This window comes from Carassius gibelio, chromosome B3 (assembly GCF_023724105.1).
Source record: "Carassius gibelio isolate Cgi1373 ecotype wild population from Czech Republic chromosome B3, carGib1.2-hapl.c, whole genome shotgun sequence".
NCBI classification, from domain to species: Eukaryota; Metazoa; Chordata; class Actinopteri; order Cypriniformes; family Cyprinidae; genus Carassius; species Carassius gibelio.
This window is the reverse complement of record NC_068398.1, coordinates 1,481,842-1,626,020: the sequence shown is the minus strand read 5'-3', so window position 1 is coordinate 1,626,020 and position 144,179 is coordinate 1,481,842. Positions and strand designations below refer to the sequence as shown.

Here is a 144,179-nt window from a genome sequence, read left to right as displayed (position 1 = left end):
TGCCTTATCGCTGTGAAAAGATGGTAATAAGGTCACAACAGGACAGAGAAGCACTGAACATGCTGGAGACACAGACTGTCCGAGTTAAAGTAGATGGAGTTGAACGATACGCCACTCCACTTTTGAGAGTTAAAACTATGCCTCTGTTACATGCTCCAAAGGATGCTGTTATGTGCCATCTCCGTAGCACTGAACGTCGGTTGGCAAAGGACCTAACATTAGCTAACAAGTACAAAGACGAGATCCAGAAATTGGAGAAAAATGGTTACGCCACTAAGATATTACCTGAAGAAGCAGCCCAATCTACAGAATCATGGTATCTACCCCACCATATTGTCACCCACAATGGCAAACATAGAGTGGTGTTTAACTGCTCATACACCTACAATGGTCAAAATCTAAACAAGCAGCTGTTACCTGGACCTACTCTAGGCCCCTCTCTCCTTGGAGTATTGATCCGCTTCAGAGAACATAGAGTAGCCATTAGTGGAGACATAAAGGGAATGTTCCATCAGGTCCGCCTGCTCCCCAGAGACAGACCCCTCCTAAGGTTCCTGTGGCGAGACCTAGAGCCAGAAAACCCACCTGATGTGTACGAGTGGCAGGTTCTTCCATTCGGCACAACCTGTAGCCCCTGTTGTGCGACATTTGCAGTACAGCGACACGTTTTTACTCATTGCCAACCTGGTGATAAGCTACGACAGTCAGTTGAACGCTGCTTTTATGTTGACAACTGTTTACAGAGTACTGCATCCTTGACAGAAGCCAAGGAGCTGATCAATGGGTTAAGGTCCCTACTGGGTAAAGGCGGGTTTGAAATCCGTCAGTGGGCGAGCAATGAGGCCTCAGTGGTTAGCCATCTCCCCAAAGAGGCTAGGTCAGAGAACACTGAGTTGTGGATTTCCCTCAGCCAATCAGATCCACAAGAGATGACCCTGGGATTAAACTGGCGCTGTGTGGTAGACACCCTCCATTACCGCCATCGTCCTCTATCCTACCATGAGGTAACGATGAGAAATATCTACCGTGTTCTCGCCAGCCAGTACGACCCCTTAGGCTACATAATACCTTTCACAACCAGGGCTAAAACCTTAGTGCGACAACTGTGGGTGAAGGAAAGAGAATGGGATGACCCCCTTCTTCCATCAGATCTGCTAAAAGCCTGGCAAAAATGGGAAGCAGAACTAGAACATCTACCACTGATCACCATACCTCGGTGTTATGTGTCAGCCATGCTGGATATCCCAGAGGCAGAACGAGAACTTCACATCTTCTGTGACGCCTCTGAGACAGCCTATGGATCAGTAGCATACCTTCGTACTGAACACCAAGGCCTAGTGGAATTGGCATTTATCCATGCCAGATCAAGAGTATCTCCAAAAAGGCAACAATCAATGCCTAGGCTTGAACTTTGTGCTGCCCTCACTGGAGCGCAGTTAGCCAAGATACTTCATAATGAGATATCATTGGAAATTAGGAACACATTCTTGTGGAGTGATTCAACAACAGTACTCACTTGGCTAAAATCAGAGTCCTGTAGATTTAAAGTTTTTGTAGGAACCAGAGTAAGCGAGATACAAGAACTCACAGAAGGTTACTGCTGGCGCTATGTAGATTCAGGAAACAACGTTGCAGATGACATCACACGTGGCAAAACCTTGCTTGAATTATCCCAACCCAATCGATGGTATAAAGGGCCAGACTTCCTCTACCTACCACCCGCAACATGGCCAGAAAGTCCTGCCATTGGGCTGAATGAGGACCCCACCGAGCTTCGTAACACAAAGTTTTGTGGCCTTACTTTGACTTGTACTGGATTATCACTGCCAGATGCTACCCAGTTCTCGACCTTCGAAGAACTTCTGGAAGCTACTTGCAGATCCAGTCAGGGGTTGGTGGGGGAAACGGGTGACCCAGGAGCACTGGAGTACCAGCAGTCTGAATCAAGTCTTTTGAGGCAAGCCCAATTAGACAGTTTCCCTACAGAATATCAGGCCCTAACAAATGGCAAGCCAATCCCTTTGTCCAGTAGTCTGCTCACTTTGTCACCAGAGTTGGATAAAACGACTGCACTCATCCGTGTAGGAGGAAGACTGCGGCAAACTACCAACCTGAGTTACAGTACTCTGCATCCCATAGTCTTGGACCCAAAACACCCAATTACCCGCCTCCTTATAAAGCAGTATGATACCAAACTCGGCCATCCTGGTCCAGAAAGGGTCTTTGCAGAAATGCGAAGATATTACTGGATACTCAGAGGGAGACAAGCAATACGGCGCCATCAGCATTCCTGTGTCGAGTGTCAAAAGTGGAGAGCTAAACCTAAAATTCCAAAAATGGCAGAGCTTCCCCCCGCCAGACTCCGCCTGATGAAACCAGCTTTCTACTCCACAGGTGTAGATTGCTTTGGCCCATTCCTGGTAAAGCGAGGAAGGAGTAATGAAAAGAGGTGGGGAATAATTTTTAAATGTATGACGACCCGCTGTGTCCACTTGGATTTACTGAGTAACATGGATACAGACTCGTTTCTGATGGCCCTTAGGCGTATGGTTGAAATCCTTTCAGATCAGTGCACCAACTTTCGAGGAGGTGAAAAGGAACTACAGACAGCTTTCAGTTCCATGAGCCCAGACCTCCAAACCCAGTTAGCAAAACAGAAGATTCAGTTTCAATACAATCCCCCAAATGCCCCACATTTTGGAGGTATTTGGGAGCGTGAAATCCGCTCTGTTAAAACTGCCATGCGTACCATCATCGGGTCCCAAACTCTTACAGAGGAAGTCCTCAGAACACTCCTTATAGAAGTTGAGGCTATACTCAATGCAAAGCCATTGGGATATGTTTCTTCTGATGTAGCGGATCCAGATCCAGTGACCCCAAATTACCTGTTGATGGGGCGGCCAGATGCATCACTACCACAAGTGATTTACCCAGAATCCGAAATTCTCAGTCGAAAAAGATGGCGGCAATCACAAGTACTGGCAGATCAATTTTGGACAAGTTTTATAAAGAATTACTTGCCCACCCTGCAACCACGGCAGAAATGGATGAGAGATTCCAGCAACCTCACACCTGGGACTGTTGTGATGATAATTGACTACCAACTCCCCCGAGCTCTTTGGCCTGTCGGCAAAGTAGTAACCATATACCCTGGATCAGATGGCAATGTCCGTTCTGCAGAAATTGAAGTAAAAAACAAGCACTACCATCGACCAGTGTCTCGTCTTATCACACTGCCTGCCATTCCAGATAATGACCCTGCAACAGACTAAACAAGGAGGTTAGAAATTACATTTGCACAGCAAATGTAGGGGCGGCTGTAGAAAAGTAAAGTCAACTGCACCATCTGCTGGACACTCTTGGGTATCCAGGTTAACAAGCATCCAGGCCACCGTAGTTATCATGCACTGATCACGCGACAGGGCAGCCAATCAAATCACTGTGTTATCGGAGAACCTTTAAGCTTCGTTTTGCATGGTCAGAAAGAGATGGTTTGTGTCGTTTTCTCCTGATTCCTGTCAAAGTCGTGTGCGTTAATGACCAAAAGTAAGTGTTTGCTTATCTTGGATGGTGTTGTTAACGCTGATTAAGATCATTTGTTGAGATGTTTATGTATAAGATTAGACGATCGCGCGGAAGACCCGCGGCTCTGCAAGATCATTTGTTTATGTAAACATAAGCGCTGTAGACCAAATATGTATACTTAGAATCTTCATATTCACATCATTATTGTGATTGTGCAATATTTCCACCTAATTCGAATGCTAATCAGTTCAGAAGTGTGGTTAATGTTTCAAATGTACATTTAATGCATATCTCCATATGTTTACATATGCTGCTTAGTTTCTAAGGTTTACATTCTATAAGTTTATATGCTAAACTGATTGTTTACATTTGATAATGTTATCTTGTTTGTTCTAAATCACTTGATTTATGTAATTTTATTTCTCCTTTCCTTTGTTTAGACCACAAATACACACTCATGCCTATATCCATATGACCATGCACAAGTTTGTATAGAGCAATGCCAACATACCAATGTAACCGGCAAACTTGATGGATATTAAAGTAACCAAACTGGAATTCCTGTCTCCGTGTCCTTACCGACACTCCATGGCGATGACCAAGAATTATACCTAAGAATCAGCACACCTTCCCTTCACTACCATTAACTTCAAATTACGTTTGACGTACCATTAAATATTAACGTTTGTTAGCGTGTTAACAGTCTATTGAATAATATAAAAGAATGTTGTTTGACTGGAATGATAGAAGATAAATGTGCAACACTAACCATATATTTTTGCATGTTAAGTCTTTCAGGAGATTGTGTGATATACATTAACTTAAGAGTTCTTAAAATAAGTTTTTTTGCACTATTGAGGTGTGTTTTCTCTAATACTATGCATGTGCAGAACTGTTCTGTGTACCAGTTGAAGTTGTAAGCATGTGAATGCAAAACAATTTTTTTTTTTTTTTTTTTTTTTTTTGTTATCTATACAAAATATAATGGACCGGTTCATAATTCCTTATAACTTTTAGGTCTAGTTTCACAGACAGGGCTTGGATTAAGCCAGGATTAGGCTGTAGTTAAATTTAGAACATTGAAGTAGCTTTTTTAAACATGCATTTAGAAAGAAAAGACACATTACTGATGTGCATCTTGAGACAAAACCATGGCACTGACACCTTTTTTTTATAGTTGCCAGATGCTGTCCTGTTGGAAATTCTTCTTTACGTGATCCTGGAGGAGGGGTGATGCTACATTACTAAGTCCGTCTTTGGTTTGTTCCAAATTCAGAAGTCTGCTGTACTGTATACAGACTCCTTTCGAAAGAGGGCACAATCCAGCTGGCTTGACTGAGTATCTTCTTTTACATATTTGATTAGAGGTTTAAAAAGGTGCCATAACATTACATTTCTCAGTTGCCATGTCTGAATGTTTATCTTTGTAATGATGCTGTTTTCATGCTCCTCATCTCAATATACAGGTGGAACAAAATGGAGAACAAGTCTAAGCCATGTCAGGAATTCAACAAAATGTACACCCTGCAGACACTGCGACGAGGTTTACAACAACTGCTTACCAGGTGTGCAAATTATGCATGAAAATGTAATCACTGCTCTGTACATGATGACAAGATGCAATGGGAATAATCATTAATATGGCTGTGCATGCATGTCTACTGTTAATGAAGCAATTTAGGTATTAATGTCACCATTTTCTTCTGAATAGTAAAATGCAGCAGCTAGAGTTCAGGAAGTATGACTGGATTAGCCCAGTTCTGTAAACCCTGTACTGGCTCCCTGTCAAACATTGTATAGATATTAACATCTTCAATTTATATTAATCTGTTTCTTTCTTATTCGAAGGTCACTGCAGTCACCCGGATCCAGTACGTATCCAGACCAGATGGTGGATCAGCACCTAGAAAGGACCTCTACTGCCCTGAAAGACAGCGGAGACCAGGACAACTAGAGCCCCAGATACAGATCCCCTGTAAAGACCTTGTTTTTTTCTCCATTTTGTCACCGGTGGAGTTTTGGATCCTTGTCGCCTCTGGCTTGCTTCGTTGTGGTCACTTCATTTACAGTGATATCACTGACATGATTGCAAATGATTCCACAGATACTATTTAAACTGAACCGAGCTGAAGGATGACATCACTGAATTGAATGATAAACTGACTACAAACTGAGTTTACTAATGTCCTTCTGCATTATTGACTGACACACTATTTTCCTATTTAATACTGTAAAGTTGCTTTGCTTTGATCTGTATTATTAAAAGCACTATATAAATAAACGATGCTTGACTTGACCATGTTGCAAGAGGAAAATGAGGACAGATGCGCATCCCCCCTGGGTTTTACAGTGATTGGTGCAAGATGCTGGAGAAGTAACTCTGTATACCTCATCAGTTCTGATCTAAGAGTCTTGAAAATACCTCCGGATTGTTGTTAGTGATTCTGATTGATATTTTAGTCTGCGTGCTTACTGGATATATTTTATACTGTTTACATTGTAAAGCACTGACTTTGACAACTTACTAACCCAGTTACAAATTTAACAGCTACTTTATACTATATATATATATATATATATATATATATATATATATATATATTTGTTTCTTGAAATACTACAAATATAACTGCAAATTATGATTTTAAATAAAGGTCTCTGAGACTTCTCTCTTTTCAGTCATTTGTGTATATAGCCTATAATAAATATACAACATACACCCAGTAAGTGCCACTTTCGTATATAAATATAAATTGTTTTATTTCACACAAACAATGATACATGCATAAACATTCAGCTGGAAATTAACGTTTAGCAAAATGATCTTATTTCTTTGTTTATATTTGATCAATATTTTAAATCAAATAATATACAATACTGACCTTTATACTTATTAAAAAAATTATTAAACCTAATCATAAGTGTATATAATTATTTATTTGTCTTGTTGCCGCCGGCAGCCTCCTCCAATTTCCGGGTATTAGCGACAGCTGCCATCCGGTTTTATTGGCAGCCACTTCCTGCTGCCAGTGACAGCCACTTCCTGCTGACAGCTGCCAAATTTTTCGCTGAACCCCCTCTCAGCAGTATAGTTGCAAACATGCTGAGAGAATAGTTTATAAGAGTCACGTTCATTCTGCATGTCCATTGTAGGAAATCACTGTTTTACATTGAATCATTATAATATAATACTTAGGTAAATAGGCTGATGATTTAGTTTATTCGCTGCGGTTGCGGTCTGCTGTCGGAGACGCTGGTTCGAATCCCGCTCGCTGCAACAGAGTGTTTTTAAATTTATGATCATTTTTAATAACAACTATGAGTATTTTATTCTTTCATGAACTGATTAAGTCAGAAAACGAGTCTGTTGTGGAATGGGTCTCTATGGAGAAATATTTTATTTGCCGTCGACCGTCAATAGAAAGCACTTCTGAATGTGAATCCATTTTTTATTTTATTTTTTAGATTATTGTTTGTCTAAAAGTCAAGACTTTTAAATATATTTTAAGTTATGGAACTGATGCTCACATTTTCGTCATTTTAAATTTACATCAATACACCGTTTCCACGTGTTTCTTCTTTCTAATTAAACACGTCTTATGCAATATAATTCAGTATTTTGCTCTGTGACTTTAAACAGCTTTTTCTGAGCTAAAACATGCGAAACATCAGTGTGAGGTGTGGAGAGATTGAGACTGACGGCGTGTTTGAGTTCAAACTTCCCTCTGATTCACTCAATCACACACTCAGAGACTGTGAGCAGAGCTGGTATCTACAGGTGAGAGTGTTTCTGAACTCAGACTGCTTCATTACACACACACACACACACACACACACACACACACTCATGATCTGATGTGTCTGATTTGTTCAGGATGATCGTCTGATAGCAGATCCATCAGATCCTCAAACACTGTTTGATCCTGTGACGGCTGTAAAATCTGATCGTCTCGTCACGTCTCACTGTGTGAATCTGATTCATGAGATTATCTGTGATTCTGTTAGAGTAAATCAACTCAATCTCTATCTGCATTCATCTGTTTTCATATTTAATCCTTCATTAACATTATAAACTCTCTAATGCTTCTTTCTATCATTTCAGCATCGTTTCAGACAGAAGACCATCTTCAGAGGTGAGAGAAACACTTCAGTAAACTCTGTGTTGAACTGAATCTAGTGTGAATCTTCAAGTGAATCATGATGATTGTGAATCTGTTTTTCAGTGAGGAATGAAACTGCAGTGACTCCAAACTCAGGTGAGTTTCAGCTGATAAACGTCTGATTATTCACAGATCTGATTCACACTCACTCTTTTCTCTCATATTGACTCATATTTATCATCACTGTGTGTTTGTAAAGATGATCTGAATGAAGCATCTCTCCAGCACTCAGGTACAATATTCAGAGCGTTAAACCTCTTTCTAATTTTGATTAATCATTATCGATCGGCTGATGTGATATTTGATCACTTGTTTAGATCAGCTGTGGTGGCTTCTGGCTGTTTCCATCATCATTGTTCTGCTATTTCTCTGTTTCTTGCTGCGTAAAAGCATCTTCAGGTGAGAGTGTCATCATCAATCCCCTCTTCAGTTTCTATTCAGTTCAGCTTCATTTCACTAAAAGACGTGAACAGTTTGGATCTGAAACAGATGTATGTTGAGTCGTGTGCTGTCTCTATAGGACACTGATGAAGGTCAGATCTGATGATCCTCATGCAGTGCAGGAATCTGAGCAGTTCAACGCTCCTGAGATTGAGGTTTAATCAACATCATGTCTGCTCAAAGCTGATTTCCAGAACCTTCACCGTCTCTGTTCCTCTCTGTTCAAACCAACACGACTGATGCTGAACACATCTGAACTAGTCCACACCATGAAACGCCAAGACCCTCACCACAGACAACTGTTCTGTGTTTCTTCTGCTCGCTTTCTTTGATCTGGCTTTGAAATCAACCTGTCAGTTTAAAGGGGGGGTGAAATGCTCATTTTCACTCAATCTCCTGTTAATCTTGAGTAACTATAGAGTAGAACTGCATCCTTCATAACTCCAAAAATTCTTTAGTTTTATTATATTCATAAGAGAAAGATAGTCTGTTTCTGATTTTTCCCGGAAAAACACGACCGGCTGGAGGCGTGACGTGTGGGCGGAGCTAAAGAATCACGAGCGCCAGTAAGCTTTTGCGTTGAGAGTGTGGTGTATTTTGCCAGTTCTCCAAAGAATCGAACTCACTCAGGGATTTTTCTCTCAGAAGAAAAGACTTTATTTTAAGCAAAACAAAGCTGAGAGCTCGTTGCAAGGAGATCTCCCGAAATGCTAGGTTGCATCTCATTATATACCCTACACAGGGCGTTTCCAAATAGTCAAACTTTTCCTTATGCTTGCAATTTTGATCCCTCCCTAGGGAGGAGAGGCCCCCTTGCCCCCTTGCTTGATTTACATTGATTATTCTGGATTGATTAGAATCTTACTAATAAAAATCTTCCACAAGAGCATGTGGAAGCTATGACATTATCGTGAGGGAAAAACCATCATCCAAAACAAACCATGACTAACAGTCAGATTCAGCGTATATTTATGATCCAGAATCAGATCCAGAGGCTGAAATTTAACAAGAGCAGCATCAGCAACGACGTTTCTATGTGGTATGTACTGAAACTGTATATATTTGCTTAGCGGTTCTGGAAAATGACTAAGTTCCACATTGTCTTTTTTTTTTTTTTTTTTTTTTTAGCTGTACATGTGGAAAGTGCAGTTTGATGCCAACATCGCATGTTGTTTACTTGATGTGCTTACGCGCCGATAGCTAAGTTAACAACACAGAGATATTTGAAGCAGTTTTACTCTCCGCCTGCGGTTCCAACACACAATCGTGACCCTTTTTCATTAGGACTGCATTATCCTTAAGAAATAAACGATGTGCAAATCCGTCGTCAAACTGGGCTTTGTTTGTAAAACAAGCATCTTCGAAATGCAGGGAACAAACACAAACACTTGCACAACTCCGTTGATGCTCTGTAAAAATAAACTCCATCCACTGGTCCCTTAATGATGTTTCTCTTTTGGTAATCTGTGCAGGGTTGTCTTGCCCTGGCAACCAAAAACACACTTCTTTTGTGACATTTGGCGACGGTCTTGCTCTGATCAGTGAAGTCTGTTGTGCTCTCAGTGCTCTGCTATACGGGAGCGCGTTCTTCCGGCAGAAGTGCCTCAGGACACATATAAGGAAATTCCGCTCCATCTAACGTCACACAGAGCCATACTCAAAAAAAACTTTCCCAAACTTGTGACAAACCGGAAGAGGTATTTTGGAACAGAAATACTTCTTCAAACAGTGTAAAAAACTCAGTATGCATGAAATAGCATTTCACCCCCCCCCCCCCCCCCACCTTTAAATTAAAAGTGAAATACAACTTATATATGGATACAACTTATCATTTTTAATGTTGTTTATTCACTAATTCGTTGTTTCCTTCTTTCTGTTTTTTGTTTTTTATTAAACTCTTGCTATTTTTAAACTGTGCATATTAGTTTTGATTTTAAATGATGGTTTACCCCCAAATTATAATTGTGGTTCAAACCTGTATGATTTACTTTCTTGTATAAAGAGCTACAACTCGTTCTTACATTTTAGCCATGAAAGGAATATTTGATAAAGGTCAATATTAATTTAAATTGTCCAAATCTAAGTTGTGGGACAACACCAGTTCTTAAGAATTCATTCATTATGTTAAGTACTGCTGGACACAAATGCTCAAAACAAGACTTAGACAAACTGGGGACCAAGTATACAAGAAGACGATTTTATATCTGAAACAATGTAACAAGTGAGGCAACATTAGAAAACAGGACACACACAGAGAGACGTCTGCACAGTAGCACGAGAGATATAGGACACTTCCCCAGTCATCTCAAAGGTTACAGCTGAGTGGAAACAGTTAATAGAAGCTAGAAATTGGTATTTCATAAGGTTTAAATATGGTTATTTCTCTTACACAAACACATTGCTTCACGTCAGAAGGCCTTTATTGACACCCCAGAGCTGTGTGAAGCACTTTCTATGATGGAGTTATGCACTTTATTTGCTTCACAATTTCAACTCCATTCACTACCATTATAAAGCTTGGTACATTTTAATATAACTCTGATTGTGTTCTTGCAGTTGAGTACATCATTGGGTATCCTTTTAATCTCTAGTAGACGTGAGCAGAAATCTCTTACAACTAGCCCATTCTGTGTTTGAATTATTTTAACATTATTGTTATTATCCTTATTATTATTCACAAATATTCCACAGTTTGACATTTTAATGGCTTGAATTATTTTTTAAACGAAGTTTGCATCAGTCATCAGTCAAGTGTTTGTAATCAATCAAATTGTAATTCACGTTTGTAAATCTCCCGACTTCAGATCTAAAAGAAACCCGGCTATGTTTTATCAATCAATCAATCAATCACCTTTATTTATATAGCGCTTTAAACAAAATACATTGCGCCAAAGCACTGAACAACATTCATTTGGAAAACAGTGTCTCAATAATGCAAAATGATAGTTAAAGGCAGTTCATCATTGAATTCAGTGATGTCATCTCTGTTCAGTTAAATAGTGTCTGTGCATTTATTTGCAATCAAGTCAATGATATCGCTGTAGATGAAGTGACCCCAACTAAGCAAGCCAGAGGCGACAGCGGCAAGGAACCGAAACTCCATCGGTGACAGAATGGAGAAAAAAACCTTGGGAGAAACCAGGCTCAGTTGGGGGGTCAGTTCTCCTCTGACCAGACGAAACCAGTAGTTCAATTCCAGGCTGCAGCAAAGTCAGATTGTGCAGAAGAATCATCTGTTTCCTGTGGTCTTGTCCTGGTGGTCCTCTGAGACAAGGTCTTTACAGGGGATCTGTATCTGGGGCTCTAGTTGTCCTGGTCTCCGCTGTCTTTCAGGGCAGTAGAGGTCCTTTCTAGGTGCTGATCCACCATCTGGTCTGGATACGTACTGGATCCAGGTGACTGCAGTGACCCTCTGATCTGGATACAGACTGGATCTGGTGGCCACGGTGACCTCGGAACAAGAGAGAAACAGACTAATATTAGCGTAGATGCCATTCTTCTAATGATGTAGCAAGTACATAGGGTGTTATGGGAAGTGTTCCCGGTTCCGGTTCCCCTAATTAATGCAGCCTAAAAATCCTTTAACGGATTTGGATATTAAAAGCATATTAGTATGTTATGTGTATGCCAGGTTAAAGAGATGGGTCTTTAATCTAGATTTAAACTGCAAGAGTGTGTCTGCCTCCCGAACAATGTTAGGTAGGTTATTCCAGAGTTTAGGAGCCAAATAGGAAAAGGATCTGCCGCCCGCAGTTGATTTTGATATTCTAGGTATTATCAAATTGCCTGAGTTTTGAGAACGTAGCGGACGTAGAGGATTATAATGTAAAAGGAGCTCATTCAAATACTGAGGTGCTATGAAAGGCAGTTTTCATGAAAGGCAAAATTTGCTATATAGACCAAAATTACTATTTTATACTAGGCTGTATACAACTTCTTTGTTGGCTTGGGAGTGGAAGGTTGCAACTCGGTCTCAACACCAGATAGTTAAGATCCAGTCCTGAAAAATATCCAGTTTGTTTGGTATCTGAACAAATAGTCAGTAGGGTTGTCGATAACCAAAATCGATTAAAGGGGTAGTTCACCGAAAAATGAAAATTATGTCATTAATGACTCACTCTCATGTAGTTCCAAACCCGTAAGACCAGAAAGGTAAGAAAAGCATCACAGTAGTCCATGTGACATCAGAGGGTCTGTTAGAATATTTTGAAGCATCGAAAATACATTTTGGTCCAAAAATAGAAAAAACTACGACTTTATTCATAACTGTCTTCTCTTCCAGGTCTGAACGGAGGTCTAAGGGGTTTGGAACGACATGAGGGTGAGTCATTAATGACATAATTTTGATTTTGGGGTGAACTATCCCTTTAACATCAAGTCTTGTCTCTTGCCATCAAGCCTCCTACCAACCAAGAAGTTGACCGAGCATAGCCAGAAAAGAGACTAAGCAAGAGAGATAGTGTGATGATGATAAAAACGACCAGAGTTTATTGAAAAATCTTAGTTGTGTGTGTTTCAATCCTCACACTTCATCTGACCAGCACACATCCAACTATAAACAACCCATAAACCTTGAGTTTGCGTAAACATTCCATCTTATCTCTTATTCATTCAGACAAAACAGTTAATGAAACCTAATCATAAGATTAAGCAAACAAACTAAACAAATTTTGCAGTGCAATGGTCTACTTTTCGTGTTATAGCAGGGTTTGTTTTTATGTCCGGTCACTTTTTTGTAGTTAATGTCAAATGTACAGTTTTTTTTTCTTCTCCTTTTTTCAGAGTTGATTGAAAGTAATGAGGAGAGAGAAGTGAGTGAATCTGAGAAGAAACCTTACAAGTGTTCACACTGTGACAAGAGATTCAGTCGGTTATCAAGTCTGAAAACACATGAGAGGATTCACACCGGAGTGAAACCTTTTAAGTGTTCACACTGTGACAAGAGATTCAGTCAGTTATCAAGTCTGAAAAGACATGAGATGATCCACACTGGAGAGAAACCATTCACTTGTGATCAGTGCGGGAAGAGTTTCTCATACTCATCAAACCTTAAGTTACACATGAACAACCAGTCTGTCTGCTTCCTGACCTTGGCCCCAGTTAGTCAAGTATAAACACTAAGACTATTTGCCATATTTCTAGACAGAAGAGTGGCGCCACCCCAGGAGGGATGAAGACCATCTCTTTTAAACAGGTCAGGTCTGCCCCAAAAGCTCGTCCAATTGTCTATGAAACCTATTTTATTCTGTGTGTTTTGACCCACGACTACGCTGCCTCACCGTCACCCAGTTGCCCTGCTGCAGGGGCTCTGCTGGAACCGGAACAATGTACAGGAATCCCTGAGCTAGACGCATCCAAAGCTGAATCTAGAGCCCTAACATTCTTACTGTCCTCAATTAAAGTTTGGATGCGTGTCTCTAATTCTGAAACCTTCTCTGTCAGCCTAACTATTTCCCAGCATTTATCACATGTGAATCCCTCATCTGCGACAGAGATAGATAAACTGTACATGTGGCAAGAGGTGCAAATAACAATTGTAGGCAGGGGCGTCGCACCCGTGGGTAGTGATGGGATTTATGGCTCTTTGAGGGGATCCGGATCTTCGCGATCGGTTCCTTTCAAAGAGCCGTTCAAAAGAATGGCTCTTTTGGCTCTTTTTAAATATTTAGTCAGTTTTAAGAAGCCAGCTTGGGAGCATCTCAGTTTATCCTGGAAATAATCACTGGGAGGTATTATGAGGTGAGATTTGTAGTCAAATAATTAAAGCTCAGATATCACACACCAATATCTGAGTTTGAATTATTCTGAAATATTGATTATTACCTCATTTCTCATGTGTCGACTATATTCCATAGGGTTGCACAAATCCCTCTGCTTAGACAGTGACATCATTATTTTGATTTACCTTTAGTACAAAGTGTGTGTGTGTGTGTGTGTGTGTGTGTGTGTGTGTGTGTGTGTGTGTGTGTGTGTGTGTGTGTGTGTGTGTGTGTGTGTGCAAAACTACGTTGACTTATGTTATTCATACAATACCTACTCACAAATAAACATAAAAAACAAAGCCGGCTGCAATGAATTTCTGTGCAAAACAGCTTTTACTACAAACACTTCCACACAAGAACATTGTTATCACACAAGAACATTTTGATAGAAAACTAATTTTTTTTAAAAGTAGATAAAATTAGAATAAATAAAATGGAAATGTCTACATACTACATACTATTACTACTGTAAACTTTGCAAATAGGACATCAGCCCCTTCAAGTCAATGAACAATAACAAAGTGGGCTGCAATGAATGTCTGTGGAAAACAGCTTTTAGTGAAACATTTCTATACAAGTACAGTATCACAAAAGAACATTTTTAATGATTTTAAAATAAGTTTTAAATGAACACAAAATGCAATGTAAATGCATGCACAACTAATAACTAATATCATCACGCTATAAAGGGTTGGCCTGCGCTGGGTGCGCCCCTCCCCCTATAACTGTTCTGTCTCCTGGCGGAGCTCATTTGTATGAACACGCATAGGAAAAAAGAACGATAGAAAGAACGGCTCCTCTCCAGTCGCGACTCGGCTCCCATCGTTCATGTTTATGAGCCGTTCAAAAGAATCGATTCGTTTTGCGAACGTCACAACTCTACCCGTGGGGGATGTGGGGGTTTTAACACCCACACTTTTCCCGGTGAGAGGGTTCGACACCCGCACGTTTTCTGCACTTTTTCCGGAGTTTTGCACAAAAACCTTACTACAGCCGCTCCTCAATTTCTCTGGCCGCTGCGCTCGCCGCGGCGGCGGCTGCCCCCCCCCCCCCCCCCTAGCACTATTTGAGAAAGAAGATTTACTCAGAGAGCAGCAAAGGAGAAGTCGCCACTTAGATGAAGAGGCTCGTGCAGCACATAAGACCAAAGAACTGATCACCAAACAGCTCGAAAGGCAGCGCCGCATTAAGCAGAAGGAGATGGAGCTGGAGGAAGCACGTCTCATTGCCTCACTTCTTCAAGAATCAGAGACTGAAAATGCAGCAACGGTTCCACAAACCAGACGTGAACTTGACTCAGGGCAGGTACAGACTGATAAACTTTGTTTACAGAAGGTAGAGGTTGCTCACCACACACCACATCAGTTATCTGATAATACACAGCACTCTACACCTCACATACATCAGAGTGATCCTGTAACTACTAAGTACACAACTTCACATTCTGTTCCTGAGCACATCACATCTTTCTGTACATCCAAATCATTACATGCAGAACCCTTAACAGTTGTTCCTTCTCCTATCTATCCTGTATCATTGCCAAACGTGTTACCCCAAGTGGTAAAATTGCAGACTGCAGATGTTTACCCTCCTACAACGGTGCAGCCATCCTTGTCTTTTGAGAGACAAACTTATAGTCTAGGTCAGTCAGGTGCCAACCTTACATTTTCAGCTAAACCAAATATGTCTCAAGATTCAGCACGGACCAGTTATGCCCAACAACCTACCTTTTTAGTTCCAGCAGACACTCAACCTCATCCTCCAACAGGTCAGTTTCAACAGCCTGTTAGGCAACTACAGTTTAGCCCACAGCCATTATTAGCGCCCACTGTCGTGTGTACAGCCACATTCACAGCCACAAACCCCGGTAAATATGATGGACATGTTGATTGCCAGCTCATATGGTATACCCAAACCAGCTCTGCCTAAATTTGATCGTGGTAAGGAGTCTGACTTTGCCCTACTCAAAATGGCACTAGATAGTCTCCTGGGTGGCCATGCTCATCTTACAGAGCAGTTCAAATATCAAGTGCTGCTAGACAGACTAAAGCTACCAAGTGCCTACAAATTAGCACAAGCCTACATGCATGACCCCACCCCTTACACTAGGGCATTGCAAGCCCTCCAAGACAAATATGGGCAACCCCGTCAGCTTGTACAGAGTGAACTTGGAGCTATATTGAACTCTCCACCAGTCAGAGTAGGAGATGCTGAGGCATTTGATGACTTTGCGCTCTCAGTACATGGTCTTGTGGGCATGCTTCGTTCTTTGGAAGGTGAGAATGGTTATGAACTGAAATGTGGCTCACACATAGACAGACTTTTAGCCAAACTGCCTGCCAGTTACCGTGATGGGTTTGTTGAACATTGTCTAAGTCGTGGTATACTTATAACTGGAACAGACAAAACATACACTCTTCTGGACCTATCAGCATGGCTCCAGCTAAAATAACAGGCAAAGCGCATCTCCAGCCGAGCTGTTGACATGTTTCAAGAGCAGATGAATCCTCACAGGAAAGGGAAGAGAAGTCAGAGTCAGTCATCATCTGTATACTACAACACCAGTAGTAGTCCAGATAAAACACCCCTTACCTCTCCGTCTCACTGTACCTTCCCACCAAAGCCGAGAGACAAGTTTAAACCTTATTGTCCGTACTGTGACACACGAGAGCACTATCTCAGTTTGTGTTCAAAATTCAAGTCACTGACAACTACCCAGATCGCAGAGTGGCTTAAAGGCAAAAGCTGTTACCGCTGTGGACGTAATCACAAACCTGAGGCTTGTACCCTCAAGAAACCCTGTAAAATATGTCAAAAGCAGCATCTTACAGTGCTACATGATGTGAACATAGAAGAACCCAACAAGATCCTTATGGTTAGTGCCTCTCCAAACACCATTTATCTTGACCGTCCTAACCGTCCTCAACAGGTCATGTTAAAGGTGGTCAAAGTACTTTTGCATAATGCCGAAAACACACTTGAGGCATATGCTTTGCTGGACGATGGTTCTGAGCGGACTATCCTCCTTTCTACTGCTGTACATTATCTCCAGCTACAGAAAGAACCAGAAACACTTTCTCTAAAAACCGTACGGCATGAGGTTGTTCACCTGAAAGGGGCATCTGTGTCTTTCGAAATTTCCCCAGCTGACAACCCGAAACATAGATACAAGATTAATCATGCATTCACTGCTGATGACCTGGGTCTTTCCGAGCATAGTTACCCAGTGAGAGTACTGGTGAAGAAGTACAGGCACCTACAGGGACTGCCAATCCCAGCAATTGACAAAGTGCGGCCTGTGCTACTCATTGGCTCTGACTTTCCACATTTGCTTATCCCTACTCAGCCTGTTCGAGTTGGCCCTTCGGGGGGACCGGTGGCCATATGCACTTCCCTTGGTTGGACACTCCAAGGTCCTGCCAGTGTGATTCATCTTCCTTCGGATGAGCAGCAGTGTTTTTTTACTGCAGTTGGACCCACCAACTTTGATCTTCAAGCGCATGTGGAGAAACTGTGGCAAATTGACACTTTGCCTTATATCAGTGAGAAAGCAGCTACCCGATCCAAGTTTGATCAGCAAGCACTTGAATTGCTTGAGAAGCGCACTGTTAGGTTGAATATAAATGGCATAATGAGATATGCTACACCACTCCTTAGACGCAAGGACAGTCCTTGTCTGAAAGCACCTAAATCCGCTTGCCTTTCAATGCTTCGAAGTACAGAGCGAAAAATCGTAAATGACACAGAACAAGCCATGACCTATTGTCAAGAGATTCAGAAGCTGGAAACTGCAGGCTATGTAAAGAGATTGACACCTGAGATTGTAGATTCCTCTGCTGAGACATGGTACCTCCCTCATCACTTAGTCCACCACAATAACAAAGCAAGGCTTGTTTTCAATTGCTCATATCGGTACAATGGACAAGCGCTGAATGATCAACTTATTCCTGGTCCCATCCTGGGTCCTTCCCTTCTTGGTGTTTTACTCCGGTTCCGTGAGCACATAGTGGCCATCAGTGGAGACATCAAAGCAATGTTCCACCAGATCAGACTTTTGCCAGAGGATCGCTCACTATTACGTTTCCTCTGGAGGGACATGAAGAGGGATGAAGAGCCAAGTGTCTTTGAATGGCAGGTTCTCCCATTTGGGACTACCTGCAGTCCTTGTTGTGCCACATATGCACTACAAAGACATGTGAAAGACAATAGTGAAGGCTATGAAGATGTGCAAAGGTCTGTAGAACAGGCATTCTATGTTGATAACTGTTTGCAGAGTCTTGATTCCCCAGAGAAGGCCCGTAACCTTATCGACAGGATGCGTGAGCATTTGTCTTCTGGTGGGTTTGAAATCCGCCAGTGGGCCAGTAATGTACCTGCTGTAGTACAGCACCTTCCAGTTGAAGCCAGAGCAGCCAGTACGGAATTGTGGCTTTCTGAGCATAGTTTAGACCCACAAGAGCCAGCTTTAGGTCTTCGTTGGAATTGTCTCACTGACCACCTTGGATATCAACATCGTCCTGTTGACTACTCTGAACCCACATTACGAAATGTGTATAAAGTACTGGCCACACAGTATGACCCACTTGGGTATCTTATACCCTTTACAACCAAAGCAAAAATACTGGTTCAAGATCTCTGGAAGCTCAAGATTGGTTGGGATGACCTCATCCACCCAGAAAGTCTATTAGTACAGTGGCAAGCCTGGGAAGCCGAACTGGCCAACTTGCACACTGTTGAGATACCAAGAGCATACATACCACCATGCGCTGATACAGTGGGCACACAGAAGACCATCCATATTTTCTGTGATGCCTCTGAACGGGCATACGGATCGGTCGCTTACCTTCACACTCAAGATAAGCAAAATCAGATCCATGTAGCATTTGTGATGGCAAGGTCCAGAGTGGCTCCCCGCAAACAGATATCAATGCCCCGTTTGGAGCTTTGTGCAGCTCTCACAGGAGCGCAGCTGGCAAAGTTGCTCAGTAAAGAGCTGTCGATTCCTGCAAGCGATATTATCCTATGGACTGATTCAACGACAGTCTTAAGCTGGCTGAGATCAGAATCCTGTCGCTACAAAGTCTTCGTAGGGACACGCATCGCTGAAATCCAGGACATGACTTTGGAGTCAAATTGGCGATATGTCAACACCACCGATAACCCAGCGGATGACCTGACTAGGGGGAAGACTTTGTTAGAGTTAAGCAAATCTCAGCGCTGGAGTCAAGGTCCACAGTTCCTCCATCAACATCCTAGCTCTTGGCCATCACTGCCTGAATTCGCAGCTCCTGACGACCATGATGAGCTGAAAAAACTATTATTCTGTGGAAATGCATGTCTCGTCAAGTCTCAGTCTGAAATCTCCAATATTAAGAGTTGGAAGGAATTGTTGAAGGCTACTCACCAGTCCCTTCACGGGGCGGCTGCTATCATGACTGCAGCAGATACCATAGCAGCTGAACTACACCTACTAAGACAAGCTCAGAGGGACAGCTTCCCAGAAGAGGTTGCTGCGCTGACTAAAGGTAAATCCATATCGGCCCAGAGTCATCTTGCTTCACTTTCCGCCGAGTATGATCAGACACTTGGCTTAATTAGAGTCGGGGGACGACTCCGCCGAGCTGAGGGCCTAGATCCAGACACAATACATCCCATATTATTAGAGCCTAAACATCAGATTACAATGCTCTTAATCAAAGAATATGACAACCAGCTTCTGCATCCAGGTCCAGAACGAGTCTTAGGTGAGATCAGACGCAAGTACTGGATCCTGCGTGGCAGAGAATCCATCAAGAAACACCAGTACAATTGTGAGACTTGTCAAAAATGGAGAGCAAGTCCTGTAATTCCAAAAATGGCAGACTTGCCCCCTGCACGGCTAAGACTGTACAAATCACCGTTCTGGTCTACTGGTATAGACTGTTTTGGCCCTTTCACTATTAAGATAGGCAGACGCACAGAGAAGCGCTGGGGTATCATATTCAAATGTATGACAACAAGTTGCATACATCTTGATCTTTTGGAGAACATGGACACGGATGCCTTCCTGATGGCATTAAGAAGATTTGTATCATGACGTGGTAAGCCATATGAGATACTGGCTGATAGAGGCACAAATTTCAGAGGAGGAGCCACTGAACTCCAGGAAGCCTTCACATCGTTACAAGGTCCACTTAAGGAGCATCTAGCCAGCCAGGAAATTGCTTTCCAGTTTAATCCCCCACAGGCTCCACACTTTGGAGGAACCTGGGAGCGAGAGATACGGTCAGTGAAAAGTGCTCTTCAGGTAGTCTTGGGCAATCAAACAGTGACTGAAGCACTCTTGCGTACAGTGCTGGTAGAGGTTGAGGGAATTCTCAACTCTAAGCCAATCGGCTACGTTTCATCAGATGTTGCCGACCCAGACCCTGTTACACCGAATCTGTTACTGATGGGTCGTCGAGATGCCTCACTCCCACAAGCAATCTACTCCTCTAGTGATTTGTTAGGGAAAAGACGATGGCGACACAGCCAAATTCTAGCTGATCACTTCTGGGTAAACTTTATCCGGCATTACTTACCAAGCCTTCAGCCCCGCCAGAAATGGCAAAAGGACACTGCCAATCTGAGTACTGGACAGATCGTTATGATAGTTGATCCACAGTTGCCCCGAGCTTTGTGGCCTATTGGCAGAGTGGCTAAAACATTTGCAGGAGTAGATAATCGCATACGTACTGCAGAAGTGCAAGTGAAAGGGCGCACTTATCTACGGCCTGTTGCCCGGTTAGTTAAGTTGCAATCGTGGGAGGATGAGGAAGGAAACAGTAACTAACACGGAGACTTTCCTAACTAATTACAAATTAAAAACTAAATTTGGGGGCGGCAATGTAGAAAAGTCTTTTCCTTTAGTTTCAGTTACATCTTTTACCACTAGAGGGTGCATATGTTCCATTTTACTGATACCTATACACTGATACCTTCCCTTTAAGACACTGAGCACATACACTACAAGTGCTGGGTCACGGTGAGCAACCGAACTTTAAAGTTGTGTGCGTTCATGTAGAAAAGTAAGTTTATGTTGCATTCTCTAGCGGAAACATGAATGTTAATAATGTTGCTGTTATTGTGTTCATGATACACTAATCTTGTAAGCGTATATTTGCACAATATTCGGTTATTTGTTGATCTGTGTTGGGAAGCTAACATGCTAGTATCACAGACACATGCTGCAATGTGTTGTTGTTATTTTTACATATAAATCTTGATCTGTTAGCTATTTTGAGATCGTTTTGATATGCTGTGCTATCATGGTTGTGAATTTGTCAGTAAATTTAAGACCATTGATGATTGTTTATCTGCATCTGTTCAGAATGGAAGTGTTTAGCATTTTAAGTAAGTTAATGGAAAGACTGTAATATTCTTTATAACTAATTTCCGCAATTTCTTTATTTCAGACCACACATACATGCAGATACAGACTCCAATGCCTTTTGCCTGTATTGTATACCTTAATGCTCACCAATGTGGATTGTAAAACCCAACTCATTAAAGCTTTCTTGGATGTTACTCTCTGAGCCCTTTACTCTCTAACCGGAGTCACCAGTTTTCCAAGGTCTATCAGAACAATCCAGAGGTTCCACCTCTACAAGTTCAAACTTCCCTTTGATTCACTGAATCACACACTCAACCCTGACTGTGAGCAGACACACACACGCACGCACTCTCATACTCTCTCTCACACACACACACACACGCACGCACACACACACACACACATACACACTCTCACACTCTCTCTCTCACACACACACAAACACACACACACACACACTCTCTCTCTCACACACACACACACATGCTCTCACTCTCTCTCACACTCTCTCTCTCACACACACACACACACATACATACACACTCTGTCTCACACACACACACACACACACACACACATGCTCTCACTCTCTCTCACTCTCTCTCTCACACACACACACACACACATACACACACACACTCTCTCTCTCTCACACACAAACACACACACACTCTCTCTCTCTCACACACACACACACACACACACACTCTCTCTCACACTCTCTCTCACACACACTCACATGCACACACACTCTCACACACACACACACACACACTCATGATCTGACTGTGTTTCATGTTTTCAGGATATTCGTCTGATAGCAGATCCATCTGATCCTCAAACACTGGTTGATCCTGGTGTTTGTGTCTGAGGCTCTCGTCACATCTGCTGACACTGATGAAGATCAGATCTGATGAATCTCATTCACTGCAGGAATATCAGCACTTCATCATCTTCAGCATCAGATCATTTGATCAAAGTCAGAGCTCAATATCACTCTTTACATTTACATGTAGTCATCAGTGTTGTGTAAGTTACTCAAAAAAAGTAATCCACTAAAAATTACAAATTACTGCTCTAAAATTGTAATTTGATTACATTACTGATTACTGCATGTAAAAGTAATCAGATTACTAATTACTTTACTTTCAAGTTACTTTGAAAACCTATTAAACCTACAAGGAAAAAAACTACAAACAAAGTGAAGCTCAGTTCTTTCCGTAATTTAATATTGACTGAAAAATATTAGAGAAATATGAAAACAGCAACTTGAATTAAAGATCCAATGCATTTCTATAACTTAACATTCTTAACATAAACTTGCCTAACAATGAAAACTGTAGTCTTTTTAAATGTATCTACATTATGTCTTAACTGCATATGGGCTGTCATTCCATGGAAGCTTCTATTCCAGATGTCTGCGGTTGTGGAGACATATTCCAAACGCTCGAATGTTTTTTTTAAGTTCATACTCCATATCCGCATAGGGCTGTCACTTTTCGTTCGAAAATCGATTGCACAATCGATCGGACCAACCAAAAAAAGTTTCAAAAATGAAAATAGGGAATCGGTTTTGACCAAACTATTAATTTTAAAATAATTAAACAATTAAAAAAATACAGATGTAAAAAAAACTCGTGTTGGGGCTTAATTTATATCATCTAAACGCGGGTTCGGGCTTGCGCTCCGGTTTGTGAGGTAAATGAGCGGTCATGTGATGTGTTTCGATTAGCGCGAGAAAGATGAGAATTGGATGCTGATGCAACGGAGGCTTGCCTCTGGCGAAAATACGTTTTGGTAGCACCAGCAGCTAAAGCAAAGTTCTGAGGTGTGGAAAAGTTTTGACCGTGTTTATAATGAGAATAATGAGTATATAATCACCAGCAGTGAGCACAGGAAAACATTGAAGACATCTACAGTGGATTCAATCATTTTCCTCCACAAAAACATGTAGACATAGCCTAATCTCTGTGAGTAAAGGTTTTTCAAATGATAACTATATAGTCATTAAGGCTTAAATGCATAATGTGGACTGAGTATTTACGTTAATGTTGGCATTATTCTTTTATTAAATGTCAGCTGATATGTGGAGAAGCAAATCCGGCGGAGCTTTTATATTAATTTCGTTATTGCCAAATACCCATCTTAATTTAAAAATAATCTTAATTTAATCTGTTAAAAAATATCGTTTTTATTGATGAGTTGGTTTATTTATAGGCTAAATGAGTCTATGTCTATTAAGAGTGCTGAGATGTTACGATGTTACAGAGGACTTATTTTATTTCTTTATTCCAACTTCCAAGTGTCCTAGTCTATGTTAGTTATGAATAAATTGTTAAAACATGTATAAATGACTCATTGTTGACAAAATGCAAAAGAGCTGTGTGTATGCGCATATCTGAATGTCGGGCTGGGGTTCGGGCTTTTAAAAAGCTGTCAATCAAAATGTACTTCTCGGGCTCGGGCCGAAACCTGTCTTTAAATGACTGAGATTCCACAGTCGACAAGGGCAGCATTTCCTCCACCACACACGCTGCTACAGCTCTTCACCTGTCCAGAAGTTACCTTCCATCCCAATCTTGAACAAAAATCTCCGTCCATTTTAACAGCACGAGTTCTCCAGTAATTCATTAGAGCGCATACTCAATAACTGACGCAGGCGCCACAAAACGTGATTAGAAATGCATTTTGATTTATTTAGCCTACTTTAATATTGTTTCTTACCAATACATTTGTAACGCAAGTAACTTCCCAGCCGGCATTTCAACGTTGATTCAACGTTGAAACAACGTCAGGTACCATGGTTGAATCAACGTTGAAAAACCTTTCGATTTTGCAAATTGGATCAACGTTGAAATCACGACGTTGATTCACCGTTGAAATCGTGACGTTGATGTATGGTTGAAATCCCGACGTTGAATCAACGTTGAATAACCTTTCGATTTTGCAAATTGGATCAACGTTGAAATCACGACGTGGATTCACCGTTGAAATCGCGACGCTGTTTCACCGTCTTACCTGCATTATGGGTGAATTAGGGTCGTGCTGCAGCCCTGGGATGAAAGCTGAATGAGGTGTTGATTTTGAAAAGTTAATCAGCGTTGATAACACGACGTTGTTTCCCCGTCGTACCTTGCACCGTGTGTAAATACACCTAGATCCTAGTTGGCATTTAGATCAACAATGTACATGCAAGGCTAAAAATCTAATGACTGGCAGCAATGGCTTTACAAACAACTTCAATAAACTACCACATGCTCAAAATTGTCAAACAGCAGTTTAATTTTGGAAACATACTGTATAAAACAGATGAAAATAATCCCACACTTTATTATGCAGAGTATGCATGGAGGTAATGCTAAAAACAGGTAGTAGAACAATCCAAATACAATAATATTTAAAGGTTTTTGTGAAATAATTTGGCACATAAATGCATATTTTTTTGCAGCACTTACAAGACAAACCCTTGTACCTTTATGACTGAAACCAGTGGATCTTTTATTTTGGTGGAAACCTACAGTTTCTGTCAAAAACATGTTTTAGTAATGTGTCTCATTACAAGAGTTGTGTACATTTGTGCAGTGAAAATGTGTTGAACAGTTCGAGAAGGGAACCTTCCACCAGTTGATTTCTAATGGGAACACCCCCGGACTGTGTCTTCTTTACCGTGGGGAATGCAGAATGAGATTTCTACCGCAGGGCACTCTAAAATGTTAGAACCAGCAGCCTTAGTGTATACAGTGTGGTTGTGCTTCGGGTGATCCTTGAAAGTGTCCCAGCGCTCTGTCCTTTCTGACGCCGTCCCCTCCACTCTCTCCCACTTGTGCACTTTCTGTACCGTCCTGTATAAACATTTACATTTAATCATTTAACAGACGCTTTTATCCAAAGCGACTTACAAATGAGAAGAACAGAAGCAGTCAGGTGTACAAGCGAACAACAACAGTATACAAGTGCCATGACAAGTCTCAGTTAGTCTAGTACAGAACGCATAGCCAGGTTTTTTTTTTTTTTTTATATATAAAAGACAAGAAAAGAAGGAAAAGTGCTAGCATTAGTTGGTTAAGTTCTGGTGAAAAAGATGAGTCTTAAGATGTTTCTTGAAAATGATTAAAGACTCAGCAGTTCGGATTGAGATTGGGAGGTGATTCCACCAGCTGGGCACAGTCCAGGAAAAGGTCCTTGAGAGTGATTATGAACCTCTCTGGGATGGCACCACAAGGCGTCGTTCACTTGCAGAGGGCAAACTTCTGGAGGGCACATAAGATTTAACCAGTGAGTTTAGGTATGTTCACAATGTTTGACAATAACTTTGATATTGTGAAATATATTTAACTGAAAACTGAATGCAAAATAAATCACACAATATTTTCACTTTACAGTTCAGTAACAGTGAGGTTGGAACCAAAGTGGACAACACTATTCATTAAACACTTATTTAATGTATTCAGATGAAAATGTACAATATTAACAAATTATTCACAAGCAGTGTTTTCAGAGCCCCCAGTTACACTGTTTTAATCAGAACACTAACATTACAGTGTAGTAAAACAAGTAAAATCAAATTCAGTACATTTTTATTAAACTAAGCACAACCAAAACCTATCACAAAAGGTAAAAGCATCTCTAGCAGAAGTGACAGTGCAATGAAGCAGATGAACAATTTCTTACCAATGTTTCAAGAACAAGCTGGATCCTCGATGACTCTACAAGGGAAAGAAGAAATGGTTTACTGAAAAGTTCTTAAAAAGCAGGATTTCATATTATACCATTTCTTTAAACCATTGATTCTCAAACTTTTTATAAGTACCACTTCAGAAAATATTTGTTATTAAATATTAAGTTGCACCATAATGACCAACATTACATTTCAGCAGCGTAGTAGGCCAAACTATTCAGCTACAGCTCTACAGTTAAAAAAATGAGGCAGTTTTATTCTAATAAGAAAATTAATTGTCAGACACTTTACCATGGTAAATACAGTTTGAACATTAACACTACAACTGTGCTTACATACACAGGTAAATGAAAAAAAAAAGTTTAAATTAAAATTTAATTTTAAATGTAATTATGTAACAAAAGTTACAAAACTGTACTGTACTTTAACTGTAACATACTTAAATGTGCAAAAAAAAAAACTTACTCAAAGATTAAGTTAAAATGTATTAACATTAATTAGTTTAATTTAGTGATTCACCTGCATAACAACTAGAGGGGGCCTGACACTTTGAGAAACATGGCTTTAAACAATCCTTTTTTTTTTTTTTTTTTCATTTTCATTAATTCATTAAAATTATATTATTTAAATAACGACATTTGCACTTATATGTTGCAGAAAACACTTTGAAACTATTATAAGAATACAAACATATATAACACACCTAATGCATGGGATTCATATCAGGAAAATATGGGAAAATCTCTAAAAGACAGACATTAACACATAACTCACCAGTAACACATTAGGTGAGCATCTAACTTGATCAGCTGTGATAAAGCAATGCAAAAATAGACACACGGGTATTTATTTATCTGTCCTTTATTATGTCCTTTTAACTACCCATTTGTAAACTCTGGTAATACTTTACTATTTTCAAAAGATAATAAAGATAAAGTTAGCGATTTTCTTACCTCATTTTGACAGGATGTTTTCAGGACCTCGCAGAACACCTGACCTTTCTTGTGTTCACAGTTTTTGTACTCCATTGACAGGTCACGACTCAAATTCGCTCAAAATAAATAAAAAATGTACAGGCAAATATGAAATAATTCGGGACCGACCGAGCAGTCAGTTATAACGAGCAGCAGCTCACAGTTAGCCGCCTCACGCACAGAAAGACGACAAGAACGGTCATATTTTTAAATGTAGAAAAGCGCGAACCGATTCGTTGTCCAGTTTCCTGAATGACAGCCAGATTAACCAATCATGATAGAAGTAATAAAATAAAACTACCAATGGGAGTTGTTTCAGTGTGATAAAGCAGCGAAATGTATAGTTTTATTGTTGTTAATGATGATAATATTTAACATATACCTTTAGATTTTAGAATAGGTATCATGACTAAAATATTTTTAAATGCTATTAAAATAATAATTAATTTAAATAATTTAATATAAATAATTTAAAAGCTTGTTAACCTTTTTCTACCATTTAGCATTAAACATTTTTAACGTTGTTTCATTAAAACAACTGACCTTATTTCAACCATATTTCAATGTTGAAAGTTGGTCATGTGCTGGAAGTTTTTCAACAGTTCATCTTTAAACGTTGAATCAACGTTGTTTCAACGTTGAAACCACAACTGACCTTATTTCAACCATATTTCAACATTGAAAGTTGGTCATGTGCTGGATGTTTTTCAACCATTCAGCTTTAAACGTTGAATCAACGTTGTTTCAACGTTGAAACCACAACTGACCTTATTTCAACCATATTTCAACGTTGAAGGTCGGTCATGTGCCGGCTGGGTTAATTTTATTGACATCAGTAACTGTAATCAAATTACATTTATTTTAAATGTAATGAGTTACATTACTGCGTTATCACGAAAAGTAATTAGAATACAGTAACGTTACTTTGTAACGCGTTATACCCAACTCTGGTAGTCATTTAGCAGATGCTTTTATCCAAAGCGACTCACAAATGAGGACAACAATGGAAGCCATCAAAATAACCAAAACTTGAGTTAGAATAGAGATTGCTAAAGTTATGGTGTGTATGATGGTCAAATATGGGTCAATATGAAGTGTTTTCTCTCCATTGTGAGCTTTTCAACACTTATTCACCTAAAGTCAGAAATGTTAATAAACCATTCCTCTTATAAACCATGTTCAAAGTTTTCATTTAATATTAATGTTTAAATACTACTCAGAATAAAAGCACATTCTAGCAGTAATATGTTTTTTTTCTTCTGTCATTTGTGTAATTTGCAGAGGGCTATTGGTGTTATATAAAAATGCTGTTAATGTTGCTTCAGTCGTTCAAAATCAGCGACAGAAGAACAATGTGGCAGTAATGGTTAATAGAAATAAGAAAATACAACTGGTTTGTGAAAGTGTGAGTGACGTCTGAATGAGATTAGTTAGTCTACTGTAAAGTGTTAATCAGGAAGTGGAGCGCAGAAAAAGTGTGAGAATGCCTTCGCTATATGACTCACAGCGGAGTCTGCATATTACTTGGGGCAGGGGCGTCGCACCCGTGGGGGATGTGGGGGTTTTAACACCCACACTTTTCCCGGTGAGAGGGTTCGACACCCGCACGTTTTCTGCACTTTTTCCGGAGTTTTGCACAAAAACCTTACTACAGCCGCTCCTCAGTTTCTCTGGCCGCTGCGCTCGCCGCGGCGGCGGCTGCCTTCCCCCCCCCCCCCCCCCCCCCCCCCCTCCCTCTCAAACTCTACACCGGCTTTGAGTGTGACCGGCTGATGATTGGCTGTTCTGCCTTAAGTCCCGCCTCTCTTGGAGTGTTATAGGTCAGCTCGTGCTGAGGAGGCGGGAACTCATGGTTATGGTTATTTACATCTCCCTTTTCCAGGTACTTTGAATGAGTGTTTATGCTTTTCGAGGTTTTTAAACAAGCTTGATATGTGTTTGGGAAGATGTTCTGTTATCGTTTTGTTGACATGTCGAGTGATTTCGGTATTATATTTCGTTTTTTAGACTAATGCTAATTGCTATTATTGGAATATTGTTCAGCAGCTATTGTTTGCATACCTGCTGAAGAACTATGAAAGAAAAGTGTATATTATTTTAATGTTTAAAAACAGTAAATTGTTACATTATTTATACCACCAGAGAAAAAGCTTTTTGTGGGCGTTTTTTTTTTCTCTCCCCTTTTCTTTTTTTTTAAATGTAGGTTTTTTTTTTTTTCCAGCCAAACGCTGCAAGCCGGAAATCCAGCACAGTGCCAGATAACTTTAAGCCCTGCATTTTGTACCCCTCTGTCAATGTATTCATCATTTTTATTGTTTATAAACGAACCACATCCATCCCCCACACTTTTGAAAAGCTTGCTACGCCCCTGACTTGGGGAATGGGTAGAGTTTTATCTACAGGTTTGGCTTGTTTAGAGTTGTGGTTTGTTCGGTTGGTCTAGTCTGGCCACATGGAAGCAGTAAAGCACTTCTTCACCAGCAGCTCCAGGAGGACTTTCTTTCAGCTTTCATCCTTCTCACTTAGTTTTGGACAACGATCCACTCAAGGTATGAAATCTGTTTAATATGTAGAGTATTAATAACTGTGTAAAGATGATACATTTATCTTTTAATATAAAATAGGTTTGAAATGTGTTTACCAAAAAAGGGTTAGTGGTGCTCGATATGTACCTCTGCTGTGATATAAAATCTTGACTTTATTAGAATATGTGTGAACATGTGTCAGTTCTAGGTTTGCAGCTCATTCATGATTCTGTTCTGTCCATTCAGTGGATGTTTAGCATCCTCAGAAAACTCCTCTTGTATCTCTGTAGATATCAGTTCTGCACAATGTTATATCTTCACATTACACTGCCCGATTCTCCATATTTATCTGATCTGATTTTTTAGATTCTATGTTTTTAAAACATGTTTTATTCAAATATATTAAGGTGTCAGTGTCCGCTCTTCACGGTCCTCTGTTAAGCTGTCATGTGTAGTAATCGTGTATTCTAATGAAACGCCTGCATCTAGAACAGTTTCGAGTTTTACTCATTCAATGGTAATCCGGTTCTTCAGAGCCGCTAGAAACTTTCAGCCATGCGTTGTGGTTATAAATCACTCTCTAGTGCCCTCTTGCTGGCGCATGTACTTTAGATAGAGTTAATAAGGTACATAGGCTAATGCCTCCATCGCTACATGAAATAATATCAGATGAGTCTATATTATTATATTATGAATATCCTGGTTTCTCTTAAATGCACAATACACCTTTTTCATAAAAAAATGTATGTCTTTGTTGTAAGCAAACTCTTGTCATGGAATAATGTAATAATTTGTTCTGTGGTTTAACATGCTTCTCTTTGCAGCACTGAATCATGGACGTCATCATCAACGTGACGTGTGCAGAGATTCAGACTCCAGTGGGGTTTGTGTTTGTGATTCTGTCTGTTATAATGAATCAAACTAATAATCCTGACTGTGAGCAGAGCTGGTATCTACAGGTGAGAGAGTTACTGAACTCAGACTACACACACACACACACACACACACACACACACACAAACACACACACACACTCATGATCTGATGTGTCTGATTTGTTCAGGACGGGCGTCTGATAGCAGATCCATCAGATCCTCAAACACTGTTTGATCCTGTGACGGCTGTAAAATCTGATCGTCTCGTCACGTCTCACTGTGTGAATCTGAATCATGAGATCATCTGTGATTCTGCTGATGGAGTAAATCAACTCAATCTCTATCTGCATTCATCTGTTTAATATTGCAGTAATGTATTATTAAAATGCTGTTGTAATACTACTTTCTTTAATTTCAGTCTCATTTCAGTCATGTGACCGCATTCAGAGGTGAGAGAAACACTTCAGTAAACTCTGTGTTGAACTGAATCTAGTGTGAATCTTCAAGTGAATCATGATGATTGTGAATCTGTTTTTCAGTGAGGAATGAAACTGCAGTGACTCCAAACTCAGGTGAGTTTCAGCTGATAAACGTCTGATTATTCACAGATCTGATTCACACTCACTCTTTTCTCTCATATTGACTCATTGTGTGTTTTTGAAAGATCTTCTGAATAACGTGAGTCCAGATCTCCATCATTCAGGTAAAACATGAAGAGCGTGTCATCTGTGGATGTGCTTTCTGATATTGTTTTCATCATATATCATATATCAACTGATTTCATTGGTTCGTTTGTTTATTTGTTCGTTCAGTCGATCGTCTGATTGTATTTTCTATCTCTTGTATACGGTAGATCACTTCTGGTGGCTTTTGGCTGTTTTCATCATTGTTCTTCTCGTCATCTTCTTGATCTGTTTGTTGAAGCGTAAAAGGATCTTGATGTGAGTCGTGATCAATCTTAAAGAATCGTTTCAGTCGTTAAATCTCACTCTGTATTTCTTCATGAATCACATTTCCCTTCGTCTTCAGATTACTGAATCTATCAGTCTGAACGAACTCAGAGTCTGTGCTGGATGTGATAATATGTAATAATCAGATTCAATCTGTTTTCAGATGTTTTCAGAGGTTCATCTCTCAGCGTGACGCAGATGATTCAGAAAACAGGTGAGTGATTCCTGAACAACACTGAGATCATGGGTATGATTTACACAGAATGAATGAACGAATCAAATGCTGAACGAATCAATCTGCTGAATCTGAGTCTGTTTCTCTCAGGGATCCTGAAGCTGCTGTTCAAATGATCCGATGCTCCTGATTCACTGAATCAATCTCAGTGTGAATCGACTCACGTTGTTATTTACTCAAACATCACTGTGATCTTTGACATGAAGATGATGAAGAGAGTTTGTGTTCATTCTGAGCTTCTCAACTCGTTTGTCCTCAACTGTAATGCCATGAGATATAAAACAATACAAGATCTTACAATCAAAATGTGTGTTTGTTTTGTTCATCATTCATCAATTTAATCATTCATGATCATCCTGTCATTTACATCTATTCATTCAAGATTCAAGATTCAAGATTTTTATTCGTCACATACAAAATTATATATAGCATATATAACCAGCAGTGAAATGTGAGTCAGGTCCGCTCCATGGACAGTGCAATTATTAAAGAAAACAACACAGATGAAAATATACATAAATAAAGCTATGTAAGAATGAAATAAAAGTAAACAATAAAAATATAAGAATAAAATATAAAAAATGTATATTGTAGAATTAAATATAGAACGCAAAATAATGTGCATGAATGTAAACTGTAGTCTTAAATATTAAGATGTACAGGGATGTACAGTGTGCATATATGCATTTTACTGTAGTCTTAAATATTAAGATACACAGGAATGTACAAGAAGCAAATGTGCAAACAGGATGACACTGTCAGTGTGTCTATGTGAGGCAGTGAATGATGAAGATCTTACTGATAAAGTGAACATTAAGTGGAGGCATAAGGATGTTAAGAGGCTGGTTTAGAGTTTAAGAGCCTGATGGCCTGGGGGAAGAAACTCCTCCTGAGTCTCTCAGTTTTTGCCATCAGGCTACGGAAGCGCTTAGCAGATGGCAGCAAAGTGAAAAGACAGTTACTGGGGTGGGTGGAGTCTTTGATGATTTTTGCAGCTCTACTTCTGCAGCGTTTGAGGTAGATGTCCTGCAGAGAGGGGAGAGCAGACCCTGAGATGCGCTCAGCTAAGCGCACAACTCTCTGCAGGGCTTTGACTGGAGCTGTTCCCATACCACACTGAGATGCACTGAGTCAATACACTTTCTATAGCCCCTGAATAAAAAAGTTTTCTGGATTGCTGGTGAGACCCTGAATTTCCTCAGCTGTCGCAGATGGTACAGTCTTTGCCAGGCTTTATTAACCTGTGTTTGAATGTGTGTAGTCCAAGTCAGGTCCTCCGAGATGTTTACACCAACGTACTTGAAGCTGCTCACCCTCTCCACAGGGGTCCCGCTGATCATAAGAGGAGTATAGGGCTGCTGCTGTCTCTTCCTGAAGTCCACAATCAGTTCTTTAGTTTTGCTCACATTCAGAGAGAGACAGTTGTTCTGGCACCATGATGTTAATTTCTCTATCTCATCCAAGTATGCAGTCTCATTACTGTTGTGAATGAGGGCCAGAACCACAGTATCATCAGCAAATTTGGTTATAGATGTGGAGCTGTGCGAAGACACGCAGTCATGTGTGTAGAGAGAGTAGAGCAGGGGACTCAGGACACAGCCCTGTGGGACTCCTACATTCAGGGTGATGGAGCTGGAGGTGTGCTGGCCTAGTTTCACCACTTGAGGTCTGCCGGTGAGGAAATCAAGAATCCAGTCACAGAGTGAAGAATTCAGTCCAAGGTCTATGAGTTTAGAAGCTAGTTTTATGGGGACTATAGTATTAAAAGCTGAGCTATAGTCAATAAATAGCAGCCTTACATAGTTCCTGTTGTTGCTGTCGATGTGTGTGAGAGAAGAGTGCAGGATGTGAGAGATGGCATCATCTGTCGATCTGTTTGGACGATAGGCAAACTGAAGAGGGTCCAAAGTATCCGGGATGGAGGAGCAGATGACGTTTTTAACCAGTCCCTCAAACACCTTCATGACTATTGATGTGAGGGCAACTGGACGATAGTCATTCAGACAAGAGGGTTTATTGTTTTTAGGCACAGGGATGATGACCGATTTTTTGAATGAGGTGGGAACCACCGATGTAGCAAGAGACTCGTTAAAAATGGATGTAAACAAACCAGCGAGCTGATCAGCGCAGGACCGCAGAACACGGCCAGAAATCCCATCAGGTCCGGCTGCTTTCCTTACATTCACTCGCTTTAGTGCCCTCCGAACCTCGTCCTCCGACACGGTGATCGCATGATGATCGCTGCTCTGACTGCTGCTTCCTGACGCGCTGATCGGCAGACTCACATGGCCGTAGAAAGTGTTTAGCTCGTCAGCCAGCATCGGATCTGCTCTCACCTCTGCAGAGGATTTATTTCCAAAGTCACAGATGGTCCTTAGTCCTTGCCACATGCGTCGGGAGTCATTTAGCTGGAAATGTGACTCTATGCGTTCCCTGTGTCTGTGTTTGGCGGCTCTTACTGCGCGCCGGAGAGCATAGCACGATGCTTTGTACTCGCTCATGTTTCCCGATAGAAGACCGGCGTTGTAAGCAGCAGTGCGTTTGTTTACTGCTGCACGGATTGATCTGTCCACCCACGGTTTCTGATTTGAGAATGTCCTTATTGTTATTGTATCTGTAGCTTGTTCGGCTAGCGTGTTTACAAAGCTTAACGCTACATCCGTGAACTCGCTGACGTCAGATGAACTTGCGCGAAACATTTCCCAGTCTACGTCATCAAGAGCCGCCTGTAACGTTGCTTCTGATTGGTCGGACCATCGCGTCACCACCTTCTTCACCGGGGGATCTTGAACGAGCCGTTGTTTATATTCCGGTGCGAGGAAAATGGCGGCATGGTCCGATTTGCCGAAAGCCGGTAGTGAGCGAGCTTTGTAGGCATTCTTAAACTGAGTGTAGTAATGATCCAGTGTATTCGGTCCTCTGGTTGGACAGGATACATGTTGATAAAAATTAGGCATGACTTGCCTGAGTTTGGCTTTGTTAAAGTCCCCAGCGATGATAATAGCAGCGTCAGGATGTTTGTTAATGTTGCCGCTGAGCGCATCGTGAAGCTCAGACAAAGCCAAGCCAGTGTCTGCTTGTGGAGGGATGTAAACAACAGTTATGATGATCGATGAAAACTCCCGAGGCAGATAGAATGGGCGGCAAATAATGGATAAATGTTCCAGATGAGGCGAGCAGGAGCGCGACAGAGTGGAGATATTCCTGGGGTCACACCATTTCTTGTTAATCATGAAACAAACTCCTCCGCCTTTGGATTTGCCGGCCTCGGCTGTCCTGTCCATCCGTAAAACAGAGAAGTTTTCAGACAGCATTACAGCAGCGTCCGGGACCAAGGGCGTGAGCCACGTTTCAGACAAACAAAGGATGTTACAGTCCCTAATGTCCCGTTGGAAACTTATCCTAGCTCTAAGATCGTCCATCTTATTCTCCAGAGACTGGACATTGGCGAGCAAAATGCTCGGTAAAGGAGGGCTGTGTGCTCTTTTCCTCAGTCTGTTGCGAATCCCAGCACGTTTCCCGCGGTGTTTCTTGTTCCGTCGCCTCGGGTGGTTATTCAGGTGGCTATTGTTCATCTCGGCGTTCCGGAGAATCTCAGATGGTCACGATGGGTTGGAGGATAAAGTGTACTGAAACAGGTCAGTGAAGCGGTGTCCAATGTCCAAAAGTGTTTCCTTTTCGTATATTATCAGTGCAGAGGTAATGTGTGTAAAAAGAGAAAGCAAAAGTAGGTAAAAAAGTAAATAAAAACATAATCTAAGCGGAGCGACCTGGACGGCGACCGGACTCGGCAGCGGCATCTTGGAATAAGATCGTTTATATTGTTTAAGCTTATTGTTATTAGGTTGTTCATCCTGGTGATCTTCTTGCTTCATGTGATGTGTGTCATCATGAATGAGACGAGGGTCAATGTCTCCAGCAGCAGGGTTTAAGGGATGTCTTGTTATACAGTAATAACTCTTGCTGTAGGTTGTACTGATCATATGAAGTCTGACTGAGCAGTGAAACAGAGAGAAGCAGTCATCTGAGTGTTCAAACTAAAATCAGATGAAAGAACAGAGAGGGGAGGAAAAAGAAACTAATGAAGAATCAGATTGGTATGACTTGAATAAACAGATGCTTGCTGCACAGCAGTCTGTGTTTCCTACATGTGACAAACTACTGTGAAACAACAATCATACTCTGAAGGAGAAAAACAGTAGATATAAGCTGTAAATGTGGAAAGCAATATGTAATCAATGTTTGTACAGAGTGTGTGGATCTTGCATTAGAATATTAATATGAGTACTACTGGTACTGCTGGTAATTTCAGTTATCTTGGGTTATCAGAATAAATACCTTCTGGCGAATAGAAGACCGCTCCGCTTAATGTCAGGGTTTATTCTGAGATAACAACCGGCTGGATGTACATTATCCCTTAATTTTGAGCACAGCAGTGTGTAAGTGGTGCAGAACTGTATTTCAGTCACTGATTTCACCATTTCTCCAATGTTTTTATTTAAATCAGCTACAGTTAAACTATGATCACGTGTTAGATCACGACCGTGTTAGAACGACCTCAATGTCAATCTATTAAAAGTGTAAAAGAGCATACAGGTACTTTCCTCCAGCAATCACGTCTGGCTCTACTACACAACACAGTCAGCGCGGGCTCCGTTTTCATTCACATTTATTAATTTAGCAGACATTTTTATTATTTCATGTTGTAGACCATGATATAGCAATTCATTTACCATCGAGATACACGTTTTTACAACAAAACAAAACAAACTAAATAAATTATAAAATGATAAATCTCACAATTGAACCTTTAAACCATTTTTTAAGAAGATATAATTTAAAACGGGTTTATATGGGTGAATTTTCGCATTGATCTGAACAAGAATTGCAGACTGGATTATTATAAATGCACATTAATTATCTGCCAGCCAAACTGGTGCCTTGATCAAGGGCACTTCAGCCATGGGTACTACTGAGGGAGGAAGAGAGCGCTGTTTATTCTTATTATTATTATTTACTCGTGGTGATTTCACAGCTGTTTTACTCTTAAAAACTAAATTTCTAGCATAAGTTACATCTTACAGCACAGCTCTGCGTGACATAAAGGTAATTGTCATATTCACATTTTGAAGGAAACAGTATCATTGTTACTTTATAGTTTGTTAACTACAGTGACTCTTCTCTGTATTGTAAAAAGCGCTATAGAAATAAAGCAGACTTGATTTACTCACACTGATAAAAGCAGTCTGTTTTGGGATGTATTCAGTGAATGAAGGTTGTTTGTGTGACTGGATCACAGATGATGTTTCTCATATTAATAAACCAGTCAGATCTGAGCTGTCTATGTAGGGGAGATGAAGCTCACTGGGCTTTGAGGCTGAACTAGTGACAGATTTCAACACATTTCAGAGTGTTTTACTGATTGAAGTTTCTCAGTCTTGTGTTGGTGTCTGATGTCCAGCAGATGGCGCCACATCTCCGTTCAAACTGATGACGTGATTCGAGAAGCTTTCATTCATGAAGCCTCTGTATCCGTCTGCAAGCAGCAGATCTCACTGATTTCACATCCAGCTCCAGCTCAAATCAAAGACTAACACAGCTTTATTATCATCGTCTGAGCAGAAGAAGAGGCAGGAGTCTGAGGTCAGGTGACTTCACAGCAGCTCAGTGGACTACGTCACGTGAAAGCGAAAGTGAAAGTAAAGATGAGACATTATCTCCCGCAACAACGCGTTTTATGCACATATGCTGCTTTTTAGTTTTCATGAAACATTACAGATTTGCCTTTCTTCATGGCTCTGTTATGTTTTGATCAGATTCAGTGAAATGAAACACTTCCTGTTGAGAAACTCTCTGCCATTTTCTGCTAAAATGATTGTTTTCAAAAGTAATATTCATAACTCACGCACATATTGTAAAACTCTTCGTTCACAACGGGCCTAATGTTTCATCGTTTGTAAACATTTACGTGGGGAAAACACTAAAATACATAGCCTATGTGTGTATTGTTTTACTAACTTTTACTAATATACGTATAATCTAGATATTTACATACAGCATATTTAACATATTTATTAAATTAAGTGTGCAATATTATTTAAAACATTTCATACTTAGATATATGTGCTTTAAAAAATAAAAATAAAAAGTACATTTGCATATGATAAATAATAGAAGATCTTCTTAACTATTTCCCTGTTAAATGGCCTTTTTACATAAATGTTTAGATGTTTATTCCAATAAATCACTTGTCAATAATAATATAATAGAATAATTTATTGTGTGATCATCATGTCACTGTGTGAATCTGAATCATGAGATCTTCTGTGATTCTGATGATGGAGTAAATACAACAGTCATCTCTTTTCATACAGTATAAAACACAAAGAATGATGATGGGTGTTGTTGGTGCAGTGGATAAGACACATGCCTTTGGTGTGAGAGACCCGGGTTCGAATCCACTGTGAGACACCAGTGTGTCCCTGAGCAAGACACTTAACCCCTAGTTGCTCCAGAGGAGTGCGACCTCTGACATACAGTATATAGCAATTGTAAGTCGCTTTGGATAAAAGTGTCGGATAAATGTAAATGATGAGCGTGATCTTTTGATTTGACTTGAAATGACCTAAATTGTCTCATAAATGAAACAATAACAAACATTATAAATGCAGTTCTAATGCTTTCATTTCAGTTCAGACTGGAGACAGTTCATGTGATGCAAACATTACTGTCTATAATATAATATAGAAACACTTCAGATCAATCTGGTTAAGCAGGAAATTATTCCTGGAAAACACAATGTAATACCAGCCAGATAAGATTACAGGATTTATTTCAAGATTATTAGATATGGTGGAGTTGTAATTTAAATAAGCTGTAATGTTAAATCATTCAAATGTTATTTATAATTAGCTGAATAGTGTTTATTTGTTGTTAATATTTGTATGTGAAATCTACAGCGCAGACTCTCCATTACTTCACAAAATGATGTTGAGGTTTACCAGGTATAGTGAATAAAATCTGATTTATTATAAACTTTACTAGCAATAATTCAAAACTCATTCAAAAAATTTTTAATTCATTTTTTTCCCCTTGGAACAGCATATTTATATTGTTTTGTAACTGTCTAAAAGAGTGTTGTTTTGCTTTATAAGTTTATATATTTTAAAAGTTTTTCTCCAAACTCTCAAGGGCATCATGTTTTGTGTATGTCCTCCATTCCTCTGGTATCTCTCCACCCCTCTCAAATGTTTTCTCATAGTGTTTCTCCAGATCTCTCTGGAATCTGCACACAAACCACTTCCAGTAGATCAGTTCAGAGAGATCAGGAGTGATGCTCCAGTCTTCATAATCTCCTCCTGCTCTTCTGTACTCTCTATAGAGGACTCTATCATCTGATCCATCGAGATAAAAACATTGATCACTTGCTACATCTGATGTGCAGATGTTAATACACAAGTTTGTTGTTCCTCTGTATGAATATCCTTTAACTCCAGTCATTCTGTGGAGAGGAACACTGTGATCTCCAGGATGGTCTTCTGTGGTGTTTGTGCAGGTGGCTCCACAGAACGGACACTGAACCCAACAGCACTGACAGAAGAGGTCTATCAGAAGATCATCTAGTTTTTTTTCGGCACTTTTCCATTTTTATGTCATTAATGTTCTTAAAACCATTCTGTAGATTTGAAATAATTTGTGATAGATTTAAGGTCCAGTTTTTCATCAAATGACTTTCTGTTGAATCTCCTGCTGATGTCAGATATTATAGTAGGAAGTTCTTGTGTTATCACATCTTTTAGGAGATTGATATCATCAACATCATCATGTTTGACTCCACTGAGGTGTTTCTCAGAGAAGATCAGATCATCTGAGATCTGCTGTGTGAAACTCTTCAACCACAAACCAACATCTCCTCTGTTCTCTTGAACACGTTCAGTAGATTCATCTCTGTTCTCTTGAACACGGTCAGTAGATTCATCTCTGTTCTCGTGAACACGTTCAGTAGATTCATCTCTGTTCTCTTGAACACGTTCGGTAGGTTCATCTCTGTTCTCTTGAACACGTTCAGTAGATTCATCTCTGTTCTCTTGAACACGTTCAGTAGATTCATCTCTGTTCTCTTGAACACGGTCAGTAGATTCATCTCTGTTCTCGTGAACACGTTCAGTAGATTCATCTCTGTTCTCGTGAACACGGTCAGTAGATTCATCTCTGTTCTCTTGAACACGTTCGATAGATTCATCTCTGTTCTCTTGAACATCTTCAGTAGATTGATGAGCTGCTCTCATGATCTTCTGCTCCATGAATCTAATGTTCTCCTTCATCTTGGGTAAAACACTGAGACTGAACTGATCAGTGATGTACCGGCTGACTTCATCTCTGATGAAACTCTTGAAGTGATCTCTGGGATTACGAATGTAGTTCATGTATTTGTTGAAATCCTCCTCTTCTGCCAGTCTCTTCAGGATGTGTTTCTCCAGATCTGATCTGTCTCCATTCAGTGATTCACAGTTTGATCTTATTTCATCTGCTAAATCTCTGGCAGTTCTCTTGTAGACGCTCTGTTCAATCGGCTCTTTCAGTTTCTGACAGATGATCTCTCCAAACATAGCAGCTGATGCGGCTCCATGACAGTATTTCAGGAAAACACTATAGTATTCCTCTCTCTTCTTCTCTACATATACAGTATTACAGGATCATTGTCTTCTCTGAACAGTGTGTGTTGGTCAGTGATCATCTTGTTTGCTCTCTCACAGATGGACAGAACCAAATCCATGAAGAACTCTTTCTTGAACACATATTTCACTTGTTCTTCCTCATGTTGTGTTACTCTTGTCTTGATGTAGTGTGTGATTTGTTGAATGTAGCTGATGTTGTAGCCCTTCTTTGAGATGTTAAATGTCTGAATCATTCTGTCTGTCTGCTGAACAACATCTGTGACGAATGATCTGATCTGAGATTCATCCTCTGGAGACAGAATATAACCCAACACCTCTTTAGCTGATCTGTAAACATTTGTCAAAGCTCCTGTAATTCCACTGGATCTCTTAACCCTCACATAATCTGAATAACTCTTCACAGTGAAAATATCCCTGCTCTCTGTCCAGTGATCTACAGACACACTTTCACAGACGTCACTGAGTATCTCTCTCACGTCTCTCATCATATCAATGTCTCTGATTGGAGGAGTGTCTCTGATAATCATATTCACACTCTGTTCCCAGAACAAATCAAACTCTTTCTTCATTATTTCTTCATCATTTGTTCTGTCTCTGAGTTTTAAGGCAAGTTCTTTGCTCTTTTCACAGAGAGTGTTTTCACGTTGTGTTCTCTGAGCATCAATCTTTCTCTTTAGGTATCGCTGATGAAGAATCTCATTTAATTTCCTCTTTGTTTCTCTCACAATGTTTTTCTGAAGATCTTTGATTTTGATTTCAAATGATGTTTTCCACTGAATCAGTATATATTTATCTCTGTCTTTCTCAAAGAATTCAGACACTGATTTCTCCACTTCTTCTCTTGTCTTCTTCAGTTCTCTGTGAAGATCAGTTTCTTCAATCTCATGAATCACTTCATTCTCTATCATGTTGTGTAGTTTGTTCTCAGTTTCCATCATGGCACTGCGGAGACTCCAGGTCCACTTCCTGTATTCTGTCTCCAGTTTCCTGTAAGCTGTGACCTTTTGGAGTTGAACACATCATTCAGTAAAAATAACTTTAATTGTTGATTTTTGTGTGATAATATTAATATTAAAAGTGTGATTACTGACAGAACAAACATGAAAGTCTTGAAGACTCACCTTCAGTGAAGGATCAGTTTCAGAGCAGATCTTCCTCATCATCTTCTCTCTCTCTCTCTCATGTTCCTCTCTCCACTGCACTCGTCTTCTCTCATCCTCTTCTTCTCTTCTCCTCTTTTCCTCTTGTTTCTGTTTCTCCCATTCCTCTCGTTCTCTCTTCATCTCCTCTTTCATCTCTCTCTCTTTCTCTGTTATTAGTGTTTTATATTTCTCTTCTCTCTCATTAAACTCTTCTTCTCTTCTCTTTCTCTCTGATTCATGAATCTGTCGTTCATTCTCTATTCTGTTCATCAGTCTGTCTATTTCTATCTGTAGTTTTTCTTTTTCTTTCTTCACAGTCTCTTTTTCTTGACTCATTTCATCTTTAATCATCTCTCTTTCTCTTTTCATCTCGTCTCTCATCTGCTCCTGTTCCTTCATTTCTCTTTTATATCTCTCTTCTCTCTCATTAAACTCTTCTTCTCTTCTCCTTTTCTCTGTTTCATGATTCTGTCGTTCATTCTCTATTCTGTTCATCATTCTGTCTGTTTCTGTGTCATACCTGATCTGAAGATTTTCTTTTTCTTTCTTCACAGTCTCTATTTCTTTCCTCATTTCCTTTATTTCATTTTTATACTCCTCTTTCACACTTTTCATCTCTTCTCTCATCTGCTCCTCCTGTTCCTTCATTTCTCTTTTACATTGTTCTTCTCTTTCTCTCAGTTCCTCTTCTCTTTTCTTTCTCTCTTTATCCTGATTCTGTCGTTCTTCCTCCCTCATCATCTTCATATTCTCTTTCTCTTTTTCATGTTTCTTCACCTCTTCCTCTCTTTCTCTCTTCACTCTCTCTTTCTCCTCTTTGTGTTTCTTCATCTTTTCCTCTCTTTCTCTCTTCAGTTTCTTCATCTCTTCCTCTCTTTCTCTGTTCATTCTCTCTTTCTCTTCTTCGTGTTTATTCACCTCTTCCTCTCTTTCTCTCTTCACTCTCTCTTTCTCCTCTTCATGTTTTTTCATCACTTCCTCTCTTTCTCTCTTCAGTTTCTCCATCTCTTGCTCTCTTTCTCTGTTCAGTTTCTCCATCTCTTGCTCTCTTTCTCTCTTCAGTTTCTCCATCTCTTGCTCTCTTTCTCTGTTCAGTTTCTCCATCTCTTGCTCTCTTTCTCTCTTCAGTTTCTCCATCTCTTGCTCTCTTTCTCTCTTCAGTTTCTCCATCTCCTCCTCTCTTTCTCTGTTCAGTTTCTCCATCTCTTGCTCTCTTTCTCTGTTCAGTTTCTCCATCTCCTCCTCTCTTTCTCTTTTCAGTTTCTCCATCTCCTCCTCTCTTTCTCTCTTCAGTTTCTCCATCTCTTGCTCTCTTTCTCTCTTCAGTTTCTCCATCTCTTGCTCTCTTTCTCTGTTCAGTTTCTCCACCTCTTGCTCTCTTTCTCTCTTCAGTTTCTCCATCTCTTGCTCTCTTTCTCTGTTCAGTTTCTCCATCTCTTCCTCTCTTTCTCTCTTCAGTTTCTCCATCTCTTGCTCTCTTTCTCTGTTCAGTTTCTCCATCTCTTGCTCTCTTTCTCTGTTCAGTTTCTCCATCTCCTCCTCTCTTTCTCGGACTCTGTCCATTAGGATCTTGATCTGTAGTTCTTGTTTCTCTCTCTCCATCTCTCTGAACATCTTACATGAGTAGAAACTCGCTCCATTCTCTTTCAGCATGTCGTCTATCTTCTGCAGTAGATCAGTCACCTGTGTTCGGTCTTCAGGCTGATTATTATTGAACACATGATATCTGTTTCCACACGCTTCGATCAGCTTCATCAGAGGAGATCCAGGTTTTCCCAAACACTGGTCGATGGTCTTCTTCTTCAGAAAGTCTCCTCGGGTGAAGAGCACCATGGTGAACATTAATGAGTTTTCACCGAAGGTCTCTTGGATGATCTTCACTGATGTTTCTTCTTCTTTAGTGAATCGTCCCAGTGGAACCAGTAAGAGAAACACATGTGGTCCAGGCAGGAACATGGAGACACAGTGAGTGATTTCTCTCTGGATCTCCTCATTACTGAGTTCAGTCTCAAACAGTCCTGGAGTGTCGATCACAGTGACACGTCGACCGTTGATTTCACATGATTCTCTCTGACTCTCTCTAGTCACTGATTCAAACGATTCTTCTGCTGTAAACGCTTCTCTTCCTAAGATTGTGTTTCCTGTTGCACTTTTCCCAGCTCCAGTTTTTCCCAGAAGCACAATCCTCAGCTCATCTTCTTTCTCTGATGAACCTGGAAGAGAGGAAATGCATCAGAGTTTGTTAATTACCAAATTATTTTAGACATGTTTCCAGCTCCATATTTTAAGACCAGAACTAGTTTTCTGCTCATTACCTTGTGAGAGTAAATGTGTCTCTAATGAGTCAGTTTTCTTCTTCATCTCTTCATATTTCATCAGTTTCTTCATCTGCGTCTCCAGAAACATCTCTGTGGAGAAACACTCTCCTCTGTTTTCTTCCAGCATCTGCTCAATGTTCTCCATCAATGTGGACACCTGTGTTTTGGGACCAAAGAGCTGATGTCTTCCTCCGAACCTCTGAATGACAGACTGTGTTTCTTCACTGAGTTCTTCTGTCTGACGCTCTGAGCTCTGCTTTATGAGGATCAGGATGTGTTTGTTGATTCTGGAGCTGAAGATCTTCTGGATCTTCTCTGTTTCTGCTCTGTCTTCATTATTGAGAGGAGCGTCAGGAATAATGATGATGAAAACATGAACTCCAGGATGACAGAGAGACACACAGCGGAGAGTCTGACGCATCACTTCCTCTTCTGAGAGACCAGTCAGAGCGGGAAGCTCTATCACACTGATCTGACGATCATGAAGATCCACATCTCTCCTCTTCTCTTCTATTAGTTTTAATAAGGATTTCTTCAGGTTTTCATCACTTCCACACAACACCAAGTTCAGCTTCTCTTCTCTGGCGACACTTACACCTTAAACACAGGAACATATGTAACTACAACATATATAGATTAACATTACAGGTTTTAAATATATTGCAATAATTTAATATTCAACATTCAATCTTCATAATGACATGTTTAATGTCATCTTTTTTTTTCTTCTTTTTTTTTTTTACAAGTGAAGGCTAGCATCACTGATACCAATACTGCTGATGTCTCTGTTAAACAGTTTTTTGCCCGACTATTTAAAATCGGTTAGACTTTAAAAAATAACTTGTAATTTAAGTGAACTTAAAACATTCTGCATTGTCCTTCAAGAAATATAGGAAATATATAGAAATCAAATAAAGTTATCAAACACTAAATTCTCATTTAAATATTGTGACATGCATCATATTTATATCAACTCTTTTTACCATGCAACTTAAGAGCATGTGTTACAAGCACACTATAAGAGTACATTCACACGGTCAATGAAGCAATGAAGCTTGGTGCTGTCATAGTGACAACAGCCAATCACATACGTTAGATCGTCAGATGAACGGGATTGGCTTAGCATCTGTACTAGTGTATTTGCATACGGCGATCTGATTGGCTGAAGCCTGCGTTGGTGGTTAAAATGCTGAAACGTTTTCAGCTTCTGCCATAATTCAGTTCGGCAAAGCTTGACATCACTCCGTTCAAAGAAACGAGAGCGTTGACCATAATGGCAGACAGGACAGGAAAATTATTTATTAATTCATTAATCAGAAAAAAATATTAATCGCCTCTTTGAATCTGCTAATAACATTTTTGGTATTAAGTGTTCTTCAGAATTGTGTCAAGAACTCTTGAATTCTTTACAGAACTCCACTTTGCTTTAAGGAGTGTGTACTTTCAGGCTGAATCTTTGTGTTTTACCTGTGATGTTCTGTTCAATAACCTAATGTCTGAATATAGTTCATTCATGTTTTTTTTTTCAAAAGCAGGAAATATTTCAAAACTAGTTAACCACAAGGAAAACCAGTTTTTTGTCTCTATTTGAGAATCCTCACCATCAGAATCTTCCTTCTTCATTCTGAGTGAAGCTAAAGATCTGCTCTGATCTTCATCCAGCAGTGTTTCTTCTGCATCGTAAAATAGTTCACATGTAAGAAATTCTCCATGGTTTTCTCCAAGTATCTTCTCCAGTCGTTCTGATATTACAGAGCACCATTCCTCTATTTCGTTATTAAATTGAACATGTCCTCCTCCACATTCTGCAGTTAATTGTTGAATGAATTCATTAGCTTTCACAGATGCCCATTTATCAGTCTCGTCATCAGTCGTGAGCACCATGGTGTGTTTAATGGCCTCTTCACTGAATGTTTCCAGCACATATTTCACTCTTCTCAAGTCCTTCTTAGTGAAGTCTTTATACTGCAGTGCTAGTATGAAGACATGAGGTCCTGGATCAGAGAGAAACACACACTCTCTCACTGTGTGTGTGATCTGCTGATCTGAGATGTTCCTCTGGAGAAGCTGAGGACTGTTGATGATGATCAGGTGTCTGTCCTTCAGTCTTCCTCCGACTCTCTCTACAACATCTGGAGGAGCTTCACTGTCAAACGCTGCTCGTCCTAAGATCAAGTTCCCCACCAGACTATTTTCAGACACACTCTTCCCCAGAACAACAATCCTCACTGCAAATAGTCAAACCAGACACTCAGTGTTCACAGTCCTCACATCGTACAGTAACACATGTGATCTGTAACAAGATCCTGATCTAACTCCAGCATCACAGATCAAAATGACCAGAATCCACCACTAAGAGGTTGAATTCACCACTTCTGTTTTAATAAGGAATAATTGCCCATATTTTTAATACACTCTACATCCCTATATATATATATTTATTCATGTAAGTACAGACTCATTCAGAGGAGGTTCGTCTCTGCTCCGTCTTCTCCTGCGAGGAGGATTGTGGACGACAAACACTGTAAGAAACAGAAGTCTTAATATATCTGCCTCTCATCATCTTCACATATATCAACAGAAATCAGCATCTCTGAACAAAGCACTGAAACAAGTGAAAGTCTGAGATGCTGGTAAATCTGTTCAGAGAATAACCTACTGTATCTTTGGAGTCTGAATGTACACTAGACACGTTTTACAAATGCTCACACACACAAAGACTTAATTTGAGAATATATGCTTACTTGTGCACTCCACTACAAATCATCTTGCAATCATGTGCTATTTTCCCCCAAAACATCTCTTCTGCACAATTTAATTTACAGTATTAATGTAAAGATTGGTACAGTCTCAGTTTGTGTGTGTATTAAACTATTTATAGTATAAGTATAGATCTGAATAGATCTGTAATTGTTTTACTTATACTTCTATTGTTGTATGTTTATGTTAAACTAGTATGAAGCACTGTGGTCTTGTGAGACATGACATTTTACTCACACATGTAGCAGATTTTTATTCAATATCTTCTATTAAATATCTATTAAATATAAACATCTTCAATAAAGGATGCAATAAAGACATGAATATCCTCAGATGTGTGTAAATGAACTATTTTGACAATGTACTGGAAATCTTCTTGAAGACTAATTTTAATCTTGGATTCTCACTTCTGGTGGACATGTTGATATTCGTCTCTTTCTTCAGTCTTCATCTGATCTTCTTCTCTGACTCCTGACGTCTCTCTTCATCGTCCTGTAAGATATTGTAGTAATTTTCAGACATGTTCATTCATCCAGACTTCAGTATGTGAAGCTCCTTCACTCCTCTGTCTGTAGTTTGTTCAGTTTTCTGTTTAACTGCAGCAAATTCAGATGGGAATATATAGATTATGAAGAAACACACACTGATAAAGCTCTCATATATGACAGAAATAAGACACTCTCTGAATTATATCACACAGAATAAACTGAGAGAAGTGTGTTGAACTCATCAACACAGTTGAATGCATCTCAACACTGAACACAGTCTTTTACTCACAGATTTGTTTCTCGTTCGGTTCTGTGACAGAAATGAAAGTGAAACTGTCTGATCTTGACTTAAACACTTTGTTGGCATCAGTGGAAGTGCATTAGCATGGTTTAAATCGTACTTATATGACCGCCATCAGTTCGTAGCAGTGAATGAAGATGTATCATATCGATCACAAGTGCAGTATGGAGTACCTCAAGGCTCAGTACTAGGGCCGCTACTCTTCACGCTTTATATGTTACCCTTGGGAGATATCATCAGGAAACATGGTGTTAGCTTTCACTGTTATGCTGATGATACGCAGCTCTATATTTCCTCGCAGCCTGGTGAAACACACCAATTTGAAAAACTAATGGAATGCATAGTCGATATAAAAAACTTTATGATGAGTAATTTCTTATTGCTAAATTCAGAAAAAACGTGTTAATCATAGGGCCTAAAAACTCTGCTTGTAATAATCTAGAACACTGTCTAAGACTTGATGGTTGCTCTGTCAATTCTTCGTCATCAGTTAGGAACCTAGGTGTGCTACTTGATCGCAATCTTTCCTTAGAAAGCCACGTTTCTAGCATTTGTAAAACTGCATTTTTCCATCTCAAAAATATATCTAAATTACGGCCTATGCTCTCAATGTCAAATGCAGAAATGTTAATCCATGCATTTATGACTTCAAGGTTAGACTATTGTAATGCTTTATTGGGTGGTTGTTCTGCACGCTTAGTAAACAAACTACAGCTAGTCCAAAATGCAGCAGCAAGAGTTCTTACTAGAACCAGGAAGTAAGACCATATTAGCCCGGTCCTGTCCACACTGCACTGGCTCCCTATCAAACATCGTATAGATTTTAAAATATTGCTTATTACTTATAAAGCCCTGAATGGTTTAGCACCTCAGTATTTGAATGAGCTCCTTTTACATTATACTCCTCTACGTCCGCTACGTTCTCAAAACTCAGGCAATTTGATAATACCTAGAATATCAAAACTCACTGCGGGCGCCAGATCCTTTTCCTATTTGGCGCCTAAACTCTGGAATAACCTACCTAACATTGTTCGGGAGGCAGACACACTCTTGCAGTTTAAATCTAGATTAAAGACCCATCTCTTTAACCTGGCATACACATAACATACTAATATGCTTTTAATATCCAAATCCGTTACAGGATTTTTAGGCTGCATTAATTAGGTAAACCGGAACTGGAAACACTTCCCATAACACCCGATGTACTTGCTATATCATTAGAAGAATGGCTTCTCTCTTATTCTTATTCTTTTTCTCTCTTATTCCGAGGTCACCGTAGCCACCAGATCCAGTCTGTATCCAGATCAGAGGGTCACTGCAGTCACCCGGATCCAGTACGTATCCAGACCAGATGGTGGATCAGCACCTAGAAAGGACCTCTACATCCCTGAAAGACAGCAGAGACCAGGACAACTAGAGCCCAGATACATCCCCTGTAAAGACCTTGTCTCAGAGGAGCACCAGGACAAGACCACAGGAAACAGATGATTCTTCTGCACAATCTGACTTTGCTGCAGCCTGGAATTGAACTACTGGTTTCGTCTGGTCAGAGGAGAACTGACCCCAACTGAGCCTGGTTTCTCCCAAGGTTTTTTCCTCCATTCTGTCACCGATGGAGTTTCGGTTCCTTGCCGCTGTCGCCTCTGGCTTGCTTAGTTGGGGTCACTTCATCTACAGTGATATCATTGACTTGATTGCAAATAAATGCACAGACACTATTTAAACTGAACAGAGATGACATAACTGAATTCAATGATGAACTGCCTTTAACTATCATTTTGCATTATTGAGACACTGTTTTCCAAATGAATGTTGTTCAGTGCTTTGACGCAATGTATTTTGTTTAAAGCACTATATAAATAAAGGTGATTGATTGATTGATTGATCTTCCTGAAGCTCATGTAACGGAGGCCAGCGAGTAGTGCTGTGCAGGTAAACCTCACTCCCCGATCTCAAGAGACGCACTAGCGACAGACGCTAGTGGCTGTAGCCATTTAGCCTCCTTGTTAGTGCGTCCGCCTCCCATGCCGGAAGACCCGGGTTCGAGCCCCGCTCGGAGCGAGTGCGAGGAGCGTCAGAGAGGACCCGGGTGAGAGGGGTTACATTGGTGCCGTGACCCGGATGGGAGTGAGGTTTAGGGGGTGAGTGTAACGGAGGCCAGCGAGTAGAGCTGTGCAGGTAAACCTCACTCCCCGATCTCAAGAGACGCACTAGCAACAGACGCTAGTGGCTGTAGCCATTTAGCCTCCTTGTTAGTGCGTCCGCCTCCCATGCCGGAAGACCCGGGTTCGAGCCCCGCTCGGAGCGAGTGCGAGGAGCGTCAGAGAGGACCCGGGTGAGAGGGGTTACACTCACACACTTATTAATAACACTGATGATTCAAATAAACTCATGTTTTAGTGTATCTGATGATTAGATTTCATATTACATACAGAGTGTTTAAAAGGAAATCTGATACCTGCATGTTTTATCGTGTTTATATGATTATTTCCTTGTTGCTGCCATGGGAGCAGGGCAGGAAATTATGTGTGTGTGTGTGTGTGGGCGGAGTCTGTGATGTCACGAAGCTAAACACCTTCCTTCTGTCAGATTAACAGCAAATACGAGTTCAAACTTTTTTTCTTTTTTTATATTTCAGATATGAAACATATTGAGTTATTCATTTGTGTTGAAAACGGCGAAGCAAGGGGCATTAGGTCTCTTTGTAGAGCTTTAATACCTAAAATCATTAAAGGATTATTTCTGACAACTGATACCCACTGATCACTTAGAAATGTATGCAATGTAAAAACAATAATAAATACATGACTTGAATAAATCTGTCTCATTATGTCTTATTCTTTCACTGTGTATAACAAATAATTTATTCGTACGGGGGAAACTATTCAGATCTTTACCGTGTTTCACTAGTTTCTTGTATTTCGTGTAAATACAGTGTATCTGAAATAATAAAGTGTAAATGAGAAGTTAAAGTTATAAATGCGCGAGCGTCCAGCAGAAGGCGCCAGATCTGCTCAAGCGCTCACTGATGACGCTTCCGCTTCCGGAGTAACGGACACACAGTTCAAACCAACGGAACTGAATTCGTGAATATTTATAGCCTCGCGGGGATTTAGTCTGTAGTTTAATTCACAGAGCTGGAGCATTTGTGATTGACCCGCGTGATATGACGAGTTTGAACACAGTCACGTGAGTGCTCTTGATAATATTCAGACACAGATGTTGTATATGTGAACTCTTGTTGTATGTGAACTCGTGTACATGTTACTCTAAAACTATCTGAAGTATTTTACTGAGTTTAGGTTAGGAATCTCTTGCGTTCTGGTTTTGTATGAATATTTTAGAGTTAACTATAGTTGATCAGTTTTATTAGATGTTTTACACCAATATCCATGGTTTCAATATGATAATTCACTTTCAGAGGCTGGTATAGCTTGTAAATTATTTGTTCCTCTGTTTCTGAAGTGAAGAGAAAAAAAAACGGTTGCCTGTGTTAGACTGCACGCTGTAAATAGTCTGGTAAAACAATTCTAGATTAGTGTAAATTTAAGGAGCATCATCAGTTGTGCATGAATCACATTACAAATAGGTATTCAAAATATTTGAATGTTTAACTGTGAAGATCAAGCCGTCCTCCTACGTGTGAACATTAGAAGTAAATAGAAATACACAGTAGAGATGGAATATAAGACCAATATAAGAAACCGACACAGAAAATTAAAAATGCACTTAATACAGAAGCAGAAGTAAAGAGGGAAAACATATGTGCTAGTTATTTAGTTAATGTACAGATATTATTTACAAGTGTGCTATTTTACAAAGGTACATTTATTGTATGAAAGATCAAAAAGATAAACGATGCAGATTTATTTTCATAGTTGCTTTTGCTCATATTGTGCCAATATTAGTAAAGGGCACTGTAAATAAATAAATAAATCCATACGATGTATAAAAAAAAAAAAAAGAGTAAATATAGTGAATACAAATTAAAGAATAACAATAAATAAGTACAGAAAATAATACATAAATGGAAAATGTAAAAAAAAAAAAATCATGATTAAATATTATGGTAGCACTTTATTTTACAGTCCTGTTCCCCATGTACATACTATGTACTTATTATAGTAATTACAATTACTATGTAATAACTAGGTACTAACCCTGAACCTACCCCTAAACCTAACCCTACCCCATGTAGTTACCTTGTATTACCAGAACTTTCTTAGATAAATACACTGTAAGTAAACTATAAGTACATGCAAGTACACGTACTGTAAAATGAAGTGCAACCAATATTATAACTGTTGTATCCAATAGATCCAATAAATGATGTGCACTCTCCAAATCAATCACAAGAAACTGGCAAGACAAAGAAAACACAGAGGAAAGAAGAACAGGACAGAAACTATGAAGAAATCGTCTCCAAATCAAAAGATCAAATTAATTATATAAAGAAGAGATTAATAAGATGATTGTATTTAGTGATTTTCGTTGTGAATCAGAATCTGTTGAGGTCTTAAACTCAGAAAGGCCTCAGCTCCGTCTTTAAGTGAGAATGGTGTTTCTACATCCTGTGAGCCAGAAAAAAAACTGATATTTCTCTGAGAATTCGAGAAGCTGCTTCTATATTTTGTGTTGCAATGCAGGCTGTTAAGAGTGACCTCTCTCATTTTGAGAGATATACAACTTTTTCCACTTTTGACATAATTTATAGCGATACATAAGTAGCCTGCTGTAGTGTGATTGATAGTTCTATATTTTTATTTTCTATTTTTCATATAGGATTTTCTGTATTTTCCCAGTGTTGTATTTGCACAGGTGTTGGCCTTCAGTATTTTCTCTGTGTATATGACTCAATCTTCTGTCAGCATTCCTCTAACAGAGGAAGACTACGAGCAGTTAGATCTAGTCTTTCCTACTTCTTTAGTAGTTTCCTTTCCTCTGTTTTGTTCTCTTGCACCTTCCTAGTGTTTTGTGCCTAGTGTTTTGTGAGAATCTCTTTTACTTGTTACAGACAATTCATTCCTCTTTGAGTAAAGGTTTAATTTAATTCGTAACAGACAGCTTTAATCTTTAAATGCACTTTGTGACACTTTCAGATGGTCTGTTGAGCGTGATGTTTCTGTTATTTGCTTCCTGGTCTCATGGCATAAACGTACCTGGGTCAAACACTAGAGACAGTAAAACACCTTTTATTCCTTTTCACACAAATATACAGGGTTTTGATTAATAAAGCCTAATTTTTGGACAATTACTTGAAGAATATCATGTTATGACCGGGAGATTTAAAAACTGATGCTTTTGAACAATCGCTTCACACATATTCAGTTTCATATCTAGGCTGGCTGGGTATTGTTCAAAATCTTTCGATCTGGTGCCAATTTCGATACCATATGTTTTAAAATCCATTTCAACATCAACACAAATACATTAAACACCAAACCTTTATTTTTCACCTTAATTAAAACTAATTCTGGTAAGACATCACACTCAGGATAACATTATTTATACAAATGGTTGTGCTTTTTGGATGGGGTGTGCCATTCAGGGCGGACTGGGACCAAAAAGTGGCCCTGGACTTTCTGGCCCACAGCAGCCCACCACATCATAACGCAAACGCCCCTGTTTTGATGTCATTTATTAATTTAATATTTAAGTAAACAGATTGGGGATTTTAACCAATAGGACAATTTATCCTCAGTTGAAACCAAAAAAAAAAAACCCTGCATGCAGCAGCTGACTCCTCTGCATTAAGCGACTCCTAGTGAGCGATACATGCTCATCAAGACACAAACTTTCTTCTAGAGCTCACACGCTCTCTCTCTCTCTCTCTCACGCGCGCTCTCTCTCTATCTCTCTCGCACGCGCTCTATCTAGCGCTCTCTCTCTCTCTCTCTGCCCTCTCTCTCTCTCTGCCCTGTCAAAACTTTCACTCTATGATGGTTGAGCTGTGCAATTAATCCGCGAATCACATTCGTCAAGGGCCGGGGAGCAGCTGGCCCGTACAGTTAATGAATAACAGATCAACTATGACAACCTACATCGCACTTCCTGCGATGTGACTATCGTGGATTCATGCATCGCGATATCAATGCTTAAACGACACATCGTGCAGCCCTATTACACATGTACTTGAAGTCTTTATTAATTCGAGATGTTCAATAATAGATCATCTTTGGCTCGGTAATACAAGTTCATGATCCAATTAGTGAACCGATGATTCTTTTGAGTCAATCTTTTAAAATAACAATTTATCTTGTTTAACGAAACCAGTGTGGAAACCAGAGTTTCAAAAACTGGATAGATCTGAGGTGCAGAGCTCGCAAAATCGTTAGCCCCACGTACCGGGGCTATTGTGTTTTCCAGTCCGATGGGCTATTGTGAATAGTGATGTAAAATTCCTAACTTGATTCGCGTTGTTCATTCACTTGAAGGGGTGAAACGGATCGTAGCTGATCGTTTGCACTTGTTTCTAAATCTTGCTGATTCAAGCATTTTAAACAATTTGTGCGCGTTCGACGCTTGCGCTCACTCCTTCAAAGCACGCGCTGCAAACAGCATTTCAGACAATCTGTGTACAGAGAATGAATTCATCTTTCGCGTATCGTATCTTCTGAATGAACACATACACACATTTACCTCAAAATAATTGTCTCTGCAAGTATTCTCGTTAACACAGTCGGTTAATTCGCTGTACCGGATAAATCTCTCTCTCTCTCTGTTTTTTAGACGACGTGAAAGGGGGCGTGTTTCAAAATAAGCAATGGAGTAGACCAAACTAAACCGGGAGGAAGGGAAAAACACTCATCCAAACAAATGCTTCATTAAATTGGTGGTATTGCCAGCTTTGGTTGCAATACTCTTATTGCATATGTTGCACTTTGCTGACTCGGCATCCACTTTTATAAAGTGTAGCCACACTTTAGACCTCTTTGGCATTGTAAAACGGAAACGTTTTGAGAAGAAACAACTACACTTGTGTTGTGTGACTGCGAGTATCTTCAGAAATCCTCCCCGTCACGTAGTGGTGGACAGCCAATCACGGCAAATTTAGGTCCTTTCACAGGGTTTTTCCTGGGTCAGAATTGGTCTTCGGTGGTGGCTGACCAACATGGTCACGGTTTAAAGTTCTAAAAGTTTTTTAATCAAGAACAGTGAGTGATTTATTTAGGGCTGTACTAGAATAATCGAATATTCGAATATTCGTTCGGTGGGGTGGCATTCGATTTTCAGTTTTGAGATTCTAATATTTTTTTTTTTTTTTTAACACGTGACTTCCGTCGCGGATTCATTCTCACTCATGCTTGAACCGCCCGTTGGCGAACTTAGTGATTTATTTAATCTCATACTGAATAGGTACAAAATGCCCAAGACCTCAGCTGTTTGGGAGTAGGCTTGTTGCGATAGTCGGTGTTACCGGTGATACACGGTGTTTAACCCACCTACCGGTCATAGCACTTGACCACCGGCACCGTCCCCATCGTGTTGAAGTTTTAACCTATAGCAATAAAGCACTTAATTCAGTTAGTGACTACGTGCCTTCGTAATTTAGCGTGAGCGGAACCAGCGCCGCAGTAAAGCAGCAGGTGTCCGATTTCATTTATCATTTGAGGAGAGTGAGGCGAGCTAAAGGATGGCGGAAGATCTGGTTTCAAAGCGAAATGCAAAAGCACCTATTTGGAAATATTTTGGATTCAAACCAAATGCCAACAGGGATGTGTTTGATTTTCGTTCGTTGCATATTCGATGGTTGTGCGGTGTTTTTTTTTTTTTTTTTTTTGCTGAAAAGGCCAAGGCAGGCACTTTATTTAACGGATAGTGAATTTTATATAATTTATATAATATAGTAATATTTTATATAAATTCTTGTTTGATACTTCCACAATGTGTGCAGTGGTTCGTTTTGTTAATAAATGCACTTTAAAGGCGTTTCATAAGTGCTTTTTTTTTAGTTTTTGCATGTTGTGTTAAGTTATTATTCATTTTGCAATATGCAATACAAGCGAGTGTCTTATTGTTTTGTGTATTTTTATTAAGAAAAAAATAAATTAACCCATGGTTAATTCAAACAAATGGTACTGAATTGCCGCTAATTAAAGTGAAAGTAAATTGAGACGTGTGCACGTCTGCACGACTGCATTTTCGGCCACCCGAAATCCCCGACACGCAACCCCGGTGACACCGGGATTACCGGTTTTTTCACACGTCGATTAACCGGTGGAAAAAATCTGTCACCGCAACATCCCTATTTGGGAGCACTTTAAATTAAGTGAGGATGACAAGACAAAGGCAGTGTGTCAAATATGCGATTTGAAACTTGCCTACCACAACAGCACCACAAGTTTGAAAAATCACCTGATTGCACGCGGCAAAAAAAAAACAACTGCTTTTATGCGTTTAATTTGCTATGATAAATAGGCTAATTGCAACATGCTTTCAATAAAAGCATCGCGCATTTTAAAGATTTAAATTAACAAAAAGTCAGAATAAGACCAAATAAATCCCTTATATAGAATAAAACTAATTGTAATAGATATTACATTTTGTGTCATTTTAAAAACAATTCATTTATTCTTATTCAACTGTTTATAAGCATGCTACCGTGTTCTTTATTTATTACAGTTCGTTGAAATCACTGTGTGTTAATTTAATTTCTGTTTTGGGATTCATTTGTTTTAAAGAAATGTTCGTTATTAATACCTTATTAAAGTTCTTGCTCTCAACAGACTTTGTGTTTTGTATCACTTGTGCACTGTCCGTTTTCGGAGCATAAACCTGCCCGTGTAATGCGTACCGGAAACTGTTCTAATTAAAAGATTATTAAATGTTTATTAATATTTAAAGAATGTGTGCCACCTGATCATATTGTACCAAATGCAACACTGCACTCCACTGGGTCTGCCGCAACACATTTACGATGCCGAAGAGTGAAACGTGAAGTCGTGAAAGATGATACAAATGCAAACCGACACTATTATTATATATTTAGCCCCACCCACCGAAGCTTCGAATATTCGATATTGATTGCTACCTAAGCTTCGAAGCTCAAAAAATGGCATTCGAAACAGCCCTAGATTTATTTGTTTTTGCTGTTCGATTTATATAAAAACTGTCACTTTAAGAGAATGCATACAACAGGCATACGTTCAGCCGGCTATGTCTGCTGTAGGATACTTACCAAGACGGGCATTTTGACAATTTTTTGTGTGTGAATTTTTCCATTTAAAAGCAATAGCTACTTCAGAAAGATCTTAATATTTGCGCACGTTCTGAGGCGCGGGTTTGCGCGGAGCACATGCACAATTCTTCTCACTGTGCGCGCGAGCTCGCGTCCTTTGGCTCTTAAATGTTAAAACTGACAAAGCTTAAATGAGTTAAGCTTAAACACATATTAACGTGTGCTGTTCAGATCTCATCTGTGCTCGCGCACTGACAGCGCCCGGGTGATTATGGAATAAATGACTGCTCATATTCCAGCAGTAATTCACATTGATCAAGAGTGAATCCAGGGTTTTTTTGTTTCTAGTTTTTTTTTTCTCATCACTGTTGTTGTAATGTCTGGGAATACAGAATGCGCATCCATCAACAGGAAAATATATTTGTTGAACCCAGTTTGTTTTACGTGCTATTTATAGCAAACCATATTACAGATGCTTTGTCAAATTTAAATTGAACCGCGGTCCCAGCATGAGCCGTGTGTGGTGAACCGAATGGTTCGGTAAAAAAAAAAAAAAAACTTAAAGCAACAGGTTTTTTTATCCTATTTATTCATGAAAAAAATATTATTGTCATCCTTTTATAGCCCTCTTTGCAAAAAAAAAAGCTGTGATTTTTTTTTTCCATGACTGGCTTTCATAGTTTAGGAAGATAAAATCATTTTTTGATAGACCTGATCATTATTTTAGTATAATCATATCAATTGAAAACGTAGTGTTAAAAGGTGTAATAGTGTTATTTTTTACCAAATAAAATTTAATAAAATTAGCAGCTAGCTAGCAACAGCTTTCTTTGTGCTTTGATCTAGTTTCGTCTCACTCCAGTCTAACTTAAAACTAAATGGTTTTATAGGTTATTAACTGCACATTGTCTTAGGCCTATACATACTGAGGATTATTAAGGCAAAATTTTACTAAACACTCTTGCTTAATGGGGGTAAGCACACTTTCTCATTTCATAATTTTTTGCGTTTATTTAAAGTTATGTCAGCTGCATGTGCGGAATGCTTGTCACAAGTTGTAAGAGAAAATAAGGCAACTTTTTTTTGACTGCAATTCACACCCTGCGGTAATTCAGCCAAAAATATATTCCGAATGCACCACGTAAAACATGGATTCGGTCTTCCGACCTTAGGATGAGTTGATTTTGATGCGAGGAGAAAGCAAAGACAGAACTGAAGACGGAGAGTGCGCATGCGGGGGAGGGGCGCTGTGCTCGTTCTCTCCGTCACTCCGTCAGTAGCCTGCTTCACTCACAAAACCCAATTACAGATCAAATTAGGCTTTGGCGGGACAAAAAATCGTTTTGGCGGCCGCCAAAAAAATTTCAATGTAGGAAAAACCCTGCTACATGCACATATGCTACAAGCTCACACAGACACAGCCGCTAGGCAAAAAAAAACGTCCTCTTGCCTTTTGGAACTGAAATTTGGCGCCTGCAGCCCCCCCTCCCATTCCTGAAGAGAAAGTCGGCCAATGCCATCTGCGCCCCCGGCCTGTGAACCACCTTGAACTTAAACGGCTGTAAAGCTAGATACCAACGGGTGATTTGCGTATTGGTATGGCCGGAGCAGAGGGTGAACTCCTGCCCCAGGAGGTAGTAGCGAAGGGTGAGGACCGCCCACCTGATGGCCAAACAGTCCTTCTCTATGGTGCTGTACTTAGTCTCTCTCTTTGAGAGCTTTCGACTAATGTACAGCAATGGGCGGTCCCACCTCCCCATCTCCTGGGACAGGACTGCGCCCAGCCCCCTGTCCGACGTGTCAGTCTGCAACAAAAGGGGGAGAGAAAAGTTAGGAGCGTGCAGGAGTGGTCCACCACACAGGGCAGCCTTAACTCGGGTAAAGGCCTGTTGGCACTGCTCCGTCCATTGGACCGTATCCGGTACCTCCTTTTAAGTGAGGTCAGTCAGCAGGCTGGTGAGGTCCAAATAACCAGGAATAAACCTCCTATAATATCCACCCAGCCCCAGGAACGGCCTCACCTCCTTTTTGGTCTTGGGTCTGGGGCAGGTCGCAATCACTGCCGTTTTGTCAATTTGGGGACGCACCTGCCCATGACCCAAGTGGAAGCCCAGATACCTTACCTCCACCCGCCCAACCGCGCACTTCTTCGGGTTGGCCGTTAGCCCCGCCCGCCTCAGCGCCTCTAGGACAGCCCTCACATGCTCCATATGCCGCTGCCAGTCCCCACTATAGATGATGATATCATCCAGGTAGCCTGCGGGTTATGCAGCATGGGGTGACAGCACTCGATCCATGAGATGCTGAAACGTAGCGGGGGCCCCAATCAAGCCGAAAGGAAGCTTCACAAATTGGTGTAATCCAAACGGCGTGGTGAAGGCTGTTTTTTCTTTGGACATGGGAGATAAGGGGATCTGCCAATATCTTTTTGTTAAGTCCAATGTCCGGTAAAAACGAGCTATACCTAACCGATCGAGCAACTCGTCCATAGATACAGTCGGCATCTAGTCATAGCTGGGGGCGTGGCCGGCGTGGGGGAAAACACTGCGAGCATCGTGTGTGTCTGAATGGCAAAATGCACATATTGAGCACTCATTCCCAGAGACACGTAGTACAATTGTAGTCTCTTTTAACTTTAATATTCATAAACACTAGTCCATATCGATATTTGATTCATTTTACAGCCCTAATATAGATGTATTCATAAAAAAAATAGCCAAATCGCGTGACGTTCTGCTTTATACAGCAAGCTCTATTTTTGACTGGATTCCGCGATTCAATCGTTTCGCAAACACAGACAGGGTGAATTTATGAATGTTCTGAAACAAAACTAAGTTGTTACGTGTCCACATGCTTTTTTAAGTTAGTTTATGTTCGACACTAGGCTAACGTTACATAGTTTTGGTTAAGTTAGAATGATAAGGCTAATTATATATGCATTCCACTTTCTGAAACAACCTTACACAGTTTTGATAACGTTAATAATGAACACGATGTTAATATAGCCTGTCTGTGATGAAATGCCGACTGCACACACACACATGCTTAGTCTTGGGATTCCACAACTTCCCTGAATCATCCTCAAAACTTATTGCTTGTAGCCATTTTGCAATCCTTTCCGGCTCTGTATGTTTATTAGGAAGGTTGTAGAACTTAAATTCATAATTTGTTAGTTTATTGGAGGTACAGAAAACGACACAGCAACTCTTCTGCTTGATTGTACCGTTTATTTCAATTGTCGCCAAGGGAATGTTTTCCCCCACGGGCTAAATTCACATCACGTGACGGGGTGTTCCTGGGGGCGTTCCCAGACCAACCGTCTGTATCTATCCGCGGCATTGGATAAGCATCAAATTTTGCCCTGCGATAGTCCACACAAACCGCACCGAGCCGTCCATTTTAGGCACCAAAACTATTGGCCTCACCCAATCACTGTGGGACTCCTCGATTACCCCCAACCCCAGCATCGCCTCTAATTCTCTCTGAACCACTTTTTTTCTTGTGTTCAAGTAGTCTATACGGCCGGCTGTGAACCACCACGCCCGGCTCCATCTCAATATGGTGCTGAATCAGATAAGTACGACCAGGTAGAGGCGAAAACGTGTCTGCAAATTCAGACTGTAAACGCCCAATGTCAGTGAGCTGCGAGGGCGAGAGGTGATCCCCTCCTGGGGCCAAGGCCAGCTCCAAGCCGTTCTATTCACCGCGGGAGTTTCACTCGTTCATTCTGGTCAGTGTTTACATCCATCCGCAAGCTCATGTGGGCTCAGCTTTACAGAAACTCGCTGATCAGATCACAGAGACAGAACAACAACACCCGGACTCTGTTTTAATCATTCTTGGGGACTTTAATAAAGCCAATCTTTCCCGTGAACTGCCAAAATACAGACAGCATGTTACTTGTCCCACAAGAGACAGTAATATATTGGATCACTGTTACACCACAATAAAGAATGCATTTCACTCTGTTCCATGAGCAGCTTTGGGACGTTCTGATCACCTTCTGGTTCATCTTATACCATCCTACAGGCAGAAACTAAAATCAGCTAAACCTGCATCAAGGACTGTAAAAAGATGGACTAATGAAGCAGAGCAGGATTTACAATCTTGTTTTGACCTCACTGATTGGAGTGTTTTTGAAGCTGCTGCCACCAATCTGGACGAACTCACAGAGACCGTAACATCATATATCAGTTTCTGTGAGGATATGTGTATTCCTACAAAGACTCAACTAATTTACAACAATGACAAACCGTGGTTCACTGCAAAACTCAGACAGCTCCGTCAGGCCAAAGAAGATGCTTCCGTGAAGGGGGACAATGTCTTGTATAAACAGGCTAAATACACACTGGAAAAGGAGATCAAAGTGGCAAAGAGGAATTATTCTGAAAAAATAAGGACTCAGTTCACTTCCAGCGACTCTGCATCAGTGTGGAAAAGTCTAAAGAAGATCACCAACTACAAGACACCACCCTCCAGCACTGTAGAGAATCAACGACTGGCAGACGATCTGAACGAGTTTTACTGCAGGTTTGAAAGAACACCCATCACCTGCCCTGAACACCTCCCCACTCAACCATTCACACCCTTCACAACTCCTGCAACCAGCCCTGAATGCCTCTCCAAACAAACGTTCAGACCATTAACAGCTCCTACAACCCATCCTGAACACCTCTCCAATCAAGCACTCTCACCATTCTCACCTCCTGCATCCCCCCTCTCCCCCACACCTGCAATTCAGATCAGCGAGGATGCGGTGCGCCAGGTCTTCCGGAAGCAGAAAAGGAAGAAAGCACCAGGCCCAGATTGTGTTACACCAGCCTGTATGAAATCCTGTGCTGACCAGCTGGCCCCCATCTTCACACAGATCTTCAACAGATCGCTGGAGCTGTGCGAAGTACCTTCATGCTTCAAACGTTCCACCATCATCCCCATCCCTAAGAAACCCAAAATTTCAGGACTAAATGACTACAGGCCTGTGGCTCTAACGTCTGTAGTCATGAAGTCATTTGAAAAACTGGTGCTGGCCCAACTGAAGGACATCACTGGATCCTTGCTGGATCCTCTTCAGTTTGCCTACAGAGCAAACAGGTCTGTGGACGATGCAGTAAACATTGGACTGCATTATGTTCTGCAACACCTAGACAGACCGGGGACTTATGTGAGGATCCTGTTTGTGGACTTCAGCTCGGCCTTCAACACAATCATCCCAAACCTCCTCCTGCCCAAACTAAATCAGCTCTCCGTGCCCACCTCCGTCTGTCAGTGGATCAACAGCTTCCTGACAGACAGGCAGCAGCTAGTGAGGTTGGGAACATACACATCCAGCACCCGTACAATCAGCACCGGAGCTCCCCAGGGCTGCGTTCTCTCCCCACTGCTCTCCCTGTACACTAATGATTGCACATCCAAGGACCCCTCTGTCAAGCTCCTGAAGTTTGCAGACGACACCACACTCATCGGCCTCATTCAGGACGGTGACGAGTCTGCTTACAGACAGGAGGTAAAAGAGCTGGCTGTCTGGTGCACTCTCAACAACCTGGAGCTTAACACGCTAAAAACAGTGGAGATGATCGTGGACTTCAGGAGAAACCCCCCTGCACTCCCCCCACTCACCATCATGAACAGCCCTGTGACCGCAGTGGAGTCATTCAGGTTCCTGGGCACCACTATCTCTCAGGACCTGAAGTGGGACATTCACATTGACCCCATCGTAAAAAAGGCCCAGCAGAGGTTGTACTTCCTTCGCCAGCTGAGGAAGTTTAACCTGCCACAGGAGCTGCTGAAACAGTTCTACTCCACCATCATTGAATCCATCCTCTGCACTTCAGTAACTGTCTGGTTCAGCTCAGCTTCTAAATCTGACATCAGAAGACTACAGAGGGTATTCCGGACTGCTGAGCGAATCATCGGTACAACCCTCCCTTCTATTCAAGAACTGTACTTATGCAGAGTGAGAAAAAGGGCTGCCAAAATCACTCTGGACCCCTCACATCCAGCACACTCCCTCTTTGAACTGTTGCCATCTGGTCGACGCTACAGAGCACTGAGCACTAGAACGACCAGAAACAGGACCAGTTTCTTCCCTCAGGCAATCCATCTTATGAACAGCTGATAACAACTGCGAACACACTACACTTTATATTTATATACACATACACTTATTTATCTAACACACATACTTAGTATGCACTTAAATTTTTGCACATAATATACATGTACATACATAACTGCATTTTGTAAATATACCTGCCTACAATTGCCAATTTGTATATTGTCATTCACTATCTACTTATTTGTATTTTTTTTATATTTTTTATTCTTTATTATGTGTTTTATGTTCTGTCGATGTCATTCTGTTGTACTGCAGAGCTTATGTCACGAAAACAAATTCCTCGTATGTGTAAACATACCTGGCAATAAAGCTCATTCTGATTCTGATTCTGGCCCGAGATCTTCCTCTCCGCTCACCGCCGTCCCTATCAACACTGACTCCTTTTCGCTCCATTTTTTTAGGAGGTTGACGTGGTAAATTTGCTGTGAGTCGCCTCTGTCTGTGCGTACTACTTCATAATTGAGATCTCCTACTCGTTGTGTGACCTCAAAGGGTCCTTGTCACTTTGCTAATAATTTGGAGCTGAAGGTTGGCAGTATAGGCCGATATTTGTCATAATTTATATATCAGCATCGGCCGATATCCGTGTTTAGTAGCGCCTATTTAAAGTCAAGCACGTCGGCGGGCAGCCCCATGTTATTGGTGCGGTGGAAAGTGATGCTGCTGCTGCTGCATGTGAAGCATCTCAAGCCAAAACTTTTGGAAGATTCAACAACAGTCCCGGAAGATAAAGGTAGTCAGAGAATTTCACTCTGTAAATGGGGTTGTTGGCTCTTACAAACACTGCAGCGTGATTGAGAGCTCCGTTTCTCCGCCTCGCTCACAGACAGCACCGTGCTCAGAGAGACAGCTGTCCTGGAGCTGCCCAGTACCGTGAATCACATTTGTTCGGAAGCATGGTTTGATGCAGACAATAAATACAAATGAGTTTGGTGGAAAACTGGTTAAAGATGTCAATATTCAATAATTTCCATGATCGATCATCGTTTAAATTAACGATCAATTAATAACCTTAATGCTGCAAAATGCTTCTGCAGCGGTATTATTATTATGTGCGAAAGCCACTTGGAAATACATTTTTTTGTCACCCGAATTAAAGGGGTTTTAGTCTGAATAAAATGTTTTTTCTCTGAACTGCAATGTTTTCAAATGACACTATAGTAGTGGTGCAATGGGTCATCATGATCCGTGATCCGTTCTGATCAATATCTTCGGTTCGGCACAAACGTGACTTTTTTTTTTTTTTTATATATATATATAAATCGCATGTTCAATCCACACTCAGTGGTCATGGCGAGCGGAGGAACGGAGCTTGAATGCCCCGCGCATGTTGGCTTTCTTGTCAGATATAATGATGAAGAAAAGAGGTTAGAGTGAAAAGATTGTGCCAGATCTTTATGAACAGGAGAAGAAATAAGTTGTGGATGACCTATCCCGAGCATCCTCTGTTGCAAAAAAGACAAAACGTATTTTCATTTGTAGGGGTGCTCTGATCACGATCGGCCGATTGTTATGTGCATCTCGTCAGTAAATCCGGTTCTCTGATCAGCAGTTAAATCCATCAGGTGCATGATTACACATAGAGCAGCTGTTACTACACAGAGCCGTTGTTAATTGAGAAGATGCGCAAATCCACGTTCATTTTCAGCGTTTATTGGTGCATCTTCTCAGTTAACAACGGCTCTGTGTAGTAACAGCTAATGGCAGAATCTGACGAGAACGAGTTTTTAGGGACCACAATGATTTTATGGCCCAGGATGATGACTGGCTTATCAGCCGTTTCAGATTTCCAAGGGCTATCCTCTTGGAGCTCTGTGCTGAGTTGGGTCCGAATCTAGAGAGAGAGACAATGAGGAGCCACGCAATACCAAAGGGAACTGGCAGACCGCTCAGGAATAAGCCAGTCGTCTTTGAGCCGGGCAATGCCAGCGGTATGGGACAGGATCATCTGCATTTTTACCAGGTATATAAGGTTCCCATATGATGCAGTTGACCAGCCAAACATTAAAATGCAATTTGCAGCGATAGCCGGTTTTCCTAATGTTATCAGAGCGATCGACTGCACACACATTGCTATAAAGGCGCCATCAGAAGAAGAATTTGCATATGTGAATCGGAAACATTTCCATTCAATAAATGTGCAGATAATGTGATGCACAAATACGCCTAACAAATATTGTGGCAAGGTGGCCTGGGTCAACCCATGATTCATACATTCTTACAAAGAGCATGGTTGGGATGAGACTCCAAGCTGGCAGGGTGCGTGATGGGTGGCTTCTTGGTAAGTGAGGCATTTAAAGTTATTATTCTATCTAATAGTTTTTGTTTGCATATAATTATTGAATAACCCTTCAGGAGACCGCGGTTATCCACTAAAGACGTGGCTTTTAATCCCCACCAACCCACAAACTGACCAAGAGCGCAGATACAATGATGCCCATTTTCACACTCGTTCAGTTGTAGAGTGGGCGATTGGGCAGCTAAAATGTCGGTGGCGCTGCCTTTACAGGACTGGGGGGATGCTGTTATACTGCCCTGACAAGGTGTGCCGCATTGTGCTGGCCTGTGGTGGGCTGCACAATGTTGCGCACAGGCATGGCATACCACTTGGTGAGGTGGCAGCACCGCCAGATGACCCTGACCTAGGAGCAATTTATGTGCAGCCCAACCAACAAGCCGTTCATGCCCGCCAACATGTGATTGCGACAATATAAATGTAATCAGAGACAAAGTTCACTTTTTGACCAATTTCTTTAATGAGTGGCTTATGTCTGTAAGTGCGTCAGTGATATTTTTCAGGTGACTGTTAATTTCCCCGATGGCCATAACGATTTGCTGTTGTGACTCCAAAACAGCATGTGTCAAGACGCGGCCAGACGGATCGGCGTCAGCACTGGGGGGAGCACTGGAAACGCAGTGGGCGCTGGCTGCTCAGGAGGGGCGGACACCGAGTGCCCCTCCTGAGCAGTGGATGTTTCGGCTGTTGCGCCAGATGAGTCTAAATAAAAAGCCACATGTTAACTGTAATTTAAGTACATTCCATTTTTAAGGGGCACACACATTTGCAATAAATGAAATGGATCCGTAAAATCTCTGGTGTACTTTTGGTCCGCTACACTGAATGCATTTGACAATTAAATGGGTAAGCTATATGTACCAAAGTAAAAACAAATGAGAAATTGGTTACCTTCGTCACAGTCCTGTAAATCAGAGTCTCCCACAGCAGCAGATACTACTCCAGAGAGTAAAGTGTCACCCATAATTGAGGCAACTCTCTGCTCAAAGGGTGTACGTTCATCGACCCCTTTACCACTGCCTGTTCTGCCCACACTTTGTCGGTGCGCAGCAGTTCTCCGTTTAACGTCCACCTTTATATCAGACCATTTCTTTTTAAGCTCATTTACAGTGCGACTTTCAGATCCCACCGCATTGACTGCTTCAGCCAAACTCTCCCATTCATATTTTTTTTTCCTTTTGTTATTAATTCCGGAAGACAAAGTTCCAAATAAAATATTTTTTTCTAGTCTCTACCTCCGATAGTAGCACCTCCAATTCACTTTCCATAAAGTTTCGTTTCTTGCCGCTTGCTTTAGGCATTTTCTTACTGCTATCTTTTGCCAAAGTGGACTCATTACCATATTTAAATTGATTTAATTAGGGGAGGAGACTGGGTGGGGCGTTGTGCTCATGCATGTGCGCTCAATTTTACGTTAATTGGGATGTACAAAGAGAATATGCGTGGAATCCTTCGTACGCAGAAATTCATACATCTGTTGTTTGTTTTACAGCTTTGTCCGTACGCAATGTTTTAGTATGAATTCAACGCAAGTCTTTGCACATGAGGCCCCTGGTCAGTGAGAATCTCTTTTGGGATTCCCACGCAGGAGATTAAAAGAAACAGGGCGTCCGCCACACTCTTTGCTGAGATCTTGCGGAGTGCCACTGCTTCAGGATATCGTGTTGCTTTATCCACTATGACTAACCCAAAACGATGTCCCCATGCTGATCGTTCTAAGGGCCCAATGAGGTCCATACCAATTCGTTCGAAGGGGACCTGCACTAGAGGAAGAGGTCGCATTCGGGTGGCTGGTGGGTTCACCAACTGACATTCCCGACAAGACGCGCACCATATGCACACTTTCTCGTGAATGCCCGGCCAAAAAGTCGGGTCATTAGGCGATTTAATTTGGGTTGTATCTTCCTTTCTCTGAGCGTCATGGGTCACTCGACACAACCGGTCCTTAATAATGGCAAAATATGGATAGTAGAACGCGCAGTCCGGATGGAGGACCTACCTATCGATGGAACGGACCTGCTCGAATGCATGTTTGAGGGTCTCATCCTGGCACTGCTCCAGAGGAAAGTCATCGTGACTGAAAAGGTTTAGCCTCGCCTAGTCACTCGGTTCCCCTGAAGCTTCCCAACTGGGTCCTAGCACAGATTCTCCCACCTGAGCGCTCGCCCCGCCCTCCGGCCCGCTCTTCTTCCCTGAGGCATCCACTGTTAAACAGCCCAATAATTGTTTGAAAGCTGGCCAATTGGTCCCCAAGATTAATGGATGCCAGAGGCGCGGACTAACGGCCACCTCCACATAAAGCTTTTGTCCCCTTAATTTGATGGCTATGGCTTTTACGGGGTATTCCACTATATCCCCGTGCACACACCTCACCTTAACCATGCGGCCCGTATCCAATGCCCTGGATTGTATCAGGCTTTGATGGATGGAGGTCTGTTTACAACCTGAATCCACCAAAGCCTGATCGGTACCCCCCTTAATACTAATAATATGGTATTTGGTACAACCCGGCTCGATCGGGGGCAGCCTGCGGGTTGTCCGGGATCTGGACCAATGTTCCCACCTCCCCGCATACGCCAGCAGGCCGGCCTAGGCCTCACCGCCGCCCTAGTGGCCGGAAGTGGGTCAGTTGATTGAAGTGGGGAAGTGGCAGGTGGCTCATCAAGTGCCTCCCGATGCGGTTTCGCCACTCACCTGGCAGGGCCCCGCTACGCAGCAGCCGGATCTGTCCCCGTCCTCCAGCGGGGGGCGGCCCTCGGTGGCCCAGCGAATCGGGTCCTGGGATAAGGGACAGGCTTTGAAGAAGGGGAAGGGGGGGGGGGGGTAGATCGAAGGAGTTCGCAGTCCCCGGAACACGCCGCACAGCAACGCCGGCCTTGCAAAAACTTGCAAAACTCCAAAACAGCATGTGTCAAGACGCGGCCAGACGGATCGGCGTCAGCACTGGGGGGAGCACTGGAAACGCAGTGGGCGCTGGCTGCTCAGGAGGGGCGGACACCGAGTGCCCTTCCTGAGCAGTGGATGTTTCGGCTGTTGCGCCAGATGAGTCTAAATAAAAAGCCACATGTTAACTGTAATTTAAGTACATTCCATTTTTAAGGGGCACACACATTTGCAATAAATGAAATGGATCCGTAAAATCTCTGGTGTACTTTTGGTCCGCTACACTGAATGCATTTGACAATTAAATGGGTAAGCTATATGTACCAAAGTAAAAACAAATGAGAAATTGGTTACCTTCGTCACAGTCCTGTAAATCAGAGTCTCCCACAGCAGCAGATACTACTCCAGAGAGTAAAGTGTCACCCATAATTGAGGCAACTCTCTGCTCAAAGGGTGTACGTTCATCGACCCCTTTACCACTGCCTGTTCTGCCCACACTTTGTCGGTGCGCAGCAGTTCTCCGTTTAACGTCCACCTTTATATCAGACCATTTCTTTTTAAGCTCATTTACAGTGCGACTTTCAGATCCCACCGCATTGACTGCTTCAGCCAAACTCTCCCATTCATATTTTTTTTTCCTTTTGTTATTAATTCCGGAAGACAAAGTTCCAAATAAAATATTTTTTTCTAGTCTCTACCTCCGATAGTAGCACCTCCAATTCACTTTCCATAAAGTTTCGTTTCTTGCCGCTTGCTTTAGGCATTTTCTTACTGCTATCTTTTGCCAAAGTGGACTCATTACCATATTTAAATTGATTTAATTAGGGGAGGAGACTGGGTGGGGCGTTGTGCTCATGCATGTGCGCTCAATTTTACGTTAATTGGGATGTACAAAGAGAATATGCGTGGAATCCTTCGTACGCAGAAATTCATATATCTGTTGTTTGTTTTACAGCTTTGTCCGTACGCAATGTTTTAGTATGAATTCAACGCAAGTCTTTGCACATGAGGCCCCTGGTCAGTGAGAATCTCTTTTGGGATTCCCACGCAGGAGATTAAAAGAAACAGGGCGTCCGCCACACTCTTTGCTGAGATCTTGCGGAGTGCCACTGCTTCAGGATATCGTGTTGCTTTATCCACTATGACTAACCCAAAACGATGTCCCCATGCTGATCGTTCTAAGGGCCCAATGAGGTCCATACCAATTCGTTCGAAGGGGACCTGCACTAGAGGAAGAGGTCGCATTCGGGTGGCTGGTGGGTTCACCAACTGACATTCCCGACAAGACGCGCACCATATGCACACTTTCTCGTGAATGCCCGGCCAAAAAGTCGGGTCATTAGGCGATTTAATTTGGGTTGTATCTTCCTTTCTCTGAGCGTCATGGGTCACTCGACACAACCGGTCCTTAATAATGGCAAAATATGGATAGTAGAACGCGCAGTCCGGATGGAGGACCTACCTATCGATGGAACGGACCTGCTCGAATGCATGTTTGAGGGTCTCATCCTGGCACTGCTCCAGAGGAAAGTCATCGTGACTGAAAAGGTTTAGCCTCGCCTAGTCACTCGGTTCCCCTGAAGCTTCCCAACTGGGTCCTAGCACAGATTCTCCCACCTGAGCGCTCGCCCCGCCCTCCGGCCCGCTCTTCTTCCCTGAGGCATCCACTGTTAAACACCCCAATAATTGTTTGAAAGCTGGCCAATTGGTCCCCAAGATTAGTGGATGCCAGAGGCGCGGACTAACGGCCACCTCCACATAAAGCTTTTGTCCCCTTAATTTGATGGCTATGGCTTTTACGGGGTATTCCACTATATCCCCGTGCACACACCTCACCTTAACCATGTGGCCCGTATCCAATGCCCTGGATTGTATCAGGCTTTGATGGATGGAGGTCTGTTTACAACCTGAATCCACCAAAGCCTGATCGGTACCCCCCTTAATACTAATAATATGGTATTTGGTACAACCCGGCTCGATCGGGGGCAGCCTGCGGGTTGTCCGGGATCTGGACCAATGTTCCCACCTCCCCGCATACGCCAGCAGGCCGGCCTAGGCCTCACCGCCGCCCTAGTGGCCGGAAGTGGGTCAGTTGATTGAAGTGGGGAAGTGGCAGGTGGCTCATCAAGTGCCTCCCGATGCGGTTTCGCCACTCACCTGGCAGGGCCCCGCTACGCAGCAGCCGGATCTGTCCCCGTCCTCCAGCGGGGGGCGGCCCTCGGTGGCCCAGCGAATCGGGTCCTGGGATAAGGGACAGGCTTTGAAGAAGGGGAAGGGGGGGGGGGTAGATCGAAGGAGTTCGCAGACCCCGGAACACGCCGCACAGCAACGCCGGCCGTTGGCACTGGTCCCACTGGGCGGCTCTCTTTGGTAGTCGTGAGATGAGCTGCTTTGTTGATGATGGTCTCTGGCCAGCTGTCTGTTGGCCACCCACACGCCTCAGCCGTCCTCTCAAACAAGTCGATAAATGCTTCTGGATCGTCCTTTCTTCCCATCTTCATCAGAGGCATGTGGGTGGCGGGGTTGAAACTGGGGGAAGCCGACCTCATCTGAACCTCCCGGTCCAGCTGGTCCTCCTGCTGGACCTGCATCATTGCCTGAAACCGATGTTCATGGTCGTTCTCCTTCCTTCCCGGATATCGGCAACAGTGTGATAAAGTTCTTATGTAGGAGAAGGAAGGAGACCAGGGTCGGCGTTTCTGAGGCTCGTGGGTTTTTATTAATCACCAAAAATAAAACAAAGTCACGCCACCTGCGCATACGTTTAATTCAAACCACTGATGGACAATTCAGTCTTGCTTTCCACCTTTCTGCTTGAGTCCCCATGAGTCCTCAGCTCTCTATCCCCTCGCTGGTTCGCGGCTGGCTTAAATACCGCTCCCCACGCCAATCACTGCAATGAGAAGGTGTCACTCGTTTCTCACTTGACCCACTTACCACCGCTTGTCTCTTCACTCTCTCTCCCGTTACGGACCTAGCTGACCCAAGCCTCCCCTGCCACAATAAGTTTTGCATTTAACAATATCGACTAATTTTAGGGTTGGGTTTGGTGAAGGGCACATTTCAAACGTGATCGAGCATTAACTTTTATCCACATAGCAAATGTCTTGTGACCCAGATCCAGGAAAAACGATAACTTTTCTCTCTGCCCAAATGCTGCAAAGAATGACGGCCCTGAAGTGACCCAGAACTGGATTTAAGACAAGGGCAACACATGGGCTGTAACCAGCCCAAATCTCAAACAGTTAAACACAGTTAACTAGCCCTGATCTGGGCCAAAACAGTTTTCATCATTGGTGCCAATTCTCAGCCTTAAGTAAACCAGAATCCCCAAATCTGAGCCACACTTGAGCCTTTTATAGCCCAGACCCAACCCAGACAGCAAGCAGTTTTGGCCAAGATCCGGCCCACATCTGGGCCAACACTATGTTGCTGTCTGGTAATACAGAATCTTAATATTTCATATTATAGCATTGTGTATTACTATAAGCACCATCATTCTTTTTGTGACATGCTTTGGTCCAAGGCAGCAACATTAACATTAACAATAACTTAATAATAATAATTTATTACAGATATGACAAAAAGCAGTATCACAGTAGTCCAAATGGCGATGATTTGCAGTTGCAGTCCTCTCAGGCAGATTATAATAGAATCATGAGGAGAAGGGAATAATTTAAGTTGTCAAACACTGAAAATACTACCCTGATCCACTCCGTCAAGGCACACGTTTCTCATTCAAAACACGCATCACCGAAAACATGGCATGTCGCAATCTCTGACGAAACTGGCGAGAGCCAATGAGCGTTTGAAATCGTTGCTGTAAAACTTGTTGTAAAACAGCACATTTTTTTTATTGTTACAATAGCTACAGAAGAAGGAGATACATATCGCCAATGAATGCCGTTTGAATTTGGATCTGTTCCTCACACCATCAAATGGAAACAGAGGATTCAAATAAAAATAAAATTCTTTCATGATCATTTTATTTAATGCTTGTGCATGACAGCATACTAATAAAAATGATGTGCCCCCACTCTCTATTATAGATCAGTGTATGTCCAAATAAATATTACATGATAACGGTTAAATGATCTCTCTTTCTTTTCATATAAGGATTCTAACATTATTTATACAAAGTATAATAATATAAAATTATAATTAAGTGCGGTTTAATGCACTTGACTGATTTGCTTAAAGGGGGGGTGAAATGCTCGTTTTCACTCAATATCCTGTTAATCTTGAGTACATATAGAGTAGTACTGCATCCTTCATAACTCCAAAAAGTCTTTAGTTTTATTATATTCATAAGAGAAAGATAGTCTGTACCGACCCGGAAAAACACGACCGGCTGGAGGCGTGACGTGTGGGCGGAGCTAAAGAATCACAAGCGCCAGTAGGCTTTTGCGTTGAGAGCGTTTGGAAGTTGTGACATTACCGTGAGGAAAAAAAAACATCATCCAAAACAAACCATGGCTAACTGTCAGATTCAGCCATTTATTTATGATCCAGAATCAGATCCCGAGGCTGAAATTGAACGAGAGCAGCAGCAGCAACGACTCGCTCAAAGCGGGGCTCGAACCTGGGTCTCCGGCATGGGAGAGGACGCACTAACAAGGAGGCAGAGATATTTGAAGCAGTTTTACTCACCGCCTGCGGTTCCAACACACGATCGTGACCCTTTTTCGTTGGGATTGCATCATCCTTAAGAAATAAGCGATACGCAAATCCGTCGTCAAACTGGGCCTTGTTGGTAGAACAAGCATCTTCGAAATGCAGGGAACAAACAAAAACACTTGCACAACTCCGTTGATGCTCTGTAAAAATAAACTCCATCCACTGGTCCCTTAATGCTGTTTTTTTTTTTGTCAATCTGTGCAGGGTTGTCATGCCCTGGCAACCAAAAACACACTTCTTTTGTGACTTTTCGCAACGCTCTCGCTCTGATCGGTGAATGAATGTCTGTGCTCAGCCTCTCAGTGCTCTGCTATATGGGAGCGCGCGCTCTTCCGGCAGACGTGCCCTTAGGACCCATATAAGGAAATTCCGCTCCATCTAACGTCACACAGAGCCATACTCGAAAAAAACTTTCAGAAACTTGTGACAAACCGGAAGGAGTATTTTGGGAACAAAAATACTCCTTCAAATATACAACTTAATTTTTGAAACTTTGACCATGTTTAGCATGGGAATCCAACTCTTTAACAGTGTAAAAAACTCAGTATGCATGAAATAGCATTTCACCCCCCCCCCTTTAATTTTGAAATGATAATGTCTAATTCTGTTTTGACTTTCCATTTCAAAGACTTCATTTTTAACAATACTACACTTCCATTAAAATATCTGTGATCTTTTAATCATTATCATGCAATATTGTATTTATCTTGTTTATCGAGGGTTACACAATATGGTGCCAGATCTTATCCTGATTTGGGCCACATATCACTGGACTGATTTGGGCCAAACTTCTCCCACCAACAATCGGCCTTTTTTACCAAACAATGCTGATTTTTGAAAGCACCAAAACAAACACGGCCATACCCCGAAAGGACTTCGCCCCTATTTATCTATCTGTAGTCGATCTGCTAATATCAGTCTGTGCACTTGACATTAAGCGCTCTCTTCTCGCTATCCTTACAAGACACGCCCCTTACTTCTGATTGGCTACAAGTGTGTTTTGGGACTCGGCCCGACACTGTAGTCAAAAGTGTTTAGGTCAAATATAATGTAATATAGTAATGTTATGATTTACAAAGAGATAACACTTAATGCCTCTTTGATTTAATTTTTATTTTCTTCCACACAGAAATTCATGTTCAGTGAAACTCCTCTGACAACAATCTCCTATTCATCAATTCACCAATAAATGCAGGAATATTTCCATCAGTAAACAAGTGAAGACGAGCCTCAAATCATCAAAAAGAGATGAAATCTGTTAAGACTCAGTTTATTAAAGAGGACCGAGAAAAGATGAGACACACTGAAGATACTGAAGAACAAACAGGTTGGTGTTTAATATTCATTAATAATGCTCATGGTTATAAAGCTTCAGGCAGTTTTATATTGTGTTTAGAGCTGTTGAATAATTTTGCTAAAGCAAAGGGACACGTTCTATGACTTTTTCTGACCAGTACAAATTAAACAAGTAGTGTTTTACCAAACTGATTCACAGCAACATCTCAGATTTCCATAAACATTCTCTCTTATCTCTTACTCAGATTGACTAAACAGTTCATGGAACCTCACAATTTTTAAAATAGTAATTTAAAGATCAGTTTACCCCATTCATGAACACAGGGGCAGACTGGGACCAAAAACATTCTCCTAGAACTCACACTTTGCATTCAGTTAACAGATCCATACAAATCATGCATGAAATAGAAGTTAATGAACTCAAACGATTGCTTTATGTGCTTTACAGATGAACTTGAAGTATTTATTTATTTGAGATGTTCAATAATAGATAATCTTTGACTTGGTAATACAAGTTCATGATCCGATTAGTAAACAGATGGTTCCTTTGGAGTCAATCTTTTAAAATAATAATTTATTTTGTTGAACAAAACAAGTGTGGAAACCAATGGTTCACAAACTGGATAGATCTGAGGTGCAGGGCTCAAAAAATCTCGAGCCCAATGTCCTGGGGCTATTGTGTTTTCCAGTCGGGCTCCAAAATATATCACCGCTCTGCCCAACAGTCTATCGTGAATAGTGATGTAAAATTCCTAAATTGATTTGCATTGTTCACTCGCTTAAAGGGGTAAAAAAGGGATCGTAGTTGATCGTTTGCACTTGTTTCTAAATCGTGCCAATTCAAGTGTTTTAACCAATTCGCGCGCATTCTGTAAAACTAATAATTATACTATTAAAAATAAATAATATCAAAAATAATTGTCTATGCAAGTATTCTTGTAAACACAGTCGGTTATGTTTTAAGCAAATTTAATAATAATAATAATAATAATAATAGATTTTATTTATAATGCACTTTTCATTGGGGGAATCTCAAAGTGCTACATAAAATAATAAGATCAAAACATCACAAATTACTAAAACATGACAGCTCGGCAATTATATGCTTTCCTAAATAAAAAAGTCTTCAGATTTGCTTTAAAAGTGTCCAGTCTCTGTGTGACTCGCAACTGGACAGGAAGATGGTTCCAAAGCTGTGGGGCTGCAGAGCAAAAAGCTCGACCCCCCATAGTACAAAGCTTGGTGACAGGAACTTGAAGGAGCATGCTTCCTGTTGATCTGAGGGTACGATTTGAAGGTTGCAAATTGATCAAATCTTTGAGATATGATGGTGCCTGACCGAAGATACATTTGTGAGTTAACAAAATGATTTTGTATTCAATCCGGGTAGAAACCGGGAGCCAATGGAGTGATTTCAGAATGGGGGTGATATGTTCAAATTTCCTTACTTTCATTAGGATTCTAGCTGCGCTATTTTGGATGTACTGCAACTTTTGTATGTCCTTAGCAGGAATCCCAACAAAAAGTCCATTACAGTAGTCCAGCCTTGAGGAGATAAAGGGATGGACAAGTTTCTCTGCATCTGGAAGAGTTAACAGGGGGAGGAGTTTGGAAATCTTTCGTAGCTGATAAAATGATGACTTACACAGATGTTTTATGTGGCCGCTGTAGGTCAACTGTGCATCAAGCTGAACCCCCAAATTTGTGACTGAGGAGGAGAGAGTAATAATCTTGCCATCAAAGAGGAACTGAGATATAGGAAAAGAACGGATCTGATGGGGGGTACCAACAAGGAGTCCCTCAGTTTTACTACTATTTAACTGTAAAAAATTTCCATTCATCCATGCCTTTATCTCCTCAAGGCATGCGGTGAGGTGAGAGATGGCTTCTGAGGGGTTAGGGACAGTTTTGATATAAAGCTGCGTGTCATCAGCATAGCAATGGAAGGACAGCCCATGTCTGCTGATGACGTGCCCAAGAGGTAACATATAAATGGTAAAAAGGATGGGACCAAGAACTGACCCCTGCGGAACACCACATGTAACGGTGGACAGCCTGGACTTACATCCTCCCAACATAACACATTCAGTTCTGCCGGACAGGTAGGACTGGAACCACTGCAATGCAGTCCCCGAGAGTCCAACTGTATGATGGAGTCGATCCAGGAGAATAGTATGGTCCACTGTGTCGAAGGCCGCAGACAAATCCAATAGAATAAGCAGTGATGGCGATCCTGCATCGGCTGTCATCAGTAGGTCATTTGTCACCCTGAGCAGTGCTGTTTCCGTACTGTGGGCTGAGCGAAAGCCTGACTGGAACTTCTCAAACAGATTATTACGTCTAAGATGGTTCTGAAGTTGGGAAGCAACTGTTTTTTCCAGGACCTTTGACAAAAAAGTCAGGTTTGAGATTGGTCTGTAGCTTGCAAGCTCCTCTGGGTCTAATGAGGGCTTCTTCAAAACCGGGCGGATAACAGCTGCTTTAAGAGAGGGTGGAACATGACCAGTTTGTAATGAAAGATTAACTAACTTTGTAATGAGTGGACTGACAATAGGAAAATGTGACTTAAGCAGAACTGTCGGAATAGGGTCCAATGTGCAGGATGTTGATTTCATTCCTCGTAGAATTTCATCAATCTGGCCGCTTGAGAACGCAGTAAAATATGGGAGAGATGGCAAACTCCCAATTAAAGGATTTATGGCAGGTGAAGGTGGGGGGTATGATCCAGGCGTTAAGGAGCGGATGTTGCTGATTTTTGATCTAAAAAAGTCAATAAAATTATTACAGCGCTCCTTAGTCACTTCAGTGGAAGAAGGCTTTTGTGGTTCCAAAAAATGGGTAATTGTGGCAAACAACTGCTTAGAGTTACCTGTATTTTTATTGATTTGATTTGAATAAAATTGACAACGTGCGTCTTTCAGGGACTTAAAATAGGTCCTTTGATGGTCACGAAATGCAAGCTTATGGACAGTGAGTCCCGATTTCCTGTAATGACGCTCCAAGGCACGGCCTGCCATTTTCATTCTACGTAGTTCTTGTGTATACCAGGGAGCAGAGCATACAAAAGTAACTTCACGTGTCTTAATAGGAGCGTGGAGGTCAAAAACACTGCTCAAAGATGCATTATAGTGATCCACCAGTTCGTCTACAGTTGAGATGTCTGGACAAGAAATTTGTTTGAGGTCTGCAGTCATAGAGTTTTGGTCAATGTGTTTCCAGTTCCGGAAGGACATTTGACGCTTGAGTCTTGTGGTAGGCAATTGAAATGTGAAAGCCATAGAGACCACCTTGTGATCAGACACACCCAGATCATAAACATCCAAACTCTTAATAGGAACAGAGTCAGTAATAACGAGATCTAAAGTGTGCCCCCTAGTGTGTGTTGGGGCCTTCACATGCTGATGGAGACTCAGACAATCAAGCAGACTCAAAAACTCTCTTGACAGCTGGCAAGAGGGATTATCCACATGGATATTTACATCACCAATAATAACAATGTTGGATGACACTGAACAAAGTGATGTAAGTAAGTCATGTATTTCCGTAAGAAATAAAGAGTGTAATTTGGGGGGACGGTATATGAGCAACACTGTCATTGAATGAGGAGGTTTGCATTTAAAGGCTAAGCATTCCATGGACATAAAGTCAGGCAGTGGCAGGGGAGAAAGTTTCAATTCAGCCCGATGGATGACGGCCAAACCACCCCCTCGACCAGACCTACGGGCTTTTTCCAGGTAGCAGTAGCCCTGGGGGCAGGCTTCATTAAGCACTGAATAATCCCCTGGTTTGTGCCAAGTTTCGACCAGGCACATAAAATCCAGCTTTTTATCCAATATATGATCGTAGATTAGAAGAGATTTATTTGTAAGAGATTGTGTATTAAATAATTCCATAGTGGCGGAAGACAGATCTTTTGGTCCAAGTCTCTGTAAGCTCCGCAATACACTGTAATCCACTCCATGATTTCTATTTCGCCCAGCACTAGCGGCTCTCAGAGGAAAGAGAGGCGGGTGGTTGCTACAATGTCCAATAACGCCAGAGCTCTGATGAGGTCCCACAGGTACGACACGTGCAGTCATTGACCAGATGGAAGGAATTGAAGCAGCATTATGCTGACAGTAAACAAACTTATTGCGGGACAACTTCTATGGACATACCGGGGTCGACGGAGAAGTCCGAGCTGTTTTATGACAGGAATGCAGGGTGGAGGTAACCACTGGTTGTAACTCAGCAGCTGCGAGATGGAATATTTGACGATAATGCTGGACGCCATTAAAATATGCCCAACATTAACAGTGATCATTCGGCCGATGCTCGTTGTCACAGTTTGGTCAGCAGACAAGGTGATACAATCCACAGCCAAATCAGACATAAATCCATCCAAATGTTGACCAGTCAGCCAAGCACCGTAACAATCTTAGCGGTTGTAGCTTCGCTAAGCTTCGCTAAGCTAAGTGATATACTCGCAAAATAATTTTAAAACTGCGATTTTAAAACTAATAAAACAAGTTTTTTTTTTAAATAAAGCAAATAATACAAGTAAATACTAGGGCAGAGGTGGAGAAGCGGCGAACAAACAAACGCCTGCGTCCTCTCCCACCATAGGCTATTCATTTACATGTGAAAAGGGGCGTGTTTCAAGATACGCAATGGAGTAGACCAAACTAAAAAGGGAAAGAGGGCAAAACACTCACATGCAAACAAAACACAAAGCCTGATCGACTCACTCATCCATATGTGTAGAAAAGAGATGTAATATTATGATTTCCGTCATTTAAAAAATATATATGTATTAGTGTTGTCAAAAGACCAGGTACTTTGGTAGCAAGTCGGTACAAAAAAAATGAAAATTTGACAGTACCAGTTTTCTTTAAGTACCGGTGGTACCGAGGTCTCGTTCAAACCCGGTTCTTGACGCATACAGTGCTATGATTTCCACAAAGCAGAAAACGCGGACAGAATCTCAAAATCCAGTCATGAAAATGAAACTTACATTTTAATATGCACAGTCACAGAATTTGTCCAAGTTAGCATACATTAATCAAATCAAATCTCCATATGGACCAGTATCTGTAAATGTTTAGTCGCAAAAGTTGGTTGAAATATATGAATCCTGTATGCTCTGTGTGAATGAATGAATGGCAGAGGCATGCGGGTTTGTTTACTACATAGTAACCCTCTACGTTACGAGTAAATCACTCTCATATGCAACTAAATCTTCAGATAAATTCTCAGATTTCACTCGCCAATGTGTGAGTTGGTGGCCAAGTATAAGTTTAGCGCAGGGCCATAACAAGTCATAAATTTAACAATAAGAATTTAAGGCCATAAAAAGTCATAAAAACGTCCAGATTTTCCATACAAGGTCATAAAAAACATTTTTCCACGTCTTAAATTTATATGCTAGTCCATTAAATTGTTCTTCCATCAAAATAATCTCGCAGCGGCAATGGCATTCATTGTTTCGCCTGTTGTAGTTCTGTATGAGGAATCTGGGTGGTATCACACTGGTATCACAGCGTTCCAGAACTACAAGGTCCATGCGGCAGCATACAGACTTGTAAGAAGGACTTTCAAAAATGTACATTTTAACGATCTATGGCTCGAAGACGGTGCATTTAGTAGCTGGCTCAAGCCCGTCGCTAACAATCTGTATCAAGCATCCAAACACAAGATGCGGAAAAGCTGAACTGAGTTACTGAGTTACTCGCACGCTATGTTCGGTGCGGAGAGAGAGCCGCGTATCACGGACAGTCCCTCCTGCACATGAACGAACAAATACTAATCACAGTTTTGAACAAACAAAAGGATGTGAAAGAGCCCAATTCAGTAGCGTGGTGTTGAGGTGTTCAGGGCTATGACAGATAGAGTGCAAATCAATGAAGTGAACATCAGTGCAGTTAAAAGATTTTTTAGTGCAAAAAAAAAAAAAAATCACTTATTAAAAATATCTTATTAAGTCTGATTAAACTGACATGTGACAAGTGACCAAGAGCAGTTATTTTATTTAACTGACTGATGATGTAGTGGAATGACATCAGTTCCATGCCGAATGAGGTAGTGAGCAGGACAATGTTGCTCAAGTGACATTAATTAGTGTATATATATGTAATTAGTGTGTGTGGAGGGGGGGGGGGGGGGTGTCATAGTTCAGTGGTGCCTGGGGAAGAAGAGGGGAGGGGGGGCAGGTTCGGGGGGGAGTTCAGGTTCCTGACAGCCTGGTGGATGAAGCTGTCCTTCAGTCTGCTGGTCCTGGCCTGGAGACTCCGCAGTCTCCTCCCTGATGGTAGCAAGCTGAAGAAGCTGTGTGATGGGTGAGTGGGATCACCTGCGATTCAGATGGCTTTGCGGGTGAGACGTGTTCCATAAATATCTTGGAGGGAGGGGAGAGAGACACCAATGATCTTCTCAGCTGCTCTCACTATGCGTTGCAGAGTCTTTCGGCAGGATGCGTTGCAGGCGCCATCCCACACAGTGATGCAGCTCGACAGATTGCTCTCGATGGTGCCTTTGTAGAAGGTGTATATGATGGGGGGTGGGGCTCTGGCTCTCCTCAGTTTTCGGAGGAAGTAGAGACGCTGTTGTGATTTCTTGGCCAGTGCTGCTGTGTTTTCAGTCCAGGAGAGGTCCTCTGTGATGTGCACACCCAGCACCCAGAGTGCTGCTCACTCTCTCCACAGTCGCACCGTTGATGGTCAGAGGAACGTTCTGAGTGTGTGCTCTCCTGAAGTCTACAACAATCTCCTTTGTCTTCTCCACATTCAGAGACAGATTGTTGTCACTGCATCACTTGGCCAGGCGGCTCACCTCACTCCTGTAATTTGTCTCATCTTTGTTGCTAATGAGACCCACCACAGTCGTGTCATCCGCAAACTTAATGAAGAGGTTGGAGCTGTGTGACGGTGTGCAGTCATGGGTCAGCAGAGTGAAGAGGAGGGTGCTCAGCACACATCCTTGGGGGGCCCCAGTGTTCAGTGTGTTGGTGCTGGATGTGTTACTGCCGACCCGTACTGCCTGAGGTCTTCCAGTCAGAAAGTCCAACAGCCAGTTGCACAGCGAAGTGTTGAGCCCCAGCTGAATCAGTTTGTAGATGAGCTGTTGAGGGATGATCGTGTTGAATGCTGAACTGAAGTCTATGAACAACATTCTGACATATGAGTCCTTTTTGTCCAGATGGATGAGTGCCGAGTGGACGGCAGTGGAGATGGCATCATCGGTCGACCGGTTGGACTGATATGCAAACTGGAAGGGGTTCAGGGAGGGGGGGGGGCAGACTTGATGTGGTGCATGACTAGCCGTTCAAAGCACTTCATGAGAATGGGGGTAAGTGCAACAGGACGGTAGTCATTGAAGCAGGATGGAGATGGCTTCTTTGGGACTGGGATGATGGTAGTGGTTTTAAAGCATGTGGGAACAACAGCCTGACTCAGTGATATGTTGAAAATGTCTGTGAATACATCAGTGAGTTCTGCTGCACAGTCTCTCAGTGCACGCCCTGGGATGTTGTCAGGACCCGGAGCTTTGCGTGTATTGATCCTGCTGAAGGATCTCCTCACGCTGTCTGGGGTCAGCGTCATCACCTGGTCACCGGGAGGAGGTGGAGTCTTCTGTGCAGTGGTGCTGTTTTGTTGCTCAAAGCGAGCGAAGAAGGTGTTCAGCTCGTTCAGCAGAGAGATGTTGTTGTCACAGGTCCGGGGTGGGGGCTTGTAGTCCGTAATGGTCTGTATCCCCTGCCACAGGTTCCTAGTGTCTCTGCTGTCACTGAATTGATGAGCTATCCTCCTGGAGTGCTGTCTCTTAGCCTCTCTGATCCCACGGGACAGGTTGGCCCTAGCTGTTCTCAGGCCCACCTCATCTGCAGCTCTGAAGGCAGCGTTCTGTGTCTTCATGAGTCTGTAGACCTCCCCTGTCATCCATGGCTTCTGGTTGGCCCGGACAGTGATGGTTTTTGTGACTGTTACATCATCAATACACTTATTGATGTAGGCAGTGACAGTCTCTGAGTACTCCTGGAGGTCAGTGGTGTTATTGCATGTGGCAGCCTGTTTAAACATGTCCCAGTCAGTTGTGTTGAAGCAGTCCTGAAGAACATCTGATGATCCTTCTGGCCACACTTTAATCTGTTTGTAAACTGGTTTGGCGACTTTAATGAGTGGTCTGTATGCAGGCATTAGCATAACAGTGATGTGGTCTGAAGCTCCGAGGTGGGGGATGGGGGAGGGCTTTGTAAGCTCCTCTCTGTGTGGTGTAAACAAAGTCCAAAATGTTATTACCTCGTGTTGGAAAGTTGATGTGCTGGTTTTTTTTTTTGGAAACACACTCTTAAGGTCAGCATGGTTGAAATCCCCAGCTATGATGAGAAAAGCATCAGGGTGTGCTTTCTGCTGCTCACTGATGTGCTGGTACAGTTCATTTAGTGCGTCGTTCCTGTTGCAGCTGTTGTTTGGGGGAATGTAAACTGAAATGAGCACTATAGCAGTATATTCCCTCGGCAGATAGAACGGCCGGCACTTAATAATCATAAACTCCACCAGGGTTGAGCAGTGTTTGCAGATCACAACAGTATCGCGGCACCACGCGTCATTGATGTAAACACAAAGCCCGCCGCCGCGGGTTTATCCTCCCGCAACGAGAGCTCTGTCCGCTCGATAGCACGTCAGCTGGTCGAGCTGAATAGCGCCATCTGGAACGCTGTTGCTGAGCCATGTTTCCGTGAACACAAAAACACAACAGTCTCTTACAGTCCTCTGAGTTGAGCGTAATAATCGGATGTAGTCCAGTTTATTATCCAACGAGCGTACGTTAGCCAGTACGATGGTGGGGATAGATGGCTTGTGTGGGTTAGCCGTTAGCCTAGCCCGGATACCTCGGCGCTTCCCCTTCTTCTGCTTCCTCTCACAACGCTTGTGGCGCCTCCGCTGTGGGCGAGATGCAGTAGTGGGGGTCGGTGATGGTGAAGGCCTCCGTAGCAGATCAAGATCCCGCAGCTGTTCTGCGTGCGCGGAGTTTAACTGTAAAAATGCGGTCCTGCCGACATCGAGCAGAAACTCGGGACTGTATTTGCGCTTACAGACAGGTAGACGCGAAGACAGCATACAAAAACACTGCGACTCACAAGACAAAAACACGAAAACACCGTTCTGTCGGGACAGAGAGAAGCCGCTGCGTGTGGACGCGCCACCATCTTGATACAGTGTTCTTCTGCTTATGAGCTTTACCTGTTTTGCAAAAATACCGCTGATCCATGGGTCCAAAAAGTTGCAGTTTGGTCACATCACTCCATATAACATTCCTCCAGAGCTCCACAGGTCTACACAAATAAATGTTATCAAGTTAAAGTTGTCCTTTGTTTCTTTGATCAAGAGTGGTATTCTACAAGATGTCTCAACATGAAGGCCATACTTGTCTAGTGATCTTCTTACACAATGCTTTGAAATGGTTTTCCTCCTTTCATCGGGTCATCTTGCAAGTCTTTGGCTGTACATTGCAGGTTTTTCTCAGTTGCTCTGATAAAACGTTTTATGATATTGTGCTTTTTCTTCAACACCCTCAAAGGTTTTCTGGTAAAACACACGTTAAACTTAGGGAATACGGCTGAGAGCTGTGTCTCTTGGAAATCTTCATATAGCCTTAGCCTTTCTAAAGTACTATGATATTTATTCTCTTTAGCTTTCATGACATCTCTGTTGACATTTTTGCTACTCAACTTCAATACATGCATGGGCCAAACTGTATGTGTAACAGCTCAAGCTAATTCTGTTTTTAATAGAGTTTCTAAAAGCTTAATTGTGTTTTGAGACTGTTTTATTCCCCACCATGCAAATAAGTGATTTAAAAACAGCAATGTTGAATCGGGGTTGAATAATTATGACACAGCAGTATTATAAAAAAATCTTATAACTCAAAAATATTACATTATATATTGACAATATCACTTTTAATATGCCAGTGAACTGTTATAGATGCAATTTTTATTTTATCCTGGATCTTCAGAAAGCCTTGTATTTGTAAAGTATTGCAGTCTCTGGGGGGTTGAGTAATTTTGATTGCAACAGTAAATTCTAATCCTAGTAGTCATAAAAAGGTCTAGAAAGTCTTAAATTTGACTGAATAAACCCTGCAGAAACCCTGTTTATAGTTTTCAGTTTTATGTCCTTTCAGTGGTTTTTTTTTTAAACAAGTTAATGAAAATATATGATTTTTACTTTTGTTTCAGAGCTGATTGAACATAATGAGGAGAGAGAAGAATTTAGTGAATCTGAGAAGAAAAATCATGTCAGATACGGAGAAAAACCCATACAGAAAGATTTAAAGAAAAGGAAGAAGAAGAAATCTTTCCCCTGCATTCAGTGTGGAAAGAGTTTCACAAGCAAAGCTCTTCTCAAGCGACACATGAACATCCACACTGGAGAGAAACCGTTCACTTGTGATCAGTGCGGGAGGAGTTTCTCACGATCAGCAAACCTTCAGCTACACATGAACATCCACACTGGAGAGAAACCACACACATGTGATCAATGCGGGAAGAGTTTCTCACAATCATCATCTCTTAAGGTACACATGAACATCCACACTGGAGAGAAACCACACACATGTGATCAATGCGGGAAGAGTTTCTCACAATCATCATCTCTTAAGGTACACATGAACATCCACACTGGAGAGAAACCACACACATGTGATCAATGCGGGAAAACATTTTTGTGGTATTCAAGCCTGACAAAACACCTGAAACTTCATGCGAAGGAGAAGCCACATTCATGTCATTTGTGTGGAAAGAGTTTTCGATTAAAAGAATATTTGAAAGCTCATCAGAAAAAACATACTGGTGTGAGAGAGTACATGTGCTTTGAGTGTGAAAAGACTTTTATTTCAGCGAGCAGTTTAAAACTGCATGAGAAGATTCACAGTGGAGAGAAACCTTACAAGTGTTCACACTGTGACAAGAGATTCATTGTTTCATCATATCTAAAAAAACACGAGAGGATCCACACTGGAGTGAAACCTTTTAAGTGTTCACACTGTGACGAGAGATTCATTCAGTCAGGAAACCTGAAAACACATGAGATGATCCACACTGGAGAGAAACCTTACAAGTGTTCACACTGTGAAAAGAGATTTAATGGGTCATCACTTCTAAAAAGACATGAGAGGATCCACACTGGAGAGAAACCTTACAAGTGTTCACACTGTGAAAAGAGATTCAGTTTGTCATCACATCTAAAAAGACATGAGAGGATCCACACTGGAGAGAAACCTTACAAGTGTTTACACTGTGAAAAGAGATTCAGTGTGTCATCACATCTAAAAAGACATGAGATGATCCACACTGGAGAGAAACCTTATAAGTGTTCACACTGTGATGACAGATTCAGTCGATCAGGATACCTGAAAACACATGAGAGGATCCACACTGGCGAGAAACCTTACAAGTGTTCACACTGTGACAGGAGATTCAGTGTGTCATCACATCTAAAAAGACACAAGAGGATCCACACTGGAGAGAAACCGTATCACTGCACTGCATGTGGGAAGTGTTTCAAACAATCATCTTCTCTACTCAATCATACAAAAAACAAACACAGTTAGTAGATCATCTTCAGATCTGATGCTGCTTCCTCACCAAATGTGACACAATAATGGATCAAGCTGTGAAATATCATCTGGATAAATCTGTCATTACCAGTGACAAGACAAAGAAACATTATCTGAAGTTTTCTCAGTGAATAAAGTTCCTCTTCAAAACCAGCAGATCCAACCGATTCAGATAAACTCAAAGATAAATTTTCTCCCCAAAGAACAATGTCACAAAAGTTTATTATTGTACATCATTTTGCTTCATGATATAAATGATATCCCATGGGGCGGGTTACAGAAAACTTCTTATCTCAGTTCTCAACTTAAGATATATGTTAAATTAGGATTTGTTTCAAATTCGTATTACAGAAGCAAATCTTAACTTGATTTAGGATTATTATCCTATTTTACAAAGTCGTATCTTATCTCTAGTTAGGAAACACTGTGCGAGCTGCTGATGAGGGAAACAGAATAACAGAAGCTACTTCAATTTGGCAAAGAAAAGTAAAGGCATTAGTCAATGGAAGAGTCTTTTCTGAAGTAGCTTTTGTCCTGAATGTTGTCCTAACAGAAACGATCATGGTTATCAATCAGATTAGATAATATTTTAAAGTTAGGATCTTTCTGTTACCATGGCATCCTGGACACCTTTACCAGACCAGATGAACTTTACGACCCAATGGCATGTTGAGAGTCCTCCCTCTCACTACCTTTCCCCATAGGAGACACCCATAATGCCCATAAAAGACTCTTCTCTAGTTAATTCATAGGAAAAAACACTTTCTCTGAAAGAACACTCATATCGCCAGGTCGCTGTGTATATTATTACTGTTCTCGTATATTGTCTTTTGTATTGTATACTGTTTTATGCATGCATTATGATAGATCACTAGTTAAAATAACCTCATCTATACCATGTTTGGTCTCTTTGAATTTGTGTTTTGATGATCTAATTGAGAGTGTACATATGTTGATACCTACACTACATGATAATGCTCTGAGAATCTTTTGCATCAAAACCCAATGCCATTAAATATACAAAATACCATGCTGCGACGACAAAGAGTCGTAAACTTTCCCTCCGAAAGTGTAGATCTCTATTGGTTAAGAAATGTGTTAGACTAGTTTGTGTTAGTGTTTAGTTAATAAAACTCTTGTGCACAGATTACATGAGTTTCTGATTGTGTCACTGCTTGTGAATAATGTCCCTTTTACGAAATGATTTAGCTATATGCTCTAAAACATTCATTCTGTAAGAAACTTATATTCTGTGGCCATGGAAATATCATTTCTTGGAGTTATGAAATCACACTGAATGTTTGCTGGACGAACAGATTAGTTGATGGGAATTAAATTCTGCTACATTTACTACTGGCATCTGATATACATAATGTTAAATATTCATAATTAATTGTAATTATTTATATGCATTTCTTTATTGAGTTAATTTGCTACAAAACCTTACCGATACGCATTCTCACTTGAAGTCAGTAGATAGAGAGATATGAGTTATTGTTGATTAAATGTAACCTTTTTTTATTAATACATTGCTATTAATTCATAATACATTGAAGAGGGGAGGGAGACTCATCACATAGTAATGGAAATGTTAAACTTTATTACTTAAAACACAGTCTATTACTTAATACAGACTAAACATGCTCACACACACAGATACACATTATGTCGTAGATACAGATTTTTTTTTAATAACTTGCAGGTAATAAAATGCTTACTGGAAGTGTCCTGTTTATCATATTTTTCAGGTTTAAATTTAATCATGATGTTGCATAATTGACAAGATTAAAATGTCTGAAAAAAATGTTTACCCTTCATAACTATTACAGTGTCAGTTTCTGTCCAGTCTCCATAAAATGTTGGATGATTGTTTAGAATCATGTAATGCTTTACAAAGTTCTGTGACGTTTTGGGTTTTGTTTTAAGATTTATAGACATTTGGGTTCACTAGTTAAAGACCATATTATGAAATGGCCCTGTCGTAACAGTCCAAATGCGAATGTTTAAAATTTTTTGATAATTATTGATCTAGAGAGTCCAGAGAATTTGATTTATTAATAATTGAAGATGCCGAGATCTTGAGATCTGTTTGTATTTCATGTTCAGTTGCTGCAAGTCATTTGGCTTTATTCATTTATTTAGTTATTTAGTGAACCTCTAAAAAAACAGTGTTTGTTAAAGTTTAAATGAAGTTTTTGTACTTTGTTAAAATTAGGATTTCTTATTTATATTTTACAGTTTTTGGTTTTGCAGCTGTTGCTTCCACTCATTAAACTAATTGTTTTTAAACATTTTTCTTTCTTTTTTAACTGTTTCAGTAATGGAGCCAGTTGCACCGTCTGGTTGGGATTTCCTAAATTATTATCGCCATTATTTTGAGAATTTAAGAAAAAAACGTAATTTAAGAAAACAGAAAAATATTCTATGAATAAGGTATATTATTTCAGATATGAAACATATTGAGTTATTAATTTGTGTTGAAAACGGTGAAGCAAGAGGCATTAGGTCTCTTTGTAGAGCTTTAATAGCTAAAATCATTAAAGGATTATTTCTGACAACTGATACCCACTGATCACTTAGAAATGTATGCAATGTAAAAACAATAATAAATACATGACTTTAATAAATCTGTCTTATTCTCTTACTCTTTCGCTGTGTATAACAAAGAATTTATTCGTACGAGGGAAACTATTCAGATCTTTACCGTGTTTCAATAGTTTCTTGTATTTCGTGTAAATACAGTGTATCTGAAATAATAAAGTGTAAATGAGAAGTTAAATTTATAAATGCGCGAGCGTCCAGCAGAAGGCGCCAGATCTGCTCAAGCGCTCACTGGTGACGCTTCCGCTTCCGGTTCCGGAGTAACGGACACACAGTTCAAATCAACGGAACTGAATTCGTGAATATTTATAGCCTCGCGGGGATTTAGTCTGCAGTTTAATTCACAGAGCTGGAGCATTTGTGATTGACCCGCGTGATATGACGAGTTTGAACACAGTCACGTGAGTGCTCTTGATAATAGTTTTATTAGATGTTTTACATGAATATCCATGATAACTCACTTTGAGAGGCTGGTATGGCTTGTAAATCTTCTCTGTAAGTTATTTGTTCCTCTGTTTCTGGTTTGTCATCTTCAGACTACTAAAGGTGAAAAAAAAAATATGGTTGCCTGTGTTAGACTGCACGCTGTAAATAGTTTGGTAAAACAATTCTAGATTAGTGCAAATTTAAGGAGCATCATCAGTTGTGCATGAATCACATTGCAAACAGGTATTCAAAATATTTGAGCGTTTAACTGTGAAGATCAAGCCGTCCTCCTATGTGTGAACATTAGACTATTAAATAAAATTAAACAGTACAGATGGAATATAACACTAATATAAGAAACAGAAAATTTAAAATGCACTTAATACAGAAGTAGAAGTAAAGAGGGAAACATATGTGCTAGCTATTTAAATTAAGTACAGATATTATGTACAAGTGTGCAATTTTACAAAGGTAAAATTTTTGGATGAAAGATCAAAAAGATAAATGATGCAGATTTATTTTCACAATTGCTTTTGCTCATATTGCGCAAATATTAGTGAAGGGCACTGTAAATAAATAAATCAATAAGATGTATAAAAAATAAATGAGTAAATTTATTGTTATTCTTTAATTTGTATTCACTATATCTAAAAATAAGTACATAAATGGAAAAGTTAAAAAAAAAAAAAATCAGGATTAAATATTATAACTGTTGTATCCAATAGATCCAATAAATGATGTGCACTCTCCAAATCAAACACAAGAAACTGACAAGACAAAGACATTAAGAAAGAGAAGAAGGGAAAACACAGAAGAAAGAAGAACAAGACAGAAACTATGAAGAAATAGTCTCCAAATCAAAAGATCAGATTAATTATATAAAGAAGAGATTAATAAGATGATTGTATTTAGTGATTTTCGTTGTGAATCAGAATCTGTTGAGGTCTTAAACTCAGAAAGGCCTCAGCTCCGTCTTTAAGTGAGAATGGTGTTTCTACATCCTGTGAGCCAGAAAAAAAAAAACTGATATTTCTCTGAGAATTCGAGAAGCTGCTTCTATATTTTGTGTTGCAATGCAGGCTGTTAAGAGTGACCTCTCTCATTTTGAGAGATATAAAACTTTTTCCACTTTTGACATAATTTATAGCGATACATAAGTAGCCTGCTGTAGTGTGATTGACAGTTCTATATTTTTATTTTCAATTTTTCATATAGGATTTTCTGTATTTTCCCAGTGTTGTATTTGCACAGGTGTTGGCCTTCAGAATTTTCTCTGTGTATATGACTCAATCTTCTGTCAGCATTCCTCTAACAGAGGAAGACTACGAGCAGTTAGAGCTAGTCTTTCCTACTTCTTTAGTAGTTTCCTTTCCTCTGTTTTCTTCTCTTGCACCTTCCTAGTGTTTTGTGCTTGTGAAACCTCAGACGTGAGAGCGAGAACCCCAGGGATCTTTTTAAGAGAATCTCTTTTACTTGTTACAGACAATTCATTCCTCTTTGAGTAAAGGTTTAATTTAATTCGTAACAGACAGCTTTAATCTTTAAATGCACTTTGTGACACTTTCAGATGGTCTGTTGAGCGTGATGTTTCTGTTATTTGCTTCCTGGTCTCATGGCATAAACGTACCTGGGTCAAACACTAGAGACAGTAAAACACCTTTTATTCCTTTTCACACAAATATACAGGGTTTTGATTAATAAAGCCTAATTTTTGGACAATTACTTGAAGAATATCATGTTATGACCGGGAGATTTAAAAACTGATGCTTTTGAACAATCGCTTCACACATATTCAGTTTCATATCTAGGCTGGCTGGGTATTGTTCAAAATCTTTCGATCTGGTGCCAATTTCGATACCATATGTTTTAAAATCCATTTCAACATCAACACAAATACATTAAACACCAAACCTTTATTTTTCACCTTAATTTTAAACTAATTCCGGTAAGACATCACACTCAGGATAACATTATTTATACAAATGGTTGTGCTTTTTGGATGGGGTGTGCCATTCAGGGCGGACTGGGACCAAAAAGTGGCCCTGGACTTTCTGGCCCACAGCAGCCCACCACATCATAACGCAAACGCCCCTGTTTTGATGTTATTTATTAATTTAATATTTAAGTAAACAGATTGGGGATTTTAACCAATAGGACAATTTATCCTCAGTTGAAGCCAAAAAAAAAAACCCTGCATGCAGCAGCTGACTCCTCTGCATTAAGCGACTCCTAGTGAGCGATACATGCTCATCAAGACACAAACTTTCTTCTAGAGCTCACACGCTCTCTCTCTCTCACGCGCGCTCTCTCTCTCTATCTCTCTCTCGCGCGCGCGCTCTATCTAGCTCTCTTTCTCTCTCTGCCCTCTCTCTCTCTCTCTGCCCTGTCAAAACTTTCACTCTATGATGGTTGAGCTGTGCAATTAATCCGCGAATCACATTCGTCAAGGGCCGGGGAGCAGTTGGCCGTACAGTTAATGAATAACAGATCAACTATGACAACCTACATCGCACTTCCTGCGATGTGACTATCGTGGATTCATGCATCGCGATATCAATGCTTAAACGACACATCGTGCAGCCCTATTACACATGTACTTGAAGTCTTTATTCATTCGAGATGTTCAATAATAGATAATCTTTGGCTCGGTAATACAAGTTCATGATCCGATTAGTGAACCGATGATTCTTTTGAGTCAATCTTTTAAAATAATAATTTATCTTGTTTAACGAAACCAGTGTGGAAAGCAGAGTTTCACAAACTGGATAGATCTGAGGTGCAGAGCTCGCAAAATCGTTAGCCCCACGTCCCGGGGCTATTGTGTTTTCCAGTCCGATGGGCTATTGTGAATAGTGATGTAAAATTCCTAACTTGATTCGCGCCGAATGGTTCAGTAAAAAAAAAAAAAAAAACTAAAAGCAACAGTTTTTTTTATCCTATTTATTCATGAAAAAATTATTATTGTCATCCTTTTATAGCCCTCTTTGCAAAAAAAAAAAAAAGCTGTGAAAAAGGGGGATGGTGGGATGGTAGGCGCTGTGCTCGTTCTCTCCGTCACTCCGTCAGTAGCCTGCTTCACTAACAAAACCCAATTACAGATCAAATAAGGCTTTGGCGGGACAAAAAATAGTTTTGCCGGCCGGCAAAAAATTTTCAATGTAGGAAAAACCCTGCTACATGCACGTATTCTACAAGCTCACACAGACACAGCCGCTAGGCAAAAAAAAAAAAACGTCCGCTTGCCTTTTGGAACTGAAATTTGGCGCCTGCAGCCAATCCCATTCCTGAAGAGAAAGTCGGCCAATGCCATCTGCGCCCCCGGCCTGTGAACCACCTTGAACTTAAACGGCTGTAAAGCTAGGTACCAACGGGTGATTCGCGCATTGGTATCCTACATGCGGTGGAGCCACTGGAGGGGCGCATGGCTCGAGCAGAGGGTGAACTCCTGCCCCAGGAGGTAGTAGTGAAGGGTGAGGACCGCCCACCTGATGGCCAAACAGTCCTTCTCTATGGTGCTGTACTTAGTCTCTCTCTTTGAGAGCTTTCGACTAATGTACAGCAATGGGCGGTCCCACCTCCCCATCTCCTGGGACAGGACTGCGCCCAGCCCCCTGTCCGACGTGTCAGTCTGCAACAAAAAGGGGAGAGAAAAGTTAGGAGCGTGCAGGAGCGGTCCACCACACAGGGCAGCCTTAACTCGGGTAAAGGCCTGTTGGCACTGCTCCGTCCATTGGACCGTATCTGGTACCTCCTTTTTAGTGAGGTCAGTCAGCAGGCTGGTGAGGTCCAAATAACCAGGAATAAACCTCCTATAATATCCAGCCAGCCCCAGGAACTGCCTCACCTCCTTTTTGGTCTTGGGTCTGGGGCAGGTCTCAATCACTGCCGTCTTGTCAATTTGGGGACGCACCTGCCCATGACCCAAGTGGAAGCCCAGATACCTTACCTCCACCCGCCCAACCGCGCACTTCTTCGGGTTGGCTGTTAGCCCCGCCCGCCTCAGTGCCTCTAGGACAGCCCTCACATGCTCCATATGCCGCTGCCAGTCCCCACTATAGATGATGATATCATCCAGGTAGCCTGCGGGATATGCAGCATGGGGTCACAGCACTCGATCCATGAGATGCTGAAACGTAGCAGGGGCCCCAAAACAAGCCGAAAGGAAGCGTCACAAATTGGTGTAATCCAAACGGCGTTGTGAAGGCTGTTTTTTCTTTGGACATGGGAGATAAGGGGATCTGCCAATATCTTTTTGTTAAGTCCAATGTCCGGTAAAAACGAGCTGTACCTAACCGATCGAGCAACTCGTCCATAGATACAGTCGGCATCTAGTCATAGCTGGGGGCGTGGCCGGCGTGGGGGAAAACAATGCGAGCATCGTGTGTATCTGAATGGCAAAATGCACATATTGAGCACTCATTCCCAGAGACACGTAGTACAATTGTAGTCTCTTTTAACTTTAATATTCATATACATATCGATATTTGATTCATTTTACAGCCCTAATATAGATGCATTCATTCAAAAATAGCCAAATCCCGTGATGTTCTGCTTTATACAGCAAGCTCTATTTTTGACTGGATTCCGCGATTCAATCGTTTCGCAAACACAGACGGGGTGAATTTATGAATGAAATTGTAAAAGTTCTGAAACAAAACTAAGTTGTTACGTGTCCACATGCTTTTTTAAGTTAGTTTATGTTCGAGACTAGGCTAACGTTACATAGTTTTGCTTAAGGTAGAATGATAAGGCTAGTTATATATGCATTCCACTTTCTGAAACAACCTTACACAGTTTTGATAACGTTAATAATGAACACAATGTTAATATAGCCTGTCTGTGATGAAATGCCGACTGCACACACACATGCTTAGTCTTGGGATTCCACAACTTCCCTGAATCATCCTCAAAACTTATTGCTTGTAGCCATTTTGTAATCCTTTCCGACTCTGTATGTTTATTAAGAAGGTTGTAGAACTTAAATTCATAATTTGTTAGTTTATTGGAGGTACAGAAAACGACACAGCAACTCTTCTGCGTGATTGTCCCGTTTATTTCAATTGTTCAATTGTTTATTTCAAATTAAATGGTTTTTCTCTTTTAATGGTTTCGTGGTGCTCATTGTTGTATTTTAAAACGCAACTGCAATGTTCGGTTCGGCACAAACGTGACCCCTTTTTTTTTATTTATGAAAAAAAAAAAAAAAAGCTCAATCGCATGTTCAATCCACACTCAGTGGTCATGGCGAGCGGAGGAACGGAGGAGCTTGAATGCCCCGCACATTTTGGCTTTCTTGTCAGATATAATGATGAAGAAAAGAGGTTAGAGTGAAAAGATTGTGCCAGATCTTTATGGACAGGAGAAGAAAAAAGTTGTGGATGACCTATCCCGAGCATCCTCTGTTGCAAAAAAAGACAAAACGTATGTTTATTTGTAGGGGTGCTCCGATCACGATCGGCTGATTGTTATGTGCATCTCGTCAGTAAATCCGGTTCTCTGATCAGCAGTTAAATCCATCAGGTTCATGATTACACATAGAGCAGCTGTTACTACACAGAGCCGCTGTTAACTGAGAAGATGCGCAAATCCACGTTCATTTTCACCGTTTATTGGCGCATCTTCTCAGTTAACAACGGCTCTGTGTAGTAACAGCTAATGGCAGAATCTGACGAGAACGAGTTTTTAGGGACCACAATGATTTTATGGCCCAGGATAATGACTGGCTTATCAGCTGTTTCAGATTTCCAAGGGCTATCCTCTTGGAGCTCTGTGCTGAGTTGGGTCCGAATCTAGAGAGAGAGACAATGAGGAGCCACACAATACCAAAGGGAACTGGCAGACCGCTCAGGAATAAGCCAGTCGTCTTTGAGCCGGGCAATGCCAGCAGTATGGGACAGGATCATCTGCATGTTTACCAGGTATATAAGGTTCCCATATGATGCAGTTGACCAGCCAAACATTAAAATGCAATTCGCAGCGATAGGTTTTCCTAATGTTATCAGAGCGATCGACTGCACACACATTGCTATAAAGGCGCCATCAGAAGAAGAATTTGCATATTTGAATCGGAAACATTTCCATTCAATAAATGTGCAGATAATATGTGATGCACAAATACGCCTAACAAATATTGTGGCAAGGTGGTCTGGGTCAACCCATGATTCATACATCCTTACAAAGAGCATGGTTGGGATGAGACTCCAAGCTGGCAGGGTGCGTGATGGGTGGCTTCTTAGTTAGTGAGGCATTTAAAGTTATTATTCTGTCTAATAGTTTTTTTTTTGCATATAATTATTGAATATTCCTTCAGGAGACCGCGGTTATCCACTAAAGACGTGGCTTTTAATCCCCCTCGCCAACCCACAAACTGACCAAGAGCGCAGATACAATGATGCCCATTTTCGCACTCGTTCAGTTGTAGAGCGGGCAATTGGGCAGCTGAAATGTTGGTGGCGCTGCCTTTACATGACTGGGGGGATGCTGTTATACCGCCCTGACAAGGTGTGCCGCATAGTGCTGGCTTGTGGTGGGCTGCACAATGTCGCGCACAGGCATGGCATACCACTTGGTGAAGTACCGCCAGATGACCCTGACCCAGGACCAATTTAACAAGGACCCAACCAACAAGCCGTTCATCAGGGTTCCCGCGGGGTCTTAAAAAGCCTTAAAAGCATTGAATTTATTAATTTGGAAATAATACCTTAAAAAAACTTTAAAATGTCTTGAATTTTGATGTCTGGGTCTTAAAAACTTCTATGTATTGTAATTTTCCTCAAAAGTTTCATTTGTCAACCTAGATTATTTTGATTAAATGACGTAGTATAAATAAAGAGTGGCGGAACCAGTAATTCAAAGAAAATCTCAGCATTCCACAGGAAAGGACTGACGCCGTTATATTTTTAATGTTTGTTTTTATGTTAGCTAGCTAACGTTACCAATTTCATTCTGAGGTTATCGGGAAATGTACATTTAATGAAGCGTGGCTAGATAAAAACTATTTTCATCATTGGTTAAAACCTGTGGACAGCAACGTTTTTGAGGCTTTTTGCACCATATGCACAAAAAGGATTCAGCTAGGTACAAAGGGGAATGAAGGCATTAGGTTTCTCGCTGCTAATGTGCCTGAAGCAGCTGCAGGATCTAATGTTAGGGGCCGTTCACATATCGCGCCTAAAAACGCGTGGAAAACGCTAGGCGCACCGCTTTCTCCTTCTTTCCAAAGGGCTTGGGCAGAAGCGCACCTGAGGCAACAATGACGTGCACTCTCCATGAAGACGCAGAAATTTCAGCAAAGGATAAATGGATTTGCAGCACTAAAAATCGCACGCAGTAGCTCTGCTACTAAAATTATTTCAAAATGGCAATCCATATACAGCTATGATCAGCTGTTCCTTCATCTTGGCTGAGCTTTCAACATTGTTACGGGAAAGGATAAAGCTGATTGGTTAGTTCTTGTCACATGACCTGCGGTGCGCTTGCGGCTCTCTGAAAAGTTGAGATTTTTTTAAGCGGTGCGTGGGCGTCGCGACCGCGTCGCTTCCATTATGAACGCGCAAAAGACGCGATATGTGAACGGCCCCTTATAGCCAGCTTGCTGCTTGCGCTGCAGACCCTTCAGCTATGACCGCAACTAAAGTGGATCTGCACACAGCTTTTGGGTCCACGGCAACAATGAAAGCCAAGGTGTTGTAGACTCTTAACACAATCGCTAAACATCAGTCCTACAATGGAAATGAGGGTATCTCAGAGCTTTTCAAATGCATGTTCCCTTACTCTGACATCGCTAAAATGTTTACTTGCGGTCACGATAAAGGAGAAGTTGACGGAACTGGCTGTCCTTGATAAAGAGATTGCTGCCCTGAGTGAAGAGCTAAGGAGTTGACCTGTGTTTCTTAATTTAATGTATTGTTGAGTTCTAATTTTCGATGTTTATTGTTCAGGGGTCTCTCAGTTCCCCATATTCTCAGCATGGAATAAGTAGCTAGGTAATATTAAAAAACAACTTAACATTGTTCAGCAAACTGTCTTGAGGCCTACTGAAATGTTTTTATTTTTCACACCTGCTTGGCTTATCTTTTACCCATTCCACATTTGAAAAATAAATGAAAACAGGTTAAAGTATTTTGTTTTTCTTTGCTGGTAGGGACGTGAAATAGGTATTATTTTTTTATAAATGGACTTAAAAGGTCTTAAAAAGACTTGAATTTAACTTGAAGAAACCTGTAGGAACCCTGGTTCATGCCCGCCAACATGTAATTGCGACAATATAAATGTAATTGGAGCCAAAGTTCACTTTTTGACCAATTCCTTTGATGAGTGGCTTATGTCTGTGAGTGCATCAGTGATATTTTTCAGGTGACTGTTAATTTCCCCAATGGCCATAACGATTTGCTGTTGTGACTCCAAAACAGCATGTGTCAAGACGCGGCCAGACGGATGGGTGTCAGCACTGGGGGGAGTACTGGAAACGCTGGGCACAGTGGGCACTGGCTGCTCAGGAGGGGCGGACACCGAGTGCCCCTCCTGAGCAGTGGATGTTTCGGCTGTTGCGCCATATGAGTCTAAATAAAAAGCCACATGTTAACTGTAATTTAAGTACATTCCATTTTTAAGGGGCACACACATTTGCAATAAATGAAATGGATCCGTAAAATCTCTGGTGTACTTTTGGTCCACTACACTGAATGCATTTGACAATTAAATAGGTACGCTATATGTACCAAAGTAAAAACAAATGAGAAATTGGTTACCTACGTCGAAGTCCTGTAAATCAGAGTTTCCCACAGCAGCAGATACTACTCCAGAGAGTAAAGTGTCACCCATAATTAAGGCAACTCTCTGTTCAAAGGGTGTAAGTTCATCGACCCCTTTACCACTGCCTGTTCTGCCCACACTTTGTCGGTGCGCAGCAGTTCTCCGTTTAACGTCCACCTTTATATCAGACCATTTCTTTTTAAGCTCATTTACAGCGCGACTTTCAGATCCCACCGCATTGACTGCTTCAGCCAAACTCTCCCACTCATATTTTTTTCCTTTTTTTATTAATTCCGGAGTACAAAGTTCCAAATAAAATATTTTTTCTAGTCTCTACCTCCGATAGTAGCACCTCCAATTCACTTTCCGTAAAGTTTTGTTTCTTGCCGCTTGCTTTAGCCATTTTCTTACTGCTATCCTTTGCCAAAGTGGACTCATTACCATATTTAAATTGATTTAATTAGGGGAGGAGACTGGGTGGGGCGTTGTGCTCGTGCATGTGTGCTCAATTTTACGTTAATTGGGATGTACAAAGAGAATATGTGTGGAATCCATAGTACGCAGAGATTCATACATCTGTTGTTTGTTTTACAGCTTTGTCCGTACGCAATGTTTTATTATGAATTCAACGCAAGTCTTTGTACATGAGGCCCCTGGTCCGTGAGAATCTCTTTTGGGATTCCCACGCAGGAGATTAAAAGAAACAGGGCGTCCGCCACACTCTTTGCTGAGATGTTGCGGAGTGCCACGGCTTCGGGATATCGTGTTGCGTGATCCACTATGACTAACGCAAAACGATGTCCCCGTGCTGATCGTTCTAAGGGCCCAATGAGGTCCATACCAATTCGTTCGAAGGGGACCTGCACTAGAGGAAGAGGTCGCATTCGGGTGGCTGGTGGGTTCACCAACTGACATTCCCGACAAGACGCGCACCATCTGCGCACTTTCTCGTGAATGCCCAGCCAAAAAATCGGGTCATTAGACGATTTAATGTGGCTGTCATACCTAAATGCCCTGCAATTGGATTACAATACGCCGTCTGGAAAAGCATTTTACGACGGCTCCGAGGTACTAATAATTGGGTTGTATCTTCCTTTCTCTAAGCGTCATGGGTCACTCGACACAACCGGTCCTTAATAATGGCAAAATATTTATAGTAGAACGCGCAGTCCGGATGGAGGACCTACCTATCGATGGAACGGACCTGCTCGAATGCATGTTTGAGGGTCTCATCCTGGCACTGCTCCAGAGGAAAGTCATCGTGACTGAAAAGGTTTAGCCTCGCCTAGTCACTCGGTTCCCCTGAAGCTTCCCAACTGGGTCCTAGCACAGATTCTCCCACCTGAGCGCTCGCCCCGCCCTCCGGCCCTCTCTTCTTCCCTGAGGCATCCACTGTTAAACACCCCAATAATTGTTTGAAAGCTGGCCAATTGGTCCCCAAGATTAGTGGATGCCAGAGGCGCGGACTAACGGCCACCTCCACATAAAGCTTTTGTCCCCTTAATTTGATGGCTATGGCTTTTACGGGGTATTCCACTATATCCCCATGCACACACCTCACCTTAACCATGTGGCCCGTATCCAATGCCCTGGATTGTATCAGGCTTTGATGAATGGAGGTCTGTTTACAACCTGAATCCACCAAAGCCTGATAGGTACCCCCCTTAATACTCACGGGTATTTGGTACAACCCGGCTCGATCGGGGGCAGCCTGCGGGTCGTCCGGGATCCGGACCAATGTTCCCATCTCCATGACCGGGCACCGATCCACAAAATGGCCCATATCCCGGCAACGCCAGCAGGCCGGCCTAGGCCTCACCACCGCCCTAGTGGCCGGAATTGGGTCAGGTGATTGACGTGAGGAAGTGGCAGGTGGCTCATCGAGTGCCTCCCGATGTGGCGACGACATTCCCCTGGCAGGGCCCCGCTAAGTCAAATATAATGTAATATAGTAATGTTATGATTTACAAAGAGATAACACTAAATGCCTCTTTGATTTAATTTTTATTTTCTTCCACACAGAAATTCATGTTCAGTGAAACTCCTCTGACAACAATCTCCTATTCATCAATTCATCAATAAATGCAGGAATATTTCCATCAGTTTACAAGTGAATACAAGCCTCAAATCATCAAAAAGAGATGAAATCTGTAAAGACTCAGTTTATTAAAGAGGACCGAGAGAAGATGAGACACACTGAAGATACTGAAGAACAAACAGGTTGGTGTTTAATCTTCATTAATAATGCTCATGGTTATAAAGCTTCAGGCAGTTTTATATTGTGTTTAGAGCTGTTGAATAATTTTGCTAAAGCAAAGGGACACGTTCTATGACTTTTTCTCACCAGTACAAATTAAACAAGTAGTGTTTTACCAAACTGATTCACAGCAACATCTCAGATTTCCATAAACATTCTCTCTTATCACTTACTCAGATTGACTAAACAGTCCATGGAACCTCACATTTTTTAAAATAGTAATTTAAAGATCAGTTTACCCCATTCATGAACACAGGGGCAGACTGGGACCAAAAACATTCTCCCAGAACTCACACTTTGCATTCAGTTAACAGATCCACACAAATCATGCATGAAATAGAAGTTAATGAACTCAAACGATAGCTTTATGTGCTTTACAGATGAACTTGAAGTATTTATTTATTTGAGATGTTCAATAATAGATAATCTTTGACTTGGTAATACAAGTTCATGATCCGATTCGTAAACAGATGATTCCTTTGGAGTCAATCTTTTAAAATAATAATTTATTTTGTTGAACAAAACAAGTGTGGAAACCAATGGTTCACAAACTGGGCCGATATGAGGTGTAGGGCTCAAAAAATCTCGAGCCCGATGTCCTGGGGCTATTGTGTTTTCCAGTCGGGCTCCAAAATATATCACCGCTCTGCCCAACAGTCTATCGTGAATAGTGATGTAAAATTCCTAAATTGATTTGCATTGTTCACTCGCTTGAAGGGGTAAAAAAAGGGATCGTAGTTGATCGTTTGCACTTGTTTCTAAATCGTGCCGATTCAAGTGTTTTAACCAATTCGCGTGCATTCTGTAAAACTAATAATTATACTATTAAAAATAATGTCAAAAATAATTGTCTATGCAAGTATTCTTGTAAACACAGTCGGTTATGTTTTAAGCAAATTTACGTGTGAAAAGGGGCGTATTTCAAGATACGCAATGGAGTAGACCAAACTAAAAAGGGAAAGAGGGCAAAACACTCACATGCAAACAAAACACAAAGCGTGATCGACTCACTCATCCATATGTGTAGAAAAGAGATGTAATATTATGATTTCCGTCTTTTAAAAAAAATATATGTATTAGTGTTGTCAAAAGACCCCGTACTTTGGTACCAAGTCGGTAAAAAAAAATGAAAATGTGACTGTACCAGTTTTCTTTAAGTACCGGTTGTACCGAGGTCTCGTTCAAACCCGGTTCTTGACGCATACAGTGCTATGATTTCCACAAAGCAGAAAACGCAGACGGAATCTCAAAATCCAGTCATGAAAATGAAACTTACATTTTAATATGGACAGTCACAGAATTTGTCCAAGTTAGCATACATTAATAAAATCAAATCTCCATATGGACCAGTATCTGTAAATGTTTAGTCGCAAAAGTTGGTTGAAATATGAATCCTGTATGCTCTGTGTGAATGAATGAATGGCAGAGGCATGCGGGTTTGTTTACTACATAGTAACCCTCTACGTTACGAGTAAATCACTCTCATATGCAACTAAATCTTCATTCTGGCGACTAAATGATGTCTAATATTAGCCAATGGCTAATAAATTCTCAGATTTTACTCGCCAATGTGTGAGTTGGTGGCCAAGTATAAGTCTAGCGCAGGGCCATAAAAAGTCATAAATTTAACAATAAGAATTTAAGGGCATAAAAAGTCATAAAAACGTCCAGATTTTCCATACAAGGTCATAAAAAACATTTTTCCACGTCTTAAATTGATATGCTAGTCCATTAAATTCGTCTTCCATCAAAATAATCTCGCAGCGGCAATGGCATTCATTTGTTTCGCCTGTTGTAGTTCTGTATGAGGAATCTGGGTGGTATCACACTGGTATCGCAGCGTTCCCGAACTACAAGGTCCATGTGGCAGCATACAGACTTGTAAGAAGGACTTTCAAAAATGTCCCTTAAAGATCTATGGCTCGAAGATGGTGTGTTTAGTAGCTGGCTCAAGCCCGTCGCTAACAATCGGTATCAAGCATCCAAACACAAGTTGTGGAAAAGCTGAGCTGAGTAACGTTAGCTGATTAAGTTACTCGCGCCCTGTGTTCGGTGCGGAGAGAGAGCCGCGTATCACAGACAGTCCCTCCTGCACATGAACCAACAAATACTAATCACAGTTTTGAACAATTAGAAGGATGTGAAAGAGCCCAATTCAGTACCACGGTGTTCAGGTGTTCAGGTGTTCAGGGCTCACGCAGAAAAAGGAGTCTCAAAACTCTTGTTTACCGAATTTGCTTCTTTTTGCTCTTGTGCCGACAAATACATACAAAATATGTCAAAATACCCGCCTTGGAAAGAATGCTAGAAAAAACTTATTTTTTCAGTTATATGTCAGTTATTTCTTAAGTGAAAGTAAACAGTTGAGGAAAAAGATGCGTTCATCATCTCTTAGAGTGACCGTGCCTAATTAAGCTACTGGCTGCTGTAATGTTAATCCAAGAAAAATCACTCACTGCTCTTGACTGCATTACTTTGTAGTTTTAAAAAGAATTTATGCACAGTCAAACCAAAATTTATCCAGACTCCAGATATAATTTTTGATATACATATTTTACTAGTATGTACAGGACACTAATACATTTATGTAAGTGAGTATAAGCAAACTGTGACATATTATTCCCAAAGAATCTTCATACAGTGAACTACTAGTGAAATGTATAGATATATAAAATTGGGAACAAAAATTATTCAGCACCTTATAAAGCACCATGCATTGCTTATGTGTTTTTTTCACACCACAGTCTGAACAAAATGAAGCATTGCTTGGTAATTGTTCAACAAAGTATTTATAGTTGTAAATATCGTCATACTAACAGTTGTCTGTAGTTTTGATTGAATCTATTAAATACATTTCTATCAAAGTTATGACATTATCAAGACAATTTTTTTCTGACATAGTTTAACTCTAAATTCTTGTCATATTTTATAACCATTTTAGAAGGAATAGCAAATAAGCTGTAATAATGTGATGAATGCTGAAGGTGAATGAATAAATGTAGGTTTGTTTGTATATTTATTTTTTACATCGAAGACTATCCAGTGCTATTTTACATTTAATTATTCGGTTTCTGTACCTGGACACCTACAAACTTGAAAAAAACTTAAACACTGTGTAAATAGCAAAAATAAATAAAAATGAACGAACATACAAATTAAACCATTTCAAACAGGGCCCACTGGTACAACCTTCACCGGGTCCCCGCTGACCCCAGCTACGGCCCTGCCTGTGGGTGTTGAATACTGTGACCTAACACCAATAACACTTGTTATTTTGGAAAGTAATGCCATAAAATAAATATTTTTCCTACAATGTTACTTTACAATGTTACTTTACAATGTTACAATTGTTAAGTGTTCCTGTGTTCTTGATACTCAAGAAAAAGAAGGCGAAGGCTTCAGTTTCTTAATCTTAAGAAATGATAGAATAACTCTTTAATAAAACTTGTTACTTTCAATGAGTCAATAATAAAAAAAAGTCTTTTGAAAGGAATTTTAATGACTGAAGCGTAATTCGTGTAGGTCATACAGTTGTGTTCAAAATTATTCAACCCCCTTGACCTGCAAGAAAGACATTTTGCTGCGGTGAACAACATTTTATGAAATCAATTCAACAAATGCATCAGTAAAGTATTAGAGAAAGTTTGTTAATACACTTTTGAGTGATTCTGAGAATGGAACATTGATGAATCATGATAAAATTCAAACTGGCTCTAAACATTCATGTTCAAAATTATTCAACCCCCTTTGTGCAGAATCTTTTATTCTTTAAAATCACCAATAAACGCTGTCTGTAAGTGTTTAGAAGCTTCTGTCACCTCTCTACTACAGTCTTGACCCATTCCTCGCATGAAAAAGATTCCAGATCACTGATAATCTTTGGTTGTCACATTGCCACTGCTTTCTTCAAATTCAACCAGATATTTGAAATGAGAATTAAGCCTGGAGACTGAACAGGTCACTCAAGTACATTCTATGACTGATCCCTGAACCAAGCAGTAGTAGATTTGGATGTGTACTCTGGGATGACTGTCCTGCAGGAAAGTCCATTGATCATCAGCTTCAGTCTTTGCACCAAAGGAATCACAATTCTTATCAAAATGGCCTGATACTTCAAAGAATCCATGATTTCCTTCATACAGTCCTGATTTCCACTTCCTTCTACAGTAAAGAAACCCCATAACAGGACTGATCCACCTCCAAGTTTGAGGATGGAGATGGTGTTCTTCTGCTTATGAGCTTGGCCTGTTTTGCAGCAAACATACCGCTGATCCATGGGTCCAAAAAGTTGCAGTTTGGTCACATCACTCCATATAACATTCCTCCAGAGCTCCACAGGTCTACACAAATAAATTTTATCAGTTCAAGTCTGCCTTTTGTTCTTCTTGATCAAGAGTGGTATTCTACAAGATGTCTCAACATGAAGGCAATACTTGTCTAGTGTTCTTCTTACACAATGCTTTGAAATGGTTTTCCTCCTTTCATCTTGCAAGTCTTTGGCTGTACATTGCAGGTTTTTCTCAGTTGCTCTGATAAAACGTTTTATGATATTGTGCTTTTTCTTCAACACCCTCAAAGGTTTTCTGGTAAAACACACTTTAAACTTAGGGAATACGGCTGAGAGCTGTGTCTCTAGGAACTTTCAATGTCTTGGAAATCTTCATATAGCCTTAGCCTTTCTAAAGTACTACGATATTTATTCTGTTTAGCTTTTGTGAGATCTCTGTTGACATTTTTGCTACTCAACTTCAATACATGCATGGGCCAGACTGTATGTGTAACAGCTCAAGCTAATTCTGTTTTTAATAGAGTTTCTAAAGGCTTAATTGTGTTTTGAGACTGTTTTATTCCCCACCATGCAAATAAGTGATTTAAAAACAGCAATGTTGAATAGGGGTTGAATAATTATGACATAGCAGTATTATAAAAAAATTGTATTACTCAAAAGTATTACATTTATATATTGACAATATCACTTTTAATATGCCAGTGAACTGTTATAGATGCAATTTTTATTTTATCCTGGATCTTCAGAAAGGCTTGTATTTGTAAAGTACTGCAGTCTCTGAGGGGTTGAGCCAACATACTGTTATGCTATTTAAACTTCTTCTTTTTCTTATTATTATTTTTCTGACAGAAATTCTGAACGCTACTCCTCCTAGGGCTTTAAAGCCACAAGCCCCAAACTCGGCAGACACCTGCGGGATAGAGCGGTGCTGGTTGCTATATCTTTTCAGACTGATCAGACTTAAAGTTAAAGTTTTTTTTAATTAATTTTTAAATGTCAAAATACACCCATAGACTTACATTGTCTGAGAAAAATTGCGCCCCTACAGTTGCAATGAGATTTAGGGGAGGAGTCGGGTTTCGTTTCACTTTTAAACCGTTAAAAATACAAGTAAATAATACAATTTCTTTCAAACTGACAAGCTAAACCAACATATCTGATTATTACAGGGGTTAGGGCTCATTAATAATTGATTTCTGGGCAGAGAGCAGTCAGAAAGACGAGAGAAGAATCACGGCTGCTCATCTCAGGCTGTCTCCACGGAGCTCACAACGAGCGAATTCATTCTTATTTAAGACCTTTTAAAACGGCGATTGCACGCAATCCACACGTTAGAACACACCAAGAGCTAAAGTCAGATGTTTCTGAACTGTTTAAAGTAATAACATGATATATTCGCGGCAGCCAAATGTCCGCGAGCTCGCGATGTATTTCTCTGAACACTTTAAGTCCACATGACAGCCGCGTTTCGGGGCGAGATCGGACAAATAAATAGGCTACACATTTCATTCACACTGACAAGCTAAACCAACATATGTTATTATTACCGGGTCAGATCTCATTTATAAATTATGTCTCTGGCCTAAAGAACAGCGAGAAAGACGAGAGAGAAATGAGCGCTTCATCCGCATTTTTAAGCGCTTCCAAAAATAATATCACAGCGAATTGCACTAATCCACCCATTAGAACACAACAATAGCAGAATTCAGGTGTTTTTGAACTGTTTATGTGTGCAAAATGAAATATAATTTGACAGCCTGATACAGCTTATGAATACTTGATTTCTGGGCAGAACCCCGTTAGAACACACCAATAGCTGAATTCAGATGTTTCTGAACTGTTTAAAGTAATAACATGATATATTCGCGGCAGCCAAATGTCCGTGAGCTCGCGATGTATTTCTCTGAACAAGTCTAATGTGGCGAGTGGGGCGGGGCCGAGAGGCGTGGGAACGAGGAGTGAGGCCAGGTGTAGTGATTGGAGATGAGCTACACCTGAGCCCCACCGCTAGTATCGAGTCCCACGTAGATGGAAGATGGAAGGATATAAAACTGGAGCGACGACCGTGAAGGACGAGAGAGGACCAGGCCTGGGACATTATTTTATGTTTTGGCTTTTATTTGTGCGCACCAGTCGTCCGTGAGGGGCTGGTGCGCCGTTTTGTATTTATTTATGAATTATTAAAATGCTTTTTGATTGTGCGCCGGTTCCCGCCTCCTTCTTCCCGATAAATATGGAGATTTGAATATTGTTACAGTGGTGCCGAAGCCCGGGAGAAGGAGGGACGCGCTGCTGAAGATCCCTCGCCGCTGTGGTGAATCCGCGGTGCCCTCGAGCTGGCGAGGTGTGTGCCGCCATGGACGCTCGAGGCGGTGGGCTGGAGCGAGTTGCCGGGGACGGGCGAGCTCGCTGCCGACCGCCCACGACAAGGAGGGGCGGCTGCCGTCCGTGAGGGAGCGGAGGAGTCGGCGCCGTTCGCCAGGGGGCCGGAGCCTGCCGCCTCCGTGACGGAATCCGGAGGGGCAGGGAACGGGGGACTCCTGCCGCTGCCCAAAATCGGAGGAGCCGTCGCCGTCCACCGGGCGGCGGAGGAGTGTCGTGCCACCGCCGGGCACCGCGGAGGAGATCACCCAGCTGGTGGAGGGCCGAGCAGCAGTGCGTCTGGGAACCGGATTTTTTTTTCTCTCTCCCCTCTCTCGTCCCTGTCGCTCCTCCTTCCATCTCCTTTTCTCTCGCCTCGTCTGTCCTACCCCCAGGTTCCCGCAGGTCCCCGTGAGCGGTCTCCCCCGGAGGGAAGGGGGGGGGGGGGGAGTAGAGCGCAGTCTCGGGAGTACCCCCCGGCCTGCGAGGGGCGATGGGGGTATGTGGCGAGTGGGGCGGGGCCGAGAGGCGTGGGAACGAGGAGTGAGGCCAGGTGTAGTGATTGGAGATGAGCTACACCTGAGCCCCACCGCTAGTATCGAGTCCCACGTAGGAGATGGAAGGATATAAAACTGGAGCGACGACCGTGAAGGACGAGAGAGGACCAGGCCTGGGACATTATTTTATGTTTTGGCTTTTATTTGTGCGCACCAGTCGTCCGTGAGGGGCTGGTGCGCCGTTTTGTATTTATTTATGAATTATTAAAATGCTTTTTGATTGTGCGCCGGTTCCCGCCTCCTTCTTCCCGATGAATATGGAGATTTGTTTGTTACATCTAAATAGAGAATTCACAGCCTTTCAGATTAAAATATTAATGCACACAATCCACTCATTAGAACAAAACAAGAGCAAAATCCAGGTGTTTGTTGAGCCGTGCAAAACGAAATATCATTTGACATCGAGGGGAAAAAAGTAACTGTAACTCCATGAATACTCAACGAAGAGACAGAGATATATCTATAGAAAGCTTGACATGTCTACTTTTTAACCAAACAAGTGCTGCCAAACAAATTTTCTGTGATAAAGTAATCCATATCAAAACAACGCAATGTCCTTTTTTCACATCTCGTGTGGAAGGCCAAGAGGGTCAAATACACGTGAATTTTAACGTGTCTCTGTAAAGGGTCTACTTTTTTTTGGATACAAACATAATAACAACAAAACTTTGGGCACTTATAAAATAAAGATAACAAACAAGGTGTGCTGTCTGCAGCCTTGGTCTGCGCTGATCTTCATTTACAAACACGTCATTAAAATGAACTGTAACTCCATGAATACTCAACGAAGAGACATGAGAGATATATCTATAGAAAGCTTGACATGTCTACTTTTAAACTAAACAAGTGCTCCCGAACAAATATTCTGTGATAAAGTAATCCATATCAAAACAAAGCGATGTCCTTTTTCACGTCTCCTTTCATTATATCTAATGTGTATGGAAGGCCAACAGGGTCAAATACACGTGAATTTTAACGCGTCAACAACACGTTGAATACGTGTATTTCATGCGTAGACAACACGTATTTAATATTATTTATTTATCGGCGCTGCACAACATGGTAAAGTCATTTATATATTTTTTAAAGAGCTTCTTAAAATACTATATTACTCCAATGTTATATCCAATATTATTTAACGTGTTAAATAGTGTTGTTTACAAGTGAAAAATCAGCGGGTATTTAACATGTATTTCACGTGAAATACACTGAAGTACACCTTAAAAATCAGTTTGAAGAGGTCAATGTCATTGGCTGCTGAGGACTTGGGTCAAACCACTTCTGTGAGCTTAGTGGTTGGGGTGTACCATTCATAGACAGGCAACCACCATTTAACATGCTATAGATCAGCTTATTCAGCCTTATTATTTAGTCTTTTTTCTTTTCTGTTTTGTATAGCCTATAGAAATAATATATTTAAGTTTCAGTTTTATGAAATATTTATTTTATAATAAATAGTAATTAAAATGTTGTGGTGATAGTATAAAGTTACAGTATTTTGTAATGAAACAGGACTTTTTGTTTAGCTCTTGACTCGCCGAAGTATACTATATATAGTGTCCCTTCTTTAATTTTTCAATAATGTGTGATAACTTAAAATATGTTGTCAGTACTATTAAAATAAGATTAAATTGAATGGTATTTAGGAGATTATGGTTTTTGCATGACTTATTTCACATTCAACTAGACAACCCTGGCGTAGCTGTTCTCATAGCCTAGGCTTTTTATTAAAAAAGAAAAAAGCAAGGGACCATGGAAAAAGACTGTTGCAGGTGTATTTTTTTATGGTATTATTATTTTATTTTTTTGCAGCAGGGCAACTCAAGAATGTTGGGCACACAAGTACTGTGGCTCTTTTGCCCCATGGCCAAGATGGCCAAGCCAACATTAAAGTTAGTTCACTAACTTTTAATTCTAGTTTTGATTGCAACTGTAAATTAAAATCCTAATAGTCATAAAAAGGTCTAGAAAGTCTTAAATTTGACTGATTAAACCCTGCAGAAACCCTGTAGCTTTCGTTTTTTTTAATTTTTTTTTATTTTTTTTTTATACAAGTTATGTATGCACTGTAAAATGTAATAAGTTGAGTTAACTTAAAAAAGTGAGGAAACCGATTGCCTTAAATTTATAAGTAAACTAATGTATTCATTTTAAGTTGGCAAAACTAAATAGTATTTGTAGACTAAACTTAAACATCAAGTACAATTAAGTACTGGTGACTCAAAAGCATTAGTTGAGTTAACTTATTATTAGTGTTCACTTTACTAGTAAATTTAAGGAAACCGATTGCCTCACATTTTTAAGTAAGCTCAACTAACAAAAACGAGTAAAGCAAAAAACGTTGTCAAAACATTCATTTTAATGTAACAGTGTACAAAATTGTTTTTTAAAGCAAAAAAGGGTTGATGGTGAGTGATTAAAAGTACCAATTAATCAACCCTACAATAAAACATTTGTGTTACTGCAAACACACAGATAACCGATTAAAACATTTTTGTTGTGGGTATAGGGATTTGTCACCCATCAACCTGGATACAACACCCTAAATGCAACAGACACAATACGAAATCTTTGTTATTACTAACCAACATCTTGACTAAAAGTTTTGGTTTTGCATTCAGGTTGGAAGGTGTCCGATTAAAACTATACCAAAAAAATTAAACAACAGACCTAATGCAACACAGTCTTGTTTCTGCCATCAGAAACACAAAGAACACACCTTGACCAAAACATCCAATTTATGCAGCAATTAGAGTTTTGTTTTTGATTTTGTTTCTGCAAACACTTAAGATTTTAAATAAAACAGATTTGTTTTAATCAGTCATCCATCAACAACATTGCAAAAGTGCAACAACAGACCTACAATCACATGGTCTTTTTCTGCCATCAGAAGCATAAAACAAAAACAGATAAAAACATCAAGGTTAAGTTGCAGGTATTAAGATTTTTAATCAGTCACCCATCAATCTGGATACAACACCCAGAAGGCAACAATAGACCAATTGGTTTCTGCAATTAAAAATATATTGAACAAATTCTTGACTACAAAGCTTTTAGTGACTGGAGTTTTTGTTTTGTATCCAGGTTGGCAGGTGACTGATTAAAAATAAATAAAAAATGCTACAACAGACCTACAGTAACATGGTATTGTTTCTGCCATCAGAAACATACACGCAAAAAACAAACCTACAGTAACCAGACTTGTTTCTGCAATCAGAAACAAAAACAAAAAAAAACATTAAAACAGTAGGTTTTTTAGTGATTGCAGTTTTGGCTTGAGAGATTTGTGCCCCAGGGAAAGAAAAACCCTTTGAATGAACTCAAAAGTGTATTTAAGCTGTGAAGGGTACTCCATATTTAAAGCATAGATCAGTCCAAAAACAAAACACATGGCATGTGGAACATTCTCAAGTCCATCCATTGCTATAAGACCCTCCAAAATGATTGCTGTATCAGTGACCTCCAATGGCAAACCTTGTGGAGATATGGGGCTGTCCTCTGGCACCACAGTGAGAATTCCTATTGATACTTGAGGTGTGACAATATCAATATCCTAAGAAAGAAAGAAAGAAAAGCAATATTAAAATACATTCTTATATTGCAAACGCAAACAAGTGCATGTTCCTTTTAAAAATTTAAACTGCTTAAGGCGCTGTTATTAGTTCTGGAAGTAACTATTTGTAACAGGGCTTCAGTGGGAATTGTCAGTGATAATTTGGACCTTTTCAGCAAAAGCATCTTTGAAACATTTAATAACAATATCTTTTTAGTAAAACAGTTACATCCATCCCATGATCGGTTTGGTTTCAAACATTCCTCAAAATGTCCTCGTGTTCATCAGAACAAAAATGTATACAAGTTTGTAACAAAATGAGATCCTTTCCCTATCATTTTAAAGTTTAATTTATTATTTAACAATAATTATTGGTCATCGAAAGGAGTTTGTTTTTGTTGTTACTGCTGAAACCGTATATACCAGCAGAGAGTGAGGCGATAGAGTGGAGAAGGGATGCTGCTAAAACTGTCAAGGGACATAGGTAAAGAATGGCTAAATATAGAGACCTCTTTGCGCAGAGTAGTTGGATTGAAATTGAATTGGAAAATTCAAGACACTATTCTATATGAGATTTTATACTTTGAAAACAGTTTCATCCACATTTTAAGATTTGATCAAATGTTATGGAAAACAAAGAATATATTTTACTATTTTTTTATTTATCTTCTATGTACTTTATATAAGATCTCTTAAATAAACGTAATGCTGACACAAAAATTGGGAGATCTTTCTTGTAGCATTTTTTAAAAGATATTAAATTAGAATACTTACAAAACATGTTTTGAAGAAGTCTGTAGTGTCTTCTCCAAGAAGGACTGCAAGACCACGGAGAACTGCTGTCCGTCGAGCAGTGACATCAGTGATGTTCTAACAAATAACACATAAAACATCAAGATCAAGAGTGAAAACGGATCACTTTAAACTTGACAAAAAACACTTACTGCAGACTTCATTTGTATTAGATACTCTGAGAGCTTTTTTCCAGCTGTGCCTTTCTTGGATTCAAAAATCTCCAGAAAACGAGAAGTATTTTTATCAAGGGCTGAGAAGAATTCTTGCTTGAGGTTTTTGCTTGTTATCCGGTTGAACTCAGCAATAATCTATGAAAAGGAGAACAAAAACACATTAAGACTTGAAACATTTTTACATGCCCTAGATAAAATGTGTCTTAATTACCTGACTTTCCCTGAAGAGTGCTGGCCATCTTTGTAAAGTCTCTTTTACTGAAGGCTCCTTTCAACCAACTCTTTTCTTCTTAGCGAAAAAGTTATGTCCATGTACTGTGCTATCAGTGTAGAACTTGGATGTCGTTTTTTCATTTCCTCCACAATTTCTAATCGTTTTGATTCCATGCTGCTTTCATTTTCACCAGCAGGCATATTGGGTAGAAAATTTATCTCGAATCGTTTGGGTTTCTTGACATTTCTTGGAGAATCTTGGCTCCCTCTTTTCATTGAATTAACAAGAACATCGGTGCATCCAGCTCTCCTTAGTTTGCTCCTGTAATTACCCATTTTAAACTTTATACTGTTTTTCCATCCGTTCCATCCAGTGGAGGAGCCTGGTTCAAAAAGGCATGGATGTTTTTTGACAAGTGCCGATGCAACATCATTGAAATCTTCTTCACGGGGATATGCTTTAAATTTGTACATGGCCTCGGCAAGCTTTTCAAGTACTTCATGTTTCATGTCCCTGGGAACTTGCAAGTACGTCTCATCTCTCATAAACAAAAGGTTTCCCTGGCGCAGTCTGTATTCCACATCCACGGAAAAGCTGGGAATTTCAAATGTTTCTGGCCATGGATCCTGGCGTGTAAGAGGTGACTCTTCTTGAGAGGTAACAGACATAATGTCGGTGTCAGCCTGGCTCGGTGTAAGTGATGTCACAAGAGAGATTACCTTCAAAGTGGGCTTCTCAGGTAAATCTGCAATGTCAGTAAGGTTAACAAGTGCATTGTTAAAATCAGCGTCTTCATACTGAAGAGAGAACGTGTTTGGAAGATCGAGGTGCTGCCCAAGCTGTTCAATCAGGGAGTCCAGGGTTTGTGGTTTGCTAGGAAGTGTGACCTTCCGTATATCATTGTCAGTCACAATCACTCTTAAAACAGTTCTTGTCTCCATTATGTCATGTGGACCTAAAAAATAATTTGAGAAAACAAATGATTTAGACACGTTCCACAATTTTCAGTATTAGACCCCAGACAACATTCAGCACAAGATGAAGTGTTTAATTGTAACAAATATCCTGCCTTGTATTTTGTAGGTTGGCAGTGGAAACAAGTCATTCAAATCAGACAGCTTAATGACTGACATAAGTGGTACATGGCTGGACAATTCATAGGAACGCAGATGCTCAGTGTACCACGCTGTCTGTTCTTTGCACACAAACAAAACATCTGTGTTGATGACTACAATTTTAACAATTTGCCTGAAATCAGGAAGACCTGAACAGGAGCCGACAGAAACAACTACATCAGGACAGTACTTAATACCATCAATGCATACTGAGGATGTAACAAGGACAGTGCTTTGAGCACCAAAGTTGTTCTGAAGAACATTCTGCACATTCTCAGGAAAAGATGAAATCAGTGTAACTGCAACTTTTTCCATCTGCACAGAAGGCTTGAAAAAAGAAATTGAATCCATGTGGTACGCCATCATTCTTTGATGTCGGACTGCCAGAGTTTGAGGGACATTTTTGAAATTCTTTGTGTCACAAATTATTTGCTTGAAGAACTTATGTTTGCCTTCAAAACGCATTGTCCAGACATCTCTTAAAGGCCCATACATTCGTATAAGTTGTGGGTAATGCTCAATGTAATGGTGTTTGGGACGGAATGCAAAATGAGGAAATGCTGTTAAAAGCAAACCTCTATGCTCTGAAATTTTATCCCCAAGGAAATCAATAGTTTCCTCAGTGAATCTGAAGGACGTCGCCAGTTCCAAAATGTCTTTCAAAAGCATTAAAATCTCCCATGATGGATCGTTCTCTGGGATATCAAATCCAATCATGAGGGGAAGAAGTCTTAGAAGTGCCCAATTTTCATGGCCATTACCACCAATTGTGCCTCTAGAGGCAAAGGCAACTGGAATAGTTTGAGGCTGATCAGTCTTGTCCATGAATTTGTATGGAAACTGCTTGATTGTTCTGTTTAAGTAGTCAAGAGTAATGTACTTTTTGTTGATCAAATCATTAAGACACATTGCCATTTCAACGGGTATGACACCCTCTAAGAGATCATGCATGAGGTCAGGTGGAAAGCCACCGATAGTGTGAAAATAGTCTAGCTCTCTGAAGACACAACTACCTTTCACACCATACTGTTTAACCACTTCCTCAACTTGCCTTTCGTGATTTAGCTTGGTCCTGGATTCAAATGCTCCTGTCCGTACCTCTCTTTGTTGGATTTCGCTCTTCTTCACCATACAGAAGCGACAGGGGTGTTCCACAATGAAACTCTCTTGGAATCCTGCCAAGGAGTGGGCACCAAGGTTATCAGCAGACACACAGAGAACAGTTCCCAATAAACATTCTCCTAACCGCTCTACAAAGACGCCATGTTTCTCTAATGTTTTCAGATCTTGAACAAGAGGGTGTAGGACTTTTTCATATCCACACCGTTTCACTGCACTAGCTTTGCATAAGATTGCCAACTGAATTGCATGAAGAGAAGACCGATACTTAGAGGGAAGATTGGCAAGGACCCAGTAAACACTGAACATCTTGTGTTTCTTTTTTGAAGTGCCAAGAGGGTTGGCAATTTCAAATTCATCAGTGTAGAGGGTAAGTAAAATCCTACATTTTTCTGTCTTCAGAAAAGGATTCTCAGAGTAGTTAGTGCCATCTCTGTAGGAACTAATTCCACATGCACTTCCATCGGGAGCAAGAACTTTATCAAGGACCTCTGATCGGTTTAAAAGCAGCTGTAACATGTTCAAGATTGGCACATATGCAAAAGACTGTGATTCTTTGTCGAGTTTGTATTCTATTGGCATAACTATTGGAAATTCTTTCTCAAAGTATGATGCTCTTTTACTGATGGTAGATAGAGGCTCACCAGACTCAGTCATTTTTAAGAGCAGATTATTTTCTGTGACAACTTTCACAATTTCTTTCAAAACATTATCACTATAAGTGATTTCATGTTGATTTAAAATCTGTTGAATGCCATTACTCAAAAGTGGCCTTGACAGAAGAAAAATCTGAGTAATTTGTTGTATTACTTCTTGTACTGCTGCATCAGATATATGCAGAATGGTTTGCATCTTAAGGAAAAGCAATCCTAAATTATGCTTTAGTTGTCTCTGTAAATCATCTAGACTTTGATTTGGGTCACCTTCTTCATATTCATCCTGGCCAAACTCTGTAGAATCAATTGAATCATAGCAAGAAGCTGTACTTTGTGTAACATCTTGCTGTAAATCGGCAGCAATATTTTGCAACTCCACTAAAATGTTGGGCTTTAAGTTCCTCTGCATGCTAAACTGGTGTTGCTTACTTTTATGAGCATTAAATGTGGAATAAATTCTGCTTTCAAAATTGCAGTCTTTGTATGGGCACTGAACCATTTCATAATTTTTCAGATGTTGACGCAAATGGCAGAAAAACAAGGATTCTGTGCAGGGTTCTTTAAATTCACAGAGAGGACAATGAAATATCAAAGGTGCTGGTTCTGATCCACTTGTTTGTTTTGCATTTTCAGAGTGATTTCTTGTTAAATGCACTTTTAGAGCATTGAATGATTTAAAAGAACACAAACAGTCTGTGTGAAGACAAGGAATTTGGTTGGTTCTTGTGTAGCTTCCATGTTTAATCCGATAATGCTTCAATAGCAGAGCTCTCTTTTCACAGAAATAAACACAGAACTTACACTTCCACTGCATGTCCACTGCACTCTTCAAAGAAACATTCTGCAAAAAAGTTAACAGAGTTAACAAAGTATATGGATTAATAACAAGCAATTTGTAAAAACAATTTTTAGCATCCACTTTAAAAACTTGTATAAAATATTGGTTTCTTTGCAGCACCTCTTATTTAACATTCTTTTGCATTTTAAGGCATTAAATTAATGGTTTTCGTGTCGATTCGTTTGAAAAGACAACAGAGAAAGACGATTTAAACTGGCTCACGAATCACTGATTTGTCAGTATATGGTCTGAAGGCACGTGAGGTGTTTAAAATCAGAATGAGTTTTTAGTCTTAAGAAAAAAAACGTAGCTTAGACACACGTGCTTACAGAATATATAACCTTACACATTATTGTATTTATTTTAGAACACAAGGCAAAAATCATGTATACTATGCTCAAATGTTCAATTGCAGGTATGAGTAACGTTACACGTGTAAAGAGCTTCTCTCGTCCATCCCTAATCTGAAAACCGTTGTTTATATATAAACGACATCAACACTAATTATAAACGTGTTACTTTTCCATTGCATACATTTTACTCAAGTAATTATTAAGACTATAGCTTCAACTAATCATTTACACAGTAACTTGTATTTTACTTAAGTTTGTGTTACTCTATCCACCTCTGAAACTTGTCTGTTGACCTAAAACACGTTTATCTTTAAAGCGAGACGATTACCAATTATTAGATTGCTAAGAGCAATCCAACGTCATCCATCGATTTTATATAAATATTTTAACAAAATATTACTGTTTATGAACTTTGATTGATATATTATTATTTTGTAATGAAAATGTAGCAGTTAAACTATAAAAAATGAGACTCACCTTATCATTCTCTTATCCAGCCACGTGCAAATTAATGAACCTGCTATCTGAACCAAGTAACTAGCATGTGCAGTCTTCTTCTTCTTCGTCCAATTAATGATCTCTCACTCCTTTGGAGTATTATCGCCACCTACTGTATATCTGGTGAATTCACAATACTTAAACTTTTAAGTTGAGCTAAATGAACAAGTTGAGTTTAAGCACTTTGAGTGGGGAAAAAGTTGGAATTACTTAGTTAAACTAAGTAATATCAAAAAACGTAATAAAGTAAGTTAAGTTTACTTAATCATTTAAGTAAGCTCAGCAATTACATTTTACAGTGTGATGTATGATTTTTACTTTTGTTTCAGATCTGATTGAACATAATGAGGAGAGAGAAGAATTGAGTGAATCTGAAAAGAAAAATCATGTCAGATACAGAGAAAAACCCAAACAGAAAGATTTAAAGAAAAGGAAGAAGAAGAAATCTTTCCCCTGCACTCAGTGTGGAAAGAGTTTCACAAGCAAATCTCTTCTCAAGCGACACATGAACATCCACACTGGAGAGAAACCGTTCACTTGTGATCAGTGCGGGAGGAGTTTCTCACAATCAGCAAACCTTCAGCTACACATGAGCATCCACACTGGAGAGAAACCACACACATGTGATCAATGCGGGAAGAGTTTCACACGGTCATCAACTCTTATGACACACATGAACATCCACACTAGAGAGAAGCAGTACACATGTGATCAATGCGGGAAAGCATTTTTGTGGGTTTCAAACCTGACAAAACACCTGAAACTTCATGCAAAGGAGAAACCACATTCATGTAATTTGTGTGGAATGAGTTTTCGATTAATACAATATTTGAAAGCTCATCAGAAAAAACATACTGGTGTGAGAGAGTACATGTGCTTTGAGTGTGAAAGGACTTTTATTTCAGCGAGCCTTTTAAAACTGCATGAGAAGATTCACACTGGAGAGAAACCTTACAAGTGTTCACACTGTGACAAGAGATTCATTGTTTCATCACATCTGAAAAGACATGAGATGATCCACACTGGAGAGAAACCTTTGAAGTGTTCACACTGTGACGAGAGATTCGTTCAGTCAGGAAACCTGAAAAAACATGAGAGGATTCACACTGGAGAGAAACCTTTTAAGTGTTCACACTGTGACGAGAGATTCATTCAGTCAGGACACCTTAAAATACATGAGATGACCCACACTGGAGAGAAACCTTACAAGTGTTCACACTGTGACAAGAGATTCAGTGTGTCATCAAGTCTAAAAACACATGAGAGGATCCACACTGGAGAGAAACCTTACAAGTGTTCACACTGTGATGACAGATTCAGTCGATCAGAATACCTGAAAACACATGAGAGGATCCACACTGGAGAGAAACCTTACAAGTGTTCACACTGTGATGAGAGATTCAGTGTGTTATCACATCTAAAAACACATGAGAGGATCCACACTGGAGAGAAACCTTATAAGTGTTCACACTGTGACAAGAGATTCAGTCGTTCATCAAGTCTAAAAAGACACAAGAGGATCCACACTGGAGAGAAACCGTATCACTGCACTGCATGTGGGAAGTGTTTCAAACATTCATCTTCTCTACACAATCATACAAAAAACAAACACAGTTAGTAGATCATCTTCAGATCTGATGCTGCTTCCTCACCAAATGTGACACAATAATGGATCAAGCTGTGAAATATCATCTGGATAAATCATTACCAGTGACAAGACAAAGAAACATTATCTGAAGTTTTCTCAGTGAATAAAGTTCATCTTCAAAACCAGCAGATCCAACTGAGATTCAGATAAACTCAAAGATAAATTTTCTCCCCAAAGAACAATGTCACAAAAGTTTATTATTGTACATCATTTTGCTTCATGATATAAATGATATCCCATGGGGCGGGTTACAGAAAACTTCTTATCTCAGTTCTCAACTTAAGATATATGTTAAATTAGGATTTGTTTCAAATTCGTATTACAGAAGCAAATCTTAACTTGATTTAGGATTATTATCCTATTTTACAAAGTCGTATCTTATCTCTAGTTAGGAAACACTGTGCGAGCTGCTGATGAGGGAAACAGAATAACAGAAGCTACTTCAATTTGGCAAAGAAAAGTAAAGGCATTAGTCAATGGAAGAGTCTTTTCTGAAGTAGCTTTTGTCCTGAATGTTGTCCTAACAGAAACGATCATGGTTATCAATCAGATTAGATAATATTTTAAAGTTAGGATCTTTCTGTTACTATGGAATCCTGGATACCTTTACCAGACCAGATGAACTTTACGACCCAATGGCATGTTGAGAGTCATCCCTCTCACTACCTTTCCCCATAGGAGACACCCATAATGCCCATAAAAGACTCTTCTCTAGATAATTCATAGGAAAAAACACTTTCTCTGAAAGAACACTCATATCGCCAGGTCACTGTGTATATCATTACTGTTCTCGTATATTGTCTTTTGTATTGTATACTGTTTTATGCATGCATTATGATAGATCACTAGTTAAAATAACCTCATCTATACCATGTTTGGTCTCTTTGAATTTGTGTTTTGATGATCTAATTGAGAGTGTACATATGTTGATACCTACACTACATGATAATGCTCTGAGAATCTTTAGTAGTTTTGCATCAAAACCCAATGCCATTAAATATACAAAATACCATGCTGCGACGACAAAGAGTCGTAAACTTTCCCTCCGAAAGTGTAGATCTCTATTGGTTAAGAAATGTGTTAGACTAGTTTGTGTTAGTGTTTAGTTAATAAAACTCTTGTGCACAGATTACATGAGTTTCTGATTGTGTCACTGCTTGTGAATAATGTCCCTTTTACGAAATGATTTAGCTACATGCTCTAAAACATTCATTCTGTAAGAAACTTATATTCTGTGGCCATGGAAATATCATTTTTTGGAGTTACGAAATCACACTGAATGTTTGCTGGACGAACAGATTAGTTGATGGGAATTAAATTCTGCTACATTTACTACTGGCATCTGATATACATAATGTTAAATATTCATAATTAATTGTAATTATTTATATGCATTTCTTTATTGAGTTAATTTGCTACAAAACCTTACCGATACGCATTCCCACTTGAAGTCAGTAGATAGAGAGATATGAGTTATTGTTGATTAAATGTAACCTTTTTTTATTAATACATTGCTATTAATTCATTATACATTGAAGAGGGGAGGGAGACTCATCACATAGTAATGAAAATGTTAAACTTTCTTACTTAAAACACAGTCTATTACTTAATACAGACTAAACATGCTCACACACACAGATACACATTATCAGAATCAGAATCAGAATCAGAATGAGTTTTATTGCCAGGTATGTTTACACATACGAGGAATTTGTTTTCGTGACAGAAGCTCCGCAGTACAACAGAATGACAGCGACAGAACATAAAACACATAATAAAAGAATAAAAAATACAAATATGTAGACAGTGAATGACAATATACAAATGACAATTGTAGGCAGGTATATTACAAAGTGAAGTTATGTATGTACATATATATTGTGTGCAAAATTTAAGTGTATACTAAGTATGTGTGTTAGATAAATAAAGTGTGTGTGTATATAAATATAAAGTGTAGTGTGTTCGCCATTATTGTCAGCTGTTCATAAGATGGATTGCCTGAGGGAAGAAACTGGTCCTGTGTCTGGTCGTTCTGGTGCTCAGTGCTCTGTAGCGTCGACCAGATGGCAACAGTTCAAAGAGGGAGTGTGCTGGATGTGAGGGGTCCAGAGTGATTTTGACAGCCCTTTTTCTCACTCTGGATAAGTACAGTTCTTGAATAGAAGGGAGAGTTGAACCGATGATTCGCTCAGCAGTCCGGACTACTCTCTGTAGTCTTCTGAGGTCAGATTTAGAAGCTGAGCTGAACCAGACAGTTACTGAAGTGCAGAGGATGGATTCAATGATGGTGGAGTAGAACTGTTTCAGCAGCTCCTGTGGCAGGTTTAACTTCCTCAGCTGGCGGAGAAAGTACAACCTCTGCTGGGCCTTTTTCACAGTGGAGTCAATGTGAATGTCCCACTTCAGGTCCTGAGAGATAGTGGTGCCCAGGAACCTGAATGACTCCACTGCAGTCACAGTGCTGTTCATGATGGTGAGTGGGGGGAGTACAGGGGGGTTTCTCCTGAAGTCCACGATCATCTCCACTGTTTTGAGCGTGTTAAGCTCCAGGTTGTTGAGAGTGCACCAGACAGCCAGCTCTTTTACCTCCTGTCTGTAAGCAGACTCGTCACCGTCCTGAATGAGGCCGATGAGTGTGGTGTCATCTGCAAACTTCAGGAGCTTGACAGAGGGGTCCTTAGATGTGCAATCGTTGGTGTAGAGGGAGAAGAGCAGTGGGGAGAGAACACAGCCCTGGGGAGCTCCGGTGCTGATTGTACGGGTGCTGGATGTGTATTTTCCCAACCTCACTAGCTGCTGCCTGTCTGTCAGGAAGCTGTTGATCCACTGACAGACGGAGGTGGGCACGGAGAGCTGATTTAGTTTGGGCAGGAGGAGGTTTGGGATGATCGTGTTGAAGGCCGAGCTGAAGTCCACAAACAGGATCCTCACATAAGTCCCCGGTCTGTCTAGGTGTTGCAGAACATAATGCAGTCTGATGTTTACTGCATCGTCCACAGACCTGTTTGCTCTGTAGGCAAACTGAAGAGGATCCAGCAAGGGTCCAGTGATGTCCTTCAGGTGGGCCAGCACCAGTTTTTCAAATGACTTCATGACTACAGACGTTAGAGCCACAGGCCTGTAGTCATTTAGTCCTGTAATTTTGGGTTTCTTAGGGATGGGGATGATGGTGGAACGTTTGAGGCATGAAGGGACTTCGCACAGCTCCAGCGATCTGTTGAAGATCTGTGTGAAGATGGGGGCCAGCTGGTCAGCACAGGATTTCAGACAGGCTGGTGTAACACAATCTGGGCCTGGTGCTTTTTTCCTTTTCTGCTTCCGGAAGACCTGGCGCACCGCATCCTCGCTGATCTGAATTGCAGGTGTGGGGGAGAGGGGGGATGCAGGAGGTGAGAATGGTGAGAGTGCTTGATTGGAGAGGTGTTCAGGATGGGTTGCAGGAGCTGTTAATGGTGTGAACGGTAGTTTGGAGAGGCATTCAGGGCTGGTTGCAGGAGTTGTGAAGGGTGTGAATGGTTTTGTGGGGAGGCGTTCAGGGCAGGTGATGGGTGTTCTTTCAAACCTGCAGTAAAACTCGTTCAGATCATCTGCCAGTCGTTGATTCTCTACAGTGCTGGGGGGTGGTGTTTTGTAATTGGTGATCTTCTTTAGACTTTTCCACACTGATGCGGAGTCGTTGGAAGTGAACTGAGTCCTTATTTTTTCAGAATAATTCCTCTTTGCCACTTTGATCTCCTTTTCCAATGTGTATTTAGCCTGTTTATACAAGACATTGTCCCCCTTCACGTAAGCATCTTCTTTGGCCAGACGGAGCTGTCTGAGTTTTGCAGTGAACCACGGTTTGTCATTATTGTAAATTAGTTGAGTCTTTGTAGGAATACACATATCCTCACAGAAGCTGATATATGATGTTACGGTCTCTGTGAGTTCGTCCAGATCGGTGGCAGCAGCTTCAAAAACACTCCAATCAGTGAGGTCAAAACAAGATTGTAAATCCTGCTCTGCTTCATTAGTCCATCTTTTTACAGTCCTTGATGCAGGTTTAGCTGATTTTAGTTTCTGCCTGTAGGACGGTATAAGATGAACCAGAAGGTGATCAGAACGTCCCAAAGCTGCTCGTGGAACAGAATGAAATGCATCCTTTATTGTGGTGTAACAGTGATCCAATATATTACTGTCTCTTGTGGGACATGTAACATGCTGTCTGTATTTTGGCAGTTCACGGGAAAGATTGGCTTTATTAAAGTCCCCGAGAATGATTAAAACAGAGTCAGGGTGTTGTTGTTCTGTGTCTGTGATCTGATCAGCGAGTTTCTGTAAAGCTGAGCTCACATGCGCTTGCGGATGGATGTAAACACTGACCAGAATGAACAAGTGAAACTCCCGCGGTGAATAGAACGGCTTGCAGTTAATGAAGAGTGTTTCGAGATTTGAGCAGCACGTCTTCTTTAACACAGTTACATCTGTACACCACCGTTCATTGATGTAAAAGCATGTCCCGCCGCCGCGCGATTTCCCCGTTGATTCTGTGTCACGATCCGCTCTAAACAGCTGAAAGTCCAGCAGATGGAGCGTGCTGTCCGGTATGGTGTCATTCAGCCAGGTTTCCGTGAAACACAGAGCAGCAGAGTGTGTGAAATCCTTATTAGTCCGAGAAAGCAGAAGGAGTTCATCCGTTTTGTTAGGTAGAGAGCGGAGATTTGCCAGATGGATGCTAGGCAACGGCGTTCGAAATCCGCGCTTCCTGAGTCTGACGAGCGCTCCCGCTCGCTTCCCCCGTCAGCATGATATATATATATATCATATATATATATCATATATATATATATATATATATATATATATATATATATATATATATATATATATATATATATATATATATATTATGTCGTAGTAAATGCTTACTGGAAGTGTCCTGTTTATCATATTTTTCAGGTTTAAATTTAATCATGATGTTGCATAATTGACAAGACTAAAATGTCTGAAAAATGTTTACCCTTCATAACTATTACAGTGTCAGTTTCTGTCCAGTCTCCATAAAATGTTGGATGATTGGTTAGAATCATGTAATGCTTTACAAAGTTCTGTGACGTTTTGGGTTTTGTTTTAAGATTTATAGACATTTGGGTTCACTAGTTAAAGACCATATTATGAAATGGCCCTGTTGTAACAGTCCAAATGCGAATGTTTAAAATTTTTTGATAATTATTGATCTAGAGAGTCCAGAGAATTGTACTGCACTGATTTGATTTATTAATAATTGAAGATGCCGAGATCTTGAGATCTGTTTGTATTTCATGTTCAGTTGCTGCAAGTCATTTGGCTTTATTCATTTATTTAGTTATTTAGTGAACCTCTAAAAAAACAGTGTTTGTTAAAGTTTAAATGAAGTTTTTGTACTTTGTTAAAATTAGGATTTCTTACTTATATTTTACAGTTTTTAGTTTTGCAGCTGTTGCTTCCACTCATTAAACTCATTGTTTTTAAACATTTTTCTTTCTTTTTTAACTGTTTCAGTAATGGAGCCAGTTGCACCGTCTGGTTGGGATTTCCTAAATTATTATCGCCATTATTTTGAGAATTTAAGAAAAAAACGTAATTTAAGAAAACAGAAAAATATTCTATGAATAAGGTATATTATTTCAGATATGAAACATATTGAGTTATTAATTTGTGTTGAAAACGGTGAAGCAAGAGGCATTCTCTTTGTAGAGCTTTAATAGCTAAAATCATTAAAGGATTATTTCTGACAACTGACACCCACTGATCACTTAGAAATGTATGCAATGTAAAAACAATAATAAATACATGATTTTAATAATTTATTCGTACGGGGGAAACTATTCAGATCTTTACCGTGTTTCAATAGTTTCTTGTATTTCGTGTAAATACAGTGTATCTGAAATAATAAAGTGTAAATGAGAAGTTAAAGTTATAAATGCGCGAGCGTCCAGCAGAAGGCGCCAGATCTACTCAAGCGCTCACTGATGACGCTTCCGCTTCCGGTTCCGGAGTAACGGACACACAGTTCAAACCAACGGAACTGAATTCGTGAATATTTATAGCCTCGCGGGGATTTAGTCTGCAGTTTAATTCACAGAGCTGGAGCATTTGTGATTGACCCGCGTGATATGACGAGTTTGAACACACGTGAGTGCTCTTGATAATATTCAGACACAGATGTTGTTACATCTTTTTTTTTGTGAAAAATTACTTTATTATATATAGGTTAGGACTCTCTTGCGTTCTGGTTTTGTATGAATATTTTATTTGTTTTATTTAGTTGATCAGTTTTATTAGATGTTTTACATGAATATCCATGATAACTCACTTTGAGAGGCTGGTATGCCTTGTAAATCTTCTCTGTAAGTTATTTGTTCCTCTGTTTCTGGTTTGTCATCTTCAGACTACTAAAGGTGAAAAAAAATATGGTTGCCTGTGTTAGACTGCACGCTGTAAATAGTTTGGTAAAACAATTCTAGATTAGTGCAAATTTAAGGAGCATCATCAGTTGTGCATGAATCACATTGCAAACAGGTATTCAAAATATTTGAGCGTTTAACTGTGAAGATCAAGCCATCCTCCTATGTGTGAACATTAGACTATTAAATAAAATTAAACACTACAGATGGAATATAACACTAATATAAGAAACAGAAAATTTAAAATGCACTTAATACAGAAGTAGAAGTAAAGAGGGAAAACATATGTGCTAGCTATTTAAATTAAGTACAGATATTATTTACAAGTGTGCAATTTTACAAAGGTAAAATTTTTGGATGAAAGATCAAGAAGATAAATGATGCAGATTTATTTTCACAATTGCTTTTGCTCATATTGCGCAAATATTAGTGAAGGGCACTGTAAATAAATAAATCAATAAGATGTATAAAAAATAAATGAGTAAATTTATTGTTATTCTTTAATTTGTATTCACTATATCTAAAAATAAGTACATAAATGGAAAAGTAAAAAAAAAAAAAAAAAATCAGGATTAAATATTATAACTGTTGTATCCAATAGATCCAATAAATGATGTGCACTCTCCAAATCAAACACAAGAAACTGACAAGACAAAGACATTAAGAAAGAGAAGAAGGGAAAACACAGAAGAAAGAAGAACAAGACAGAAACTATGAAGAAATAGTCTCCAAATCAAAAGATCAGATTAATTATATAAAGAAGAGATTAATAAGATGATTGTATTTAGTGATTTTCGTTGTGAATCAGAATCTGTTGAGGTCTTAAACTCAGAAAGGCCTCAGCTCCGTCTTTAAGTGAGAATGGTGTTTCTACATCCTGTGAGCCAGAAAAAAAACTGATATTTCTCTGAGAATTAGAGAAGCTGCTTCTATATTTTGTGTTGCAATGCAGGCTGTTAAGAGTGACCTCTCTCATTTTGAGAGATATACAACTTTTTCCACTTTTGACATAATTTATAGCGATACATAAGTAGCCTGCTGTAGTGTGATTGACAGTTCTATATTTTTATTTTCAATTTTTCATATAGGATTTTCTGTATTTTCCCAGTGTTGTATTTGCACAGGTGTTGGCCTTCAGAATTTTCTCTGTGTATATGACTCAATCTTCTGTCAGCATTCCTCTAACAGAGGAAGACTATGAGCAGTTAGAGCTAGTCTTTCTTACTTCTTTAGTAGTTTCCTTTCCTAATTTTTTGTATTTTTCCTCTGTTTTCTTCTCTTGCACCTTCCTAGTGTTTTGTGCTTGTGAAACCTCAGACGTGAGAGCGAGAACCCCAGGGATCTTTTTAAGAGAATCTCTTTTACTAGTTACAGACAATTCATTCCTCTTTGAGTAAAGGTTTAATTTAATTCGTAACAGACAGCTTTAATCTTTAAATGCACTTGGTGACACTGTCAGATGTTCTGTTGAGTATGATGTTGCTGTTATTTGCTTCCTGGTCTCATGGCATAAACGTACCTGGGTCAAACACTAGAGACAGTAAAACACCTTTTATTCCTTTTCACACAAATATACAGGGTTTTGATTAATAAAGCCTAATTTTTGGACAATTACTTGAAGAATATCATGTTATGACTGGGAGATTTAAAAACTGATGCTTTTGAACGTTAGTTTCACACATATTCAGTTTCATTTCTAGGCTGGCTGGGTATTGTTCAAAATCTTTCGATCTGGTGCCAATTTCGATACCTCAGTTTCGATACCGGTTCCTAACGATACTTTTCCGATACCATATCTTTTAAAATCCATTTCAACATCAACACATATACATTAAACACAAAACCTTTAATTTTCACCTTAATTAAAACTAATTCTGGTAAGACATCACACTCAGGATTACATTATTTATACAAATGGTTGTGCTTTTTGGATAGGGGTGTGCCATTCAGGGCGGAGTGGGACCAAAAAGTGGCCCTGGACTTTCTGGCCCACAGCAGCCCACCACATCATAACGCAAACGCCCCTGTTTTGATGTCATTTATTAATTTAATATTTAAGGAAACAGATTGGGGATTTTAACCAATAGGACAATTTATCCTCCGTTGAAACCAAAAAAAAAAAAAACACTGCATGCAGCAGCTGTTCATTTAGCGACTTCTAGTGAGCGATACATGCTCATCAAGAAACAAACATTCTTCTAGTGCTCACACTTTGCATTCAGTTAGCAGATCCATACGAATCATGCATGAAATAGAAGTTTATAAACTCAAACGATAGGTTTATGTGTTTTACAGATTAGGGCTGCAGGATATTGGGAAAAAATGACATTGCGATATTTTATTTTTCTGCTATATATATTGCGATATGAAATCTAATCAAATTTTTTCTTACAAACAAAAATGGGGTGAGCACACTTACATTCTCATTTTAAATGATTTAAACATCGACACCATTGTGTCAATTGATTAATATGCGCGAGGGAGAGAGAGCAAGACAGCGCTCATGTTGTTTGAAGATTGTCTCTCTCTCTCGCTCTCACTCTCGCTCTCTCTCACGCGCGCTGTCTCTCTATCTCTCTCTCTCTCTCTCTCTCTCTCTCTCTCTCTGCCCTCTCTCTCTCTCTGCCCTGTCAAAACTTTCACTCTATGATGGTTGAGCTGTGCAATTAATCCGAGAATCACATTCGTCAAGGGCCGGGGAGCAGCTGGCCCGTACAGTTAATGAATAACAGATCAACTATGACAACCTACATCGCACTTCCTGCGATGTGACTATCGTGGATTCATGCATCGCGATATCAATGCTTAAACGACACATCGTGCAGCCCTATTACACATGTACAGTATTGTTCAAAATAATAGCAGTACAATGTGACTAACCAGAATAATCAAGGTTTTTAGTATATTTTTTATTGCTACGTGGCAAACAAGTTACCAGTAGGTTCAGTAGATTGTCAGAAAACAAACAAGACCCAGCATTCATGATATGCACGCTCTTAAGGCTGTGCAATTGGGCAATTAGTTGAAAGGGGTGTGTTCAAAAAAATAGCAGTGTCTACCTTTGACTGTACAAACTCAAAACTATTTTGTACAAAAAAAAAAAAAATTTCTGGGATTTAGCAATCCTGTGAATCACTAAACTAATATTTAGTTGTATGACCACAGTTTTTTAAAACTTCTTGACATCTGTGTGGCATGGAGTCAACCAACTTGTGGCACCTCTCAGCTGTTATTCCACTCCATGATTCTTTAACAACATTCCACAATTCATTCACATTTCTTGGTTTTGCTTCAGAAACAGCATTTTTGATATCACCCCACAAGTTCTCAATTGGATTAAGGTCTGGAGATTGGGCTGGCCACTCCATAACATTAATTTTGTTGGTTTGGAACCAAGACTTTGCCCGTTTACTAGTGTGTTTTGGGTCATTGTCTTGTTGAAACAACCATTTCAAGGGCATGTCCTCTTCAGCATAGGGCAACATGACCTCTTCAAGTATTTTAACATATGCAAACTGATCCATGATCCCTGGTATGCGATAAATAGGCCCAACACCATAGTAGGAGAAACATGCCCATATCATGATGCTTGCACCTCCATGCTTCACTGTCTTCACTGTGTACTGTGGCTTGAATTCAGAGTTTGGTGGTCGTCTCACAAACTGCCTGTGGCCCTTGGACCCAAAAAGAACAATTTTACTCTCATCAGTCCACAAAATGTTCCTCCATTTCTCTTTAGGCCAGTTGATGTGTTCTTTGGCAAATTGTAACCTCTTCTGCACATGCCTTTTTTTTAACAGAGGGACTTTGCGGGGGATTCTTGAAAATAGATTAGCTTCACACAGACGTCTTCTAACTGTCACAGTACTTACAGGTAACTCCAGACTGTCTTTGATCATCCTGGAGGTGATCATTGGCTGAGCCTTTGCCATTCTGGTTATTCTTCTATCCATTTTGATGGTTGTCTTCCGTTTTCTTCCACGTCTCTCTGGTTTTGCTCTCCATTTTAAGGCATTGGAGATCATTTTAGCTGAACAGCCTATCATTTTTTGCACCTCTTTATAGGTTTTCCCCTCTCTAATCAACTTTTTAATCAAAGTACGCTGTTCTTCTGAACAATGTCTTGAACGACCCATTTTCCTCAGCTTTCAAATGCATGTTCAACAAGTGTTGGCTTCATCCTTAAATAGGGGCCACCTGATTCACACCTGTTTCTTCACAAAATTGATGACCTCAGTGATTGAATGCCACACTGCTATTTTTTTGAACACACCCCTTTCAACTAATTCAACTAATTGCCCAATTGCACAGCCTTAAGAGCGTGCATATCATGAATGCTGGGTCTCATTTGTTTTCTGAGAATCTACTGAACCTACTGGTAACTTGTTTGCCACGTAGCAATAAAAAAATATACGAAAAACCTTGATTATTCTGGTTAGTCACATTGTACTGCTATTATTTTGAACAATACTGTATATATTAGTACTGGGAAAAAAATTAATTGCATCCAAAATAAAAGTTTGTGTTTGCATAATATATGTGTGTGGACTGTGTATAATTATTTTGTATATAAATACATGCATATGCATGTATTCATTTAAAATATTTTGCATGTATATACATTTATATATAATTTATATTATATATAAATATAAATAATTTATATATAAATAAATAAAAATATTAAATATATACATGCATATGTGTGTATTTATATATACAAAATAATTATACACAGTACACACATTTATATTATGCAAACACAAACTTTTATTTTGGATGCGATTAATTTTTTCCAGCACTTATATATATATATATATATATATATATATATATATATATATATTTGTTTATTTTACAAAAGTGATTCTGTCAAGGGCAGTAAATTACTTTCTTTCTGATGTTTTATTAACATTGACACAAATGGTGACAGCAGCTTTATTAGCAGCTTATGTCATTTTAAGACCTCAGGGTCTGAACTCAAGTCAAGTGCCCTGTGCAAAACAGTCTCAAGTTCACCATCCTCTCAGAACCAGCATTTACAAAATGAATTCTCTCCGGGTGACATGTCCCCACAGAAGAACATTTTGAAAAATAACTCCTGAAATGGTGACTTCTGGTGAATATTGTGGAAACTAATTGATACATTTAGATAAAAATATTTCATACATTATAGCATATTATAATACAACTTATTAGGCCTATATATTTATAGAATAGCAAAATAGGCCTAATCAATATACAAGACTGAACCACATAGATGTGAAATAGGAAGGCTATCATGATTCTTTTGCCAACAATGAACCATGGATTTGTTTAGTTTATAAAACGTTTTATTTTTAACCTAAACAAATACAACATATAACATTCAAAACTCATTGGCTTAGACTGCATTTGAAGAAAAATTTTCTGTAGCCTTTGCATTTGAAGAAAAGTTTTCTGTAGCCTTGTGCAAAACTCATTCAATAGAATTAGACTTCTAGAATGTTCTTTCCAGTGCAAAAAAATATGTTTAATTTAATTACACAACATTTTAAGGATGTGTAGTGCAAATATCTGTATATAATTATACTTTCATTATAATTAACTTTCCAGTGCAAAACAATAATACATAAAAAAAAATCTATATTAATTAAATAATAATTTCCCTCCTTCAGATACCTTATTAAGAAACCCATCATTATTTTTATAATGATGTATTATTATATATTAAGAAATGATTGCCACATTATGAAGGAGTGGGAGACAGGAACACAAGGGAGACACTGGGGAGATGTATATGGAATGTTAGGCTAAACCTGTACCATCTCTTTTAATATAATCACTTTCTTATCAACTGTATTTGAGTTCTAAAAATCCACATGATTACACAGCCTACCATATTAGCCTCTGGAGTCTAGGAACCTTGACCTCGCTCCTCCTGTCCCGTGCCCGCAGTCTCACGCTCCTTGTGATTATCGTCTGATGCATGCTGCTTAATATCACACACTCCGCCGTGACAAAAAGAAAAAACGCGATGGCATATGGTACAGTGGCCATGTATTCATTTCCCCCTCACGTATTCCAGCCATGGGTAGTCATTTTTCCATTCAATTCTATATTTTTGTGCTCATTTCTTTTTCACCTGCCGCTTGGAGGTAGTCATTTTTACATTTCCCACTGTTGTCACTTGTCATCATCGTTGCTACGATACATGACTCACAATGACTGAAATCACCAATTAAAAGGGCATTCTCTGATGACGTTCCAAGATGTTAAAAATGCTACGCTGATCAAAGACAAACGGGGAGAAATTAGTAGGCCTATACCGCACCGTCATTTTTTTTTTTCTTATCACAGCCTACAAATGTCTCCTGTCATAGTATGACATATGAATCATGCATGAAATAGAAGTTTATGAACTCAAACGATAGCTCTATGTGCTTTACAGATGAACTTGAAGTATTTATTTATTTGAGAAGTTCAATAATAGATCATCTTTGACTTTGTAATACAAGTTCATGATCTGATTCCTAAACAGATGTTTCCTTTTGGAGCCAATCTTTTAAAATAATCATTTCTTTTGTTGAACGAAACCAGTGTGGAAACCAATGGTTCACAAACTGGATATATCTGAGGTGCAGGGCTCGTAAAATCGCGAGCCTGATGTCAAGTCAAGTCAAGTCAAGTCACCTTTATTTATATAGCGCTTTAAACAAAATACATTGCGTCAAAGCAACAGAACAACATTCATTAGGAAAATGTGTGTCAATAATGCAAAATGATAGTTAAAGGCAGTTCATCATTGAGTTCATTGATGTCATCTCTGTTCAGTTATATTTTTGAGATGGAAAAATGCAGTTTTACAAATGCTAGAAACGTGGCTTTCTAAGGAAAGATTGAAATAAAATAGCACACCTAGGTTCCTAACTGATGACGAAAAATTGACAGAGCAGCCATCAAGTCTTAGACAGTGTTCTAGATTATTACATGCAGAGTTTTTAGGTCCTATAATTAACACCTCTGGTTTTTTTTCAGAATTTAGCAGTAAGAAATTACTCGTCATCCAGTTTTTTATATCGACTATGCATTCCATTCGTTTTTCAAATTGGTGTGTTTCACCGGGCCGTGAAGAAATATAGAGCTGAGTATCATCAGCATAACAGTGAAAGCTAACACCATGTTTCCTGATAATATCTCCCAAGGGTAACATAAAGCGTGAAGAGTAGCGGCCCTAGTACTGAGTATTGAGGTACTCCATACTGCACTTGTGATCGATATGATACATCTTCATTCACTACTACGAACTGATGCCGGTCATATAAGTACGATTTAAACCATGCTAATGCACTTCCATTAATGCCAACAAAGTGTTCAAGTTTATGCAAAAGAATGTTGTGGTCAATTGTGTCAAATGCAGCACTAAGATCCAATAAAACTAATAGAGAGATAAAGCCATGATCAGATGATAAGAGAAGGTCATTTGTAACTCTAAGGAGAGCAGTTTCAGTACTATGATACGATCTAAATCCTGACTGGAAATCCTCACATATACCATTTTTCTCTAAGAAGTAATATAATTGTGAGGCTACCACCTTTTCTAGTATCTTGGACAGAAAAGGGAGATTCGAGATTGGACTATAATTAACTAGTTATTTGGGGTCAAGTTGTGGTTTTTTGACGAGAGGCTTAATAACAGCCAGTTTGAAGGTTTTGGGGACTTATCCTAATGACAATGAGGAATTAATAATAGTCAGAAGAGGATCTATGACTTCTGGAAGCACCTCTTTTAGGAGCTTAGATGGTATAGGTTCTAACATACATGTTGTTGGTTTAGATGATTTAACAAGTTTATACAATTCTTCCTCTCCTATAGTAGAGAATGAGTGGAACTGTTCCTCAGGGGGTCTATAGTGCACTGTCTGATCCGATACTGTAGCTGGCGGCTGAATGGTTACAATTTTATCTCTAATAGTATTGATTTTAGAAGTTAAGTAGTTCATAAAGTCATTATTGCTGTGATGTTGGGAAATGTCAACACTTGTTGAGGCTTTATTTTTCGTTAATTTAGCCACTGTATTGAATGAATAAATACCTGGGGTTATGTTTGTTTTCTTCTAAAAGAGAAGAAAAGTAGTCGGATCTAGCAGTTTTTAATGCTTTTCTGTAGGATAGGTTACTTTCCCGCCAAGCAATACGAAATACCTCTAGTTTTGTTTTCCTCCAGCTGCGCTCCATTCTTCGGGCTGCTCTCTTTAGGGTGCGAGTATGTTCATTATACAATGGTGTCATACTGGTTTCCTTAACCTTCCTTAAACATAAAGGAGCAACTGTATTTAAAGTGCTAGAAAAGAGAGAGTCCATAATTTCTGTTACATCATCAAGTTGTTCTGAGGTTTTGGATATGCTAAGGAATTTGAATACATCAGGAAGATAACTTAAAAAGCAGTCTTTTGTGGTAGAAGTGATGGTTCTTCCATACTTATAGCCAAAATTGTAATTCTACTTCTTGTTACATGAAGTTTGCCCAAAACTAAATAATGATCTGAGATATCATCACTTGGCTGCGTAATTTCAACACTATCAACATCAATTCCATGTGACAGTATTAAATCTAGAGTATGATTTTGACAATGAGTAGGTCCTGAAACATGTTGTCTAACCTCAATAGAGTTCAAAATGTCTATAAATGCTGATCGCAATGAATCTTTTTCATTATCAACATGGATATTAAAATCACCAACTATTAAAACTTTATCTGCAGCCAGGACTAGCTTGGATGTAAAATCCCCAAACTCTTTAATAAAGTCTGTATGGTGCCCTGGTGGCCTGTATACAGTAGCCAGTACAAACATAACAGGGGATTTATCATTAACATTTGTTTCCCTGGATAATGTTATATGAAGGACCATTACTTCAAACGAGTTATAGTTGAAGCCTGCCCCCTGAGAAATCCTGAAAACGTTGTTATAAATTGAAGCAACACCTCCCCCTTTGCCTTTTAGACGTGGCTCATGTTTATAACTGTAATCTTGGGAGGTGGACTCATTTAAGATAATGTAATCATCAGGTTTTAGCCAGGTTTCTGTCAAACGGAGCACATTTAGATTATGATCAGTGATCATATTTTTTACAAAAAGTGTTTTCGTAGAAAGGGATCTGATATTCAATAAGCAAAGCTTTATCATTTGTTTATCCGTATTGCATCTGTTTTTTATTTGTTGAACCTCAATTAAATTGTTAATCTTAACTTGGTTAGGATGTTTTTTGTATTTTCTAGTTCGGGGAACAGACACAGTCTCTATAGTGTGATATCTAGGTGAAAGAGTCTCTATGTGCTGAGAATTAACTGACCACTGTGACGTGAGGCAGCTAGCAGATGGTCGGTTTAGCCAGTCTGTCTGCTTCCTGACCTGGGCCCCAGTTAGTCAAGTATAAACACTAAAACTATTTGCCATATTTATAGAGAGAAGAGTGGCGCCACCCCAGGAGGGATGAAGACGATCCCTTTTCAACAGGTCAGGTCTGCCCCAAATGCTCGTCCAATTGTCTATGAAACCTATGTTATTCTGTGGGCACCACTTAGACATCCAGGCGTTGAGTGATGACAATCTGCTATGCATCTAGTCACCACGGTAAGCAGGGAGGGGGCAAGAGCACATTACAGTGTCTGACATCGTGCTTGCAAGTTCACACACCTATTTAATGTTATTTTTAGTGATCTCCGACTGGCGAAGTCGAACATCATTAGCGCCGGCATGAATAACAATCTTACTGTATTTACGTTTAGCATTAGTCAGCACTTTTAAATTTGCCAAGATGTCAGGCGCTCTGGCTCCCGGTAAACATTTGACTATGGTGGCTAGTGTCTCTGTATTCATGTTCCGTACGATAGAATCACCAATAACTAGAGCACTTTCATCAGGTTTCTCAGTGGGTGCATCACTGAGTGGGGAGAACCCGTTTAATGTTTTGATCTCTAATTCTGAAATCTTCTCTGTCAGCCTAACCATTTCCCTGCATTTATCACATGTGAATCCCTCCTCTGCGACAGAGATAGATAAACTGTACATGTGGCAAGAGGTGCAAATAACAATAGCAGGAGAAGCCATTACTCACCGCGCTTGATGAAATATTCTTACCGCGGTTGTTTGATGAACTTGTGAAAAACTTGAGTGAAAGAGAGGAGAGGAGAAAAGAAAACAGTGATAGGTTCGAATGAAAACACTAATGACAACCTAACGAGTGCTAACGCAATGCAGGTGTACTGCACTCATGGGTATAAAATAAAATTGAGCGACACCCGCATATGTCCTGGGGCTATTGTGTTTTCCAGTCGGGCTCCAAAATATATCACCGCTAGTGACGTAAAGTTCCTAACTTGATTCGCGTTGTTCATTCGCTTGAAGGGTTAAATGGATCATAGCTGATCGTTTGCACTTAAATCTTGCCAAATCAAGTGTTTTAACCAATTCGTGCACATTCTGTAAAACTATTAATTATACTATTAAAAATAAATACTATTAAAAATAATTGTCTCTTCAAGTATTATCGTAAACACAGTCGGTTATGTTTTAAGCAAATTTACGTGTGAAAGGGGCAGTGTTTCAAGATACGCAATAGACCAAACAAAACACACTCCTTGCCGCCCGCGCGATCGACTCACTCATCCGTATGTGTATAAAAGGGGTTTAATATTATGATTTCCGTCATTTTAAAAATATATATATTTATTAGTGGGGCAAAAGACCGGTGGTACCGAGGTCTCGTTCAAACCTGGTTCTTGATTCATACATCGCGATGATTTCTGCGAAATTAATCAAATCTAATTTTAGTCGCCAGTGTGTGAGTTAGAGGCCAAGTAATAGTTTAGCTCAGATATATGTTCACTCTCCGAACACTCTGAGAGAGCACTTCAGAGTTTGACTCTCTGTCAGGCGACCTGTTTTTTTTTTTATTTTTTAGTTCATCTCCATTGATGCACAGCGCACCTGTGTTTAATGTACCGTAAACTCTAGTGTGAAGGCGCTCAGATCGCCATCGGTTTCTGTCACACACACACAGAGACTGAGAGAGAGAGAACTGACACGCTACATTTAAACAGTATTCTTTGTTGTATTTTCTTGTCAAAATAGTGGCGTTCCTTTTGGAAGTCTACAGCCTTTAAGAACAGCTGGGTTTTCCGATAACATTAGTGTGTGTGGCGTTAATGCGCAAATGGCAATCTTATTGGCTGGCGCTCACCTATTATCGTCCGTTTTGATTTCAGCAAATCAGTTCCAACTAGCGCACGAAACCCGATTAATATTCATGAATCAAGCAGCTCATTAATCCTTGTTAATCTAATATGCATTTAAACATGGTTATCAAGTTTACTTCTAATTACTAAAGTTCTAATTATATATCAGTTTGGCGAGTAAACTAAAATATTTACTAGCCAACGACGATTCAATTGCCAAGGTGTCCGTAGAGGGTTGCATGGACTGAAGTGCGTGACGCTTGCAGTAATTTCAGCATCTGCCATCTCAATGAGGACATAAATACATAAACAACATCACCAGAACTGTTCTGAGTCACTTCACAAGCATTTTACAGTTTCATTTGAGCAAAACCAGTGTCAGTTTAAAGGTATTCATGGCAACCTGTCAAAATAAAAGTTAATTTTTACATAAAGGCATTGTGCAAGTAATATTACTATTTAGTACAATCTATGTGATACTGCTACTACTGTTGAAAATAAATTACACTTTTAAAAGAATTAAATCACACAATATTTCTTCCATGTTTTAATTTTAATAGCAAATCCCCTTTATTTAACAAAAAATTAAATGTTTAAATTTCATTTAATTAAAAGACAAATAAAATTTGGGTGAAACTTGTTTATGGTTTTTCATAATTATATTACTTGTAGAAAAACTTAAAACACAATTTTAAATAAGTATGAAGAATGGCATTGGTGGTATTTTTAGTGATACATATTTTTTTTAATTAGCATATTTTTGTGTTTTGCTTTGGTACCGAAATTGGTACAGAGAACCGTGGATATTCACTGGTATCGGTACCGATTACTGACATTTTGGTACCGTGACAACACTAATATGTATATTTGTGTACCGGGTGGGCCAGATGGCCAGTCATTTTCCGGTACATTTAATTGATAAAACTGCATAAAAATGATCTAAATTTTGTAATTCAGTTGTCTACATCATGCTTTACAGTTTTATATCCTTTCAATTTATTTATTTATTTTACACTTTTTTTTTTTAACAAGTTAATGAAAATTTAACATTTTTACTTTTGTTTCAGAGCTGATTGAACATAATGAGGAGAGAGAAGTATTGAGTGAATCTGAAAATAAAAATCATGTCAGATACGGAGAAAAACCCAAACAGAAAGAATTAAAGAAAAGGAAGAAGAAGAAATCTTTCCCCTGCACTCAGTGTGGAAAGAGTTTCACAAGCAAATCTCTTCTCAAGCTACACATGAACATCCAAAATGGAGAGAAAACGTTCACTTGTGATCAGTGCGGGAAGAGTTTCACAAGTAAAGCTCTTCTCAAGCTACACATGAGAGTTCATACTGGAGAGAAACCGTTCACTTGTAATCTGTGCGGGAAGAGTTTCACATGGTCATCAAACCTTATGACACACATGAACATCCACACTGGAGAGAAACCACACACATGTGATCAATGCGGGAAGAGTTTCTCACAATCATCATCTCTTAAGGTACACATGAACATCCACACTGGAGAGAAACCACACACATGTGATCAATGCGGGAAGAGTTTCACACGGTCATCAAACCTTATGACACACATGAACATCCACACTGGAGAGAAACCACACACATGTGATCAATGCGGGAAAACATTTTTGTGGTCTTCAAACCTGACAAAACACCTGAAACTTCATGCGAAGGAGAAGCCACATTCATGTCATTTGTGTGGAAAGAGTTTTCGATTAAAAGAATATTTGAAAGCTCATCAGAAAAAACATACTGGTGTGAGAGAGTACATGTGCTTTGAGTGTGAAAGGACTTTTATTTCAGCGAGCCATTTAAAACTGCATGAGAAGAATCACAGTGGAGAGAAACCTTACAAGTGTTCACACTGTGACAAGAGATTCATTGTTTCATCAAGTCTAAAAACACATGAGATGATCCACACTGGAGAGAAACCTTTTAAGTGTTCACACTGTGACGAGAGATTCATTCAGTCAGGAAACCTGAAAACACATGAGATGATCCACACTGGAGAGAAACCTTACAAGTGTTCACACTGTGAAAAGAGATTCAGTGTGTCATCACATCTAAAAACACACGAGATGATCCACACTGGAGAGAAACCTTACAAGTGTTCACACTGTGACAAGAGATTCAGTGTGTCATCACATCTAAAAAGACACGAGAGGATCCACACTGGAGAGAAACCTTACAAGTGTTCACACTGTGACAAGAGATTCAGTGTGTCATCACATCTAAAAACACATGAGAGGATCCACACTGGAGAGAAACCTTACAAGTGTTCACACTGTGATGACCGATTCAGTCGATCAGGATACCTGAAAACACACGAGAGGATCCACACTGGAGAGAAACCTTACAAGTGTTCACACTGTGACGAGAGATTCAGTGTGTCATCAAGTCTAAAAAGACACAAGAGGATCCACACTGGAGAGAAACCGTATCACTGCACTGCATGTGGGAAGTGTTTCAAACATTCATCTTCTCTACACAATCATACAAAAAACAAACACAGTTAGTAGATCATCTTCAGATCTGATGCTGCTTCCTCACCAAATGTGACACAATAATGGATCAAGCTGTGAAATATCATCTGGATAAATCATTACCAGTGACAAGTCAAAGAAACATTATCTGAAGTTTTCTCAGTGAATAAAGTTCATCTTCAAAACCAGCAGATCCAACTGAGATTCAGATAAACTCAAAGATAAATTTTCTCCCCAAAGAACAATGTCACAAAAGTTTATTATTGTACATCATTTTGCTTCATGATATAAATGATATCCCATGGGGCGGGTTACGGAAAATTTCTTATCTCAGTTCTCAACTTAAGATATATGTTAAATTAGGATTTGTTTCAAATTCGTATTACAGAAGCAAATCTTAACTTGATTTAGGATTATTATCCTATCTTACAAAGTCGTATCTTATCTCTAGTTAGGAAACACTGTGCGAGCTGCTGATGAGGGAAACAGAATAACAGAAGCTACTTCAATTTGGCAAAGAAAAGTAAAGACATTAGTCAATGGAAGAGTCTTTTCTGAAGTAGCTTTTGTCCTGAATGTTGTCCTAACTGAAATGATCATGGTTATCAATCAGATTAGATAATATTTTAAAGTTAGGATCTTTCTGTTACTATGGAATCCTGGATACCTTTACCAGACCAGATGAACTTTACGACCCAATGGCATGTTGAGAGTCCTCCCTCTCACTACCTTTCCCCATAGGAGACACCCATAATGCCCATAAAAGACTCTTCTCTAGTTAATTCATAGGAAAAAACACTTTCTCTGTGTAATGATTCAACCTTCGTAATCATCGGGAAGAAGGAGGCAGGAACCGGCGGACAAACAAATGATATTTTAATAATTCAAAATAAACACAAAACCGCGCACCAGCCCCTCACGGACGACGGATGCGCGCAAATAAAAAGCAAAACATAAACTAAAATCCCAGGCCTGGTCCTCTCTCGTCCTTTACTATCGTCGCTCCAGTTTTATATCCTACCATCTCCTACGTGTGACTCAAGACCTGCGGTGGGTCGCAGGTGTTGCTGATTTCCCAATCATTCCGCCGGCCTCACTCCTTGTTCCCACATCCCTCGGCCCCGTCCCACTCGCCACACTCTGAAAGAACACGCATATCGCCAGGTCACTGTGTATATTATTACTGTTCTCGTATATTGTCTTTTGTATTGTATACTGTTTTATGCATGCATTATGATAGATCACTAATTAAAATAACATCATCTATACCATGTTTGGTCTCTTTGAATTTGTGTTTTGATGATCTAATTGAGAGTGTACATATGTTGATACCTACACTACATGATAATGCTCTGAGAATCTTTAGTAGTTCTGCATCAACACCCAATGCCATTAAATATACAAAATACCATGCTGCGACGACAAAGAGTCGTAAACTTTCCCTCCGAAAGTGTAGATCTCTATTGGTTAAGAAATGTGTTAGACTAGTTTGTGTTAGTGTTTAGTTAATAAAACTCTTGTGCACAGATTACATGAGTTTCTGATTGTGTCACTGCTTGTGAATAATGTCCCTTTTACAAAATTATTTAGCTACATGCTCTAAAACATTCGTTCTGTTAGAAATATTCTGTGGCCATGAAACATTCATTTATTTAGTTATTTAGCGAATTAAGGTGTTAATTCAAAAATACCTGTTAAATAACAGTGTTTGTTAAAGTTTAAATGAAGTTTTTGTACTTTATAAAATTTAGGATCTTTTACTCAAATTTTGTTTGGCAGCTGTTGCGTCCACTCATTAAACTTTTTTTTTTTTACCGTGTGAGTAATGGAGCCAGTTGCCCCATCTGGTGGGGATTTCCTTTTTCATCATAAGAAAAAAAATGAATAAGGTAGTGAATAAGGAATATGAATAAGGTAGTATTTATCTGTATAAAATGTATGATGTATGTAATTTCTGTGAAAGTATCAGCACAAAGGGAGATGTAGTATAATACTGATTAAACAGAAATATTTCATATAAAAAGTGAATCAATAATCTTTCCAAAACTATGGTTTGTTAGGAGGACAATATTTGGTCGAGATACAACTATTTGAAAATCTGTAATCTGAAGGAGCAAAAAAATCTAAATATTGAGAAAATCATCTTTAAAACTGTGCAAATGAAGTTCTAAGGAAATGTACAAAATATCTTCATGGAACATGGTCTTTCATAAATATCCTAATGATTTTTGTCATAACAGAAAAAAATTATAATTTTGTATTTCGATGGAGATTAAAAGAACTAAAAAATTTATTTGCCACATGCGTTTGCTAGGCCTAAAGGTCACGATTTTATCAGAGCCTCCAGCGTGTGGTGATGAGTAAGAGGTGATGCGGAGGTGTGTCTGATTGACAACGAGGGAAAACAGGTGAAGACGATGCTTAGGAGCACGTTGTACATCACATTGTACTCAGGGGACATCTTTTCTGTAAAAGCCGCGATCAACTTCGGTCAACTTCCAATAGGCACGTGATGAACTCATCCACAAGAGCGGTACTAAATTTCACATTCAAGACTTCAACAGACTGTACTATCTGAACACTGTCAGTGAGGACAATGATAGTTGTAAAGGAGGTAATGCCATTCAAACCTGGCATGAGATCCTCAGCCACTGCAATAATGATGATGTTTCCAGATTGCAGGATGTAGCTGAAGGAATGAAAATCAAAGGGAAAAATTTATAAATCTAACCTAAACTGTGAGGTTGGCACACAAGGTAAATTTGTTCAAAGTAGAAACGGCTAACCTGTCACAAGAGCTAAAGCTGCACTGGAAATAGTACACACAGATCTAGCTGGCCGGATTGATCCGGTAGCTAAAGACGGTTTCAAGTGTGCGTTGACATTTACTCATGAATATTTGGGTTCAGTGTTTCTGTAATTTCTAAAAGCTATGAGTGACACTGTGACCGCTACTGAAAAGTTCCTCAATTGTACAGCTCCTTATGAAACTATAAAGTGTATTAGGTCAGACAAAGGCACAGAATTTACGGCAAATGAGTTTCAGTCTCTATTAAGGAAGAACTGTAACACAGTGAATTTCATCCGGCACCCCGAAATGGGCAAACATCTCATCCACTAGTCGCTGTGCAGACGTGGAAGCACTCTGATCCGGCACCGCATATGCTACAGGCCACTTCGTAAAATAGTCCATAGCTACCAGGACAAAGTGATTGCCGGCCTTTGTGATAGGAAATGGTCCCAAGATACCAACTCCGATCCTCTCCATGGGTGCCCCTACTAGGTACTGCTGCAACGTCGCTTGAGAGCGTTGGCTGGGTCCCTTCTGTGCCGTGCAGACATCACAGCAGTTAACGTGTAGCTTTGCATCCTGCCGACACCCCAGCCAGTAGAATCGCTGCAGCAGCCGCTGCACTGTTTTGGAGTTCCCGAAATTGCCAGCTCCAGCTGCCCCATGAACCCAATGGAGGACTTCTGGCTGCAGAGTGTGGGGAACCAGGAGTTGCAGACGGTCAACTCCCCCCCTGGGTGCCTGCCACCGCCTGTAGATCACATAATCGTGGAGCTCCAGGCTGCCCCACTGAGAATGAAGTGACTTGATCTCAGGCCCCCTCAGGCCAGTCCGGACGTGCTCGAGCCTCCAGCCAACCCCTCACCTTCACCTGAACTCGGTCATTCGTCTGCTGTTGTCTCAGCTGCTCAATGGTGAATGGCCCTCCATCTCCACCACTGCCACCCGGCTCTGTTGCTGCCGATGATGGGCCCAGATCTAGTTCTTCGTGGCGAGAACAATACTGACATTGAAGTCGTACCCTTGGAGGATCTCCAGCCACCTTGCCACCTGACCCTCTGGTTGGCGGAAGTTCAGCATCCAGGTGAGGCTAGTGTGGTCGGTCCTCAGTGTGAACCTGGTGCCCAGGAGGTAGGGGCCTGAAGTGACGGACTGCCAGGACCACAGCTAACAACTCCCGCTGGGTGACACAGTAGTTTCTTTCAGGACGACTGAGGCTGCAGCTATAATAGGCCACAACTCGCTCTCCAGTCTCCCCCTTCTGGGAGAGTACGGCGCCAACCCCCACGTTGCTGGCATCAGTGTCCACCAGGAAAGGTTGGTTGGGATCAGGGTAGGCCAGAACAGGAGCATCTATGAGAGCGGCTTTTAGCTGGTGGAAGGCGGCCGCACAGTCCTCGGACCACCCGAATCGCACACCCTTATTTGTCAGCTGATGTAAGGAGCTGCCGATGGTTGCAAAGTCTCTGACATACCTTCTATAATAGGAAGCCAGGCCTAAGAAGCTCCGCAACTCAGTGATGTTGGTTGGTGGGGGCCAGTGCCTCACTGTGGCCACCTTTTTGGGTCGGTGGCCACCCCGCTCTCACTAACAATTTGCCCCAGGAACTGCGTTTGGCGGGTGAGCAGGTTACACTTGGCCGGGTTCAACCACAGCCCGGCATTACGGATGGCTGTCAGGACCTCCCTTAAATTGTGGACAGCGTGGCCAAATCTCTGGCATGGACTAACAGATCATCCAAATAGACCACACAGCGGGTACGGGGAATGTCTATAAGGACCCGCTCCATCAACCTCTCAAAGGTGGATGGGGCATTACAAAGCCCAAAGGGCATCACCTTAAACTGCCACAGTCCTTGCCCTGTGGTAAATGCAGTTTTGGGCCGGGCCTCTGCCGCCAGCTCCACTTGCCAATACCCACTGCGCAAGTCCAAAGAGCTGAACCAACAGGATCCAGCAACATAATCCAATGAGTCATCAATACGCAGAAGTGGGTATGAGTCCCTGGTGAAGTGCCCCCGGTTCTCCATAGCGGAAGCATCGGTCTAGTCTCGATCTCCGTCGGGGGGTCACTGGTTGAGCACGGCTGACCTCCTCCTCCTGAGGCTGGACCCCGTCTAGCTCTCTTTCTGCTGCTCTTGTCAGCTGGTGCTGGAGTGGAGATCGACCTGTTGTCGGCCCAGCCTGCAACACCTCCTCAGCTCGCTCAGCCTCTCTCAGTGCCTCACTCAGGTCTTGGGGTGATGACAGGCGGACATGCTGGCGTAGCCGCTCAGGTGTAAGGCCCCGCAGGAAAGCGTGGAGGCTCAGCTCTTCCCTCGCTGTGGCTGGGAAGGTAGGGTAGCCTTTCCTAGTGTTGATATATATGTCAGCGGCGAATGCACCCACACTCTCTCCTTCACATCAATATCAGTTAGTAAGCTCCTCCCTGCTCTGCTCTGCAGAGGTTCTCTGCCCGAAGCGGCTCTTAAGTGCAGCGATGAGGGCCTGGAGATCACGCCTCTCTTCAGGGGACAGATCGATGAGGACCTGAAGTGCAGGACCCTCCAAGGTGAGGGCCAAGTGAGTCGCGGTCTCTTCGCGGGTCCAACCATCATGGAGAGCAGCCAGATCGACCTGAGCCAGGTGGGGCTCCAGGGGCGTCAACCCACTGTATCGTGGCAGCTTGGCGGGCGATCGTGAGAAGAGACCGGACTGGACACTGATTTGGTGTGTTGGTGTGATAGTCGGAGATTCATTCTGCCCATGCCTAGGAGAGCGAAACACAGTCCGGGGAACTCTGGCGCCATCAGGCCAGTCCAGAGCCCTGTTTCTACGCGTCGCCTCATTTGTCAGGCACTCTATCATGATGCGGTTCTCTCTGAGGCCATGCTCTATTTCGCCTATATTGTTCTATAACGGCATCTTCTGAACAGCCTAAATTCCACTTCTGACACCAATGTAACAACTAGCAGTTGTTCTATTAACATGGGGTGACTAGAACTAAGCTACACTGTTTTTTTTTTTTAATCTAATGGCTAACAGGGTGCTAGCATCTATACATCACAACTTACTTTCCCACACACCACACGACCGTGAGTGTCTCTGTGAGCAGAGTTATTAACAAACCAGCCAACAGGAGGCAGTATTGTCTGTTACCCTTTAATTCTGAGCCCAACATTCAAACTGATACAGGCAAGGCCATATCAAAAGTCACTCCTCTACACATCTCTCTCCATGATGGTGACAGTCACCCTTTTATATAACATGGCAGTAAATGAACCCAAATCAACTCAAATTAACTTGGACATGAACACACATAACATTACTAACACAAGAACTCAACCATCTTGCTTAACCCATAATTGAATGCTAAACAAATACCCATAATGCACCTGGCTGCCAGTGCTGACTTTCAGGTCATTATAGCATCCTCCCAGTCAAAAGAAAATGTGACTGATCAGACCCCAGAAGAGACTCATAAACCGCAGAATGAGACTAAAGATTCTAAAGATAAAGAGACTAAAGATAAAGAGTCTTTAAAGACTAAAGAATGAGACTTTAAAGACTCAGACAGAAGTAGCTGATCACAGTACGCGTTACCCACTGTAAAAAATTGTCGTTACATAACAGTAATTTACTGGCAGCAGGGGTGCCAGTAAAGTACTTTTAATTTACAGCTCTCAACCATTAATTTACCACTCTTCATTTTTTACAGTATTTTACCGTAAATTCTACCATGGAAATTAACTCCACTCCACTTCAAACAGTTCGAGTTTAAAAACTAGCATTCCTATAATGTTAGTACTATGAACTTATTTCATTTGAGTCCACTGAGAAGGAATATTTCTTAAGGTAAAACTGCA

The 144,179-nt window shown here is 40.4% G+C and overlaps 2 protein-coding genes and 2 long non-coding RNA genes across 17 annotated transcripts; 1 reads left to right on the top strand and 3 right to left on the bottom strand.

The window, feature by feature from the left end:
* Window positions 1–24,966: 24,966 nt before the first annotated feature.
* Window positions 24,967–27,092, bottom strand: LOC127952241 (uncharacterized). Its single transcript, XR_008152869.1, has 4 exons — window positions 26,871–27,092; window positions 26,692–26,726; window positions 25,911–25,945; window positions 24,967–25,489 (listed from the first exon to the last, which is right to left on the bottom strand). It is a non-coding gene; the product is annotated as an uncharacterized LOC127952241 (long non-coding RNA).
* An 11,280-nt stretch (window positions 27,093–38,372) lies between these two features.
* On the bottom strand, window positions 38,373–46,040 carry LOC127952224 (trichohyalin-like). Its single transcript, XM_052550643.1, is given in 7 exon segments — window positions 38,373–39,103; window positions 39,178–40,160; window positions 40,163–41,155; window positions 41,276–42,565; window positions 42,665–43,509; window positions 43,612–44,211; window positions 45,216–46,040. Coding segments are annotated over 7 exon segments (5,457 nt in total). The 5' UTR covers window positions 45,499–46,040; the 3' UTR covers window positions 38,373–38,640.
* A 4,156-nt stretch (window positions 46,041–50,196) lies between these two features.
* LOC127952170 (zinc finger protein 665) lies at window positions 50,197–139,074 on the top strand. 14 transcript variants are annotated; one of them, XR_008152835.1, is made up of 4 exons: window positions 50,197–50,352; window positions 73,442–73,639; window positions 83,825–85,994; window positions 118,175–118,541. XR_008152835.1 is itself a non-coding variant. In XM_052550545.1 (4 exons), exons 3-4 carry the CDS (start codon window positions 99,126–99,128, stop codon window positions 117,377–117,379), a joined length of 1,368 nt encoding a protein of 455 aa, XP_052406505.1. In that variant the 5' UTR covers window positions 50,198–50,352; window positions 73,442–73,491; window positions 99,065–99,125; the 3' UTR covers window positions 117,380–118,161. The 14 variants fall into 14 exon arrangements, 13 of the variants coding, with proteins under 13 accessions (XP_052406497.1, XP_052406502.1, XP_052406505.1 ...); XM_052550545.1 differs by lacking the exons at window positions 83,825–85,994; window positions 118,175–118,541 and adding exons at window positions 99,065–99,204; window positions 116,091–118,161 and having other exon boundaries at window positions 50,198–50,352; window positions 73,442–73,491; XM_052550549.1 differs by lacking the exons at window positions 50,197–50,352; window positions 73,442–73,639; window positions 83,825–85,994; window positions 118,175–118,541 and adding exons at window positions 97,532–98,927; window positions 99,007–99,204; window positions 116,091–117,311; window positions 136,333–139,074.
* LOC127952244 (uncharacterized) lies at window positions 107,949–111,321 on the bottom strand. The gene is made up of 4 exons (XR_008152872.1): window positions 111,180–111,321; window positions 110,945–111,103; window positions 110,775–110,870; window positions 107,949–110,000 (listed from the first exon to the last, which is right to left on the bottom strand). It is a non-coding gene; the product is annotated as an uncharacterized LOC127952244 (long non-coding RNA).
* Window positions 139,075–144,179: the final 5,105 nt, after the last annotated feature.

Bases quoted from the DNA above. Each gene is read 5' to 3' on its own strand.
- LOC127952170 (XM_052550549.1), top strand. From the start codon at position 99,126: ATGAAATCTGTAAAGACTCAGTTTATTAAAGAGGACCGAGAGAAGATG. The intron at 99,205-116,090 runs GTTGGTGTTTAA...CTTTTGTTTCAG, and splicing joins AGATACTGAAGAACAAACAG to ATCTGATTGAACATAATGAG. The intron at 117,312-136,332 runs CTGCATGTGGGA...CGTTCACTTGTG, and splicing joins AGAGAAACCGTATCACTGCA to ATCAGTGCGGGAAGAGTTTC.